The following is a 121,896-nucleotide window of genomic DNA, read 5'->3' on the forward strand; positions in this document are numbered from 1 at the left end:
GACATTCTTCTCTTTGATTTCTTTGATGGCATTCTCGAGGCAAAAAGCACGAAGAGGTGGAAAATAAGTCCTCATTGCCAATTTTAAATGATTCAAATAAGCCAAAATTCAAACATCTTAACAATTTCAATGCTATATCCATTATAATTAATATTAATTTATAGTAATCGGTGATCATTTGCCTGCCAATAAATAATTCTGAAGTCTTTAAACCATTGCCTCCATTCCAAGAAATACTTGTTAAAATTAGGTTCCGATTGATTCAAAAGTATTCATCTTCATCTACATCCACATATTTCCCCGCTATCCACCTAAATGCCGTGTGGCAGGGGATGTTAGGACACCAGCCGTATGCACATAAAAGGAAATGCGAAATAAGGATTAGCATTTGTTAAAGTCCTTCATGGTTCGAAGGAAAAACGAATTCCCATATCTACCCGTTCGGCAAAACATATATCTTATTTATCGCTTCTGTTGGACCTGGAAATATAGTGTGGCTTTAATATTATGTTCTCCGTGTCGCTCCCAAATATATATCCATTCTCAATTGTTCAAGCAATCTATGCCTAGTGCGAAGCCTACGAGTCTCCAGCGGCTCCCAGCCCAATTCGCTTAACATGTGAGTAACGCTGTCTGTACGCCCGAAGAAGTTTTTGTCGAAACGCGCAGCCTTACTTTGTATTTTATTCAGTTCGCGAATTAAGTCTTTCTGCACCGGTTCCCCTTCTCTCAATGCATATTCAAGTTCCAATCGGACGAGAGCGAAATAGCACCTTTCTTTTACGTTCTCATCCAAAAATCTTCCCACAATACGCTTGGCGAATACTAATTTCTTCAGGGCTATGCCGCAGATAATCTTTATATGAATTCCCCACCTGAGGTTCGAGGCTATCGTAACTCCCAGGTACTCCACTTCGTCTGTTGCCTTTATTGTAATACCATCCACAGCAAAAACATGGTTACAGTTGGACGAACTCTGCAAAACTTGTACCGCCGTGCATTTGCTCAGATTAAGTTTGAGTCCCCACTCTTGGCTCCACAAATGGACGTTGTTTAAATCCGATGATAGAATTTCATAGAGTGATCACTAATTTCGCGATATATGGCAGCGGCGTCAGAAAATAAACGTATTTTACTGCTAATGCGGGAGCAGAGATCATTAATGTATATAATGAACAGAAGGGGGCCGATTACGCTTTCTTGTGGAAAACCTGATGTTACTTTTACTACATTGCAGCTAATTCCGTCAACAACTTATTTTTGTTCACGATTATTCAAAAAGTCGCGTATCCAATTCACCACTGTTTCGTTCAATCCGCATGACAGTAATTTGTATAAAATTTTATTGTGTGGTACCGTGTCGAAAGCTTTCCTAAAATCTATAAATAATGCGACAACTTGTTTTTTCGATTCACCAGGTTTGAAAACATCGCACAGTGGGCTAGAATCGAAAAAAGCAGGCCAAAACCTCAAAACCGATTTTTTTTAGCTAGGAAGTTGAATCTTCGTATGCATAATCTCTAATAAACTGTGCATAACTTTCGGGATCATTTCTTTCCTGTTGCCACACGTTAACAATATATTTGAGGTAAAAGTTTAACTTTAGCGAAAAACGACCACCCTCGATTTTTTTCTGAAAATTGCGAACTTTATCGTGAAGTGGTTTCATGAATAGTTTCACTGACAAAACTGTTATACCATCTCAATTAACACTTCTTTTCCTTTAATTTGAAAGGTTTTCAAAGATTTTGTTTCATGAATAACCATAGATATACAGGCTATAACCTGTATAACAAAATGGCGAAGCCTGTTTTCAGCCCTTTTTTTATATAAACGTACAGAAAAGTAGATACTTCCGACGACTTCCACCGAGTGACTTGTACCACGTTGTTCTATGAAGCTTCTGCATTGTGAATCTAAAGTAAAACCTTGCACCAACATGCAACCCCGAATTTTTAATATTTTTTTCTTCTTCTTCATATAAACATAAAGAATACATAGTCTGGATATTTCAATATACCCTCTTTTTCACTCTTGATTGATGTCCATCCAATTTTTAATCTGTCTAAGCCTAGAACGCAGCCACTGAATCACTATAGGAATGCAACAAAATTTGAGTTAAAGACGTGTATCGCTACATGTCCGCCATCAGTAATTTTAAACGGATCCAGCCCTTTTCTATGATGTTTCATTCCTCTGTATTCGCACGCTATGCTTCCCCAAGGGCGCGGACGACCGATTTCTTTCCACCCACAACCCTCATTTCTCAACATATTCATCACCTGCCGTTTACAGCTATTGCAACAAAACATGTATTTTTATTAATTTTTAGGTATCTAGCGGTTTTGAAACTGAGTTACAGCGACCCACCAAGTGAAAAATATGGGTAGTTGAAAACATCATTCATTTTCATGAATTTTTCAATTGTTCAATGCTTTACAGAAATTGATAAAGTTCGTTAAAATTGTGAGAACATGTGAAACATACTAAAAGCACCTGCAAATGGAAATTACTGGCATAAAATTGCAATCCGATTTGGCATATAATTTAAATGTAGTGATCGACTTAAGTAACTTACGACTCTTTTAAATGAATATACTTCAAAATTAACATGTTTTTCACTCTTATATATTTCAGGTTGAACGAAGGAAACTTAATCAGGAGTAAAAAGATAGCACCGTAATCTGAAGCATTAAGAATGCTGACGCATTGAAGGATAAACAATGAATGAGAAACAAGATGCATCTAGGACTTCGGAAGGCGTGTGTGCAGCAGATGCATCTCCGATCGAATAGGGGTTTGCAGTGATGGGCAGGATGCTGCTAATCACTGAGGGTTTTTTTTCTCTATATCATTCAGTGTTTTTTGCGATGCCGTGAACAAAATTTGTTTTTCTCCACAGATTTCACCCAAAGAAAGGCTAATTAGCATGGTATATACCAAGGTATGAAGGTCACAAAATGTCTCTCCTTGAAAACTGTGTTTCAAGGGAGACGAACTGGTCTTAAAAGGTATGAGTTGAAATCAGCTCTTGGTAAAATTGTGCACGGTGAGGTTATATGGTATGGACTCATGAAATTAATGGGTCATATTCTGAGACGTCTCGTGAACTAAAAGTTCACAAAAATCACACACGCACGAAAAGGTGAAAAGAGAAATTTCTCAACACTCCAAAAGGCGCCAAAAACACCAAAGGTAGAAACATGTGCACAAACTAAGACCTAAAATACAAAAACTTAAGCCGGCACAGGGAACTAGTATAAGCATGCATAATGGTACCATAATGAGGAAATTTGTGTATCATTGTGATTGAATTCCATTTGCGATGATTTTATGAGTAATATGTAACATTGTCAATTAGGTTCATGTGCACTGACCCCCTCTATTTCAGGATGACTTAGAAGAGTGAAGTCAGCGATGAAAACTATAAGGAAGAAGATAAAAGCGATATGCGTGTGAACCTTGCGTTTTTTCCGCCGCGTAGCGTTATTAAGCGAAAATTGCGTTTTTATCGTGCGAACGACGAAACGATGCGTGTGATTCGTGGGTCCTCCAAATTTAGGAGGAGAAGAAAGAAGACAACAGGACAAGAGGAGCAACGAAGAAGAAACCGAGTGACTTATCTTAGCTTTTGGGCCCTTAGGGCCATGATCATTGTGACGAGTAATGCTAGGCTTCCTAGACAGCGTTAATTTTAGTTTTTTTTTGTGTCGAACCGAGGTTTGGCATGCGCCGTATATCAATGCAGTATACGGGGATGAAACTGTGTCAGTTGGATGGAAAATTGGTTATTTCCTCCAGGTGCCACGGTGACTTCCCGTGTATTGTAATGGGGTGTGTGCGATTCCTCGGGAGTAGGGTCATTTATTTTCCTTGTATGTATTCTCTCCCCAGGCTCAAGACATCGGAACTTCACGTGAAGAGGACCCCAGCTTCACAACTAGGTTAGCTTTTGGGCCATTATGGCTATGAATCATAGCGTCGAGTAAGGCTAGGCTTCCTAGGTAGCGTTAATTTTAGTTTTTTTGTGTCGAACCGAGGTTTGGCATGCGCCGTGTACCATTGCAGTACACGGGGATTAAACTGTGAATCTAGGATGGAAAAGAGGTTATTTCCACCAGGTGCCACGGTGAATTCCCGTGTATTGTAATGGGGCGTGTGCGATTCCTCGGGGGAAGGGTCATTTATTTTCCTTGTATGTCCTCTCTCTCCAGGCTCAAGACATCGGAACTTCACGTGAAGAGGACCCCAGCTTCACAACTAGGTTAGCTTTTGGGCCGTTATGGCTATGAATCATAGCGTCGAGTAAGGCTAGGTCTTTTAGCTTGCGTTAATTTTAGTATTTCAGTGTCGAACCGAGGTGTGGCATGCGCCGTATACCATTGCAGTACACGGGGATTAAACTGTGACACTCGGATTGAAAAGTGGTTATTTCCTCCAGGTGCCACGGTGAATTCCCGTGTATTGCAATGGGGCGTGTGCGATTCCTTGGGGGAATGGTGATTTATTTTCCTTGCATGTACTAACCCGCTCTTTCCCTAGGATGAAGTTCATCCGGTGGCCCAAGAAACGAAGTCGTCCGAAGAGTGAAGCCATCAGGCTATGGAAGAAAGAATGTTTGGACCTAGGCATTTTTTTCAATGATAACAGTAAGAGCCAGATTTTAAAAAATATTACTATTTATTATTTAATGTTTAATCTACATTGTATTCAAAGGATAATGCGTTTTAAAGAGTTAATTTCTTTTATGGAATACCTTGGTTCTTGATTTCTCATGCGACCTTATTTTTGATATCTCTACATTTCCTCAACTCCATACCAGTTGAAATTGAATCACTCCGATTCCTATTGTTCTTGTCCTTATTGACAAATTCAATTCTTTCCCAAAAAAATCAAAATATCTTCAATAAAATATAAATTCTTTTGTTAATTCAATGCGCTCAATTTATTTTCTAGCAATTCAAATGCACTTAATTAATCCTCAAACTGGAAATAAAGAAAATTTTGTCTTTTAATGTAGTTCTTTGTTAATGTTCAATGACTTTTGTCTATAAATGTCAGCTTTAATTAAAATCCCTATTTGATAAGTAAAAAATTGTTTTAAGTTGTGTAATTCTTTGCGAATTGTTGAGGACTTCGGCATTTTATAAATTTATTAGGCAAAATTTTTTATTAGATGAGACTCCCTTTCCTCAACAGCTATCCACAGGAAGAAACTTTAAATTAAATTTTTACCGAATCAATTGATTTGATACAGGTCCTAATTCAAAGTATTCAAAGATACGAATTAGTAACCTTCAGATTTGAGAAAGTACATGTTCTCCATCTTAGTGAACAAAGTTCAAGAAATTCCCTTTTATTTTTCTCAAATATATACTTTGATTCTCATGCATGCATCTCTTCTCATGTCTTTCAAAATGAAACACATTTTTAACTTTCCGTTCAGATGTAAGACATACGCTTTATGTACAATAGGATGGTTTCCTACTATTTTTTTATGTTCTAAATCGAAAGATTATTACTCCTGGAGTACGTATTTCACGCTTTTAGATTTTTAAATGACGATATCTATTTTTCGCGATCAAATGAAAAGTGAAAAATTTCAAGCGCGCGAAAACGCGACGCGTAAGTAGGAATGAAGGGAAAAAGTCCGTGCGACGCATTTCTGGTTCCCCCTCCCGCCTGGTAGGTGACCTTGATCGAGGCTCTGAGCGCTGATAGGACGCAGGATGCTAACGGGTAGCTGAGTACCTTCCTGGCTGGTAGCGCATGGCTTAAAAAAGGTTTATTAATGCCTTATCAAGCGAAGAAAACTTTCCGACCTTAGCCAGTTTTAATAGGTGATTATTAAGACATGTTTCCCTGAGCTCTGTGCCTCATGCATGCATTGGTAGCCTCTGACGATGCATAACTCCTATCATCTGGTGTAGAAACTAGGTCCCTGTGACGTCACGTGGAGTGGAATCGCATGGGCGCCAATCTGGCCTTTTTCAAATGAGGTTAAAATTGGCCATTAACATTTGTCTAAACTGGGATTTCTAAAACCAAATAATTTGTGTATTATGAATACACTAATGGTGGGTAACGAATCGCCATCAATGCCTTTTGTTTTCTTTGATGAAGGAAACTACCCTATTGCAATTTCCGCATGGCTGTACATGAAGTGATAATTTGTGTCCTAGTAAATGTCAGTGCACTACGCTGGAGTGAATCCACGAGGGAAATTCAATTTCTGTTTCTCTCCTCAGTCGCGAGTCATCTCGGAGGATGTGGACAGAAAGCTGGAGGAAAAATGGCGCTAATGCAGATTGTGACGGTGCACTGACTACGCCAAACGGTAAGAAAATCATTTCGTTACGTCTTTTCTTTCGATAAGTGTGTCAAATTTTATTGAAAATTGCAAGTATTATATTTTTACTTTGGTGAAATCAGTGTTATTATTTTTCGTAGAGTTTTTGCTCTGATATTTTGCGATTAAGCTGCTACCGTTGGAACGAGAAGTAAACTGTTCCTGATATTAGTGGATTATTATTTGGAGAACAGAGACCTTATCATTATCTCCAATTGTTTCGTTTTTTTAGAGTTCATGGCAACGTGAGTTAATCAATGAAATCGTAATAATCGAAAAGAATATTTTAATAATTATTTCCATCTCTCCAAATCGTCTGGAGTGTCCTTTACGGTTACCATTATTTTTAAAATTTTTCATTCAGTCAGAGTAGATACCTAAAATTGAGTTTAACTTTAGATTGGTTTTAATTCTGTCGGTTGAATTATGCCCTGCTAATATAGAGAAATGGAAGATGAAATGTACGAATTTTCATAAAGCTGCAAAAATACTGCTTCATGTTTTCCATTTTTTGTTTCAAGCTGGATAGCTCTTACAGATTGCGTGTCGCGCTCGCTGAATGCTTTACTTTTTCCTGTCAATTGTCATTTCGATGTTTCGGGAACAATTTTGAATACTTTTCACAAAGCCAATGTCTGATTTTATACCCAATCTTTCCTCGTTATCGATGGAAAACTATAGTAAATCAAAGTACAGTCACGAGAGCACTTTTTCAGCTTTGCGAAAGTTAAAGGATTAGCACTGAATCAGCAAGGAAATCATTCTAATGTTGTATTATCTACTTTTAAGCCGTACTTCTCCGTCAATAATCAAACTCCTTTCTTAATAGGGTGGTTTCCTATTATTTTTTATTGCCTTAATCGTAATATTTTTACTCGTGGAGTACATATTTCACGCTTTCAGATTTTTAAATGACGATATCTATTTTTCGCGATTAAATGAAAAGTGAAAAATTTCAAGCGCACGATAACGCGACGGCTAAGTATGAATGCTGGGAAATACCCATCTGAGATCTGGCAGCTGCTGTGTGAGGCCACCTGGGTGCGAGGCTATGAACGAGGCTACTATGCATGCTGCTTGCTGCCGAGCATGGCGGTAGCGTAGAGCAGGGGTCTCCAATTTACTATACCACGAGGGCCACATTCCAAGTTCCGAATCGCCCCGCGGGCCGGATAGCAAATTTGCCTATTACTGAAGTATACAATATTCAATGCTTGAAACGAGTGCGCGGGCCAGATGAAAGCCCTAACGGGCCGGATCCGGCCCGTTAGGGCTCTGGCGTAGAGTACCCTGCTAGCAGGTAGCGCTTGGTTTAAATAAGTATAATTAATACCCTATCAAATGAAAAAACTTTCCCGCCTTAGGCAGTTTTAATAGGTGATTATTAAGACATGTTTCCCTGAGCTCTGTGCCTCATGCATGCATTGGTAATCTCAGACGATTTAAAACTCCTATCTACTCGTATAAAAACTAGGTCCCTGTGACGTCACGTGGAGTGGCATCGCATGGGCGCCAATCTGGCCTTTTGCAAATTTGGTTAAATTGACCATTGCCATTCGTCTAAACTGGGATTTCTAAAACCAAATCATTTGTATATTATGAAAACTTTAATGGTGGGTAACAAATCGCAATCAATGCCTTTCGTTTTCTTTGATGAAGGAAACTGCCATATTGTTTCATCACATTTATCATCGTACGCCATCACTCCGAAGACTGGTTTGGCACTGATATACCCTTCGCTCTCCCATCTGCTGTTTCATATCTAACTGGGACCCTCTTTTGCTTTCTTAATACCTTTTATTTTGTAAATTATTCGGGGTCGTCCCTCACCCTTCTTCCCCTCCACCTGTCCTTACAAGATCGTCCTCATCAGGCCATCATGCCTAATGATGTGGATTATTTAGTTGTCCGTCTTCTTCTCTATCTAAATGTTTTGAAAAAACTTCTGTCATCTCCAAGACTTCTCCTAGCACTTCCTCATTACTTATTCGGTCAATCCATCATAAAATATACGGTTGTGCCACACAGGGGCGCAGCTAAGAATTAAGGCTAGGGGAGGTTTTAGGCGCAACTAATACTTAGGAGTGTTGTGGTATTGCATACCCGACAGAGTAAGCGGGAGTTGCGGTGGCCCTCCACCAGAAAATTTTTAAGAATAATGGTTCATAATGGCGAGTTTTGAGGCTTTCTGAGAGATATTTGATTAATCCTAATACTATTAAATAAGTAATACTAATCCATTAAGTGCAATAGATTAAACTTAAAAATTCCTCTGAACTCTGGGAGGGGTTTTTCCTCCAAAACCCTGCCATGGGTGCCACATTTAGAGTGCTGTCACTCATAACCTTCCTTCTCCTGTCAACGTCCATGCCTCGCTCCCATAAATGATTACCTTGCTCTACGCTCCTGTTAAGATTCCTATTCTAACTCGCCTCACACATTGGAAGCGCTACACTTCTTCTCATAACGACTCCTCACGAATCTGGCCGTGCTGTGCTGTACTCGATTGATTTCAGCTATCAGTCCTAATTTATTAAGGGTCCAACACGCTATACTCTATTCATATTATATTTGCGATTGAGTTGGTGTGGCTAAAGCAGTGGAGGGGAGGGAAGATTTCTCCCTTTGCCAATCAGCAAACGGTAGGCGTGGCCTCAATTTCACTAATTTCGCGATAGATGACAGCGTCGTCAGCAAATAAACGCATTTTACTGCTGATTCGGGAGCAGAAGTAATTAATGTATATAATCAAGGTCGTACCCAGATGATGTCTCCATGTTCCTGGGTTTCACCGCGTGGATTTTCTTTGTGACGACAGTTTCGCCGGTATTCCAACCGGCGTCTTCAGGTCGATGTCGGGATTCAATTTTTTTTCTCTCTCTCCCGTCGTACCCAGGATCATTACTAGGATGGGGTAAGCCATGGTCTAGGGGGGGCTAGCCAAGTTGTGACATTAGTTTATGAGATTATTTCCTTAAAAAAATAGTTTTATTTTAGTTTCATATCTTATACTAATACATATCATTTTTCGTGGTTTAGTGAAAATTTGTTGAATACTTTCGTTTCAATTCAGTACTGATTTTCCTTAAAAACTTTTGCAATTTGTGCTTCTAGGGGGGCCGCTGCACCCCCTGCCCCTCGCTGGGTACACCCATGTTTATAATGAACCAAGGGGGCCAAAATTAATGTCAATCGTGGAGCCCACAACCCATAGCCCTGAGAGTTAGACACTCATACCCTACCGACTGAGCCTACCGGGTTAAAAAAAACTCTATGTTCATGCGGGTGAATCTAATGTCAGCACAAGGGCGTACCCAGGATCATAACTATAGGGGGTGGGGAAGCCACGGTCTAAGGGGGAGTGGCAAGCCAAGTGGTGACATTTTAGCGTGGAAAAGATGAATGAAGCCAACATTTTAAGAAAATTATAACAACGCTTTATTAGTTTATGAGATTATTTCCTTGACAAAATAGTTTTATTTTAGTTAATTATCTTACACCAATACATAACATTTTACGTGGGTTTAAAGAAAATTTGTTGATTAATTTCGTTTCAATTCACGTACTGTATTATGATTACGTTAGTACTAATATTTGCTTAAAGACTTTTGGGAATTTTGCTTCTAAGGGGGGGGGGCAGTTGATCCCCCCTGTCGCTCGCAGGGCACGCCCATGCGTCAGCATGTTCAAATTTATTAGTTTACCTATTTTTTAAATCTATTATTTTTATAATATTCACTTTTTTAATTTATCTCTTCAGTATATTATTATTGTCACATTTATACACCGTATTTCAGGGAACGTTAATTTTTTCCATCCGCATGCTTTCCAAAGCTGTTTTTTACGAAGATTAGTATTACAATTAGTGCAAATTTACTAATTTCGCAATCTCATAAAACGATATGAATTAAAACTTGCGTACGTCAAATTTCTTTTCCACTTTATTTATAGAATTACACATTTTTTTCATATATATTTATATAACTGTCATATCCGTATACTCAAAGCATATTTGCTGAAAATGTTGGTCAGAAAGCTTACTCATGGGACCATGATCATCGAACCCTAATTATAGCTATGTCTAAATCCTGAAAGAATATATTTTTAATTATTAAACCAATATTATACAACCCCATTACATATATATAATATTAGTTTTTTGAAATTGTTTTCGTTCACCAGTGCTGCCCTTGTCTTCGTTTTGCTTGCCTTATGAAATATGATAAATTGTTAATTTTTTAAATAAAAATTACTTTCAAGTTCCTAATATTCAGCAGCCAAAATGAATTAGGCAATTACTTTTCAATACTTTTATTTTATTTAAACATGGTTGTTTCAATAATAGCAACTTGTTATACCATACAAAGAGACCTATCCATCTTCTTGTCGAGTACATTAGATATTCTTTTCACAATAGGGGGAGTTCGGCAGCTTGGCGAGAACCTCGAATCAGCAGGATTAGGAACAAAACGAATAAAGAATACCTGATTCAGTGAAGCGAAGCAGGAGGACAGCAATATGAAGAATGAAGCGAGTTATACAGAGTGAGCGCTTAAGAGCTGAAGAATCAAGAGTTGAAGATGCAAGAGGAACATTCATTATTTGAAGACCCAAGAGATGCAATCTGAAGGCCTTGATTATATTTATTGTCAATTTCGATTGTATGCGCTTTTTTGTATTTTTCATGACTTTGATTACTTTTTGTCAATTGTGAATGTGATTATTTCGACTGAGAGAATGAGATGAAGCGTGAATGTGAATGATAGGGTTTATTTTGGTTTGAATGAGGGTACATTATATATTTTGAATGAGATCGTGCAATTTAGTGCGAACGAGTGTGTTATTTTGTGTGAATGAGGATGGTATTTAGTGTGAATGAGGATGGTATTTAGTATGAATGAATATGTTGATCCGTATGTGTGAGTATGGTATTGAGTTGAATGAGTTGTTATTTAGGGTGAATGAGTATATTATTCAGTATGAATGAATATGCTGATTCGTATGTATGAGTATGGTATTTAGTGTGAAAGAGTATGTTTATTAGTGAGAATGAGTATGTTATTTAGTGTGAATGAGTATGTTATTTAGTGTGAATGAGTATGTTATTTAGTATGAATGAATATGTTGATTTGTATGTATAAGTATGGTATTCAGTGTGGAAGAGTATGTTATTTAGTGTGAATGAGTATGTTGATTCGTGTGAATAAATATGTTATATTGCGATAATGAGTATGGTGTTTAGTGTGAATGAGTATGTTATTTAGTGAGAATGAGTATGTTGATTCCTATGTATGAGTATGGTATTTAGAGTGAATGAGTATGGTATTTAGTGTGAATGAGTATGGTATTTAGTGTGAATCAGTATGGTATTTAGTGTGAATGAGTATGTTGATTCCTATGTATGAGTATGGTATTTAGAGTGAATGAGTATGGTATTTAGTGAGAATGAGTATATTAATTATTGAGAATGAGTATATTAATTATTGAGAATGAGTATGTTGATTCGTGTGAATGAGTGTGTATAATTAATATCAATCATAAGTATGTACTTTTTATTGTGAACGAGTACATTAGTTTGTGTGAATGACTATGTTATTTCGTGTAACTGAGGATGTGAAGTATAGTGTGGATGAGTGTGTATAACAAATAGCGATTATTAGTACGTAATTTTTTGTGTGAATGAGTATTTAATTTAGTGTGATTGAGGGTATGATACTCGGTGTGTACGAGAGTATATAATGTAGTCTGAATGAGGGTATGGTATTTATTGTGAATGAGTGAGTGATTAATGGCGATAATTAGTACGTAATTGTTAGTACGAATGAGTATGCTATTTTAGTGTGAATGATGATATGGTATCTAGTGTGAATGAGTGTACGTAATTAAGTATGAATGAGCGCCATATTATATTAGTGAGAATGAGAGAGATTAAGGGCGATAATTAGAACGTAATGTAAAATGTGGGTGATTATATTATTTAGTACGAATGTGGGTTTTATATTTAGTGTGAATGAGTGTTTATAATTAAGAGCGATTTTTAGTGCGAATGAGAAAATGATTTTAGCGTGAATAAGTGTATTCTATTTAGTCTGAATGAGATTATGTTATTTCGTGAATGCGTTTGTTATTTAGTGTGACTGAGGGTATGGTATTTAGTTAGGATTGAGTTTTTGAAGTTATGAATGACCATTAGTGAGTAATTTTTAGTGTGAACGAGAGAATGCTAATACTGTGATAAGTCTACGTAATTCAGTTTGAGTGAGCGCTAAATCATTTAGTGTGAATGAGTGTGTGATTAAGGACGATTATCAATACGTAATTTTTAGCGTGAATTAGTATGTTATATAGTATGAATGAGTGCTTAATATTTAGTTGTGATTGAGTGTGTGAAATTAGGAGCGATTTCTGGTACGCTAATTTTTATGTAAAATCTAAATGATTTTAACTTGAATAACTCCCATTTGGTTCGTCTGAGGGTATTTATTCTGTGTGAATGAAATTGCCATTTTTTTCATTGTGTTTTTATGGGATTGTAGAATTAGTGCTTGATTCTATCGTAGAATTCTGGTAGTGTAGTAGAGGGCATGTCCCCCTCAAATCCAACTGCGTCCTCAACGTGGAGAGGGGGTGTAACAGCTGACAGTCATGTTTCACAGAGGTTGCGAAAGACATACCAAACTTCCACATTTTGTTTGGCGGTTTTTCTGCCTATATTTTTCATAGCATTTTCCGATTACTTCATGCAATCTGGGTTGATGGCTTTAAAATGTAAAAATTGGAGAACTAGTTTCCACACATGACTTTCCGCTGGCCAATGCAGTTGGTGACATAAGTGTATTTATGGGAGTGTGAACGAATTCATTTCCATTTTTCAAAATTGTAATAGTTGTATTTTTTTAAATTCCAGGTATTTCTTGTTGGTTTATCATAGCCTTGTTAATTTTTGTTGTAAAATTTGCATATAATAAATTATTTTTCAATTTTATCTGCAGTAAAATCTGTTTTAATTAAACTGTGAACATTGATGTTTTCAATAAAATTTCTCTCGTTTATAATGTTTATTCTAAGTATTTTCCTATTCTATGACCTTATGTGAACAATTTTTAATTGAAATTTATCTATTTATAACATGTACACCTTAAATATGTATTGCATATGAATTTTTATGTTTTACTATTCACCTTCTTATTTTCAATGAAATTTAATGATACTTTCATAATAACTGAAATAAATTTTCTACTCAATTCATCTTCTTATGGAAAAATTAAGTGATTTTACATTTCCAATTTATATGATCTACACTTTCCAAGCCAATTTACTTTTTATTCATTAATATAAGGATAATAAATTTTCCTAACTAGTATCAATGAAATTCAACGTTACGCCCATATTTTATTTTATATATCGTCTTACTGCATGTTTAATGTGGAGGATGACAATTTTAAGTAACTGATTTTCAATATCTGCCTTGTGTCAACATTTATGTAATAATTTCTATACATATATGCATATACATATATGCATGTATAGAATTTTTTTAAACTGATTATTGTTAATTCATTTGCTTTATGAGATATAAAATTGTATATTACTCTAATTGCCTCCCTGGAAAGTATCTTTTCCATTTTTTAAATTTTAAATACTTTCACTTTCGTTGCATTTTGTATTTAATGCCTGCTAATTTTACGATTTTCTGACAGAAATAAAAACGTGATAGAGCTTAATTTTATTCCCTACGCCAACTTCAACCAAAGTAAGACTTTTCTTAATGGTACGTAATGTCGATGTGTAATTTAGTGTGAATGAGTCCATGTAAATTTGTAAGGTGAGGGTATATATTTATGTGAATGACAGCATCTAATATAGTAAAGTGATAGTGTTGTTTAGCTTGAATAAGAGTATATAATTAAATGCGAATGAATGCATGTAGGTTAGTGAGAATTTATTAATTTGAATGAGGATATGTGGTTCCGTGTGAATAATGTTGTGAAATTTAGTGTGATGTGAGCATGCTGCTTGTTGTGAATGACAGTAAAAATTTCAGCGTGACAAGGGTATTTTGTTTTGTATGAATGTGAGTATTTAATTATGGTGTGACTGTGCAAAAATGTTAGTGGTATAAGAGTTCAGTGTTGGTGTGAGTAAGTGAATGTAATTTAGTGCGATATGAGTGTCGTTTAATATGAATGATAGTATATAATTAAGTGTGAATGAGTGCATGTATGAGAGACGATAGTGTATTTTAGTGTTGTTGTGGATATGTAATTTGGTGCAATATGAGTGTAGTTTCCTGTGAATTTTAGTATTTAATTAAGTCTGAATGAGCAAAAATGTTAGTGGTATAAGAGTTCAGTGTTGGTCTGAATGAGTGAATGTAATTAAGTACGATATGAGAGTTGTTTAGTATGAATGAGAGTACACAATTAAGTGTGAATGAGTGAATATGGTGGTGTATTTAAGTGTTATTGAGGGTATTTAATTTAGTATGACGTGAGTGCCGTATAGTATGAATGAGAGTATATAATTAAGTGTGAATGGTTACATGTGAGGGAAACGAGGGTGAATGTTTCGAGTGAAAGAGCGCGTATGTAATTGCGCGTGATGAGAGTGATGTTTTGAGTGAATGATAGCGTACAATTTATTGCTATGAAAGGGCGTTGTCTTGAGTAAATGAGCGAAGGCAGTTGGGATATTTATCATCTCCAAATGCGTGGAGAAGATAATTAATGCCAATCCATGCAACCTGGATACCAACAAACCAAATTTGTGAATACGTACCTGGCAGCAGTGGCGCAGCGAGGGGGGGTTTTGGGGGTTAAACCCCCCCCCCCCAAGAGCCCAGGGAAATTTTTAAATTTAATCCATTTTACTTAATGGATTAGTATTACTTATATAAAAGTCTTAGGATTAATCAAATATCCCTCAGAAAGCCGTAAAACTCGCCATTTGGAACCATTAATCTTAAAAAATTTCTGGAGGAGGGCCCCCGCACCCCAAACTTACCCTGGCGAGTATGCAATACCCTAACACCCCAAAGTATTAGTTGCTCCGATTACCCCCCCTAGCCTTAATTTTTGGCTGTGCCCATGCCTGGAAGTAATTAAGGAATTAAAATACAACTCGGTTGTCAGATGTGATGCCGTGACAGATAGACGGCAGATAGACAGGTAGATCTTCTTTCGTTTTATGAGGAAAAAAACGAAGCTGACATTTGTTGTCCGAGGTACGTTTACCGATAATAGGCGATGCAGACAACTTCAGAGCAGAGAGGTTAAAAATACCATTCTTCCGCCGTGCTATTATACGGATAGCAACATTTTTATTCCATAAAATGACCGCTTTTTCCCACGTAGTATGTCATTTCGCACAATGTTTTTTTTTGTGGCTTAGAATGTTAACAATTGCGTTCATAATCACACACGAGAATGATGATGGGAGATGTCAATTTATTTTCTTTCAATCTCACAGGTTTCCCTGTTTTCCCCTATCATCAATTCTCCGTTTTAATTCCTAAGAAATTTCAGGATGCTTATTCTAGGACTGAACAGTAGCGGACACAGAGAAAACTCAAGGGGGGGTGCAAAGCGCATCTTTAGTTATCTTTACTATTATCGTAATAAAAAATAATCAAGTCGCGTGCCACAGAGCTTCAGAAAATTTAAATTAAGTGATTTTACACGTGTGAAAGACAATGTCATCTTATGATAAAAAAAATTGTGGTTATTCTATGTTTGGTAATACGGGTGGCCCCGAAAAGGGGGGGAGTGCGCCCCCCCACTGTATCCACCGCTGAGAATTCGCATTTCTTATTAGTATTTTTCAATAATACTCTTCAACATTAATGATTCTCATGATTTTACGCACTATTCCTCCAGCTATTGTCGTCTCAAATTTTTTGGTTTCCCAATCAATCTAATTCCACGCCTTTCTGTTCCGTTCCGCATAAATATTAGTGTGGGGTAAGCCTTCCCTCATTTATCCAAAAAAAAAACATCGATTGCGTGTTTCAAGAGTAAATAATACTTAGTAAGAATGCTATCTTAGTTTCAGACTAAATTACACTCATCCCCCACGAAGTTATACCTTATTTAAGGATTTTAGAATTTCCGTTGCTCCCAGTTCTGAGGTATGCCTTAGCTAGTAGGCGCACCATTTTGTAGCATTCTGAATTTCGAATCTAATTGTGAAAGGAAAATTATACTAACAATTGTAAATTGCCTAACGAATGAGCGTTCCATAATTATTATGTAAGGCTGGTCAATATCACTTGAGGATAAATATTGGTAAGCAGTCACGCCTACCAATGCAATAGCCGCATCCGCGCCAAAAAATCAAATTTCAAGCATTTCGATAAAAACTCGGTCATTTCATTCTCCAGGGATGTAAAAAAAAACAATTTTTTGGCTTTTTAGGGATTATTCTGTATTCCCTGTTAATTCCTCCAAGCTAAAACTCCAGATTAATACTTAAAATAAAATTCTGAACGTTTTAAGAAGCGCGTCCGATTAGAATTGCGGTGCCACGCCCAAATGTTGAATTGGATAAATGATTCTTAGCACTGTGTGTCAGGTACAAATCATTAAATAATTTTGAAAGTATTAATTCCTCAAACCTGAAACTCCCGATTAATATTTAAAATGAATTTCTGAACGTTTAAGAACGTATCCGATAAAAATCCGATTAGAATTACAGTTTCAACGCCGAAGTGATGAATTGGATAAATCATTCGTGGCACTATCTGTCAGGTACAAATCATAATAAAAATTGTTTCAAACTATTAATTTCTCCAAGCTGAAACTCCAGATTAGTATTTATAATGAATTTCTGGACGTTATAAAACGTGTCCGATCAAAATCCGATTATAATAGGGTGGTTTCCTATTATTTTTTTATTGCATAAATCGAAAGATTATTACTCCTGGAGTACGGATTTCACGCTTTTAGATTTTTAGATGACGATATCTACTTTTCGCGATTAAATGAAAAATGAATATTTTCAAGCGCGCGAAAACGAGACGCGTAAGTATGAATGCCGGGAAATCTCTCCGTGTGGCGTATTTCTGGTTCCCCCTGCCGCCCTGTGAGGTGACCTTGAGGCGAGTTGAGCGCTGATACGACGCAGGCTGCTAACGGGTAGCTGAGTACCCTGCTGGCTGGTAGCGCTTGGCTTAAATAAGGATTATTAATACCTTATCAAATGAAGAAAACTTTCCGACCTTAGCCAGTTTTAATAGGTGATTATTAAGAGATGTTTCCCTGAGCTCTGTGCCTTATGCACGCATTGGTAATCTCAGACGATGTAAAACTCCTATCTACTCGTATAGAAACTAGGTCCCTGTGACGTCACGTGTAGTGGCATCGCATGGGCGCCAATCTGGCCCTTTTCAAATGAGGATAAAAATGGACCATTGCCATTCGTCTAAACCGGTACTTCTAAAACGAAATAATTTGTATATTATGAATACACTAATGGTGGGTAACGAATCGCAATCAATGCCTTTCGTTTTAATTGATGAAGGAAAATGCCCTATTACGGTTTACACGCCCAAATGTTGAATTGGACAAATGTTTCTTGGCACTGTGCGACAGGTAAAAATCATAGGATATTATTGAAACTATTAATTTCACCAAACTGAAACTCCAGATTAATATTTATAATAAATTTCTGAACGTTATATAACACATCCGATAAAAATGCGATTACAATTACGGTTTCCACGCCGAAATGTTGAATTCGATTAATGATTCTTGGCACTTTGTGTCAGGTGCAAACCATAACATTTTTTTAAATTATTAATTCCTCCTAAATGAAACTCCAGATTAATATTTATGAAAAAATTTTGAGCGTTTTCAAAACGTTTCCGATCAAAATCCGATTAGAGTCACGGTTTCCACGCCCAAATGTTGAATTGGATAAATGATTCTTGGCACTGTGTGTCAGGTACAAATCATAAAATATTTTTGAAGCTATTAATTCCTCTAAAATGAGACTCCAGATTAAGATTTAGAATAAATTTCTGAACGTTCTAAAACGTGTCCGTTCAGATGTGATTACAATTACGGTTTCCACGCCTAAATGTTGAATTGGATAAATGATTCTTTGCACTGTGTGTCAGGAACAAATCATATGATATTTTTGAAAATATTAATTTTTCCAAGCTGAAAGTACAGGTTAATATATATAATAAATTTCTTAACGTTTTAAAACGCGCTTGATTAAAATCCGATTAGAATTACGGTTTCCACGCCCAAAATTTGAATTGGAAAATAAGATTCTTGGCACTGTGTGTCAGGTACATACCATAAAATACTTTTAAAACTATTAATTTTTTCAAGCTGAAATTCCAGATTAATATTTAAAATAAGTTTCTGAACGTATTAGACCGTATCCGATAAAAATCCGATTAGAATTGCAGTTTCAACGCCCAAATGATGAATTGGATAATTGATTCTTGGCAATGTGTGTCAGGTACAAATCAGATGATGATACGCTGTATCGAAACCGGTCGCAAATATATTTTATTTTGTGAAACAGCTAAGTCTTTTCTTAACCTTTGTGCATCATAAGAAAATTGTTTCAAACTTTTAACTTCTCGACGCTGAAACTCCAGATTAGTATTTATAATAAAGTTCTGAATGTTAATTAATGTGTACGATCAAAATCCGATTAGAATTACGGTTTCCACGCCCAAATGTTGAATTGGATAAATGATTCTTGGCACTTTGTATAATGTACAAATAATAGTATATTTTATAAACTATGAATTTTTCCAAGCTGAAATTCCAGATTAATGTGTATTATAAATTTCTGAACGTTTTAAAAATTGCCTACTAAGTGAAATTTCTTCTTCTGAAATTTTTTTAACCAATTACCCTCTGAAACCTCTTCTTTGGCTTAGGTACATTGACGACATTTTCATTCTCTGGCCTCATGACATCGACTCTCTTAACACCTTTGTTTCTTCACTCAACTCTTCTGCCTCAGTTTCTTTCACCTCTTCCATCTCCATAACTAACATCACCTTCTTTAGACGTAGACATACACCTTTTGGACAACAACAAATTCAAGACATCGGTTCACATCAAAGCCACAAACAAACAGCAATACCTACACTACAGCAGCTGCCATCCACCACACACCAAGCGTTCCATCCCTTATTCCCTCTCTGTCCGGGGACATTGAATTTGCAATAATCTTGAAGATCTTCAAAAATTCCTCTCCAAACTTCACACCTCTCTTCTGCACCGCGGCTACCCCGAAAAACTTTTGATGAATAAAATAAGAAAAAACCGAGTATTTTCAATAAACACCGAACGGACAAACATTGCTCTCCTTCTCTGCTCACCACCTACTTTCCTGGTGCTCACGTTTTACAGAACATTTTGAAGGACTTGTATCCCATCCTGTCTAAACACAAGTCCACCTCTCAGATTTTCCCCTCCACTCCTCGGATCACATTTAAGAGACCACCGAATCTAAACACCATATTTAAAGCCACCCGCCCTCTTCAAAAGTCGCAGTCAGTCACCATCTCCACACCCTCACCTTGCAATCGACCCAGGTGTAAAACCTGCAAGATTTTCTCTCCACCCCCTGCCTCATTTCTCCCCAAACTTAAATGCCTTCCGATTTTCCCCTCCACTACTTGTACGTCTACCAACATCATTTACCTCCTTCACTGTAATTTCTGCCCCGCTTTCTATGTAGGCCAATGCACCACCCCCCTCAATCTTAGAATTAATAATCACCGCGCCTCCTGCTGTCCATCATCCCCCCACGCATCTTTACCAGCTCCTACACATTGTTTATTGCACGACTTTAATCAATGTTTCAAAGTTTGAGTCATTGCCTCCCTCCCACTGACTCCGCCCTCAATCTCCACACCCTCGAATTGGCGTGCATTTGGCACTTACAAGCAAACACCTTTCCGGGTTTGAACGTTGCTTCCTAACGTCTTTTTCTAACCCCCTCTCCCCTCTTATCCCTTTTCCAACACTCCCCTTTCCTCCCCATTCTTAGCTAGGTTGAGAAAGACAGTTCTTCGAAAGCTTACGAGTTTATTTTCCAGTGTGAGTGTTTCTTTTTTTGTCTCTGTGTTTATTGATATTGACTTGAACTATTTATACTACGTGCTACGTGCATTTCATATTTTCCAAAAGGAGGTTCTGGGTTCGAGTCCCAGTCAGGCCGCATTTTTACCCTCTTGATTTTCTGGCTTTTTCCATCTACCACAGCCTCGTTGTCCTCGTCCTTTTTCTATTACATGTTCCTATCCCTTTCTTTCCTTACCTGTGAATTTGGTTTTTAATGCATATATATATGAATGAATGAAGTAGTATATATACATATATATATTCATCAATTAAAATGCTCATGCAGACGATAAATTGGTTTAACCTATTTGGCCTGTGTGTCAGCGCTTGGCGATGCTTTTTTTGTTAAAGACCCTGTGATTGGTTGGTTTCATCCAATTGGATGAAAATTTAGAACATGTCCTATCCATTTGCACAAATCGGTGTTTTGTACAAACGATAGGACCATAAGTCAATTGGATGAAATTTTGACCGTGGGACAGGGTGCGCGTCAGTTGCATCAAATTTTGATGTAAATATTTTGACGAATATTTGACCGTGGGACATCGGCTTTATGATTTGTATCTGACAAATCGTGCCAAAAATCATTTATCCAATTAAACATTTGGGCGTGGAAACCGGAATTCTAATCGAATTTTGATCGCACAATTTTTAAAACGTATATTTATATATAAAACCTGATATTTATTTCGAAGGTTGCTGCTAACCTCTGATACCTTGATATCTTCGATTTCATTTCATAATAGTAAACTGAAGGAAGATTCAGATCCAGAAGTGATACAACTGATTGACTACGGGAATGATGAATGTGAAGATGAGAGTGATGACGAGTCATCAGTGGATGAGTGAACGCTTTTATTTAGTGTATTAATTGATTAAAAATATTGATTCAAGTTTTTGACAGTGAAATTATTAGCTAATATTTCTTCGATATTAAAATTATAAATTATCATGGTCTCTGCCACTGGTTTATATTTATGTTGTATTGCACTCAACTACTTATTATTTGCGGTGCCTTTATGGTATGTACCCTTTTCTGGAGGTTTTACCCTTGGGTTTTCGCGCGGAGGCGGCGTGCGGACGGTAATAGAGTAGTTTCCTTCATCAAAGAAAACGAAAGGCATTGATTGCGATTCGTTACCCACCATTAGTGTATTCATAATACACAAATTATTTGGTTTTTGAAATACCGGTTTAGACGAATGGCAAGGGTCAAATTTTATCCTCATTTGAATAAGGCCAGATTGGCGCCCATGCGATTCCACTCCACGTGACGTCACAGGGACCTAGTTTCTACACGAGAGGATAGGAGTTATACATCGTCTGAGGTTACCAATGCGTGTATGAGGCACAGAGCTCAGGGAAACATGTCTTAATAATCACCTACTAAAACTGGCTAAGGTCGGAAAGTTTTCTTCGTTTGATAAGGTATTAATAAACCTTTTTTAAGCCAAGCGCTACCATTCAGCAAGGAACTCAGCTACCCGCTGGCAGCCTGCGACGTATCAGCGCTAAGCCTCGCCTCAAGGTCACCTCACCGGGCGGGAGGGGGATCCAGAAATACGACGTACGGAGATATTTCCCGGCATTCATACTTGACCGTCGCGTTTTCGCGCGCTTGAAAATTTTCACTTTTCATTTAATCGCGAAAAATAGATATTGTCATTTAAAAATCTAAAAGCGTGAAATACGTACTCCAGGAGTAATAATCTTTCAATTAAGGCAATAAAAAAATAATAGGAAACCACCCTATAAACGGTTCGTGCGCCCCCCTAGCCCGTTTCACTCGGCGGCTGCCCATTTGTATACCCAGATTTGTTCTTTTGCTTTAAATACGTGCAAATGTTTCCAATCTAGAAATTGAGTTTTTCCCAAAATAAGCCGTCTATAAGATTGGCTCGCTCATTTCTAGCCGAGTCAGTCTCCCTTCAATATTCCTTGTCGAATTGCCGAAGGACGTTCACAGAGTAGTTGCTCAGTTATGGATACAAAGAAAGTGACTTGTCAAGATTTACATTATAGTGTGGTCTTGGCAAATAGCGGGGGGACTAATCACTAATTTTTAATACATGGAGCGTGAGTTGTGGAACATAACATTCTTCCTATAAGACAGCTTTCCGAAGCGGCATTGGAACCCCGACACGGAAATTAGAAGATTAGAACATATCGGGAGAAGCATACAAAAAAATTTTGTTTTTCGACTCAAAATTTACATTATGCACAAGTATTTGATGGCTTTAACGTTGTTAACAGTAGAGAAAATTCAATTTTTCCCTTGATATTTCCGTAGCACAAGGAGGCGTGCCCCTGTAGAGTTTGCTTCCCGCATCACATTCGCCTATTTTAATTGTTATCACCCTTCTAAACAATATTGAGGCCTACATAACCCTAAATAAGTTCAATTGCATCTTCACAACACACAATTTGTAAAAAGTTACGTTAATTTACCAATACTTTAGACTCTAGCGACTTTTGGCCAGTTTTTTTTTCGATTTTAGCCCACTGTGCGACGCTGGCAGCGCATTCAAAACACGCTTGATGCACTTTCCCCGGTGCTGACGGCTTGCAAAGGCGCTCGCAGCAGTTCCAGATCCTGCCTTAACCTATGGAGACAAGCAGTTAATACTATAGTAAACATGTACACTATCATTTACATTATTTATCTTGTTAGATGACGGACGGCATACCGGAATTCCCGGAGTTGAAGGTTGGTCTCGTGGCGCCGCTCTCGACGTGCACTCTGTTGCTTTTGTTCTGTTGGCGTACAACACGAGACAAAAAAACGGGACGACGATCTCGTTGTTGCTCTCTGTTCTTCCTCTGTAATTCCTCGTATTCACCGCTTCGATTTTTTCTCTCAAGATACTCGCGCTGTCTCTCTGCTCCCGTCTTTGCCATCTTAATCAATCCTGACTTATCCCACGAGTAACGACAACAGTTCTAAACAATCATTCCGCTCTTATGTTCCGCTTTCACAACAAACGTACCAATGCGAAGCGACGACAATGAAGGTGACGGTGGTACGCGGCATGCCGAAGCCAACAATTGACAAAAAATACAATGCTCCGTTGAATAAACAATTAATTTACCAAGAAAAATAAAACTGATACACTATAATTACTTGAGGAACATATTATTTGAGGAATTTAGGGTACCATTCGGGGGCAGTGAAGCGCACGCACCGAAATTTAAAACTTGAGCGCTACGAAAAGTTAAAATGTCAATCAGTGACAGCACTCAGGAACAAATTCGGTGGATACTGGGGATTTTTTTTATTGTGATCTTTCATCCTTGGGATGGACTTGATTAGGGTACAAAACTATTTATCTCCCGCATCCCTCAATTTCTGTCGACGGAAAAAAAATTATGTCACTCGTCACTGACTGACACCAAAACGACGCAGTGTTACGTTACATTCCTCTGCGTGAACGCGTGACTTTCAAGTATTGATTAAATGGATTGGTAATTCACGGTCATGATTGGGGAGGATGATTAACTAGAAATTTTCATAGAAAAATCGTATCTTAGTTGCGAAAACTGCAGTAATATAATGACTCGGTAAACGGCATCATATGCGCACATGAAAGGAGAGCTCACTTTCACAGCGCTTACGTAAAAATCGTGGGAATTAAGGGAGAACAAAGTACGGAATATAAAAATTTGAAATATTTACTCCATTAAAGTACTCTGAACAGTCCATTTATCTCAAATTGAATTTTTGAACTTCAGTTTGACAGTTACGTAGAAACGCTCTTTAAGGCGCTGGTTTATTGTCAAACAATGCTTCATAATTTTCCAGCAATGAAGCCAGATTTTTCCAAATCTCTCAATTTTCTTTACCCCTCTTTGCATAATTTCCCAATCAACAGGAATTTCTTTAAACCAATCTAGGCAGGCACAGGAGAGGAACAAATGAAGTGTGGACTCCTGGTGCCGGAAGATAGACAACACTCACCCAGTTAGAACACCTAACGAGCCATTTAGAAGGGATACTGACAATGAGTGTCTTGGATTAATGTTGCATTTTGTCTATATCAAGTGTTGGGCAAGTGATTCATGTGTTATTTAAATGAAGGATTTATTAATTTGTTTGTGGGATAATTAAAGTGTAAAAACTAGAGCAGTCAGTGCAATAAAAAATAAGTAGTTATTAAAATATACATACGATCATTGTAATTGTATTTATTAGAGTTACTTAGATTATCTTGAACCAGAGCAGGTTGGAGGCAAAAAGTTAGTAACATATCTCATGGTTAAAGAAATTTGTATGCTTTAATACCAAGGTAATCAGAGGGTAGCTGTGCTGATCTGCTTTGAACGAGTATTACACAGCTTTTACTTGGATTAGGCTGGAATCTACAATGGAATTTGTGGCTAAGATTGCTAGAGCAATTACAATAAAATATCTCTTACAGTGACAGGGGGATCATGATCTTAGGCCAAACTATATTTCCAGGTTCCATAGAAATGATAACGTATGAGGGATACTTGGCCAATTGGAGATAAGTGCAAGGAATTCGTTCTTCCCTTAAAAATAAAGTAAAATGCTTTTAAGGCCATATTAAATCTCTCATGACGGTAAAATACAGTCATTACCATGATTAGACATATTCTAATTCAGTTACCACAACAAATAACAAATATCGCACAGTTTTATTTATTTATTTTCTAAATTTGAGCTTAAAAATCGACATTCTTGATTGTAAAATATGAACCTTATTCAAACCAGTCACAGAATATCTGAATTAGACACTTTTCCAATCATAAAAAAATTAAATCAAAATTTATTTCCCAATGGAATGTACAGATAAACTTGCATCAACAGCATCCTCATCGTGATTTCTTTCTTGTACCGCTAGCACTGTTCTTGATGATAATGCTGCCGCTAATACAATACAATAGGTTTCACAAAAAAAAACCTTATTGCTGAAGTATGAAAGTGAAAACAGCTGCAACATACATACACCCATTACCATCACTTTAACAACTGCAGAGACCATGGAGATCCCATGTTCATCCATGGCTTCCTTATTACAAGGACTTGAGTTTGATCATCATAGACACAGTCAACTAACACCTTCCCAAACTCTGTAAGAAAACAGGGAGAAATAATTAAAGACACATAACTCAAATCACCTTTACCTGGACCATTATGGTGGTAAATCTGCACGAATCTTTCATGAAAAATTTCAATGTACAGTGGCGGAAAAAATTTACGCAAAGCTCATTGGCGTCTGGAAGCGGCCAGTTCAGGAACTACTTGTCTTCCAAAATTTTGCCCTCGTAATGCTCTCATACAACCGGGAATTTTAAAAGCTATATGCCCCTTATACCTGGGAAATAATCACATACGTCGCATTATGACAACAGGCAAAAGATCTATCTACGAATTCTTCCCCATATTCTCCGAAGTGTGCTTTGCCCATGACTCGCCTAGAACGGAGTTTACTCTCGCTGAGACAACTGTGGACAGAGCCGACATATAATAGGGCATTGAGACTGCCTCAGGAGGCTATCGTTCCGGTGGTGTAGTGGGAAAGATATCATGCAACGAATCATAGGTTCCACCGATCAAGTCTCAGTAACGGATGATTTGATGCTGCACTCACACTGCAGAAATTTTTCTGATCTTAAAACTTTGCAAAACCTATCACAAGGTCCAGAGCATGTTGCATGACTATTGAATTCTTACGCGCTTATTTATTTGTTGAAATTCAACTATTATATACTCCTATATCTTTTGCCTGTTGTCATAATGCGACGGATGTGATTATTTCCCAGGTATAAGGCACATGTAGCTTTTAAAAATCCTGACTGTATGAGAGCATTAAGAGGGCAAAATTTTGGAAGACAAGTAGTTCCTGAAATGGCCGCTTCCAGACGCCAATGAGCTTTGCGTAAATTTTTTCCGCCACTGTACATGATGCCTGTTTTTGCTATTAAAACGAGACAACTTTTTCAAAGCCTTTGCCTCAATTACCATGCAAAAAATAAAAATGGCGGACACATCGCATTTTATCCCCACAGAATTTCACGTTTTACCATAATACCCCCTTGTATGCATACAATATGGATTGTTGCTGCTCATTAACAAAGGTCATAAATTGTTAAGTATGCCGTGGAGTCCCCACAGGCCGTGACTGGCGACTTCGAGCAGCTCCTTCCTCTCTTCCCCACGACGAGAGGAACAAGCTGCTTGATTTAGGATAATAACATTAATACATAATACAATATCCACTGATATGTCCAATGATGACAAAAATAAGGATTACCTGTAATAATTAGAAAAGTATTGTCACATTACGTTGCATTTTACACATATTATTATGCATCTTTTACTATCGCTTTCCTCCCATTTATGACAATTAAAAAATTGACAGATGGCAAATTTTTTTAAAATTCTTACTCGATCTACTAAAACTAAGGCCATTTTTGGATTCAGTACACAAAAATATATGGTAACAGAATTTTAAACATGGTTGAACCATAAAAATGCAGGCCAGTGTCATTAGTAATACATAAGTAATACAATACTATAAGAAGACAAGTCAAAAAAATAATAACGAAGGAATACTAGCAAAGTAAATAGACAAATGCATTTTGCATGCAACCAAGATTACAATATGCATGCATTATGTACGAAATTAAAGAATAAGAATGTCGAAAAACATGACCTGTGGGAGGGTGTTGCCAGTGGCGAGTTGGGGGAACTAGAACGACTCGTCCAGTCAGCAGCGAGGGGAAGAGATGGGCGGCGAGAGCGTGGAAAGGTGAGGAAAGGCCATGGAGGAGTTGGAGCGTGTTCTCTGCCTCCCAGCAGCGAGGCTTTGGAGGGTTTACGGGTGAGGGAGCAAGGGATTAGCTCGTGCGGTCTTCAAATTTTTTGGAGTTTTTCTCTCTAGGCAGAAACGGACGAGCTAAGTGATTTGTTCATTTTGGGTTTCCAGAGAACACGCTCCAACTCCTCCATGGCCTTTCCTCACCTTTCCACGCTCTCGCTGCCCATCTCTTCCCCTCGCTGCTGACTGGACGAGTCGTTCTAGTTCCCCCAACTCGCCACTGGCAACACCCTCCCACAGGTCATGTTTTTTGACATTCTTATTCTTTAATTTCGTACATAATGCATGCATATTGTAATCTTGGTTGCATGCAAAATGCATTTGTCTATTAACTTAGCTAGTATTCCTTCATTATTATTTTTTCGCCAAAAACAAAAATTCAATTAATGACAACATGTAAAACTTACAATTTCCAATTTGTCAATTTGGACAACTTAGATATAAAATAGGTAGTGACATTTATAAATTAGCGAAGGTTTCATGTCAATAGTTTCATACTCATCACTAAAATAAAATAAAAAGTTAACGGGGCAATCACCTTTCGCCTCAATTAGGTACATTCACAAAAATAAGTTCTAGTCAACAAAATAAGTGAAGATTTGCAGCTGGATCCCCAAAAGTGTCCCGTTTACAATAAGCCGAAAGATTTTGTTTCCATGTTCTGCTGAAGACAGTTAAACATGACTTCATTAATAAAATCAACGCCAACATACTTTAAAATTTGAAGAGCACAAAGGTCATACGACAGATGACACAAAAATGCTTTAGGTAAGGTAGGAGCGAGACCAGAGGCAGGGTTAATCATAATCAGCCATTGTTTATTTGTAAACCCAAAGAGCAAGCGACAAGATTTGGAGACTCACCTTGGCATTCCACTTCTGCCTTTGTGTAGTTGGCCGCAATCCCAACAATGACAACTTTTTCCAATCTTTCCTTGGTTGTGTACTGAGGATTAACATTCACAACCCTAGTGTCCAAAATAATGGAAATTGATTATCAAAGCATAAATGAGACTGACTGAGATGAAATCTATAGATGAGAGACAAACAGAAGTACTTACCTGGAGGTGAATTTATCATTGGCAAAGTTCAAAAATAGTTCTATATATTTTCCATCCCTATATTCATACGACTGCCCATCATCCAAGTATATCATGCCAGAGGCTTCATTCTGCAAAGATCATAAATACAATGTCTAAGTTGACAAACATCAAAGAAAGAAATGAAAAATCTCCAGAATTAGCTAACAGAAACACAAACCTTGGCATCAAGGGCGACAACCAATGTGAAGGGGTCGTTGTGAGTGAGAGAGGATGCCCTTCGGATGCGCTCCTTTTTCACAACAATGCTCCCTCCCCTCTGGTACACAGGAATCTGCAGCAAAAATGAAAAGCAATCACCACCAATGAGGCACCTCACAGCGTAAGCAAATCAAGTTTCACTCAGAATAGTGAAAACAACTCTCTTCACAGGCAACATTCACAAAGAGTTCTACATATTTGTGTTCCAATTTGGTAGGATGTGAGTGTACCATGATAAATGAGGATATGCATTACTTCCCGTGGCCTACAAGCTAAGTACGTATGTAATTAGCTACACACATGAGATGCACACATTTTTCCGAGAGGAGCCTCATGCAGCGATTGCAGGGGCAGTGGGAGGGAAGGCCACACCAAAGCCTCAGAGGACGACATCAACACAGTGCAAGCTCCTAGGCCATCTACACATGTATGTATTACACTTTCCTTTGAATACTTTATGGCGTATATTTTAAACATCCATGATAGGCCATTCATAGTAAAAAAAAAAAAAACAGAGCTTTGGATACATTTTCATGCTGAAATTTGTTGTGTGTTATTCAGATAATTATGTACATATTTTTCACTTTTTGAATAAAAATAAGAATTTTTTCAATACATACAGGAAAAACCAGTCACAAGTCTATAAATTACTAGAATTGAGACGATCCTCAATTATTCTTAAACTCCGAACACTCTATGGACTTGAAAATAGAGCCGACGCCAGTAACAGAATGAGGAACTTGCATGGGTCGTCGACTGCTATGACAACCATTTTGAACAGGTAAAACGGATTTATTAGCTCGCAAAAATAACTAAAGTTTCTCTGTTCATCGTCAAAATAAATGAAAAAATTGACTTGAAAGATTAAGCAAAATTTCTCTGAGCCGACCACTGCACAAAGACATCCAAGCTCTGCCAAGGCTAGGTGTGACATCAAATGAGCCTTAACTGTCATCAGCAAATAAGACTGAACACACGTTGAAAACATTGTTTTGAGGGAGGATTCAAGGCTGCCACAGTTAAGGCTGGCACAATCTGTGGTCAGTTGTCGCACCGGGGGCATGCACCCACCAGGGTGACCTCATGTTCCCCCAGGGTGGCGATGGCAGCCCAATGTGACCAGCTGAGTCTGCAGGTGCAGGGGAACGTGGCGCGGGTGAGCTGCCTGCAGCTGCCACTGTGGCCACGCAGGCGTGTGGGAGCCTTTAGTCGCCCACCATCACTTGTTTACGAGCTGTTCTTCTTGAGTAAGTTTTCCTATTGCTAATGGGCCACGATTATTAGTTGAAATATTAAAAATGGGACATTGGGATGATGAAATGAAAGCTTTTCCCCTCATACATTTTAGTTATCAGAAAAATGGATGATAACGCTGCCGCTCATTCAGACAGTGTACCTGAAATTCATGCCACACCCACTTGGAATTTGTTATGACTAGAGGCATGCAAAAGGTGGGGTTATTTTATAGCCATAAGTGGTGATATATTTTTACAAAAGCGATGTTATTTTGCCCTGAAATTGGTGTCATTTTAACGGAAAAATATCTGATGTTGATTGAGAGCTATGTTTCCAGTGGCCCACCCATTGCCCTAAATTTAGGATATTATTGACCGGGATAATAGGGAAGTACACTAGTGTTTTAAATGCACCAAACACATTTTTAAATTAGAGTTCAGAATAACATAATATCATAAAACCACAGTTTAAATCCTAATAGTGAATACTTGATCTGAGATGACCGTCCGAAATATGGAAAAATTCAAAGGCCGCTAAAACGGGTGTCCATGTTGAATATTGGCCGTGACGTCACAAGGCAGTAGCAGAAGGCAGCTTCTACGCCGTTTAGTTCTACCACTATTATTGCATAGAAAAATTACAGAATTTGAGGGTATCCGTTTTTTGCTGTCATAAAATATCTTCAGAATATATATGTGGCTGCTTCTCTTTTGAGTAAATGACTTCATCATTGCGTAATATATTAATATTCATTTACGTGTCAACTTCAAGTTTGGAAAGAGTAGTACGAATAGCACATTGAATCTTTAATAAATAGATGATGGTATTTATTTATCGCTGGGTATATTTTGGCACAATGCCGTTTATCATGCCAAAACTTTTTTTGTAAGAACCGAGTCAAACTAATAAACCTATTTCAGACGTTTGCTGCAAGACTTATTCGTTGCGTATGGCCGGCTGGAACGTTCGCCCTTCGCAACTAGAATCATGGGATGTTAGCCTTATTTCCGTGCTGGCTGGTTGTTGCAATGGTTCGCTGTCCAGGATGGGTTCAAGAAAAGATAATCTTGGTTGGGAGAAGGAAAATTCCAACGATTTATAAATGGTATACCAAAACTTTGATGTATTTATGGTCACTGAATTTTTGAAAAAGGAGAACAGGTTCAACGCTCCATAGAAATGCGAGACGTTAAGGCTAACAAGGGGAGACCACGTACCTTGCTCCATCTTTTTCAATTAGGGCCTTAGTTAGGCTGTAATAAATTAATTTTCATGCGTTACTTTTCACAAGTCATATATATAAATCCAAAATATCCTATATTACTCAATGGGTCGGTTGGGGTAGAGGTAGCATGTACGATCTCAAGGATATTCCCCCACCTTGAGGACCAGGGTTCAAGACTGCATTATGACATTATTTTTTGTTGTCTTCATTGTGATCATACGGCGTTAAGTTTATCAATAATTATAAATGCAGCAATCATTGACATGAGACAATTTTTTATCATCATAATGGCGTTTAGGTATTTTAGCAGTGTCATTACAAACGCAGAGATACGATGACTACAAGGGTTGGTGTGCGCTAAAATGTTAATTTTTTCTTTGCTTATACTGACCAACTTATATCTGCATAGGTATTTGCTTTACAGCAGCTGCTTTAGAGGTTGTCAAGTTTTGCAGATGTAATAAGTGGTTTTATCAAAGAAGGTACTCTCATGAATATTCTCAAGGCTCATTTTTAACTTCCTTAACCCTTTCAAAATGGTGGAGTTCTCTCCTTAGCATGAATGCAGGACTGTGCCCCAAGAAACTATTCAGTCTTCTTTGTATGGAGCATTTACGTTGGACATCTGTTAGGAAGGGCCTTGCGGATAATCACACACTCTCAACACCAACCTTTTTTGATCCTTCCTAGTGGGGACTGTGCATTATCTTGGACTCCGAGGGTAGTCGGTCTCCCTCCTTTCGTGGTTTATAACCCTACCAGCGGTATTGGTTCGCTGTCAACTCATGCTTTATTCATATGAATTAGCTATATGGATGATAGTTGCTTTCAATTAAATTGAAGACTTACAATTGAATTCATTGTTTTATTCTGAGAATTTTAAAATTTTGAATGAAGCTCTACTGCCAGTATTAACAGATTTAATGCATCAACAATTTCCACGTAGATTTTTGTACTGAAATCGATCTATATGTTAACCCATTCAATGCGGATGTCATTCATGAATGACATCCACGACTTGCCACCTGGGCGGATGTCTTTCATGAATGACACGGCCTTGGGTCCTTTCTCATGCATTATATCGGTACCTCGCTCTGCCCCTTCGGTTTGCCGCCACTACGCCGCTCTTCAGTTGGTTCCAAGCTTGTCTAGTGTGATTCGTTTCTGGCTTTGCCAATTTTCCTTTTTTCTACGGATTTTTGAATTTTGTTGTGTTTTTTTATGAGACTTTTGGTGAATAAGTTTTTATTTGAAAGTGCTTTAGTCTTTTCTTTTTAGAATTGACGTCTTCTTAAAGAAATTTTTCTTCTGTTCTGAAAAACCATAGTTTAAAAAATTTTTATTGTGGTTATATTGTGAAAGCCACTAAGTTTTTCAGTATACCGATATTTCGAGAATCTATGGCTCGTATGAAGGGATCGTTTTCTCGGGATTTTACGACTATTACATTTTGCAAGAAATCCAAATGAAAAGGAACCGGCGCGGCGGCTTGCAAAGGGAGAGATGCTTTACAGCGACATACAGCCGCGGCGCTTACTGATCGTCCTTACAAAATTAGACCTCTTTTAGTCAGTTTCAATGAGACGATGGAAACTGCTGTCTTGCCAGGACGGGAACTTAGTATAGATGAGTCGATGGTATTGTGGAGAGGCCGTCTAATTTTTTGGTATTACATCAGTGTCGGTAGCAGATGGGGGTGCACGGTGCGCACCCCCCCCCCCTATTATGTTTTGTATTATCTGTTTATTAAACTAAAAATACAAGATAGTGTCATATCTACTACACCTAAAGCCGGTCATGTCCAAGCATTTTAGTGATTTACGACCTTGAGTATGCTCCGCGCGCTCCCATTTTACGTTCTTCTTTTGTTACGCTCAGCTATCAATGAGAGGGGAATGGGAGAAAGATGATAGCGGGAGAGGGAGTTAGTTCCGCCATCTTCTTTGGCTGGCTTCATCTCTATAATATTACTATATGCTTTGTATTAAGCGCAGAAACTTACATTGAAGTGAAACCCCCTCCATCTTTTCCAGTGTCAGGTAATGAAGTTGAAAGCGTATTGTCGTAGTTAGATCGGCACCTTTACATTGACTTTTGACTTATGGAAAGCTACAGCAACGTTACCTGTCGCTGCATGCAATCCGGCGATGCATATTTCGATGTTTCATATTTGCATAGGAATGTAGTTCGATCAAGACATCGTCAGCTATTGCCACGTAGGAAAATCACTATTATTACCAAGATGGTAAAATAACAATCAACCGTAGGTTAGCGAGCGAGGACTCAGCACCGCCGAGTCATCAATTGTAAAGAAATTGTAAAAGCAGAATTACTCTGCTGATAGCAGAAATCCTCTTCTTAGCGACCAATCATAGTGAATCATCATTATCTCTTCTTCATACTCCCCAGAATTCATCATAATTCAAAGTTTCACATCATATCAACAGAACTGACGCATTTCCACGCATTCCCTGAAATTTGTTTAAACAAATGGCTTAGTTTAGATGTGGGTTACCCTCAGTGGCTATGTACTATGCGAGCACAATTAAAAAATGCTATTTACTACACCAGATCCTTCGAAACTCTTGGCGATGATTAAAAGCTCAGACTATGTACAGACTCCTATGTCAAAAAAATATTCTGCTCCTAATTTTACGATGCAGCTTATGCTTCTTCCCTAATCCGTTCCCATGCGGTGCTTTTATCGTAGGTATGTAAACTGCCCAGGGTAATTTTTTCAGAGGTAATTTTTCATTAAGTAACATATTTATATCACCGCAATCGCATTCCAAAAAACCCTTACACTGCAGTCCGTCCGGCGAGAGTTGTTCGATGCACAGATAGTGGTCCGATATTAGCCCAAAACGAGGAGCGGAGAGCCCTGCGCCAGCAAGGTTTGCAGCCAATCACTGTCCCCAAAATGCACCTCACACCCCCGCCTAGTCATTCAACGTTGTCACATACATGTGGAGCTAAGAAACAAGTCTGAAACACCAAAACAAGCCCTTTCTTAAATTCACCAAAACAAGGGATTGTTCTTTTGAGTCCGTCACGGTCGTCGTCCCTTCCGGCTCCTTTCTTCACGGAAGCATTTTGTTTAGATATAACGTGGGCGTTTCCCTTTCTTACAGGGCAACCTTACCCCCTACCCCGAACAATTATCTGCTGCCAGACTGTATAGAGGGGTGAACTCAATGCCCCCGATCCTTTGAGCACGATCCAAGGCAGAGGGCAGATGGGGCCTCACCATTCCGCACAAGAGAGCGATTTTCTACCACTTCCACCATCCTGTCGACTGCATGCCCCCAATCATACGGCAAGGGAGAGTTGGGATGTGCATGGAGGGGCGGAGTGTACTCAGTCTCAGGGGCGTAGTAGTGTTAGGTGGTTTGCGCGAGTGCATCATATCAGGGAAGCGTAAATATTTGGACATTAAAATTATTGACGAGTGCGAAAGTAGCTGGACTTTAAAGAGTGATATCCGGAGACGGTTTGGTATCTCGCCATTTACATAGTTTATAATATTAAAGAAAGATACAATTCGTGCAGTAGTGAACAAACTAGGAACACCTAGCAGCCAAAAATATTTGTGGCAAGGGGAACATCCACAAATGGAATCTGCACTATTCAAGCGGTTTTGTCAACAAAGGTCTGCAGGACTGCCCATAAACAGTGTGATGTTAAAGACGAAGGCTGACTACATTTCCAAAGGGGAAAAAATGTCTTTGCGAGAAATATCTTTGATCGCCGAATAACGCCATATTTCAGTGAATCTTTTGGCTGATTTTCTCAGCTGACTGATGTACTGGTTAAAGATTCGAAAACTCAAAAAAACTGATATTGTCGGCATGATGTATTCGCAAAATTATCCAAAAACTTCCACCGCATACCAAATATATTGATTCCGACTAGCTACGCTGTTTTTACAGCTCAATTGAAGTGTGTTTCATCCCTAACCCGTCTCACCAACTGACCTTTTTTGGCCTACCTGCTTCAATTCTCCGTTTCTAGATGACAAATGCTAGGTGAGTGACTTTATGGGCCTGAAGATGTCTCAATAGCTTCGACAATTAGATGCCATGCACAAGATTTCAAAAAAGAATGAGACCAAACGTGACGCATTCCTGATATTTCTGCTTTACCAAGTAGTACGGTATAAGCGCGTGTAAGAGGCGCACCTTTTTTCCCAGAAATTGCAGCTGAAAATGGGGGTGCGCCTCTTACACAAACTTTTTATCTTCCCCCCTCCCCTTCACCGGTCGCAAGTCCAAGGGGTACTGAGTGGCCTTGGTTTTCAGAATGAATCAGTCATTTGAAACCCTGGGTCAAAAACAAGCGGCAGGTAGGGGAGTTTCTCCCTTAGTGACGTACTTTTAAAATACTCCTGTTTGCTTTTCTTGTAAGCATCGCGCCGTCACGTCGGTACCCCAAAGGTGAACATGGAAAAGATCGCGCGGGGTTTTTTGCTCCGGAGGGCGCGCTAAATTTACTGCCACGAGTGGGCATCCCTCGGCATTTATACTGCATATAGTAATCGCTTATCAAACGTAGAGAAACGCGTAGTTTTGAAGGACATACCTGGTTAATGGTCAACATCTGCCTTGCCGAGCATTTTCCATTACGCTGAGGACCTGATTTTTCAAAAATCATCTTCAGACGCTAATATGATGATTTTTGCGACTGAAAATTATATTGGTATCAAAACCTGCTGTTTAAAAAATTCGAACGAGTGTGTTCATTGTTGGAATAAAAGGTGGACAGAAGAAATCGGAAATGCTTATAAGTGAAGAGTGCTGAACGAGTGGTCGAGGAAAAGGAGCGCTCTCCCTCCCCTCCGTATTTCAAGCTACGAGGCAATGAGCGAAGGAACAAGGGAAGAACACGTCCGATCTTGCATGTGACGCCGTTGCCTTCAAAGTGAAGGGGCGAAGGCGCAGCAAAGTGATATACGCAGTTTGCGTTGCCTGAAGTTTCTAGTCCGTCTTTTCTTGTTTGAATGCGCTTATGCTACGCTTGTTTGTTTCGAAATTGTGCTGTTTGGACTATGTTGAATATTAGTAGCCTTGTTTTAACGATAAATCTTTGTGTCAATCGATTAGAGCTTAAAAAACTTAAATTCTGTCAGATATATACGTCGCGTTGGGCCTCATTCCTTTTAGAATCTCGTTCGTGTCACACAATTGCTGAAAGATATCGAGATGTCTTCGGGCTCAGCATGTGACTCACCTCGCATTTGGCCTCCAGAAACGGGGAGAATTGAAGCTGGTAGTCCGAAAAAGGTCAGTTGGTGAGATGGGGTAGGGATGAAACACGTTTCCATTGTTCCCCTGTAACTTGATATTTTCCTGTGGGGTCTCGGAGAGGAAAAAATAACGGCAGAGGCATTGGCTGATGGAGGGCCGAGTGTAGTTCCGTTAAATCTACGACGTGGTTATTATCCTACGTCGCTGAAATTGCCCCGATGGTGGTCCCATCTCTCGGGAAGGTTCATGCTGTGTGCCTGTCGTGTTTTGCCTTAAAATTTTCCACGGCTGCATTTCTATTGCAATACTCCAGCGAAAGCTCTTAAGCAAAATTGCACGTGAGTAGGACAAGCATCGTAGAGCAAGGGCGTGTGCGAAGAGAGGATCGGAACTCTTTCTACTCCCTCTCATGCCGCTATTACCGCCGCAGTTATCAAAATTCCAGGCATACGTCTGCAACACCACACGATAGGATAAAAAAATGCCACAAAATTATTTTTCTTCATAGCTTCGATGCTCAAAATAGAGGTGTGCCTCTTACACACGCTTATACGGTATTCCAACTACTATTTTTAAATATCTCACTCGAATATCAAATACTTCATTACTGAATACTGAATATGCATTTTTTTCACCAAATTTCAGTACACATGAAAATTAAAATTAAAAAAATTGCTAAACACTTGGCAAGTCAATCGACTTCAATGCGACTCCTAATTCCTGACTACGCCACAGTCACCGAGGATAAAATAAACACTGTGAGCATGGAGCACTGCAATTCTTTTGTTTTTGCATTTTGAAGGTTATAGTATTAGTAATGATATATTGCGTAATTGCAAAACTTAAATTAAATAAAGAATTGGCAATTACTTTGAAATTAGAATATGTAAAACATGAATTTCATCATGTAACAGGGAGTCAGAAAAGGAACAGCCACATCTTGCACAGTAGGCACACGTTCTTCTTAGTGTTGTTCTCATGGGGTCATTGGCATTTTAGATGTTTTAGTGCTAACTTGACAAGTTTTCATAAAGATTAAACCAACCAAATGAACAAACTTTCACCTAAGACCCCACCACCATTTTCTATGGATTTGAAAAGAATTACGGATCTACTGTGCCGTACAGCCAAAATTCCAATAATTGATAACTTCGAATATCGAATATTTTAAAAAGCTCATTATTTGAGGTATTCAGTGATTCGACAATTCGAACGTCCCATCAATAGTATTTTTGGGAGCTAATGTACATATCTGTTTTACCAGTTCAAAATAGTTTTCCTAGCAACCGACAATCCATCCAAGTTGCCCATTGTTATGATAGCATAATTTGAATTTCATTATTGCAAACCCATGGCAATTCAAACCACTACATTACGGTAAAAATAGCTGGACATTGTAATTGCAAAACGGTGGAAAACAAGCACTCACTGCTCCTTCATTTCTCATCAGCAGATGAGGAAAAGATTTTGGCAACAAAATGCAATTTGGAAGGGGCCATTACCTTCTCAATAGTGACAGGGATTTGTGTAGCACCTTCAGGCATCCTCTCAAAGGTGAAGTAATCATACCAGATGTCTTTGCCCTCACCAGGGAAGTGAACGGTCACGTAGCGAGCTCCAGCCTCAGTTACTGGGTGCACAAGGAGACTGTCACCTGAAATGATAGATAACACAGCCAAGTGAGTGCATGGCCAATAGGTAGAGATGCGTGAAAATAGCATTTTCATTTTAACTTTATAGCACTTTCAATTACAGTTAACAGCATTTTGTAGCATCTATTTTTTTTTCATAATGTATCATTAGTAGTTGATGACAAAGTGTGATGAAACAAAGTTATTTGAAAAAATACGGAATAGTTAAAATAATTTTGAGTTAGACTGATAAATACTTAAGAAATAAGATCTAAAGTAAGTCATTAAAAATGATATTAGTAGCCTGAACATCATTAACACTAGTTGAACATCAACATTGAACAAGTTTCCACACTTTCTTCCTTCAACAGGCTGCATCTGTCAGTCACAACTAGACTGTACTGGCAGAAAAACCTCTCTGCAACCACGATGTTAACTGGTGTCCAGATTGTGTGGAGTGCAGCATTTATGAACTCCGTTTTCTCTAGGAAGGTGGCAAGAAAAATATGTTTAACATCGCAGAAGCTCCCAGGGTTCTCTCTCAACCTCTCCAGTAGCTGCCGGTGACAATGCACGTCATCACGGTCATCTTTGCAGAACTCCGTGATTAAGGAGAGAGAACACTTTTCAACTCCAATGAGAACATAAAATCTCAATCTTATATTTTTCGTGGAATAGGGTAGTTTCCTTCATCAAAGAAAACAAATTGCGATTCGTTTCCCACCATTAGTGTATTCATTTTAAACAAATTATTCGGTTTTAAAAATCCCAGTTTGGACGAATGTTAATGGTCAAATTTTACCTCATTTGAAAAAAGGCCAGTTTGGCACCCATGTGACGTCACAAGGACCTAGTTTCTACAAGAGTAGATAGGAGTTTTACATCGTCTGAGATTACCAATGCATGCATGAGGCACAGAGATTATGGAAACATGTCTTAATAATCACCTATTAAAACTGCCTAAAGTCGGAAAGTTTCCTGCGTTTGATAAGGTATTAATGATCCTTATTTAAGCCAAGCGCTACCTGCTAGCAGGATACTCTGCTACCTGCTAGCAGCCTACATTGCAGCGGCGCACATATCCTCGCCCCAAGGTCACCTCACTTTGCGGCAGCGAGAACCAGAATGGCATCACATGGGCTTTTCCCTGCATTCATACTTAGCCGTCACGCTTTTGCGCGCTTGAAAATTTTCACTTTTCATTTAACCGTGAAAAATAGATATCATCATTTAAAAAATCTAAAAGCGTGAAATGCTTACTCCAGGAGTAATAATCTTTCGATTTAAGCAATAAAAAAATAATAAGAAACCAGGAAAACCTATTAGAAAGTATTACTTTTCCTTTTTTAGCTGCAAAAAGCAATAAAATTGCCATCCAAGGCTGAGTGGGAGAGGCATTGCGAGGGCCAGCATAGTAAAGTGAATCTTCCAAGCTATTGCTACATATTTTAATTATTGTTGCTACGTAATGCAGCAAAATATTTTTATTATAACTGCTGTTTCTTGTCATTATGTATGTACTTTTATCATTCAAAAGAGGATGAGGTGAAATGGAAGGTGGAAAATTTAGAAAATACATGAAAATTTGCGAAAAGAAAGGCAAAATTGATCATTCTTAAATCCTTTTGAATACAATTTACGGCCTCCCAAATCTACCTCCTTATCATAAATACTTGTTTTGGAATTTTGCACTCCTCAAAACCCCAATAAAATTATCAATGCTAAAATAATCCTTTTAATTCCTCCAAATGATCGAAAAGTGATAAAAATTGGAGGGGGGCTCCCCCAAAAATAGTGGGTGATGGGGAAAAATGGAGTTGATATTTGGATTTAGGAGGTCATGTAACGTTAGAATCGGCAGGAATGGTTTCATGGCCAATTTTCATGCCGTCCAGTGTTATCGAACTTGAACTATTTCCTTCATTGTCAATCTTCAATGTCAAGAAATGTGCAAAAATTGTAACATTGTAATAACACCACCAAGATTTTCTATAACACCAAAAACACAGTTTTAAAACAAATTTTTGCAGAAAATAAAACCACTTTCACGGACCTCTAATCATAAGTTACTATTCAAAAAAAAGGTATGGAATGCTAAAATGTGAAAAATTCCTGCAGATTCATTGAAACACAAACTACCAGATACAATACCGTGGCAAACTTGGCGAAGAAAAATTAAACATTACAGTAAGGTAATTGCCCCTGTATGGGTTTCATTGAGGCTCCACTAGCATGACCTCCCACTGCGTTCAAGCAAAGACACGGCTGGGCTACCAGCCTCGCCAATTCCGTAACTGACCCCAATCTTTTAGCTAAGTTAGAAAGCACAAGTCATTGGGGAAAACTAAACGAAACACCAACCTTTTTAAATTGATTATTTTATGTTCATGGGATTAAAAAATTAGCAATCTGCTTAATATTTGAAAAGATACAGCCAAAACCTGACATCAGTCTGAAATAATGAGCTTATTTTTTTGTTTTGTTTACCCACCAAAGGCACAATCAACAGGCTTAAATGATGCCAGAAGTACATCGTGTTTAGGGCCGATTATTTTCTAAATATTGTGGGATTAAAAATTTTGCAATGCTGGTTTAGTTTTGTGAACTCTTGAAAATTATACATCATTACATTGCCCTTCTTTGGTTTTCGGGTTTCTTTCTACGCCGTATTTAAGATGATGCTACCTAACGCTAATATTGAAAAAGATTTTTTTAGTTCTAGTGATAGAAATAGGTGTGCCATAAACAGAAATAAATATTAGCACGGAAGGTAGAAAGAAAAAACTAAGTAATGATCAAATTAAATTCTTCCCAGGAGTCAGTCTGGGTGGGGCGTCATTCTCCCTCTCTGCCAACAATTCAACCGAAGACTTTTCCATCGTCATCAATCCCGTTGATACCTACCGGGTGTGAGGTGCTGCGATTATTTATTTATTTATTTATTTATGTCACACCAAAAACAGCACTAAGGCCTTTACATTGGGCTTATAAACAAAATAAATTATATAAATATAATAATGAACATGTAAAAAATTAATATCATAAGTAACAATCATTTTCAGCTTATACAACAGATACAAAAGGTCAGTGTCAGAAAGATAGACTTTTCACTTGGTTATTAAAATTAGAGCGGGAGGCGAAGATGTCAAGAGAGGAAGAAGTATTGGAGACTGAATTGAAAATAGAAGGTAGGCGGGAAAAGAGGGATCGTTGAGATATTGCCAGACGGAAGTTGGGCTGGTGTAGAAGTTCAGTATTGCGGGTTTTGCGAGCAGGAATGCGTAGTGAAAAGAAGGATAGGAGATCACTGGATCTGAAGGACCCATTTAAGATGCGGTAAAGAAATTTGATGTCTAATGTCAATCTGCGGTGGTTGGGGTGTAATAATCCAAGTGAAAGAAGTATTTCGGCACGTGAAGAGAATCTGAGGTGAGGTGTGTGATGTTGCACTGTTGCTATGAAGAAATTGAGTGGACGGTTGATTAATTTTAGTGTGGTGGGAGAAGCAGTTGACCAAATGGGGGAGCAATATTCGAGGATGGGTTGCACACATCCAATGAAGACTGATTTTAATGCACTCGGTTCGGATATCTCGCTCATGCGATATAGGGTCCCAACCACTGCCATAGCCTTGTTAACAACGGTTTTTATATGTTCGTAAAAGGTTAACTTTTGGTCAAAAGTGACGCCTAAATCGGAGTGGGATAAGACAGAGGGAATGGGTTGATTATTTAGTGTATAAGTGGAGGTGATAGTGCTCTTCTTCAGCGAGAAAGACATCGCAGTAGATTTTCCAGGATTCACACGCAACTGCCATTTATTGCACCATTTCTCTAGCGATTGAAGAGCAGTTTGTAAAACCAGGGAATCAGCCGCGGTGTTAACCCTTTTAAATATTTTACAATCGTCGGCATAGAGGAGAACACCACAACTAGAGGGAAGAATGTCATCAACAATGTCGTCAACGTAAAGAGAAAACAGAAGTGGGCCTAATACACTGCCTTGAGGCACACCAGAAGAAACGGGTAAGTAATTCGACGAAAAACCTTCTATTAGAACTCTTTGGCTGCGGGAACTCAGGAAATTAGAGATTAAACATAAGAGAGTGCCATGGATATTAAAACGCGACTGAAGTTTGTGGATGAGGAGGGTATGATTAACAGAATCAAAAGCTTTAGAAAAGTCAATGTAACAGACATCCAGCTGGGACCTGTTTTCGAAAGCAGAAATTATATGATGGTGCAGTATAGAGAGATTGGTCAGGCAGGACCCCCCAGGAAGAAAGCCATGCTGCGAAGGCGATATGTAAGGGAGAGTGAAATGAAGTATGCGGTTATGGATAATGCGTTCAAAGATAATAGATAAAATTGGTAATATTGAAATGGGTCGATAGTTCTCAACTATGTCCCTAGGGCCAGATTTCAAGATGGGGGTTACATTTGATTTTTTCCATTGAGTAGGAAAAATTCCAGATGAAAAGAACCTGTTGAAGATTTTTGAGATTGGAATGCAAAGACTGGTAGATGTACGTTTGAGAAATAATGAACTAATGTCATCGGAACCAGTTGATTTCGCCGTGGGCAACGAGGACAAATAAGATAACACTTCTGGAGGAGTGGTGGAGACAGATCCGAGGGAATGAGTGGAAATAGGCTGTACAGGAGGGAGATAGGTGTTCGGAAGAGAATGGGCGAAATTGGAATGAAAGTAATTGTTGAATGCTGAAGGCCTAGAGTCCCCTGTATACGATACACCACCAGCAGATAGTGTGCTAGGGATGCGAGCTGTTCTTCTTTTCGCGTTAACGAGGGACCAAAACCTTTTAGAATTAACATTAATATCGTCCAAAATCCCTTTCACGTAGTTAGCGTAGTCACGGCGAAAAAGGTAGCGGGTGTGGCGACGGAGGTTTGCAAAGGTCTCACGGGTCTGAGGATTGGGGTGACGCTTACATAGTTTCCAAGCGGCTTGTTTATTTTTTAGCGCTAAAGAGGTTTCTTGGGTTAACCAGATGGGCCGCTTCTTCGACACTCGTCGCAAGGGGACGTAATCCGCGATAACAGCATGAAGAAGGTCATAAAATAGTTGAAGGGCCTCGACAGGGGACCCGCACTCCAGGAGGTCCCAAGGAAGAAGAGAGAGTACACGGTTAATGGCTGGCCAGTCCGCTTTGTTCCAACACCGGAAAACCCTGGCAGGCGTTGAGGCCGAGGAATCTCGACGGCTGGGGGGTAGTGGAAGGGCCAAGGAGCACTCGAGAGAGTCATGGTCTGTGGTGAAAATATTTCTCCCAAGAGCAACAGAGTTCACTTTGGAGGAGGACAGAATATAATCCAGCGTTGCCGAATTTCTTGTCTTGAATTATAAAATTGTCTCTCTTCTTCTCTGCAGACTTTCAATAGAAATTAGTTATTTCATTTGTTCTTTCCATGCTACTATTAATTTTACCATAATGTTGCAACTAATTTTTAGTGCTAACAAAAAGAAAACCTTTTCTCTTTATTAATGATACTTAGCATAATTTTCAACTCAATGGAGAAAGTAACACAAAAACTATGCGACGTTAGGTACACGTTTTGGGGTATCCCTTTTGGGAATTCACGCAAGTGAACCAACGCATCACCTAAATATCTTGAGAAATGATCAAACATGTATTGTAAAAAATTGAATGTGAATAATAACGTTTCTATTTTTATACCCCCTATAATGGAAGATGCTTTTCCAGCTTTCCTCCGGTAGGAACCTTGCTTCTGTCCTTATTAAAGAAGAGAGACTTATAATATAAATAAGACACCTCACTACCAGCATCAATTGCCTTGATGACGAATAGAGAGTCTTCCATTTTAACGTCCGCAAAGATAATGGAGCACGGCAGCAGGACAGAGAGCCTGAAGAGAAAATACTTCAAATATTTGGAGGTAGAAAATCATATCATACATAATTTATGATTGAAACTGAATCATAATGAAAATAACTAATTAAAAAGATCGCACATTCACCTGCCATTGATACAGAAAGAACTACAAATATTTACCTACCAAGGTTATTTTGGAAACGGGCTACATACCTTGTTTTTATTTATTTTTTTTACTTATTACTGCGTGATAAAGGGTATCACAAATGTCAGAGACTATGAGGGTTCCAGGTGAACCCTCTTAAGGATACAACGCACAGGGGCTGGGACCCAAGCCCGTGGCTTATACGCCCGATCACCCGGGGAGGGGGAGGACAGGTGGGAAAAAGAAAAGAGGCACCGCCGCGATGGGAGCCCACCGACGCCTCTGGGAAGGGATAGGAGCGGAAGGGAGGGGACAAGGGAAAAACACCCCACCGCTATAGAAGCGAAGGAGGCCCTACTAATTAGCGAAACCAAGCGTGAGCTATCAATGTTCTACCAATCCTAGTGGATTTTCCTATGACGAAGAAAAATCCATCGATCGAATCGGTAGATCATCACAAATGGCAGTTAGACTGGCTGCTTTTAAAATTTCGTAGGCATTGGAAACAAATATCCATCTCATGCGTACACAATAGTTCCTTTACGCTACTGGCCACAAAATTCTCAGACTATTGTCTTACACAAAAATTTTTAAGATGTTATTCGATTATGTTTTCTAAAATGAATGGGAATTTCTTCAGCGCTAACATCATTGATATTTAACAACAAAGAATGAGAAGTTTAGGGTAATGTGTTTTTCACAATCTTACACAGAATAATATCAATTTTTTGAAAGAGCAATTTTTAAATCATATCTTAAATAGCCGCCGAAAATGTTAAACAAGGCCACTTAAGACAGAAAAAGGGCAGAGGGAACAAAAGCAAACATTTTTTTGCGACTTATTAAAAAGGTTTGAAATTACAAAACTCGATATCATGGAGTGCCTATTTTCCGGTCCCACTGACTTCGTACAATCGAGAGTTTATTGTAAATCATTATTAATGCTATGAAACAATGACCTAACCCACCTGTACGCAGCCATTGTGAGATCAATCCAAACCAACAACAACAACAACAAACAGCTAATTTCCTGAATGAGATTTTCAAAGAGAATTATATGCATCCTAGGTTTCAATAAAATTTTCCAATGTAAATAAAGGCATTACTTATATTTGCAAGTCAATATTCCGTAGAATACAGATAAATGTATAAAATCTCCTCTCCCTCATTGGTTGCAAAAACTGTCCAGAAAGTTTTTCATCTGGGAAGAGGCGGAGCTTCAAAGTAGCTCACGTAAGAAATAGCACGGTGCTATTCCAAAGAAAATTATTACACCCCTTCATTCAGAATAAGGGGTCAATGTAATAATGCCCCACGGAATAGCACCCGCCATTTATTACACCCCTTATTTAGAATAGCAGCCTATGGATGCCTTCAAATGAGTAGAATTGCCGGTCACCGTTCACAGCACAGTGCCGTGAATGGTGACCGGCAAAAAGTCATCTCATCTGAAAATAGCCTACAGATGTCTTCAAACGAGTTTAATTGCTCCGTTGACGGCACGGCACCCATTTCAATCCGGTCCGGTGGTGCACCAACTTCGGCGTGAGAAACACACAGAGCTACATAGATGATGTAATTGCCACAGTTGTATGGGTTTTATCAAGGCTCCACTGCACCAAAGAATGCGTACCACAGATGTGACATCACTCACCAAGCAAATATTCGCTGTCAATGTTGAAGGTGGCTCTTTCAGTGGGGTAGTGGTACCAGAGGGGTCGCATGTAGGGGGCGCCTGTCACCTCGTGCTGCCTTGCCAGACCATACCAGAAGGGCAGCAACGAGTAGCGTATACGCAGTGCCTCCCTCGACAGCCGTAACGCCTCGTCCCCCATGAGCCATGGCTCCCTCCGCTTCGTGTCAATATGAGAATGGGACCTGTAGAACGGCTGGAACGCCCCTGCCTGCAACACAACACACACAAGGGCATCATCCTTTGAAAACATTCACACCACCACAGCCATGAGACATTAAATGATTCCCAACACATGAACTGCCACAGAACCTCAAATAGACTCCAACTGCCTATGCAAACACAGTCGAGAATTACCTCAATGAACTTCCTCTTCTATGAAAATCTCCAGATTAACTAAATGAAATATTGGAGTTATCAAGTGATATTCACCTCTCAATAACCAATTTTTCTGGTTAAATTTGCATTTTCATATGAATAATTTAGTATCCATAGCATAGGAAGACCAATCACTGACTTCCACCTAACAATCGAATCAGAATCATCATTATTAAAAATTTTAAAGTTGATCCGCGACTGACAAATTAGCTGCGGCTCTTTTTTGCGAAACCTCTGGCACCTTTCAACCAAAATCTACTTCTTCTGGGAATTAATGAGTTTCTTTGACAGGTAGGTTTGCCACTTTTGAATGCATTTCAAAGTGTAAATGGTTGATGCTGGCTTTCATAAAAGAACTCCATAGCTTACCATTTACAGGCTCCAAGATCTGAAATCTAGAGTTATGCACTTTGATCTAATTTTCTTGATGGTTGTTTAATAATAGTGGCAAATAAAATGCATGCGCTCAGAGATGAAAACCAACATTTGCCATTCTTAATTCTCTTGACTATGATTCCAGCACTAACTCTGGGCCTATTCTCTCTGGGCTTGTACACATTAGATTTAGAAAGATATTTATTGCTCAAGGACTTATGTCCTCAAAGAACAAAAACAATTTACTAGGAAAAACTAGAGATGGGTCGAATAGCAGATTTCTCAAACCTGAATATCGAATTCAAATATTAAGTATATACCATTGCTAGAATATTCTAATACCTGGAATTTCGAATACCACAAATACTAGAACAGCACAAAGAATATTAAACGTATGTTTCTTCTTCTATTTCACTTGATGAATGTATAAATATAAAGGTATCCAGTGGAAACTCGATCCATCGTTTTTCAATGGGATGGAGTAAAAAAAACGATGAATGTGGGAATGTTCGACTAGGTTGCCTATGCAGCAGGAAACCCAAGATTTTGGCGAGTAATTGTGATTTCCTTCAAAGGATTCAAACAGGAATTTACCTGATTAATTGAATATTTTATTTTTATGGAAACAATTTGGGCATATAGTTGATTCAACTAACATCTCTTTCAAATATTCTAAGGGGCACACCACCTCGTGAAAAAATGATTGCATGCCGTCTCGGCATTTACACTGCTATGATGGATTTCTGTCAGATACATACATTCGTATCTACCAAACGCCATTTCAGTGGCATGCCCATCTGATACTCAGCTTCATCCAACTTCTTATTCTCAACAGGTAGCTCGCTTTACCCCCAACCATACTGTCAAGTGCTAGCGGACAATCCTAGGCGTTTTGCAAAATACACGTGCTTCTCAACCGGATTTTCTTCTTCTTCAATTATTTTCAGACCATATTTGGAAGTACTCACGAAATAAGCAGATTAATTCGAATTACTAGCAGGGAGAAACCAAATACCCTGAGAAAATATCCCTTCGTCTGTAACAATAGAGATTTATAGCATAACTCATAAATTCTAACTTGAATTTTGTTTTCGGAAAAAATACCGCATCAACTCCCAAGAAGCTCAGCTGCGTGAATATCGAGTTTCGCCAGAATGTTAAGTCTCCGTCGTATTTGGACATTTATTTCCCTGCATAAAACGCTTAAATAAAGTCAGAAATACATTGTATTTGGTCTTTTTTAAATTACGTGCACATTACTAATATTTCAATCCAATAAAGGTGTAATATCAATTGCCGAAACTCATTTTTAGACACCTTTTGGACTAATAGATGACTCATGCAGCAGTTGACCTCCAGAAATGGGGAACTTCGAAGCAGGTAGGCAGAAAAAGGTCATTGGGGGAGAAAGAGGGAAGGGTGAAACATGATTCCATTATTCTCCTGTAACTTGATATTTTCTTTTGAAGCTTTTCATTTATGGTCTTCCTAATACGAACCCTGCGCAAGCTGGGGCCTTTTGTTTGATTTCGGAGAGGAGGAAAACGTCCGAGGCCAAGGGCTGATGGATGGAGGGGGTAGCGGATTTTGGGAATTGCGCTACCTAGTTACTATCCCACGGCACTGAGGTTCTCCTGGTGGGGGAAACCGGGGATTTTCAGATTTTTTCACACGATCATTTTCGGTTCCCCACGTCGAACTCTTTTCACCACTCTAATCCGCGAATTTCATGTAGTTCATCAACTTGCCTAAAACGGTGCTGCATGCACTAAACGACTAGACTTCTCTACATTTTTCCGAGTCAACTACCAACAACGTGCGTGCGACAGTGTATGATGGGAAATTCAAAGTATTGGAGGTATTCGCAATCGTACATTTAGCATAATTATTCGAGATCTCGAATATCGAATACTTTCTAGATTTTGAGGTATTCCAGTATTCGCGGATACTATTCATACATCTCGAGGAAAAACATTATAGAGTAAATATAAACAGAATTAAATAAACATAAAATCTTGAAATCAACTCACTATCTCATTGTGCGCAATAAACTTACAGGACAATATAACAAAAGAGTTCAAACACACAAAGTTAAAAAAAAAAAAAAAAAAAAAAAGGAAGGTAAAACATACCATACACAATGTTACAAAGGTAATAATTGGTTAATTATTTCCAGCATAGTAACTACACCCATGTCTCGTATAGCACAAGAGATGCGTTCCTTGGGGTCTTTGCGCTATACAAATTTGCGTTATAGGAGAGCGTTTTAACATTGGGAAGATAGGGATGCGTTCCTGGTAGCATAGGTCTTGGGTATTGAATTTCCCCTAAAACATCTATATTCCCATAAAAAGCCTTAGAAAACATTATTTATATAAATGTTTATAGTTTAAAACATCTTTAAAGACAGTATGCACGCATTCTAAGACTTTTATTCACGTTAAAAAAAATTCTTACGTGCTTTTGAAATTCCCTCCTGTCGTGCGGGTGGGCTAATATCAGCTATCTCAGGGGATCGTAATGCGTTGCCGGCAGTTGACGAGTTTTCAAACTTGTCTAAAAGCAACTATTGTGTCACCCAGGCCCTTTTGTCGCTCATCGAAATGACAGGAAAATGCTACTTTGAATACCATTTCATAGCTAGCGGAGTTTATGAATGATAAATCATTTTAATTTGAAGTCCTCCGAGTCATTAGCAGCTACGTGAAACAGTCTTCAAATGCCTTGAAACCTGACCCAGGTTTTTCTTCCCGGAAAATGAATGAACGAGAATGCATTCTTTTCCAAGAGAATATCGTCTCGTCAAAACTAAAAACTAGTTAAGGGGGAAAGGAGCCACTTTCTATCACAGCTTGGAGTTCATCAGAAAATGTTGTGGTGGCTGCACTATCAACACTTGCAGATTCACCTGATATCGCCGCACTGAAAATACCTGCTTGCCGTTTAAATTCTGGAACCAACCGGAGCTTTCACTAAATGTCTCGGAGCGATTACCGCTCTCGTCTTTTTGTACTGATTCACTATGAACTTTCCGTATGTGTAGACCGCTTGGTTGAAGTTGGTGCGGCTGAGGTCACTGATGTTTTAACTTCGTCTTTATTCAGAATAAGGCATCGTGCGTTTAAACTTCCGCGCAATATTGCTTTGACGCTCTCCATTTTCAAAGCAATTGACCTCTTTCAATTCCTCTTCCAGGTTTATGGTTTTTCTTGATAAATTCTTGATTTTTCTACACGCATTCCTATTTTTTGCCATATTCTCTCGGTTTTTACTCTGTATGGCTCTATCTAAATCACCTACTACTGCTCAACTGTATTCCTGAGACGCAGAAGGCCTACGACTGCGGGGAGGGAACAAAGCCATTGTGTTCGAGACTCTATAGCGGACCCTTTTATGTGTTGATGCTATTCATGCGCAACTCGGCCGCCGCTCCATTTCTCCTCCATGAATACCGATGACCTTGAAGGCTTTAGCGTAGACCCTCTACCTGGAAGTCAATCGCCCGATAACCTATGACGGCAAAAATATGTCTCAAACCGTATTTCTGAAAAAAAACTCATTTCCACTAGCCCCACGCTTAATTAACAATCTAAATTATTTATTATCATTCTGTTAAGGAGACGAGATAAATTACTTTGGCGGGCCAGCTATCAGGACCCAATGACGAGTAATACTTTTGGCCATTGCACAGCAATGGATTTCGATTAATATATAAACAAAAAAGAAGATTTGAGGCAAGAAACAATATTAATATGCGTAAATTGATAAAATTTCGTGTGTACTTAGCGCAAGTTCACGTTTTATCACGAGAGCGTTTAAGATTTTTGATTAGGCTACACTGCGTTGCAATGTTTCTCCGAGGAACGAATTTGTGCAATATCGAAATTGCGCTAATCGAAATTGCGCTATACGAGACATGGGTGTATATGTAACAATACAGCACACCAATTACCCAGCAACATATCACAGAGAGCAGAATCAATGAGGAAGAAGTATTAGGGATAGCTTTAAGTTACATAATGAGAAGAACAAACAACCAAAGAAATATTAAAGATTTCCTTTTTACTTCATTAAACCAATGGGTTTTAATGAGGCAGTAAGTAATAACCTATAAACTTTTGCCTTAATCAATTTCAATTTATTTACATTGCTTTAATTTTACAGGAAGATCAAGAAGATACCGTATAAGATTAGTAAGAGGCACACCTTTTCTTCCCAGAAATTGCCGCCGAAAATGGGGGTGCGCCTCTTACACAAACTTCTTATCTTCCCCCTTCCCTTCACCGGTCACAAGTCCAAGGGGAACTGAGTGGTCTGGGTTTTCAGAGTGAGTCAGTCATCTTAAACCCTAGGTCAAAAACAAGCCGCAGGCAGGGGAGTTTCTCCCTTAGTGACGTACTTTTAAAATGCTCCTGTTTGCTTTTCTTACTTGTAAGCATTGCACCGTCATGTCAGCACCTCACAGGTGAACAAGAAAAAGATCGCACGGCATTTTTCGCTCTGGAGAGCGTGCTAAATTTACTGCCACGAGTGGGCATCCCGCAGCATTTATACTGCAAATAGTAATTGCATATCAAACGTACAGAAATGCGTAGTTTTGAAGGACAATACCTGGTTAATAGTCAACATCTGTCTTTGGAAAGGAACCAACACTCTTTGCTAGGAATGTACCTCATGGCATGTACATTTGATACAGACCGACTTCAGTGAAAGACGAGAGAGATTGCTGCTCACCTGATACCAGCGAATGAAGAGCTCAGCAGTGGGAAACTTGAAGAAGCCTGTGATGTCCGCTCCGCACATGGGAATGCCAGCAATCGAGAGGGACAGGCACATGGGGATCGAGATGCGCAAGTGGCCCCACTCCGCTGCATTGTCTCCCGTCCACACGGCAGCAAAGCGCTGCGTTCCCGCAAAGTGCCCTCGGCTCAGAATGAATGGCCTGAGGCGGCCGTCGGTCCTCTTCAGAAGCCCATCCATGGTGGCCTTCACCTGGGCACAACACATGTCACAATAACTAAACATCTTTTGCAATGCATCTGTTCGACATAATCACCATTACTTCATTGAAATTGTGCTCAAGCAAGGCATTAGGGTTGGTACACACTGAAGACTGATTAACACTAAAATGACCAGAGTAAGCTGCATACCTATTATGTATTACCGCTACAGATCAATTGACCGTTCACCCTTTTCTTGCGCTCTTCCATTCATTTTCCCTTCATAATATTTTTTGACGAGGGTAGAAGTGCTATGAAAATGTGTTCTGAATTACGGTTAGGAAAAAATTGAACTCTACAAAAAATATTAATTACACTGAAAAAAAATATTTTCAAATAAAAATGTGTCTCTTTAACATAAGTAAAAAATAAAAGTCTTGTGTTTTAAGACAGAAATATCATTTCAAAACACATAATTTGCCATTTTTTATCAATTAAAAACATATGAAAGAGCAAATTAAATCAGAAAAGACAGCATTAAAATGAAGCAATACAAATTTGGTCCCAATATTTGTATTTCTTTATCCTATTAAGCACATTTTGCTGATTCTCTGATTACATTAACAGCACCTACACATGTATTTGGGCGGCATAGTGTAAACACGTCAGTGTAAAATAAACTTATTTACCAGGAGCATCCAAAAACAGCCAATGCAGCAGTTGACCTCCTGAAACTGGGAACTTCGAAGCAGGTAAGCAGAAAAAGGTCAGTGGGTGAGAAAAGAGGGAGGGCGTGAAACACACTTTTATTGTTCTCGTGTAACTTGATATTTTTTTCGAAGCTAAGGTCTTCCTAATAAGATCCCTGCACGAGCTGGGACCTTTTGTTTGATTTTGGAGAAGAGGAAAGCGTCAGAGTGGGTGAGGTGAGTGCTGAATGAAGGGGGATAGCGGATCGTGTGAAATGCCCTGATGTTGCTATCCCACGGCACTGAGTTTCTCCCTATGGTAGTTTCGTCTCCTGGGGAAGAATTTTAAATAAGACTCATAAATTGTAACTTGATATATGTTTTCGGAAAAAAATACCGCATCAACTTCCGAGAAGCTCTGCTGCTCATATCGAGTCTCACCAGTATGCTAAGTCTCCATTGTATTTTGAGATTTATTTCCTTGCCCAAAATGCTCAAATAAAGTCAGAAATGCATCGCGTTTGGTCATATTCTTTTTTAAATTACGTGCACAATACTAATATTTCAATCCAATAAAGGTGTAATATCAATTGCCGAAATTCATTGTTAGACACCTTTTGGGCTAATAGGTGTATCATGCAGCAGTTGACCTCCAGAAACTGGGAACTTTGCACCAGGTAGGCAGAAAAAGGTCAGTGGGTGAGAAAAGGGGGGCACGAAACACATTTCTATTGTTCTCGTGTACATTGATATTTTTTTCGAAGCTAAGGTCTTCCTAATATGATCCGTGCACGACCGGGGACCTTTTTTTTATTTTGGAGCAGAGGAAAGCCTCAAAGGGGGGCTATTGCTGAATGGAGGGGGATAGCGGATCTTGGGAAATGCACTAATGTAACTATCCCACGGTACTCAAGCAGCAGTTGACCTCTAGAAATGGGGAACTTCGAAGCAGGTAGGCAGAAAAAGGTCAGTGAGGGAGAAATACGATTTTATTATTCTCTTAATATTTTCCGAGTCAACTACCGACGACAGTGTGCGACAGTGTACGGCACGAAATTCAAAGTATTCAAGAGCGTACCTTTAGCATAATTATTCGAGACCTCGAATATCGAATACTTTCTATTATTCGAGGTATTCGAGTATTCGCGGGTACTATTCGCACATCTCTATAAAAAAGTAATTGATAGGCACAAAAATAAGTTTCAAGTACTACGTGTGCTGTATTTACTCGAGTTCCTGTTTTTGAACCGAGACCCACAGAAAAAATGAGTCGAAATTGTAGGTTTTGCATTGGCATGCGGCAGACATTAAGGGTATCACAGTAATAAATATATAGTTTACCTTACCAAAAGCCTCATATTTCTCATATATGTATTCCTTATTTTTCCCCATGTTTTAATCGTAATCAGTATTTATTCTCCTGAATATCCACCTACCTATATAGTTGATCCTACAATGGACAGACTCATAGGTATTATTCTAGGGTTGTTTACAAAGTGAAATAAGTGATACATCCTAAATTTGGTGGCCATCTGAGAAAAACTGGCGATTCGATAAAACCCTACGGTAACCCTGATTCAAGAGTGTACTTACGTTGAGAAATAGCCCATTGAGAAGGAAGATAAAGTATTTATCTCCATTCTGTAGGTCATCAATCACTTCCTTCTCTAATTTTTGTCCATTAAGACACAAGCAAAAACCTTCTCCGGCGAGAAAATAGAGATACTTGAGCTACAGGGCACTGTAGATGATTTGCACAGTTTTCTCATGCTTTTCTATTGAGTATCCATGCTGCAATACACTTGTTCCATTAACAAATGATGTACGTGTGTAACGTAGACCACAATCTGCAATCAACTTATTTTCATTTAATCTTTCCAAATCTCCACAAACAATCCACTTTTGTTTGTTTCAACAACGCCTTGGCAACCCAAAATATTCACAATTCTGACGGTCCAATGACGTCGTGTTTTCAAGCAGCCGCTGAAGATTTTTGAAGGCTTATAACTCAGCTAAAAAACATTATTCATCCGCGAAAGTTTTGGCGAGTACATTGGAGGTAGGGACCTTTTTATTCTAGTACTTAAAAAAAATTGGGCATGTTCCCCATTCAAAATTATTTTCAAAAACGTTCAATCAGCATGTTGCAGTAAAATATCCACAGGATGTGCAGAACACAGGAATCTTGAAGGAAACCATCATAAGAAGTGACGATCGTGGAAAAGCAAGACTGAGAGCAAGCAAACAAATTGAAAAGGGTGGAGGGTTGGAAAGATCCTGGATCGTGTACATGACACTGGTAACGATCACCAGAAATTCCTCTGAATGACAGAGCGCATCAATTTAGGGGATGGAATAACAACACACACCTCAACCATTGAAAACTTCAAGAGCCATAATCTGAGAAAATGTATTTGCTTTGCCGCATTTTAAATTGATTTCATTACACCTATGAAATGAGCACTTATATCGTTTCATCAAACTTGTTCCAAAGGTATAATTTATATTGACGGATCTAGGAGAATATCATCTGTTTTGGTGAACCGGATGAACACAGTGCCGACCGAACTAAGGGAATGGATAACTGCAGCGTTTATGATGAAACAGTGACCGAAATGCAGGTTGTAATATAACGCAGAAAGGGAATTACCCGGGTGCTCAAGGGGAGGCCTGCAGGCAACGCAGTGCACAGTGGAAGGAGGGGTACAGGGGCATCTGGCTTGGTTGGCAGCAGCTATGCACAAACACAGCAGTGAATTCAGCTAAAGGAATGTTCATCACTGCCCATAAAATATAGCATCAGTACACAATAACATAATTATTAATCATAAGTGGTATTATGCATTCTTACTCCCAATCTTTGGTTTTAATTCATCACTAATTATTATTATTTCGCTACACTACAAGCGATCTAGAGATGCTCACGTACATGCATGAGCGCATAGACATTGTGCACATCCCTGTGTTCCCAGAGTCCCCCGCTGTGCAGGCAGTCCTTGGGCATGGTCACTTCAGGCCCGTTGAACACAGATGGCTCGTTCATGTCATTCCAAATGTGCAGATCCTCGGTCGATCCAACGTAGTTGCTGAACAAATAGCGGGCAGAGTAATAGTCCATCACCTTCTCATCAAAGAAATCCAGGTAACTGGACGAACCAGGCCAGCACCAACCTGAAAAAGAAGAAGAGAATGATCAAGAAAGGGGCTACTTTCAACAACAAGGGCCTCGGAGAGTATGCCCACTGACCAAAGGTATGCAAGATGATTAAAGAAAAAATTCAATTTGCACTGAATTCACAATGAATATGAAGGTTGAAAGTGGAAATAAAACTTAAAACCATGAACTTCCTTTCTTGCCTCAATGAATTCAAGAATCAACTTTTCAACCAAAAAAGCGCTTCTGAAACCTGTGGGCGATACTATGGGTGTCATACCATATAACGTCTACTAATAGAATTGCCTCTTTCAACAGGAATAATGTAGATGGTTATACTTGCATTCAGCAAGTGGTAAGAGCCAGGTAACAATGCACATTTTTTCAAACCAATTGATGGTTAAGAAGTAGGACTGTGCGAGGCTCTCGACCACCTCAGAATCTCGGCCGTCGAGACTAGAATTTCATTTCTCGGCACTGTCCGGATGAGAATCTCGGTGTGGCGAGAGTCTCGCCTGGGTCAAGAGTCTTGATAAGACTCGGAAAGTCTCGACCCATCAAGACTTCTCACCACCTGTCGTGACTTTCGGGAGAGGGGAGAATTTCAAATGAGGATCTCCATCAGTCGACAATAGAGTTTACAATGGAATCTTTTACGGATTTGTTAAAAAAATAAAAATATTTCATTCAATGAGTTTTCTTGTGCATCCATTACTTTAGTATATAGATAGTATAGAGATTGTTTTTTGCGCACGTTGTTATTACCGCACAGTAACCAAATTTCCCTTACCCAATCTTTCTGAGATCGCCGAAAATATTTATTAAATTTGTTTATAGAATGTAATAAATCAATAAATCAATTTCATATAATTACAGTGGAACCTCGATCTATTGTTTTTCAGGGGGATGGACGAAAAACACGATGAAAGCGGGAAAACGATCGATGCGGGAATGTTTGGATAGATTGCCTATGTCCCAGGAAACGCAGGATTTTTAGTGCGTAATTATGATATTTGTTAAAGGATTCAAAGAAGACTTCAGCCAATTACAGGAATACTTGTACTTTATCGAGACACTTAGGTCATATTGTTGATTCGAATAATATCTCTTTCAAATATCCTGCCATATAAATAGCCATAAAATTTTTTGTTCTAAAGAGAAGGCAACTTACACATTCTTTTCTAATTATCGTTGCGCCAGATGAGTAGATGAATCCGGATTGTTAGTAGGGAGAAACAAAATATCTTGACAAGATATCCCTTCCTCAGTAACTCTTACGACTGAGACTTATAGTATAACTCGTAAATTGATAACTGATAATAACCTGATAACCTGTTTTTGAAAAAATACCAATATGGGTAGGGTAATGAGTAGATATAAACTGAAAATAAGCACGAAGAAAACCAAGATCTTAGTATGCAGCAGAAGAGAAGAAGTCAAGACCAACATTAAAATAGGGAGGCAAAAACTGATAGAGGTGGATGAATTCTGTTATTTGGGAAGCAAGATAACTAGTGACGGGAGAAGCAAGAAAGAAATTATCAGCAGAATAGCCCAGGCGAAGAGAGCATTCCACCAAAAGAGAGACCTGCTTACAGCGGGAAACTTAAATATAGAAGTAAAGAAACAATTTATAAGAACCTACATCTGGAGTATGCTCCTATACGGAAGTGAGGCATGGACAATGACCGCAGCAGAGAAAGCAAGGATAGAGGCCTTTGAAATGTGGTGCTACAGAAGGATGATGAAAATCAAATGGATCGACCGAGTTAGTAACGAGGAAGTCCTAAGAAGGGTAGGAGAGAAGAGAAGCCTCATGAAAACCTTAATAAGAAGACGGAACAACCTTATAGGCCACATCTTGAGACATGATGGCCTGATGAAGACAATCGTCGAAGGACAAGTGGAAGGCAAGAATGGAAAAGGAAGACCCGGAACAAAATATATGGAACAAGTAAAGAGAGATGTCAAAGAGAAGAAATACGTAGGTGTGAAAAGATTAGCTGATAGGAGAACTGAGTGGAGAGCTGCGTCTAACCAATCCTAGGATTGTTGACCAGTGATGATGATGATGATGACCACATTAACTGCCGAGAAGCTCAGCTACGAGGATATCAAGTTTCGCCAGAAATCATCATTGTATTTTTCCAACTATTTTCTTGTTTTAAATGCTTAAATAACGTTAGAAGTACGTCGTGTTTGGTCTCGTTCTTTTTAGAATTACATGCACTTTACAAATATTTCAATCTAATAAAAGTATAATGCCAATTGTCGAAATTCATTGTTTGACACCTTTTGGGGTAATAGGTGATTCATGCAGCAGTTGACCTCCAGAAACTGGGAACTTTGAAGCAGTTACGCTGAAAAAGGTCAGTGGGTGAGAAAAGGGGGGGGGCACAAAACACGTTTCTATTGCACTCGTGTAACTTGATATTTTTTTGAAGCTAAGGTCTTCGTAATACGATCCCTGCGCGAGCTGAGACCTTTTTTTTTTATTTCGGAGAAGAGGAAAGCTTCAGAGGGGGGAGGCGAGTTCTGAGTGGAGGGGGATAGCGGAGCTTGGGAAATGCGCTAATGTTACTATCCCACGGCACACAGCTTCTCCCCATAGTAATTCAATCTCCTGGGGGTCTGTCATTATTAGCCATAAACAACACTTTGTAAACACTTCGTCTCATTTTCGTTAAACGATGGATGCGGGAAAATTATACGATGGGAACGCGATCTTCAAACGATCCAAACGAGGTGAGCGTAGTCTATTGAGAGCTATTGCCATAAATTGAAAACCTATTTGCCGGAGAAATGTATCCTTAAGTAAAATTCCAATGGCAAACTCATATTTCTAATCACATGGCATGTGCCCTGATTTCATGTGGGAACCGAACTTCGAGTTACAAATCAGATAATTTTCGTAAATGGTTCATTCTGGGTCCATTTGAAATGCAAGTTATTTCATTCCTCCTTTATCGAATACAAGTCCATCCCAAGCTATCACTGAAATTGAAACGCCTAGACAAAATAACAGACTTCCGCCATTAAAATGGAAAATATTGGTCAATGTGTCGTCATATAGTATGGACCAATTACTACACTTCGAATATTCGTGTGTAGAGAAATGCGTAGACTAAGAGTCTGCGCGTGCCTGACCATGAAACGTGATTTACATACCGAATTTGATCAGTAAATCGTAGTATTATTATCAAGATTGAGATATTTTTAAGGTTTCATGGCGAAATTCACGGCTTATTCATGGTTTTAAGGTTTTCACGGTTGAGTGGGAACCCTGGAAAATTATATTGGTGTGAAAACCTGCTATTTAAAAAATTCAAACGATTGTGTACATTGTTGGACTAAATGGTGGATAGAAGAAATCAGAAATGCTTATAAGTGAAGAGCGCTGAAGGAGAGGTTGAGGGGAAAGAGTGCACTCCCTCTGTCTTTAAAGCAACGAAGCTACGAGTGAAGGAACAAGAGAAGAACACATCCAATCTCGCATATTACATCACTGCCTTCAAAGCAAAGGGGCGAAGGTGCAGCAATGTGATGTACGCAGTTTGCGTTGCCTGAAGTTTCCAGTCTATCTTGTCTTGTTTGAATTCGCTCATGCTACACTTGTGTCTTCCAAAATGGACCAGTTTGGACTATGTTGTATATTAGTAGCCTTGTTGTGACCATAAATCTTTGGGTCAATAAATTAAGAGCTTAAAAAACTTAAATACTGTCATATATGCATCACGTTAGGCCTCATTCTCTTCTGCTCCTCGTGCGTGTCACACAATCATACCATTGCTGACGTGTCATACAATCATACAATTGCTGAAAGCTATCGAGATATCTTCGAGCTCAGTAGGTGACTCACCAAGCATTTGGCCTCCAGAAGCTGGGAGAATTAGACCTGGTGGACTGAAAAAGGTCACTTGGTGAGATGGGGTAGGGATGAAACACCTTTCCATTGTTCCCATGTAACTTGATATTTCCTTTGAAGCAAGTGATTTATGGTCTGTGGAGTCGTGGAAAGGAAAGAAAACAGCAGAGGCATTGGCTGATGGAGGGCCGAGTGAGGTTCTGTGAAATCTACAACGAGGTTATTATCCTACGGTGCTGAGATTCCCCCAATTGTTGTTCAATCTCTTCGGAAGGTTCATGCTATGTGCCTGTCGTGTTTGGCTTTAAAATTTTCCACGGCCGCAATTCTATTCAAATACTCCTACGAGAGCTTTCAAACAAAATTGTTCGTTAGTAGGACAAGCATCGTAGTGCAACGGCGTATGCGAAGAGAGGATCGGAACTCTTTCCACTCCCTCTTATGGGATGCAGCATTCACGAAAGCATTGATTTTAAATTTTGGATTCAGATTCAATTTCTTCATCGAATTTGGATCCGTAGTATAAGGTGAAGGAAAGTATCCGTGGATATTTGAATCTGAGGTATCCGATCGAACCATCCCTAGTAAGCATCATGAGGTTAAGACTATAAGTGAATCCCTACATTTCTCCGAGCGCCATACATATTGTGTAAATTTAGCTGAAAAGCGCTGCATGAATTATTAGTATTGAAAGTGGAAATTTTGAATACTATCAAAAGTCCAGGCATATGTCTGCAACACCGCACGATAGGATTGAAAAAATGCCGCTAACTTTTTTTTCTTTAGCTTCGATGTTCAAAATAGGGGTGCGTCTCTTACACGTGTGCGGCTCTTACACACGCTTATACCGTACTTAACAAGAACTTGCTTTTTTTTCTGCTAATCTTACGCATGCATAGAAATTTGAAGTGAATGTATAAGATTAGCAGAGGTCCTTCAAAACCATTTTTGCAGCTACAACTTTGTAGTTTAATTGATTTCATGGAGTATACATACTTGGGAGTTTCCATTCCCTTCCAGACACATTTTACCTTATCTATTACCAACCTTCATAAATTTTCCCATCCTTGTTTTTCACATAGTAATCGTTAGCCTCAGCATCGTTGTGAAGGAAGTAGCCACCGTCCCTTTTTATGTGCGGATCTACAATGGCCACCATCTTCCTCCCCTTTGCTGTCTCGTGGTCCAGCATTTCCTTTGGATTTGGGAATTTTACCTTGTCCCACGTGAAATACCTGAAACGTCAGCATCTCTCATCAACACCCACACCAACACCACACCACCATAGCAACAAATAGAAACACTTGACAAAACAAATTGTTCAACCTTGAGCCAACTGGCAAGTTTTTTGCCATGCGTAACTGGTAAAGTTACCAGCACACATAAATAATAGAGATAGGGCACCGATTTGAAGGCAAGAAGAGGGGAAACACCACTACTTCGCTGAACCACGGAGGCCAGACAGAAGGAACCCATAACCATAACCTGCAGTTCCATCGCACAGCTCCAACAAATATGCTGGCCTCGGTGGCGGCAGGGTTAAGTCCTCGCCTGCCAACTCAAACGTCATGGGTTCGAGTCCCCCCCTTCCTTTCCTTCTCTACAAATTTATTTGCATGTTTGCACTTGCAGTTGGTGATCTCAAACATGTAAATAGATACAGAATTACGGTAACGGCGACTGTGTTTAGGTTAAAATTATTTCACAACAAAACTTGCAGCCCAAGAAATCAATCATTATTTCTTATGAACTCAAGGTGAAAAACAGAAGAAAGTGTGTGTGTTGTGTGCCCACAGAGTAGACCCTCATGAATATTTTCCACTATCTCACCACCACAGAAATGCAGGTGCCTTAATGTTTTGACCCGCTTCAGCAATTCTTCATATAAATGTTATATTTCAATTCAAAGTTGAGGAATGAGCAAACTATGAGTAATGAAATGAGCAAAGAAAGGGTTTCAACCAAATAACAAACACGGCACCAACAGTTCAGGAAGCCACAAATTTAACTTTCTTGCATCAATAAAAACAACCACTCCCCCCCACGTGTTTCAAGAAGCACATCAAAATGACACCCCCACCGCTCATTTATAGACCATACAGTAAAAATGCCTGAGGAAATCATGATCATCGGCCGTGCCATTGACGACGGCCGGAGCAAAGCCGGCTCGTCTGAAAGAGGCAAAAAGCGGCGGTGCGCCGTCTATGCCGTGAAGTACACACGGAGATACATTGAGGCAGATTTCAGCCGAAATGACTTATCGCCAGCTGCCGTTTCTGGCACAGCACCTTAAAATTCAGGCCACTTTCCGACAAGACGACTCTGGATTTCACTGCACTGTGCCGTGAACGGCGGCCCGCAGTAAAATATTCATAAGAGTACTTTTTTTGATAAAACCACTCATTACATCTGCAAAACATGACAACCTTTAAGCAGCTGCTGTAGAGTCAATATCTATGCAGATGGCTGAAAAGGCATCAACCAAACTTTGTTCTCTTATGGTAGAAGACTAAGCAGAAAAATAGGCATTTGAAAAGATCTCAGTTTTTGACCCCCAAGAAGTTTCGACTACAGACATGAACCCTGACTTAAAGACAAAAAATTCATGGCATGGAATCGATGGAGACAGAGAAGTTGATGTTGGGGTTTGGGGTTGGGAGAATTACAGAAATTACAACAGCAAAAGCAATATTCCCTGGGTTTAGTGGATATAATTAAAACAATCCAGGAGCTCAAATGTCTAAGAAATTATTTGCTTCCAAGTGCCTTTAAGCAATTTGGACCCCTTCTGCAAACGTGGACTCGGAAAGATTTCTTTTCTGCTATCACTGAGTTGACAGATAAGAGAACAAATGTAAAAGATGACAAACTTGATCACAATAGCAATATTTCATTTGAAATTACAGACATTTAAAAGTAATTTCTCTCTTTGTAAGCTAGATATATGCATTAGCGAAGGATAAAATATGTAAAATAGGTGAATTCAGTCAATAATCCATGTATATTATTGCTTATATTATATTATTCCCGGTCTATAATATCCTAAATTTAGGGCAATGGGTGGGCCACTGAAAGCATGGCTCTCATTCAACATCAATTATTTTGCCGTTAAAATAACACCGATTTCAGGGCAAAATAACATCGCTTTTGTAGAAAAATAACACCACTTTTGGCTCTAAAACAACCCCACCTTTTGCATGTCCCTAGCCAGGTGTCTAATGATGACGGAGTGGCGTGCACTTAAGCTGTACGTGTACTTGCTTTTACAATTATGTACTTTGTAACAATCTTCCACAAGGTCACACCTGAAAACATTAAATTCAACACTTCTTTAATAAAGCAGTAAGCACAACTGTCTGATTTTTAAAAATATCAATTGATGGTAATATTGAGGCGATTTGTTCCACTGCCTTTTTTCAGTCCCTCGATCAAGGAAACATAAGAGCCTTTCCACCCAGGCTACCAAACGTGGGAACTATGTACTCCTTGCCATCAGAAACTCAGAACTGCAAGTAACGCAATTCCTTGAAACAGTTATCCTGAAAAATATGGCCCATAATATTGGATTGGTAAGGAATAAAATAACTTCCGCTGCCATGCAAAACTGCTGGACAGAGTGTATATCGCTCCTGAACGATAGTATTAGAAATAAAGTGAATAGAGAATGATCTCTTAGCCTGAGTGCGCTAAGATGGAAGAGTAAAATAATGTAATTCCAAGATGTTCAAACACTATGTAAAATGGTGGAGGAGTACACAGAGTCACCTCATTTAAGGATCCCCTATTCGTGTATGAATCTGTTAAAATAATTCAGACTACCCTTTCCCTATCATTTGAGGCTATTATTCATGTTAGATAGATAGAATACATATGATTATCATAGAGAGAAGACAGTAGTCAGTCACCTCTTGCCGCTCGTGTGCTCAATGTCGAGCCAGATGACGTCGCAGGGGATGTCGTGCTCGTCAAAGCTCTCGTCAACATTCTTCACGTCCTCTTGGTCGTTGTAATTCCAGCGAGACTGGTGGTAGCCAAAAGCAAAATACTGAAAGATAATGATGAAGAAATGAGCACTTTTAGGGCCAGTTAATGCAGGAGAGAGAGAGAGACAACCATTAACCTCCTGATTTAACCTGAATAGGACAAATTCCAAGGGAAACAAACACTAGCAATTACTTAACATTGAAATTTTTCAAAGTTAAAAATTTTACACTTAATTTTCTATGATTTTGTAGATTGTAAGGCTTCAATGAATCTGACACCGAACTATTCCCGTCAGTGGTAGGAGTCGTTCTGGCACTTTCTTCCGTCACCCGGGTGGCTGAGCATCCCCTGGTGGCCGCTGGAAGAACCTAGAGAACAACTAACTCTCATTTGGCAGCATGTCGTATACATTCGGCGCCACCACAGAGGGCATATGAGAAGAGCTGATGCTGCACTTTTAGTTTCATTAATTTAAAAAATTCTGCATTCCTTGTTCATGCTTCTCAGTCATTATTGAGAATGTTAAATCGATGAATTCATACTCGAAAGTTTTTTTTTTTTTTTTGGTCCATCAGATGTGTATGCCTTTCCATTCCTTTGTCGTAAATATTATCCACGTGAGTTATATTCGTCCCTGTTTCTTGCATCTTGCTTTTGTTTTACTTACATGAAATCAGCATAATATCTGTGTTATACTTTTTCATGAAATAGTACCACGTTAATACCTTTTCTTATATTACCAATTTTACTCACAATCATTTTTATTGCAGTGCTGTGATAAACTCAGGGTATTATTTCAAATACCTACGTCGCGAGCATAACACTGAAAAAGGAACTTTTTTTAACAACGGCAATTTTAATCACATCATTTTGCATGCTTAGCAAAATTTTTACCGTAGATAATGAAGATACAGTCGGATCCGGATTTAACGTCTTCGCATTTAACGTTTTTCCACATTTAGCATTTATTTTTTTGGGTCCCGATTCATTCCCTATTAGGACAATGTAAAAATTATTCGTATTTAGTGTTTCCGTATTTTGCGTTTTTCCGCATTTATGGTCGTAAAAATTTGTCCCGCTCAAGATTTTTTTGGTCGATTTAACGTTTTTTCATGACGGTTCATCCAAATCTTCGAATTTATGCTCATCAACAAGAACAGTCTCATGAAAGTTTACCAAGAGTCGATAGAATCTACCGGGGAACGCTTCTTCAACTGCTTTATTCCGCGAGCGCAGCGCTGCGACCTTCAACTCTCAAGCTGGGTGATTTGTCTTCTCGTAATGTTTCGCTCCCCTTCTGATCCAAACACTAGGCACTTTTTGTATCAGATCCGATCTAATGGAGCAAAGTCATCCCTTAATAACCTCGAACTACCTTATCCTTCACTTCTTGAACTTGACTTCGATGATACGTGACGACACGAGTTATCCTCTGAGGGCCGCTACAATAATGTTTTCTCGTAATGTTTTCAATTGATGGCTTATGCCCCTTTCAACTCTACTCCCTACGGGCAGTCCATTATTAGCCCAATATTTTTCCAGTCGGCTACTTTCTCTTTTCAGAAGAAGAGGATTTCATATCAATTGCGCAGTTCACTAGAAGATTCTTTCTGTAATCCATTCCAAGGTCAGTTTCCACGGAGGAACAGCGAAAGAACAGAGGAAGTCAGAGGAAGTGTTTCCCCTGTCATGACCGTGAGTGAGAGCATTCTTTCCCTGCGGAACAAAATTATTTTACATCGTAATTTAGATATCCCGGAGCCAATTTACCGACATGCGGCTGGTTGATATCGATTCAAAAATATATATCTGGTGCTAATTAATGTCAAAAGAAAATGACAATCGGAGTTTTGACGAACTATCACGGTCCATGACTCAAAATAAATCGCTCATACTGGAAAAAAATCACCGCATACTCACGGTAGAATAGATGAGCGCGGAAAAATACGAAAATCCGGCAGGTGTCCCTTGGTGGTTGACTTCGACATCATAACCCTGACGAAATTGCCAAACTCAAGAGGCACTGACAATTTTTCTGATGAAATCGAGTTTTGTTGAAGATTAAACCTTTTCACTTAACTTAAAGTTTAGCTAATCGTAATTCAAGGTCCAACCAAATTTCATTAAAAGCTGCCGAGAAACAAGGTGAGTCGGAGTCAAGGTGATCAGCGCGCCGCATAAACAACTTCTCCCGGTTCCATTCGACCTGCATGAGGCCGCGGATATATGACAACGAATCTGGTGCCATCATCGACTTGAATCACCATCGACTTGTACGCATACTAGAAATAAGATTCTCCTTTTTTGGATGACCTCGAAATCCAAAATGTGCGCACGGGAGGCTTTTTAAAGGCTCATACATCTCTCGTTTCGCCGAGGCAACAGAAAACGTTAAGTTGTTATAATGCCAGAAAACCTCCCTTTTACTAGATATTCGGTAGTTTAGATGTCGGGATTAGCGATCTTCTGCTGTCCCTTTATTTCACTCATCTTTATAGATGCAATGACGATTTTTCGAGTACCTACTTACACCTTTTCTTATTATATTAGAAATGCTATAGTCACCTACATGTCGCATTTACAGAAAAAAATTTAAAATTTCATCGAGAGCACTGAAATATAAGTAAAAATGGAATCACTAAATTTCCATAATAATATTCCGTGTGGGAATGCTTTTCAATTGATGCATATTAAAATGTTCTTAAAATATTTCTTTAAAACAATTGTCATCCTCTCATTACTTATTTTTACTATCCATTTTTTTAGCTGATTCCTGAAAAGTATTATCCAACCTTCATAGGGCTGAAAACACTTAATCAATGAATTTTTGCTGCATGCTGCACCTTTTAGTTACATAAAATAATATTTTTTATTCATAAATAGCCATTTCAGTCATTACAATCCCTAAAACCTGAAAAAAATGGCAGGTCCTCATTTAGTGTTTTTCCGCATTTAGTGTTTTAAAGTTTGTCCCCCCTGAAAAACCTTAAATCAGGATTCTACTGTATTACATTGTATGATAGAAAAAGTCTTCCGAGGCAGGGTTGTTATACAACCTTCCACCGTTTTTGTCTGCAGAAACAAATGCGATACGTTATTTTAATAGCTGCAACTGATACATTAACTGCCACGTAACGTACAGGAACAATAAACATACACCAATGGAAGCATTTGAGGCATTAAATAACCGCGATACAGTTTTATCAGTTATTTTTCAATTTTCAGTGAAAAATACCAAATTAATAGAATGATCACGTAAATACTCTCATTAAGTACATAGAAAAATGGCTTCGTCGATTGTGCATTGGCATAATGATTGTCAATGCAATGCTTTGCTTGATTTTCATTCAGTACGGCGCTAATAAATTGCTTGAACGGTTAGTTGTAGTTTAAGTAAGGAAATTTAGTGATGCAAAAAACGTACCACCCCTGTTCCTGTATAACTGTTCGCAACAGGTATATTGGCTATTATTTGCACCACCTCCGGTAAAACGACAATTCGCTATAGCGAGCGTTTATTTGAGCACCGTGGGGTCTCGTTTTATCGAGGTTGCACTGTATGTAATTTTACCAGGGCCTTAGTGAGCTTATGCTTCCTGGCCAGACTTGACTGTCACTGCATAAAAATCAAGGCATATGAAATCAAAATTTTATTACATGTGATAATGTGCGGTGATACCAATTTCTACAATCAAGAACCAAAAGTGTACACACAACTGCTCAGTGCAGCCTTTGGCTAGGTAAATTATTTCATTGCTGTTGCTTTGATTTCCTTCCAAAGGAATTCCAAACCCCTCAGACCATGGTCGCACTTGTTAACCTTTTCCCTCCGAAGGCTGTGTTTTCACGGCTTGAATTTTCCTACGTTAAAGGCCATGTTTTCACGGCTTTGCGGTCAAGCATGCCAAGTGGGTCCCAAGCGCCATTAGGGTCCCTAGGTGCGAGAGGTCCGACCCTTTCTTATTGTCCGTGTGAGGATTATGTCGGTCCATTCCGGCACTTATTGTCCCACTCAAAGAAGGTGCTCATGGTCACTTATTTGTTTATAAGTTAGAATATCTAAAAACAAACATGTTGCATTTATTGAAAATCAATGCCAAGAATTACATTCCGGATGTTCTGCTGATCGGTTCCAAATTTTAAACGGAACTCTAGCGTTCATTTTACGGACTTCATCATCACCTAGAACAAATTTTGGAGACGCTAAGGTTAGATATTTAATTGTTATTTTTAAACCTTACCAGCAAATTTATAGGAGCGATATTGTTATGATTTACATCTAAAGATATACTTTACTCTGTTAGCCACATTCTAAGTGTACATTTGCGGTGGAATTCGGTGAAATATCTGATTGAACTCCTATGAAAAAAAGCCCTCGTAATGTAATAAAATAAGAATCTCTTCTCTTTCTTATTTCGAGCGTAATATAAATTTATATTTATCTAAATGAAATTGCTTTATAAATATAATTTAGCCATTTCAAACAACAAATTTATAAGATTCAAGAACATAGTTTTATGAGAATTTTTCGGGAAAATATTCCAGAAAAAAATTCAAAATGTTTCATTCTCATGTTTTCAGGATGCTCATGGAGAGTAGACGCAAATGAGGAGAGCGTAGATTTGGGCATCGTGGATCTAAAATATGTTAATATCATAAATCGTAAATAACTAGAAGAATGCTAGGTACATCGAATGATTTCATTCACTTTAAATTATTCGTTGCTCTATGATATAATGCCCTTTCGCTGAAAACCGTAAAAATAACCGTAGAACTTTGTTTAAAAGTTCTAAAGGCACTGCAAAATGAAAGGTATACATTGATGAACTGACATTCGCTGCAATAGTGACAATTAAAAAAAATTAACATCGCACTAGTAACAATAAACTGACCGCAAAAGTATGCCGTGACGGGCTGCCTTCAGGAAAAGGGTCAAGGATTATATTTGCCCATTTGCCAAGGAAAGGGTCCGGCACCCCGCTAGGCAAGGTCATTAAGTGGAGGAAGCGACTACCTGGACAATTCCTTGCCCAGAAACAACTCAGTACAGGGCAAAAAAGAAATGCTCAAAACCTTCGTACAGCTAAAACCAACTTTCCGTGACGGAGCCCGGCGGGAAAGGGTTAATTTAAGCTTCCACTGCACCTGATGAAGGAAGACCTTTACTTACGGGTGGAAATGCAGCAGTGCCCGTGAGTTTTGCATACTGACGGGACACATCCAGAGGCTTGGGCCCCATCAAGAAGAACACGTCAATGAGGCCACTCTCCGACATGAAGCGTGCATCCACGTTGGACCTGGCCCTGCTCCCCTCCTGCCCCCCTCCACCCTCAGAGCCTCCAGACACAAGGTTCACAATCGATGAGACCACGCCAGCAGCTGCCCCACCCACCACGCTGCTGCCCTCCCCTCCTTTGCTCTTTATGTCCACCCATGTCTCGGCCGCATTGTGCCAAAACACTCCCACAGAACTCGCAGCTCTGCACATCAGAAAAACACACACACAAATAAATAAACAGCATTAATGTCCACTTCCAAAGTCCCTGATTTCCAGTCTGACTTTTAAAACAACTCACTGACTATGTATGTGAGGGTTGGAAGCCAAGTGGTACAAGTGATTTCTCTTTTCTATACAGAGTTGGGTACAGAAATTAGCTATAGAAAACAACCAAGATCAATTAGATGTTTAGTAGTGCATTCGCTGTTCCACTCGATGTCAGCACAGAACAGAGACTCACTTGTTTCCCATGGCAACCAGGTTTTTGAGTATTTATTCTAACAATTAACTTTACCTAAATCCGTTGAGGAAAAAATCACTTGTGCCCCTTGGCTTCCAACCCTCATAATCATAATAAACCCAAAGGCAACCATGGTGCAAAGTTGAATTTTTGCCAATGGTTTATCATCAATAATAATGAACTCTAACCACATATTTTGTTTTCGGATGAAGCAACATTTACAAGGGAAGGTGTGAATAATTCCCAGAATAGGGACTATTGGGCTGCATTCAACCCCAATAAAAAGGTAGAGACAAGCTTCCAGCGATGTTTGTCAGAGAAAATTTGGTGTGGAATTCTTGAAAACCCCATGTCATCAACAGCCAACCTGACCAGGAGAACATACTATCAATTCCTTCAAAATGAACTACCAGTGCTTTTGGAAGACATCCCATTAGGAGTGCGGACTCAGATGTATTTTAAGCATGACAAAGCCCTAGCTCATTATCATCGTGATGAGATCAATTATTGGAATAGGAGCTATCCCAACCGCTGGATTGGACGTGGAGGCCCTAAATGGGGAACATGCATGAAATTATTTCATCATGCTAGTGAGTCTCATTGAATAGACAATTTTCTCACGAGTCCAAATATGTAAGCCAAAAATCTCCACAAACGTCAGTAAATGCTAATTAAAAAGACTCGAATATTGCTTGAAATCACGTGACCTGAAACGCCTTCTGACGTCATCGCACATTACACCATTTACTTCGCTAAGAGAGTGGAGCGGTAGAGCCTTCAATGCAAGATATCAAGCAATGCAATATAAGAAGTAAAACTCATCTTTGAGCTTTGTAGTAGTTTCTCAAAGGACAAATTGAATTAAGAGGGATTTAAGAAGGCACAATACGACAGTTTACTTTCGGTCGACTACTTTATATGGCGGCTGATTTTCTGAAAAACAGTGATTGCTTCGTCACTAAAATCTGTTCATTTTATCTCTGCGGGTCAGCTTTCGTGAGATCCCGGACACTACCGGAGGGCCTCGCTGAAGGGGGAGGGGCCTCGCTGAAGGGGTAGTACCGAGAGAGAGCAGGAGCGACCTTAACATTGCCAAATGTACACAGACGCCCTAGTGTCCCACTGAAAAGGTGTGACTCATACGTGGCCACAGATATTTTGGGCCCGACGGCGAAACAATGCATACAATGTATAGCTACTTATTTAGAGGGGATTGAGGATAATCCCATCTCAGAAGCCAGGATATTGTCCATTAAATGCGAGACCGCTGGTGAAAGGCATACATAAGCGTGAACATTCTGATAAACGGGGATTGCAAGGGAATTCGTGAGGATGAGGATGCAAAAAGAATGGAGAAAAGAAGCACGACGGGTATTTTATTAAATAATTAATTTTGTAACTTATTGCTGGAGTGGTGTGGCTAATAAATCAACCTCCTTGTCTTCCCTCCCGTCAGTGTCTTAATTTTCGGAGTCACTTTCGGAGCCTTCAATAAACACGCTCGGATGTTACTCTTTTAAATCAGAGGTATACAAAACTATATAGGTAGTAATACCCAAAAGTAAATACGGAGTTGAGGAAAAGGGTTAGGGTTTGGTAATAAAGGGATTGGAAAAGTACTGAGAGGAAATAGGTGGAGGGAGGGAGTCGGTGCTGATGGGAATGCAAAAGGTGAATAAAAATTTTCTGGAAAGGCGATGGAAAAGGATTGAAGTGGAAGAATAAGGAACAGTAAGTTATAAGTTGGATTTAAATGGATGAATCGAAGAGCACCAAGAGAACGCGCGAGATTTGGCAACACAGCTTGCAGATTCACGAAGTTGACACGACGGAGGTCTGAGAGCGACTGAAATTCCGAAGTGCTAGGCCACGCCTACTGTCTGCTGATTAGGAGACGGAAAGTCACGTGTAGATAAACTTTCCCTCCTCTCACCCCAACTCGGTTAAGCCACACCAGCTCACCCGCAAAGATAAAGTGAACAGACCTTAGCGCGATGCGTAAATATTTATTTTTCTCCATTAAGATTAAATAAATCCATTGCTAGCTGAAAATCTACCTTATGTATTTACTTAGTAACCACGAGAAACTTTGATAGTTTTCCCAAATCGGCCGGAGTTGAGATCCAAATGATCGTTAAATGGTAATAAAAAAGTATTTGATGGACAAGAAATAAGTTTCAAGTACTATTTACATTGTATTTACTCAAGTTCCTGTTTTTGAACCATAATCCACTGTAGAAACAAGTCGAAATTTTAGGTTTAGGTTTATTCATCCACAAAATTTTCGGCGAGCACATTTGAGGGAGGGACCGTCTCATTAAAGCACTTGAACAAAAATTGTGCATGTTCCCCATTGTGGGGAACATGCACATTCTCCATCTCCAAATTTAAATCAACTCGATTACTTTCTCTAGGGCCACATGAGGGCTTTAGTGTATGAAGGGTAAGTTTAACGGTGTGACTTAACTTTTAATCAGAATAGACTATGTTACAAACACAATTCGAAATGACCAACAAATCCTACTAAATGGTAAAAATTTTCTGATGAGACGTCCAGAGAGGTGTGGCAAAGTCCGTGGCAATCATTTTGAATAACTTAATTATGTAATGTGTAAAAAATAATATTTTCATACTTCTGAGATTCTTAATTAAATTACACATATTACCCAACTAAATTAAATGTATTATTTTTTAATTAAAGAAATTATTGTCTGGAACTTAATCTCAAAATTAATCAAAAAATAATTAATCTCAAAATGGGTGAGGTTGTCCAATGGTACTTTTTCTATTCACTCAAAGCTCTCATTTCCATGCTGTGAATGACACCTAGGTATATGAAACCCTAACATTTCGCTGAATTCATTCATCTGTAGTTCCTCACCTCCGTGCCAAGCTTCCATTGTTATAGCTAATCGCCTCGGCAACTGGGGAAAATTACAACTCTCTCACCGCTTGAGGAATGCTGCATAGCAATTAAGACATCCCTTAAGTTTCCATATCATCAGTGCAAATGATGATAGATAAATTATCTTTTAAACTACCATAAATAGATAAATCCTCCTAAAAATTAGTTATCCGGAGTCCATTGTAAAAATAAGCTACCATTATCTTTGTGGATAGTATAAAATGAATGAAACATACCTCAAGTACAATCAGCACAAGTTTAAGATTCCTTCCATCATTGCACATTACGTTATTCAGTGTTTTCATGATAATTACAAAGTGCATCCAAATACCCTTTCTTTTGTTTTATCTCTCCTTTCTAAGTAGTACCATTTTGTCTCCCATCTCTGGTCCTCAGTTCCCCCCTCGTTGACCTCAACTCACCCTAGTACGTACGTCAGGGGGGGGGGGGGGCTCAACTGTAATTGACATGCCTTGAACTACTTGACTCAAAGTCAGTCACATGTCCAATTAAAACAAAATGAATATAAGACCCACTCACCCATGGGCGATGACAAAAGGAATAGAGCCATAGAGGGCCATAGGGTTATCCAACTCGTACTCAAAGACATCAAGGTTGTAGAGACGATAAGGATCAGTGTCACTGGAAAAAAAAGAGATATTCAATAATGTAAACACCACCTAATCAACAGCAATACAAATAATAGGAAAATTTACAAACATGCAACAACTTCATTCTAATACAGTGAGTCCTCGTTTAACGTCACTTACCGTTCCTGAAAAATGTGACGATAAACGAAATGACGTTAATCGAAGCATAATATCCCATAAGAAACAATGTAAAAAGTGAATATCGGCTCCTAGACCTCACAATTCCTACGCGAAAAAAATGTTAGCGTATCATATCTGGGGCATTTTTTAAGGTGGGAATGCCAAACTATCGCATAAATAAGAGTTCCTGTCTTCGTCGACGACAATAGCAGCAGTGACGTAAATCCTTCTCCATTTTTGTATCTTCCAGCATTTGCTTTTTGGCTTCGCTATGGTGGTCGCCCGGGCAAGCATCGCCTGGGCATCATCCAAGGCATCATTATCGCTGAAACATCGTCGCAGTTACAGGAACCAAAATTATTGTGAACTCGGCGAAAAAAGTGACGACAAAAACTCCGAGTTCTACACAGAAAAATGCCTTGAAATCACTTTTAAGGTTCCTGAAAACCATTATGTCAAGTAAAACCTTACGCATCTACGCAAGAATTCATTTTGCAGAAATTTTTGCCAAAACCGTAATCGCAATTAAGAATAAACACACCGTTTTACACTTTGCTTAGACTGACTGTACTACCGCCCACAAAACGAACAACCTGCAACGCCCGCCGCTTCGCCTTTTTTTTCGTGCGAAATTTAAAAGACTTGACGTTATCGCGAAGCGTAGGTGCGATAAACGAATGACGGTCTCAAAATTTTCGTGACGTTATCGCGAAATGACGTTAAACGGGGTGACGTAGAACGAGGACTCACTGTACTACATAATAAGAATGGTTAATAAAAATACACTGACAGCATGATTCCCAGCAAAAACAAATTACCTACAAACTAGGAGAAACACTAGTGCATTCAATTCAGTTCTTTTGTTAGCCACAGGAAGCGCTACGCACAGTGAGACAGCGACATGAGTCCAATGGCAATTTTGTGCTGCATAGTGTGCTCGCTTCCACGTGCATTTAAGCGTTCGTCAGTTTGTCGCTCTCGCCAGCATTGTAACATTTCCATAGCCGCAGCTAGTAGCAAACGAGCTCACTTTTCACCTACCACCGTCCACGGCACGGCGCCAATATCAATCCGGCCCGGCAATGCGCTGTCTATGGTAGACAGACGATGCTACATAGAGGCCGCTTTCAGACGAAATGACAATTTTTGCCGGCCGCCGTTCATGTGAAATCCAGGTGGCTTAGACGAGACGACTCTCTGCCACGCCGTGTGCTGTGCCGTGAACAGCGGCCAGCATAAAATCGTTTCGTCAGGAAGTGGTCTTAAGACTGAATCATGTACATATACAGTAATTCTACGACATACGATCAAGATGTGATGCACCTACAAAATAACCACGTCAATCCCGTAGTAATTGAAGAGATATTGGAACTTACTAACACATGCCTCAATTAAAACTACTTCCTATTTGATAATAATTATTATCAACAATTAGAAGGACTTGCCAAGGGATCACCCCTTTCACCCCTGCTCGCAGAAATGTTTCTGGATAATTTTGAGTCAAAATTATTTCATTCGAATCACGTTCTAATAAAACATGTTCACTATTAGTACAGATATGTGGACGACGTGCTATGCTGTTGGACCGGCACCACTAGGCAGTTAGAACGATTTTTCACATTTATTAATTCCCAGAACAGCAATATTAAATTTACTATGGAAGTAGGAAATAAATCAATTAATCATCTAGATTTAAACATTCAACTAAATGAAGGAATATATCTTTTTGATATTTACCGAAAACCCACCTCCACCGACGTCACCATTCCCGTGGACTCACGCCACCCCTTCCAACACAAGACAGCAACGTTCCATTCTTTAATCAATAGACTCATAAAAGTTCCTCTCAATGTACAGAATTACAATAAGGAATGGAAAATCATTCAGCACATTGCAAAGGTTAATGGCTATCAACCAGCAATAATTGATAACATCCTCAATAAAGTGCGGAAGAAACAGGCCTTATCAATGGTGTCCTCGCTCTCCCCCATCAACAATCCAAAAAATTGGTGCAGGATTCCCTTCCTAGGAAAAATTTCTCATTCTGTTACCTCCTCCTTCCCGAAAGAAAAATACAGAATTGCATATTACACCCCCTCAACTCTCAAAATGTTGTTACCCAACTGCAAAGATCGTTTCCCACCAGAAAAAAGAAGTGGAATTCACTGCCTAAAGTGCGACGACTGTGGTATGAAATACATCGGCAAAACGGAGAGAAGTGTTAATAACAGAGTGAGTGAGCATCACAACTGTTTCAAGAAGAAAAAAGAGCAATCCAACTTCGCCAATCATTTATTAGATAGCAAACACAAAAGTGATTTCAAGCCGGACATCCTCCACTCAGAAGGAAACAGGAAGAGACTCGACGCCCTGGAAACGTTGGAGATTAAACAACATTTAAAGAACAACACCCCCCTTGCCAACGAACAAGTGCTCCCCTCCCACTCCCCTCTCTTTTCCATCCCCATCAGTGAACTCCTACAGTGACAACCTTTAAATTTCGCCTATCTACCAGTGTGCCGTTAAAATTTCCAAGAACGAATACTACGCAGTGCTTTTACCAAAATTCCCCCAGTGACCCATGTCCTTCGGGGAAATCATTAACCTATACCAGCACCATCCACAGCCGGACTCAACGACCTACCATAGACTATTGTGATTTAGAAAACTCAATGTACCCTGCTAATCCTCTCTTTCTTACCCAACACCGCTATGTTCTTTAGCTCTCGTCTCCTCACCCACTTAAACCCCGCCCTCCCCTCACTGGTCAGATACCTATCCTCACAGGAAAAACCCTCGTCCCAAATCAAGGCTGCCCCTTCCCCCCCTTCCATTCCGTGCTTAACTCCCACCCCCGCCCTCTCAACCAGTCCTTTCCCTTCTGATAGATGTCCTCACCGTCATACATGCGTATAAATATAAGATGCATGCAAGATCAGTCACCTGACGATGTAACCAAGTTACGAAACCCGGGTCGTGCCCATAATTAAATAACAGTAAACCTTACAAATTATTTCTATATTTCTCATATCTATAAGCTGAGTTTTGTTAACTTATACCCACTGCTGGAATTTTATTCCTTCATCACCCTAAAATTGAAATTTAGTAATTGCAGAATCCTTGAAAGTAAATTTATTTTTTTCCTGAAAATACGATTCTAAATGGTACATAGGTGTAATAGGGTAGTTTCCTTCATCAAAGAAAACGAAAGCCATTGATTGCGATTCGTTACCCGCCATTAAAGTATTCATAATACACAAATTATTTGGTTTTTGAAATACCAGTTTAGACGAATGGCAACGGTCAAATTTTATCCTCATTTGAAAAAGGCCAGATTGGCGCCCATGCGATTCCACTCCACGTGACGTCACAGGGACCTAGTTTCTACACCAGATGATAGGAGTTATACATCGTCTGAGGTTACCAATGCATGCATGAGGCACAGAGCTCAGGGAAACATGTCTTAATAATCACCTATTAAAACTGGCTAAGGTCGGAAAGTTCTCTTCGTTTGATTAGGTATTAATAAACCTTTTTTAAGCCAAGCGCTACCAGCCAGCAAGGTACTCCGCTACCCGCTAGCATCCTGCGTCCTATCAGCGCTCAGAGCCTCGATCAAGGTCACCTCACAAGGCGGGAGGGGGAACCAGAAATGCGTCGCACGGACTTTTCCCCATCATTCCTACTTACGCATCGCGTTTTCGCACGCTTGAAAATTTTCACTTTTCATTTAATTGCGAAAAATAGGTATCGTCATTTAAAAATCTTAAAGCGCGAAATACGTACTCCAGGAGTAATAATCTTTCGATTTAGGCAATAAAAAAATAATAGGAAACCACCCTATTTACACTACACATTTAGAACAGGGAGATGCAAGGACTAGATTTATGCATCCAGTAGGTCCAACAGCATCTTTTCACTGGCCACTTAAAGTTGATATTTGTCGATTCCCATTTCAAAACACAGACTGTCCCAAGGGTCATGTGTCATTTTAGTAATTCTTTAATTTTTTTCTGGGCCCTAGATGACATGCACTACATCGTGCTACTCTACTAAGTTCAAAAGGATGTCTGTCTTCACCACTCCACTAATATTCTAGTTGCCCCCTTAAATTTATTGACTTGAGAAATATTTATGTGAGTCATGGCATTTAAAGAATTTTCAGTTACCCACACAGGGTAAGTAAATTATTTTTATTGAAGTATTTTGCACAATATGATGGTAACTTTTATCTCATTTTTGTTAATGTTTTTATTTTATATTTTCTCAAGTTTTTCTGTACTCTTATATATCTGCCATAAACACTGGAAAATGACCGCCTGATATACATACATCAGATGCCATGCAGTTCTCATTCCTAATCTAAATATGGCTGCTCTTATATTTTAACCACAAATTTTTATTTTAGTATGGCATATATAATAATAAAATAAAATTAATTTTATTTAATGGTGGAATACAAGCATATTGTAGGTAAATATCCATAAAAATATTATTGTCATAGGGTGTATCTAGGTGTTTTATATTTATTTATTTGCAGACAAAGTGGCATATATATGCTAGCTATAAAAATGTGAACCTAGCTTTCGAGAAGGAGGAACTTAAGGCATTCCTCGGTGATATAATTGCAGGCCATGCTAAATCTTTTTTCATAAAAAGAAGAGAATGCCTGTTTGTCTGTCTGCTATGCATTGCCACACCGCTGCATGGATTGTAGCCAAAGTTAGTAAATAGGTGCAAACCCAGCAAGTGCACTCAGCGCCACCCAACACCCATTCCCCACTCTCTGCTTACTCTCCCACCTTCCCATAATATCCCCATTCACTCTGCCATGTTTATATGTATATATTCCAGTTCCAATGCTGCCTTTTCTCTCAAGTTCACCAATCACAGGTTTTATCAAGGCTGCACTGTATTTACGAAGTAAATTAGAGGAAAATGGATGCAGCAGTAAGGCAGATAAAGCACATCAGGGAGAGAGAGAGAATTGCATTAGCAAATTCAGTAAAGGAGGTGTTCATGAACAGGATGGAACATATGAGAGGACTATAATGTAAGAGTTTAAATATTTAGGGTTATTGAAGAGTCTGATCTGGAGCACTTTACAGTGCAGAAACATGAAAACTTAGGAAGGAGGAAGAGAGAGGACTCGAAGCGTTCTAGATGTGGGTCTGAAAAATAATGGAGAAGGAGAGGCTGCTTCTAGATGAGTAATGGCAGAGACAGAAGTTATGAATGGAATGAATGCTGAGTGGGAAGGTACATTGAAAACAGTGATAAAGGGGTGGAATGATGGGTAAATGAATGAGAGGAAGGAATAGAATAGGATTTTTTGATAGATTTAAAGGGTAAAGGGGCCTTACTATGAATTGAAGTGGGAAGTCCATGAAGGGGTGGAGGACTGCCACTTAAATACTGCATGCCATTCGACCTTAATTGGCAGAATATTTCAATAATAATAACTAAACTTCTAGATTTCCCATGTGATGAATTATCTTGTCTCAGATAAAATCACATTATTGGGCCAAAGTGGCACCTTTTCATGGCACCTAAAGCTATTATGCTGGAGCTACCATCAGCCGTAGGACAAATTTTTTTTGCTCTGTGAACCATACTTATAAACAGGCAGTTTTAATAATAGATTCACTTACAAGGACAAAGTCCTTGTAAGTGAATCTATTATTAAAACATTTTATTTATCTTTATCTCGTCAAACATATTATTTTTAATCCAGTTCTTTTCCAAACTTTTCTACTAACATTTGTGGCCCACTCCTACACTTGTACAAATACAAGTGCAAAACATATTAAAGCAGTATTAACGAACCCTTTTGAATGCTACAACGTGCAATGGTATAAATAGGGAATAACTTAAGGAAAACTGTGAGACAAATGTGACAAAAAATAAAAACAATAGGAAAATGAGAGATAGCATCAAAGAGAATCTAAGTTGTAAACATAAGGGCAAGGTAAATGTGCTCCAATAAATATAAATATGTAATGACAGACTATAGCAACATTAATTAAGACGTGAACACAAATAAGAAATGACTTACACAGTGGACTTGAGAGAAAATGAATCGGCATGCTCTGGAATGCCATAAATACTTTCAGAAGCTGGAAATGAAAAGTCCATGGCAACTGCGGAAGGACCGTGTGGTTTGCTATCATGGTGACTCTTGAAACTCTCCTCCCAAGCTCCATCTTCGTCTCCCAGGTCACCGTCCACCACAACGGGGACGTGCTCCACTTCACCGCCCTCCTCAACATCAGACCTAGAGCGAAAGAATTAAAATTCAATCGAAACGCCACTTTCCCGACAATTCAAATCCTGTTACGACTAAGGTGCGAACTTACTGCGGAGTTTTGAGCCGATAATGCTCGAATTTCATTAGACCCCGGTCATTGGCGCTAATGACTAATGAATTTTGATCGTGTAAGTCCACTCGGAATGGTTTCGCAGTGATGGTTGCAGAATTCGGACCGCATTTGATAGACACCTTCTCAGCAGTCCGATCCAGCAGTTCAAGTCTAACATAAAAATATACAGTTCATTTTTAATACATCATAACAGACGTTTAATAATTAGAAATTTGTACCAAGATAGACCATGGTCGAATAAATATAAGTACGAACTTCTCTAAGAGTGGCTCTCCAACCAGTGCATCCTGTACTTCATACCGAGGCTTGATTGGATTAAGCTCACTTATTTTCATTCTAAATGTTCCGTCAATTAAAGCATAAAACTGAAACTTAAATCTAGCGAAATTTCTGGTGTTAACCATTTCTGCCTCGACGCTCGAGGTCTCCACCTTCAACGTATTCAGCAACAGTTCATACGCTGAATTTGAAGGCTCCATTGCACGACATCGCCTGTAAATAAATGAAGCTGATAAGATAGTCTGTAAATAAACTAAAAAGACAACACAAATTAAACCCTAAATGAGCCTACCGGCAAAAGCTGCTCTGTTGGCATGTCTTGAAATTTCCTCTATCGACTCCATGGACGGGAATAAGCGGTGACAAAAAAGCGGACGCGAAATATAAACTAATAAATCTGAAAAATACAAGAAAATGTAAAAAGCAAAAGAATCGTGGCAATTTCTTTAAATTTAAGTACTTCGCCAAATCAAGCAAGACGCTCGCTCAATATTCGAATTGTAGATAATGAGCCATAAAAAAATACTCAAACGTGTAAACAAGCACAAATTATAAAATAGCAGGGACAATTCAATAATTTTGAACTCACAACCGAGTCATGACTTCCGAAATAACTAATAACGATTGCCGACGGCGAGCCGACGGAAAACAACGGAGACAACTAGAGATAACGTGCCCTTACGCTTTATGTGCAGCAACTGACAAACGCAAGCGCGCAAGCGTAAACTGGCGTAGTTCATGACAAAGCGCTAATTTAAAATCTCTTTACCTTTATTCGATCATAATAAATACCCTTGTACGTGGAGACATACTCGAAATATAGTATGAGCAAATGATTGAAATTATAAACGAGTTTATTACATCGACTCAGTTCTGGCAAGATAAAGAGTTCACCTTTTTAATTTTGAAGTAGCATGTTTGTGTTCACCCGAAATAGGCCCGTCACTTCCAAATGCTACTATCGTACCTACCGTGTAAAATGTCAAAACGTGATGACAGGTCATTCAACAGCCAATGCTGAAAAAAATCAAAGAAAATGAAAACCTCTTCGTGTAGATTGAACGCGAGCATCGTTTTCTAGTACTTCTACGTGCCTATTAATACTTAAAACGTGTCCCTCAAGGGTGCCAACACCGTGGTGCCAACGATCGTCGTTGCTATGGTAACGTTCGGTGGGCCCTTACAATATGCCACGCTGAACGTGTAACAGAAAAATAACTCGTGATTTGTGAGGCGTTAGAAGTATAATGACATAAGGATAACCTTTTGCGTGAGCACCTACAGTGAAAGAAACCTTGCAGATGACATATACCTGGCCATGGCTGCATTAACATCGGAGGAAGCAGGTACCTTCCTTTCAATGTGCAATGACTTTTAACTTATCACACGGGTCGAAGTTCATTTTCCCTCCTCTCCCCAAATGGAAATATATAATTCCGTTAAATTGAAAAGTGACAAATTGCAATTGAAATTACGGAAATTCGATTGAATTTCCTCTTATTCAATTGAACTTTTATACATTCAATTGAAATTTTCCACTTTTCAATTGAATATTTCCAATAACCGTCGACTCCTTCCGTATGACAAAATTGTACAAACCTGTATAAAATTTGTATACATTCTTATACAATAGGGAACTTGCATATATTTCAGATATAATCAATAGCCCCAAAATTATATAAAAATATATGTTTGCATACCTCGATGAAAGTTTTTTTAATTATTTTATGACGTGGTTTGCGATATTTAATGCATCAAAGTTCACGAGAATTTTCAAATGCAAGTGAGAAGCGAAAACGCCCGATGATTGGCTGGTAGAAAAGTGACGTCATAGTTCAGTACGAGGAGGCACGGCCATAGTACTTGAATTGAATACATGCGACGGCGCACAGTTGTCCCAATTCGAAAAAAGCTGGCCAAAAGTCATTTTTTCGACTTTTTACGAGGAAGTTTTGAATTATGTATTCGGATTCTAGAGGATATGGCCTATAATATTTCGTACCTGATAGGTCTGTGTGATTATTATGTTGACCGTGTAACCCGTCAAACATGGGCATGTTCAGCCTAAAACGCCCGAGGCGTAGAAATAGTCGATTTTAGGGTAATTCAACTTAATAAATGACTATTTTAATTTCATGGGATTCATCTGTCAATTTTAATACGGTAAGTTTGCATATTTTTCACAATATTATAGTATTTTTTGTTCGTTTCAGAATTTATTATAACAATATTTAATTATTTATAATGTTAGTTATTTTAGGGCCTATTTTTAGTCAAATGTGTCGATATAGTTTTGTGCCCCTCCTTGCCCCTCAAAGATTCCTATTCTGAATCCTTAGGAAGAGTTTGTACAACAAGATGGAGAAAAAAAATCTTGCCTATCCGACATCTAGAGGGTTTTAAGTTGAGCGGTGCACCGCTCCGCTGAGGGCGGCTGGCCGGCGGCCGGCGGGAGACAGTGGCGTTATCGCTCAAATATTCCTGTATCGGTGGTCAAACTTGCATGGTGTATACTAAGCATAATTCTACATCCTGTACGATTACATAAATCAAGTGCTTCACGCCTATCGTATGCACACTTCTCGTTTGTGCACTCACCTTCAAATATTCATGAAACCAATGAGGGCCGGTATTCATGCTCTTAATGAGAAACATTATGAGTGATCAAAAGCGACTACTCAAGTTCTCATGCGAGAACCTTACAGTAACCACAAGATGCTTTTCTCTGCAAAACTTTCCTCATATTTTTATAGAGGAGAGATCCCTTACATGCTGTACAGCGTTGTCAGCATGTTAATTCGAAATAAGGTCTTGGCGCTAAGAGAAATAAATGCTCCGTAATGCCAAGAATTGCTCACAGGATCATTTCAACAGCCCATAGACGTAGATAGGATGGAATTCGGAGGGAAAAACTCGTCTAAACCCACCAAGGGAGCGTGCATCTTGCAAGTGCATTTTTTAATAATAATGGAATGAGGATGACGGCCTCCCTTACCAGAGCCATTGCATGGATGTGGTGAAAATTCCCCTCGCAGTTTTATTTAACGATTTTCTCAGTAAACAAGTGCTGTGCTCCGAACTGTGTTAATACGGGTAACTCGAGAAACTTCTGTCCACTGTCCAGATAATTAAAGCACTTGGTTTGCCATTATTTGGCATTCAAATTTCAGGATACGCCGGAAATTCAGAGGCAAGTCCATATAAGCTTGTATGTCTTTTATTCAATGTCAACTCATAATTTCCGGTTTATTATTGGTTAAAAATAGACAAAGTTTAGAAATCACATTCATCGTTTCAGCCGTAAATACACTTGTTAAATTTGAATTATGGGTGCCGCAAATTTTTTCGTACCTTGCAGTGTACAATAAAAATACCGAGAGAAAAGAATATTCATAAGCGAAGAAGAAGGAATATGTCGTGGAATATTTGAAAACAAGATTTCGACTCAATGAACTCAAGCATGCAAAAAATATTCTGACGCATTTTGTGCGAAGAATGTTTTCCAGAAATACCTGAGAAAGTGGAATCAAAGCTCGAGGACAGATGAGCATTCCAAAGATACGTTCAAAAGCTGGTTTCAGAAGGAAATGGAATTCCCTCCAGAAGTATATCAATATCTCCCTCTCGCATCTAGTGAGTGAAAATGATTACCTTGTATGCACAGTTGGTGAATATATGCAGTGTATAAAAATAATCATTCATTAATATCAATCACCATATTTTTTAAAGTGGAGTTTTAATTCAGGATTTCATTTCAGACTAGATGAAATTACGTGTAAGTACAACATTATAATCAATAAGTAAGAAATATTGGACCCGTTTCCATAATTTTTAAAAATCTACGAACAAATGCTTTATGTGTATGAAATGTAATTATTAATGTGATTTGCAATTTTTACGACAGGTATCGATGAAAGACTTATCCATAGACTTTCATTGATATTAAAATCTCTGTCCTGCGGCTATGAGATAAATAGGATCGACCGACACTCCTCTAGGAGGAAAGGAGAGGGTCTTGAGGTGGAAAGGATAAAAAAATGACTAGTCTCTCAGTTCTTCGACGGCTTACGGTAGCGAATAGCGATGAGGAGATGAAGAGGGAAAAAGAGTGCCGGGAAGAAACTGTAATGAAGCCTTCAGCCAGTATTGCATTGAAATAGCTGAGCTGTGCATCGGTTATGGTTAGTATTATATTCTGCTTATGGTACATAAAGTGCTGATACATGGAACAGCAATTTCCAAAGAATCCTTTCTTACAACTGAAGTCTTAACGGAGGAAGCATTGGAGGCCAGGAACATATAGACATGAGGAAATTCCGAGAGCATCGTACAAGAAAATACCCAGGAATGTTAAATTATGAAGATATCTTTCGAAGACTCTTTTAAATATCTGAATCATACATTTTAATTACATCAGAAGTTACAAAAAACGAGGTCAGACAGAAGGGTAGGTGAAAATTTGCTAATTTTAAGTGATACGCAGAGCGACAATGAGTCCGACGGGGTGACATCGGACGACGATTCTTTTAAAATTTGTTCTTTGTGATACATGAAAGCGATTTTATTGCAATTCGAACATTATTTTCCTCAATGTTCTTAATATTAGTCATTTTATTTCATCTAATGTGACTTATCAAAGACATGGAAGCCAAAAATGAGTGAGTGTGAGTATTTTTTTCCAATTTTGGTATCTCACCGTCTATGCTGATGGTCGCGGGTTCGTATCTCACCAATTTCATGTCATAAATTCTATAATGGGTTTTAACAACAATTTATACATCTTTTACCTTAAAATTATACTATTTTAACCTCTACATGAACACCATGTTATCGCCTATCGCAATGACATCTATATCGAGATTTTGTAAAAATTGTTTAAATAATAACAGCTCAAAAAATGCTAAAATGAAGAGACATCGTAAAAATAATGCCAAAATCAGATTCAGACGATCAAAATCAGTAAGAGACATCCACTTTTGTTGCTGTTTTAGCTAAAATTACGACGTTATTAATTTTGGCCAGCTTTTTTCGATTTGGGACCACTGTGCGGCGTGGTTATGATTAATTTATTGAAGTGCAGACGTATCGGAGTTGTTCATTGTGACTTCAGGGCTATTATTTGATCTATTTCTCCTCCATTGAAAGCGATAGATTGCGTAAAGATGAAGGAATATGGTTATTCCTAGGCTGATCCTAGCAAGCTTCCTGTTACTGATTCCATCATGATAACAGGGTATTTTAGTAGACTTCGTCGGCGCCGAAAGTCGATGCCGAGAAATGGAAAGATAGCTGATGTGCATCTGAAATGTTTTATAGTCCATAACAAAGTGAGACTTGCGTATAATATTGGCGAAAGCGTATACTCATGTGAGATGTGTATTCTTTTGGCAGTCCGGTAGAGTCTTATGGTGAACTTATTTCCACCTCGAAGCTGTCGATGATACTTTCAACTTAAAAATACCTTGCCTGGAGGGCGACAGGAAGCTCTGAGGAAGCCAGACTATCAATGTTACAATTTAGTGGCGATAATATAGACGAACTTCCAACACAATCTACCATCTTGTGACTCAAAAACCCTGAAGCCACTTCCTATTCTGAAGAAAGAATCGGTCAATCGCACTTCGATCAATATAATAAACAAAAAACGTCTTCAGGTGTTAATAAGTTACTTTTGTAATGAAATCCTTCCTAAATGAGCATTAAAATGTGAATGTTTTCCAAAAAGAGTCTTTAATACATTTTGGGAGCTTTTCTCACGATATATCTGAAACCTACTCTAAAGTCGAGCTCATCGTCATTGCGATCGGTTGTCACTTAAAAATTCCGTATCGGAAATCATAGAAGGATGACCTTCGACGATGACCATGATCACCTGCACTCTCACTATCACTGGAACCCGTGGTGAAAATATCATCCCAATCCAATTTCTATTTGGTTTTAACTGGGGAAAGAGCAACATAGAACTGCACATTCTTTGGGCAACTTTGGGTTTGACTTTCCCTCAAACATCCCATTTCCCCTGTGGTGCACATCAGTCCTATCTATATACGATGGCCTGACAACCTTTAAATGGATCCTTGGTTTATCCTGACAACCAACTAAATGGAAATTGCTGATCCACACGTCTTCCTCTATCTCCACAGTTTCTAAATCAAGGGCCGCGGAACATTCTTCTTGTGACTCAACTTTTTCTGAAAAGCAAGCAACGGCGTAGAATAAAATCAAAGAATGCTGCGATTCATTTTTTGTGACCACCTCTGGATTCCATTCTTTTTCCATCTACAACTTCCTTAATCTTTCGGGGTAAACTATGGGACAAGATGATGTTTAAATATTTTCATTAATTTGTAACAAAATGTAAGTTCTAAAAATACCCAAAAGCCATTTTATTAATCCGCACTGATGAGTGTAAATTAATGTGGAAGATGAATGCTGTAGACGTAGTAGTTTTCCCTAGGTTGAGTTGCAAAGTTCATGAAGTTGACAAAACGGCTAATTTTTCGGTGCGCGGAGTCATTTATTGCACTCGCCGTGTCTAGATTTTTCATTTTTTTGTTAATTTAATTAATCAGAATTTAGGATAAAATTTCCTTTAAAATGACGTATAGTTCATTATTATAGCATGCAGTGAAGCCAGGATATAAATTTGCAAAGTACAGCGGCACATCATTTTGACGCCGACAGTAGAAGAAAACGCTGTCTTCTTGGCTGGCACTCGAATGCATGAGGATCAACGTTGCTCTTTATTTTCATATTTCCTCCCTTGATTTTAAACATCATGGAATTTTTTATGTTCTTCCGTAACTGAAATTGAACAAGTGCCATAAATAGTAGTGGAAAAAAGTATATTGCGGTACTAAGTGTTTACTGTAGTATGTCAGCATACTGTTTATAAAAAGTATGCAATTTCCCTATTGTCATGACAATGTATAAGAATGTATATAGGTTTATACAATTTTTTCATGGGGGTTATGTCACGCTTGCATGTACCCGAAAGTTTACGAGGAAAAATTCGAGCAATTTGAGTTAAAAATCAGCACGCTACCATGTACCGATGATATACGTATATACTATATAGCAATCACAGCAGTCAGAGAAGGATTTGAAGAAGATTCTGGTAAATATGAGTGGTATTACAATTGCTGTTATCATCTGAAAATACGCACAAAGAAAACTATATATAGTTTTCTTTGTGCGTATAAGGTATTAGTAGAAAACTATAAACTATTAGTATGCTGTAGAAGAGAATTAATAGAAAATTTTCAAATAAATTAAGAAGTGCTTCTATCACTTTTATGTTTTCTTTCGGGGTAATCTGTAGGACTAGAAAGTATTTAATTATTTTCGTTATTTTGCAACAAAATATGCGTTATAAAAATACGCAAAAGCCATTTTATTAATGTAAATTAATGGCTGCAACTTTTTGTAGAAGATGAATTTTATAGACGAAGTAGTTTTCCCTAGGTTGTGTTACAAAGTCCATAAAGTTGACAAAACGGCTAATTTTATGGTGCGCGGAGTCATTTATTGCACTGGCGCGTCTACATTTTTGAAGTTTTCGTAATTTTAGATAATAAGATTGAGAATAAAATTTCCTGTAAAATGACGTATTTTATATAAGTATGGCATGCACTGAAGCCCAGATATAAATTTGCAAAGTACAGCGGCACATCATTTTGACGCCGACAGTAATACCGGGGTGTGTGGGGGTGTGGAATACCCACCAGGATAAGTGGCAGGTGCGAGATTAATAAATTGTGGAATTGTAAGATAAATGGTTCAAAATGGCAAGTTTTACGGCTCTCTGAGGGATATATTATTAATCCTTACACTATTCTATTAGTAATATCAATCCAATTAAGTAAAATGGATTAAACTTAAAAATTTCTCTGAGCTCTGGGGGGGGGGGGGGGTTTATCCCCCAAAATCCCCCCCTCACATAACACTCACAATGAATGGAGATAGAGCAAGGCTCCTTGTGTCCATAACCACAGTACATTTGTCAGTAATAGAGGATAATTTATGTGTCACAATCTTCCTTCAGATCAGGCATCAAGTGATTTGGAGAAGAGGATTGTTGAGGCCTTTGATGTCTTTGATCATGGAGGAAGTAAAACTGTTGACGTTCGTGAGGTGGGCACCATCTTACGTGCATTGGGTATGTATTCAGCATTTGCCATTCAAATTTTTTTATAAATATTTGAAATTTCATAATTAAATTAATTGCTTTCCAAGTCTAGGTAAAAATAGTTCTAGTAATAGTATAGTGATAGACAGGACTAGGCACAAATATTAAGCCAAACTATCAAATCTAATACATAAATACCCTAGAGTAGTGAAATAATGGGCATTCCAGGACAATCGTAATTATAGCAATAACTAATTCAATTATAAAAAATGTCCTCTCGTACCCCTCTTCCCCCTCCATCCTTTCATCGAATCACTTTAGCAATTGGTTCCTATGCTATACCAATTACACCTTTTTACGCATTAAACTGTGCTGAAGAAAAAGCGACAGTCATGGAGAAAGCGAGGCAGGGAGAGGATCGACATGTTTTCATAATGGCTGAGCATATGCTGAGTTTGCTATTTTCTTGCACAACTAGGTTTTATTTTATTCATCATCGCTCATTTCACGAGTCTCAACTCGTGAACTTTGTATTGAAAAAATAGTAAAGCGTTCAAACACAAACACATTCCGCAAAAAAAACGTGGTTAACCGGAAGTGTCTAAAATGTGGAAAAAATAACGCAAAACGCAACGAATGTCGCAAAAATAACTTGCCGAATAATTTGCTGGACCCATAACCTGTTGAAATATGGATGATTCGGGCAAAGTTGACGTCGTAGAAATAAGATAATCGTGGATACTTAGCGAACACGCCCTTATTGGCATCATCGAAGTCACAGAATCGTATATTACAGTTAGTGCGCACGAATACATACCAGTGTGCGTCACATGCACAAGTCAAAAGAAAAACAAAATACTATATTCACCAGCAGACAATACTACCCTGATAAAAATAAACTCCTCCATTGAGGAGAGGTCTACCCTCCATTGAGGGTAAGGGAAGGATAGGTGTACCCTTCCTATACCCTTCAGCAAGGGTACACGAAGGGTATTTAAGAACATTGGTGGGTACGCCCTCTCCTTCCTGGAGTGTAGGGGAAGGGTTTGGCCAGACTCAATGAAGGGTACAGGAAGGGTAGGACTAATATAAAAACTAAAAATCCATAAATTAACATTAAACATTTTAAAAATCGCTAATCAACTAAATTAAACGAATGGGGATGAGTTGCAACAGTGATTTCTAAAGTTATAGGGCAGAAAAAAAATAGCCTTCACGTGGTCTTGAACCCAGGACCTGCATATTGGAGGATCATGAACTAATGATTTAACAACCTCGACTAACGAGGTACTAAACAGGACATACTTATACTACAAAATCTTAAGATGAGATTCGCACCCGGGCCTATGTGGAAGAAAGCTGTGACTTTTTTCTACCACACCTATTTCGTTTCAGAAAATAAGATCGGCATTCAAATACCGAACATCACTCTCGCGATGTCTCATTGTCAGCCACACAAATAGGGTACATCCTAAAACGTTAATGAAAGAACTTTTAATGAGCTTTTTCCACACAATTACAGAAACTATTGTGTACAGTGGCGTAGTCAGGAATTTCGTTTGGGGGGGGTCCAAAACCAGGTGGGGAAAGTTTTGAAAAACAGGGTAGTAAGTATTGGGTTTCAACTTATTCAAACACTTTTCATAATCGAAAAAACTTCAATAGTCAAAGAAATATTTTTTTAATTCATTATTTTTCAATATTTTGATTTCTTTTATGAAGGAAAATGATTGTGTTTTTATATTTCGGGGGGGCCGAGGGCCCAAACCCCCCCGACCCCACCCCTGGCTACGCCACTGAATATGTATATTATTGTTTTCCTTAAGGTAATTTTGAAGATTAGTTGTTTAGCCCGTCTATCTTTGCTTTCAAAGACTGCTTACGTTCTTGTACGGAACTCAATACTCTTCAGCAGGTGAATGTAGCTGAGGAGACACTTTCAGGATGTGTTTTCCTCAGTTATAAATGCTAAGTCCCACGGAAGGGTAGACGAAGGATTTTTCTACCCTTCCTTTACCCTTAAAGGTGGGTAGAGGAAGGGTAGATGGATGGTAAGGGAAGGTGTTCCAAGGATTTTTCTCTCCTTCCCTTACCCTTAATGGTGGGTAGAGGAAGGGTACACGGATGGTAAGCGAAGGAGTTCCAAGGAAGGGTACACAAAGGATTTTTCTCTCCTTCCCTTACCCTTAATGGTAGGTAGAGGAAGGGTTGACGGATGGTAAGGGAAGGAGTTCCAAGGAAGGATACACGAAGGATTTTTCCCTCCTTCCCTTACCCTTAATGGTGGGTAGAGGAAGGGTTGACGGATGGTAAGGGAAGGAATTCCAAGGAAGGGTACACGAAGGATTTTTCTACCCTTCCCTTACCCTTAAAGGTGGGTAGAGGAAGGGTTGACGGATGGTAAGGGAAGGAGTTCCAAGGAAGGGTACACGAAGGATTTTTCTACCCTTCCCTTACCCTTAATGGTGGGTAGGGCGTGGGTTGTGCAAGGGTAACTACCCACCATGAAGGCTACTACCCTTCCTTTACCCACCATGGTGGAGTTTATTTTTATCAGGGTAGAACTATAGATTAACTATACAATTCAACAATTTTCTAGTTAATTTTTTCAAATTCTCTCTCACATTTCTTAATTCCCTTGTTTTGTCATTTGGATTAACACATGAATATCCCAGATGTGATAGTGGTAAAGAAACTAATTGCTTTTAAAATACCAGGCTGCTGCCCAACAGAAGCAGACATCCAAGAGATTATAATACAAGTGGAGGATCAAGAAACGTCAGGCAGCGTCCGCCTGGATAGATTCCTTCCCTTCGTTTCTCAGTTGATACAGGAAAACAAGTGAGTACAATATTCTGTATTGAAATAGACGCGCCTATAGTGTTTATTTCAACATGGAATATATACTATGCGTGTTTATTTCAATATGGAAAATAATAGGTAACAAAGACTATGTGTTTAGGTCAACATGAAAAAATTCCACTCCATCACGCTGGGATCTTCGTATTTTATGAGTGAGTAAAATGTTGATTTCAGAGTGAAAAAAGGATTTCAATCAAAGGAAGGAAGGATGGTATCCATGGAGTTATGGGATTTTCTGCCGTCCCTAATAGGTCTATGAACACCTATTTAGGTAAAGACGTCAAATAAAAACGTAATTCGCACCGCTGCCATCTTGAATGACGTCAGCTCATGCAATAGTGTTGTTCTTAACCAACTTCATCGTGCACATTATTGAAGTTTGCAGTGGAGATATTGTGGTACAACGTTATTACGCCGTATTTTTCGTGTCGTAGTTATTCCTCGATATGTCGAAACGTAGCTTATAGTACTGTATTGTGCCTAAGTGCAGAAATACGACTAGAAATGCTCCAAATAAATTTTTTCATACGGTACCCTAAGACGTAGAACGAAGATTGGTTTGGATGAGAAAGTGCCGACGAATGTGAATGAATAAAGAAAATTCATAAGTGATTATAAATATCTTTTTTACGCCAAGGGAATCGACAACGCTAATTGTACAGTGAAAAATAGTTGCCCGTTAAGAGTGAGAGAATGTGATACCCATAAGGCAAACATCATATTTAAACAAAAATATTTTATTTTAATGTCTAGAGAATCGCCAAATGATGATTGAGTGAAATATAGTTGCCAATTTTGAACGAGGGAAAGTCATAACATAGTGGCAAACCTCATGTTTATAAACCAATATCTAATATACAGACTGTCCCAAGGGTCGCGTGTTATTTTTGACCTCTAATTTTAGTAACTTCCCCTCTAGCAATATTCTAGAAAATTGGCATACTAATGGAGTTAGTTAGTTTAGCCTAAGTTTTGTTGAGTCTAAGCAAAATTTTACAATTTTGACCTTTTGACATCACAATGTGGGCCCAAACCAAAATTTTGAATTTGACTTATGGTATTTAAATGTTAAAATATTCGAGAAAAGTCTGAATTTCATTGACCAAGATGTCAAGTTTTTTTTTTTTTCAAGGTTTTCGGTCAAGAGGCAGTGGCGTAGCCAGGAATTTCGTTCGGGGGGGGGGGGGGGGGTCCAAAACCAGGGGGGGAAATATTGAAAAATAGGGTACTATGTTATGGGTTTTAAACTAATTTGAACACTTTTCACAATCGATAAAACTTTATTTGCTAAAAAAAATACTTTGTAAATTCATGATTTTTCAATATTTTTTTCCTTTTATTAAGGAAAATAATTGTGATTTTTATATTTTGGGGGGGGGGGGGTCCGGACCCCGCCCACCTGACTATGCCACTTTCAAGAGGAAACCGAAAATAACATTATTATTTACGAAAATTCAACCTTTGACCCAGTAGGGTCACAGTCAATGTCATAAGGGTGGCAAAAAGAATAGGATACCAACAAAGGTTCATGGGTTCATTCATGGGTTTTAAAGGGTGCCCAAGTCATTGGTGTTGTACAAGTACTCGTCTTATCCACTATTTGACCTCAAAGGCTAATAGTGAGGTCAAAGGTCATAGAGGTAAACTTCGGGCCATCGTGACTACCAACGTGTCGAACCAGGTTTTAAAGGGTGCCCAAGTCATTTTTTCAGTTCATTTATCAGTATTGTTGATTTTTTGACCTTCGGAGGTCACAATGGGGGTCAGAGGTCATAAAGGCATGATTTGATATATATGAGAAACTATAAATGTCTCCAACCAAAGGGTGACCAAGTGAGGTGCGCAGTACACATATCTAATATCCATTTTGTTAAGTTGTTAACCAAGTTGTTCAAGAATATTGCTCGAGGGGAAGTTCCTAAAATTAGAGGTCAAAAATGACACACGACCCTTGGGACAGTCTGCATATGTCAAGGTAATCAATAGTTGATGACACAGTTGAATATAGTGGCCTATTCAAAGGATCAGAAATATGTAACATTGCGGCAAACGTCCTATTTACTCGTTGATGAGGGAAAAACAAAATAAAACGTACAATGCGCACCGGGGAATTCATGCAACCCAGGGGCGGATACAGAAAACACTCAAGGGGGGGGCGCAAAAGATATATTGAGTTGCCTTTACTTTTTATCGCGATATCGCAATAAAAAATAATCAAGTCACAGGCAGAGTAAAATAAAATTTTAATTAATGTAATTATACACATATATAAGACAATGCCATCTTATGATATAAAAAAAGTCACAATCGTGGTTCTGCCATGTTTGCCAATACGGCCGGACCCGCAAGGGAGGGGCGCGCGACCCCCGCGCCCCCATCTGTATCCGCCACTGATGCAACCCACTAGTCGGTGGCAGTACCGACACCTTTTTGGTGTCGGTACGGTTACCCGTTTTCTCGTCGTTCTCGTTACCCGTCTCCCGTTTTCACGTCGGTTTCGCACCGATCGGGTGCATACAGAATCGCACGACGAGTCGGTGTGACGTCCCACCCGACGAATCGGTGCCGCAGCGATCGGTTTGGAGATACAGAATACGGCCCCAGGTTGGAACCCTGAGCAGTGACGTAGCGAGAGGGAAGGACGGGGGGTCCGAACTCCTCCGAAATATTGGAACATAATAGGGAAATTGCATACTTTTACAAAAACAGTATTCTGATATACTACCGCAAACACTTAGTACCGCAATATACTTTTTTCCACTACTATTTATGGCTGTGGCTTTTATTTATGGCACTTGTTCAATTTCAGTTACGGAAGAACATAGAAAATTCCATGATGTTTAAAATCAAGGGAGGAAATATGAAAATAAAGAGCAACGTTGATCCTCATGCATTCGAGTGCCAGCCAAGAAGACAGCGTTTTCTTCTACTGTCGGCGTCAAAATGATGTGCCGCTGTACTTTGCAAATTTATATCCTGGCTTCACTGCATGCTATAATAATGAACTATACGTCATTTAAAAGGAAATTTTATCCTAAATTCTGATTTATTTTATTACAAAAAATTTCAAAAATGTAGACACGGCCAGTGCAATAAATGACTTCGCGCACCATAAAATTAGCCGTTTTGTCAACTTCACGCACTTTGCAACTCAACCTAGGGAAAACTACTACGTCTACAGCATTCATCTTCCACATTAATTTACACACATCAGTGCGGATTAATAAAATGGCTTTTGGGTATTTTTAGAACTTACATTTTTTTATAAATTAATGAAAATACTGAAACATTATCTTGTCCCATAGTTTACCCCGAAAGATAAAATAAAACTGATAAAAACACTTTCAATTTATTTGTAATTTTTCTTTGATCCATAATCTATAAAAATATTGATATTTGTGAATGTTAATCAACTCTTTAATGCTATGTTGCCAAACGGGGCCGCGCCGGGTAAACAAGCAGCTGTTGTGAGAATGTATAGGAGACACATTATAACGGAAGTTGTAGATGGAAAAAGAATGGAATCCAGAGGTGGTCACAAAAAATGAATCGCAGCATTCTTTGATTTTATTCTACGCCGTTGCTTGCTTTTCAGAAAAAGTTGAGTCACAAGAAGAATGTTCCGCGGCCCTTGATTTAGAAACTGTGGAGATAGACGGAAGACGTGTGTGGATCAGCAATTTCCATTTAGTTGGTTGTCAGGATAAACCAAGGATCCATTTAAAGGTTGTCAGGCCATCGTATGAAGTAGGACTGATGAGCACCATAGGGGAAATGGGGTGTTTGAGGGAAAGTCAAACCCAAAGTTGCCCAAAGAATGTGCAGTTCTCTCATATGTTGCCCTTTCCCCAGTTAAAACCAAATAGAAATTGGATTGGGATGATAAATTCACCACGGGTTCCAGTGATAGTGAGAGTGCAGGTAATCACGGTCATCGTGGAAGGTCATCCCTCTAGGATTTCCGATACGAAATTTTTAAGTGACAACCGATCGCATTTACGATGAGCTCGTCTTTATAATAGGTTTAAGATGTATCGTGCTCCCAAAATGTATTAAAGACTCTGTTTGGAAAATATTCACATTTTAATGTTACTTTAGGAAGGCCTTAATTACAAAAGTAACTTATTAACACCTGAAGACGTTGTGTTTATTATATTGATCGAAGTGCGATTGACCGATTCTTTCTGCAGAATAGGAAGTGGCTTCGGGGTTTTTGCACAAGTCACAAGATGGTAGATTGTGTTGGAAATTCGTGCATATTATCGCTACTAAATTGAAACAATTAATAGTCTGGCTTCCTCAGATTCCAGTCTTAAGAGCTTCCTGTCGTCTTCCAGGCAAGGTATTTTTAAGTTGAAAGTATCATCGACAGCTTCGAGGTGGAAAATAAGTTCACCATAAGACTCTCTACCGGACTGCCAAAATAATATACACATTTCACATGAGTATACGCTTTCGCCAATATTATACGCAAGTCTCACTTTGTTATGAACTATAAAACCTTTCATATGCACATCAGCTACCTTTCCATTTCTCGGCATCGACTTTCGGCGCCGACGAAGTCTACAGTTTCACTAAAATACCCAGGTATCATGATGGAATCAGTAACAGGAAGCTTGCTAGGATCAGCCTAAGAATAACTATATTCCTTCATCTTTACGCAATCTATCCCTTTCAATGGAGGAGAAATAGATCAAATAATAGCCCTGAAGTCACAATGAACAACTCCGATACGTCTGCACTTCAATAAATGAATCATAACCACGCCGTCGCTTAAGCGCTTAACAATTGTATTCAAGTATGCAACCTTTACTATGGCCGTGCCGCCGTGCCTCGTCGTACTGAATAATGACGTCACTTTTCTACCAGCCAATCATCGGGCGTTCTCGATTCTCACTTGCATTTGAAAATTCTCGTGAACTTTGATGCATTAAATATCGCAAACCACGTCATAAAATAATTAAAAAAACTTCCACCGTGGTATGCAAACATATATTTTTATATAATTTTGGGGCTCTTGATTATATCTGAAATATATGCAAGTTCCCTATTACTTTCCTTCATAAAAGAAAAGAAAACATTGAAAACATGAATTTACAAAAGATTTCTTTGACAAATGAGGTTTTTTTCTATTGTGAAAAGCGTAAAAATTAGTTTAAAACCCTCTTCGTAGTACTCTGTTTTTCAAACCACCCCCCTGGTTTTGGACGCACCGTGAACGAAATTCCTGGCTACCCCAATGGCCCTGTGAAAGTTTCACCTCAATTGTTGTTATTTGCTGGCCGAGGTATGAATACTGTAATACTACCAGGAAAAATTTCCACCTGGAACTTAAATTAGACAGAAGCTAGATCCAGTAGCATTTAGCTGGAAGCATACATTCTAGGATGAAAATACCTTTACATTTAGCTGCATATTACAAGAACCGGGATTCAGAAGGTTCAAATATGTGCAGCAATCATGAGAATAGGTTAGTCTCCTACTTAGTAGGATCCAGTAGGATATAGGGGAGACCGCGGTAACACCGTATGGGGTACAGTGGGCTGAAATCGGAAAAAGCTGGACAAAACCTCCAGAATGATTTTTTCGAGTACGTACTTCGAAACTTTGCAAAGTTAATGTCAATAAATTGGTGAATTTTTTGACGAAAACCGTTTTTCATAGGTCACATTTTAAAACAAATTACTTAGCCTCAAAGTTAAACAAATTTCGCAAAAATTAACCGCATTGAAATTTTTCGACATTTATCATGTTAAAACTAATGTCATACTTTCTGTAGTAATTTAATTGCAACAAGAATTCACAATATTATTAAGCGGTTTATTATTTTTAATTCTTGACAACTTTCACGACTCAATTGTTGTATTTCGTCGAAATTTTGTGTTCATGTGGGAGTTTTTAAAAAAGGAGCTCCGAGATACCTCGAGACATTTACACCACATATGCAACAGAGCCTGTAGAGTGTGATACCCAAAGGAGAATTGCGACCACCTGCGACGCCGAAATTAAGATCAATTTTTCGAATGTGCGGCACAGTCCGTAGCTCGCTGTTGGCCACGGGAAATATCGTGCTCGACAGATGATGGAAATAGGGTAGTTTCCTTCATCAAAGAAAACGAAAGGCAATGATTGCGATTCGTTACCCACCATTACTGTATTCATAATATACAAATTATTTCGTTTTAGAAGTCCCAGTTTAGATGAATGGCAATGGTCAATTTAATCCTCACTTGAAAAAGGCCAGATTGGCGCCCATGCGATGCCACTCCATGTGACGTTACAGGGACCTAGTTTCCATACGAGTAGATAGGAGTTTTACATCATCTGAGATTACCAATGCATGCATGAGGCACAGAGGTCAGGGAAACGTGTCTTAATAAAAACCTATTAAAACTGGCTAAGATCGGACAGTTTTCTTTGTTTGATAAGGCATTAATAATCCTTATTTAAGCCAAGCGCTACCAGCTTGCAGGGTACGCTGCTACCTGCTAGCATCCTGCGTCATATCAGCGATCAAAGCCTCGCCCCAAGGTCACCTCACTTGCGGCAGCGGGAACATAAACGACGTCAAACGGAGTTTTCCCGGCATTCATACTTAGCCGTCGCGTTTTCGCGCGCTTGAAATTTTTCACTTTTCACTTCATTGCGAAAAATAGATGTCGTCATTTAGAAATCTAAAAGCGTGAAATGCGTACTCCAAGAGTAATAATCTTTCAATTTAGGCAATAAAAAATAATAGGAAGCCACCCTATTGGATTTTTAAAGTAGATTAAGTGTATAAAAGCTAGATTGTATTAGTGCCACATTTATATTCCTTTTCATATTGAAGATACGTCTCTTTCGGGTAACACACCGCGTGGGTCCATTGTTCTCGGACGACAGTTTCGCCGGCGTTACAGTCGGCTTCCTCAGGTCAGTGAAGTAATGATGCAGTGAATTGGCCGCCTTATATATCTGTCCGTAGAGGCTAGGTCATCTGTGATTGGCTGTCGCTGCTGTGTCTTTTTCCAACGAAAACTCGTTTCCAGGCATGCGGAAGGGGATAGCCGTCTTCCCTATTGAAATTATCTTGAGTCTTGCTTATTTCGATGGCTTCCCGTATCAGGCGTGGAAAATATCTCCTTTCTTCGGAAATAAGCTTCGCTTCGTCAAAATTGATATTATGGGTAGGGCCTGTCCATATGTGCTCTGCTATGGCAGAAAGTCGAAATTGTCTGTTTTTAGTTGCCCTTTGATGCTCCATTAGGCGGCACTTGAGGGATCTGGAGGTCTGGCCCATGTAGCTACTCCCACAGCTGCACTTGACTTCACACACTCCGCTCTTCGACTGCGTAGGAACTCGGTCTTTTACTCTGACGAGAAGGCTTCTGGTCTTGGAGGCGCAATTGAACCTTGTGATTACATTGCGTTTGCCGAGAACGCGTGAAATCCTCTCTGTGGTTCCTGCAACATAGGGGATCATTGCGAAAGCGGCAGGTTTCGATTTTTCTTCTGCAGGTTGGTCACCGGTCTTTAAAAGGGCCATATTCGCTTTCCTTTCTTCCTTCCGGATGATATCTCGGTGGTATCCATTTTTCTCCATTACTTTCCTCAGGTGTTTTTTCTCCTTATCTAGGGAATTGTCGTCACAAATAGTTAGGGCTCGGTGGAATAGGGTCCTGATTACAGAGCTCTTCTGCAGTGGATGGTGGTGTGAAGAATATTGTAGGTACCGCTCCGTGTGGGTCTTTTTCCTGTAGACCTCATGGCCTAGTCTCCCGTCGGTTTTCTTCTTCACGAGGACGTCTAAGAATGGTAGGCATTTGTCTTTTTCTATCTCCATCGTAAACTTGATGGAGTCGTCTTGCTGGTTTAAATGCTGTAGGAATAGATACAGCTCTTTCTCTCCGTGCTGCCAAATGACGAAAGTGTCGTCTACGTATCTTAGGAAGAGTTTAGGTACAACCCTATAGGTACTCAGCGTCTGCTCCTCGAACTTTTCCATATAGAGGTTGGCGATGACTGGCGAGAGAGGAGATCCCATGGCCGCACCTTTCTTTTGTTCATAAAATTTCCCATTCCAAAGGAAATATGAGTTCTTTAAACAAAACTCCACCATCTTCGGGATGTCGTGCGGTAATCCTTCCGATACGAGTGCTCGCACAGCCTGCACCGCCTTTTCCACTGGCATGCTTGTAAAAAGGGACTCCACGTCGAAACTCACTAGGAGATCAGTCTCTGTGGTCTCCGTGTCCTTGCAGATCTGCACGAAATGCGATGAGTTCCTTACGAAGGTCGACGTCGTACCGGTGAAGGGTTTCAGGAGACTCACGAGGTATCTTGCCAATTTGTGCGTGGGTGAGTCCACGGCACTAACAATGGGGCGAAGAGGGACGCCCGCCTTGTGGATCTTGGGGAGCCCGTACAGCCGAGGTGGTTTGGGAGCCGGTTCAATGAGTCTTTTCCTCTCTTCCACTGGGATTGATGATTGGTACATGATATCTTTCGTTTTTCGCTGTATACTTGACGTCGGGTCGGACTTCAATACTCCATAGACTTCCGTATTCAAGAGGGCGAGTATCTTGCTCTGGTATTCTCTCTTGTCCAATACGACGGTTGCGTTTCCTTTGTCTGCGGGCAGTATTATCAGGTCGTCGTTTTATCTCAGTTCCTTGATTGCGATTCTCTCATCCTTGGGAATATTCGACTTGGGTGGCCTTGACTGGAGTAAGATGCGTCCCACTTCATCTCGGATGTCGTCAGCTTCTTGTTTATTTAGTTTGCGGACGGCATCTTCTACTCCTGTAATGATGTCTTCCGTGGGTATTCTGCTAGGCGCAATGGCGAAATTGAGCCCTTTGGACAGCACGGAGATCGCCGCTTTCGATAACTCATGGCTGCTCAGATTGATGACGTCGCGGTCCTTTTCAGGGCCGTCTCCTTCTGGCCCTCGGTGTTGCTTGTTGTGAAGGTTATCAACTTTCTTTATCTGCCTCTCCCTTGTCCCGGAAAAGACGTTGAAGGCAGATTCCCAAGTGATTTGGTCCAATTTTGTCCAGTTATCCGATTTCAAGACGGCGCCCATCTCTAGGCGTAGGCGGTAAAGCTGAAGTGAGTCTCCTTATCTAGGGTATTGTCGTCACAAATAGTTAGGGCTCGGTGGAATAGGGTCCTGATTACAGAGCTCTTCTGCAGTGGATGGTGGTGTCTCGCCAGTCATCGCCAACCTCTATATGGAAAAGTTCGAGGAGCAGACGCTGAGTACCTATAGGGTTGTACCTAAACTCTTCCTAAGATACGTAGACGACACTTTCGTCATTTGGCAGCACGGAGAGAAAGAGCTGTATCTATTCCTACAGCATTTAAACCAGCAAGACGACTCCATCAAGTTTACGATGGAGATAGAAAAAGACAAATGCCTACCATTCTTAGACGTCCTCGTGAAGACGAAGACCGACGGGAGACTAGGCCATGAGGTCTACAGGAAAAAGACCCACACGGAGCGGTACCTACAATATTCTTCACACCACCATCCACTGCAGAAGAGCTCTGTAATCAGGACCCTATTCCACCGAGCCCTAACTATTTGTGACGACAATTCCCTAGATAAGGAGAAAAAACACCTGAGGAAAGTAATGGAGAAAAATGGATACCACCGAGATATCATCCGGAAGGAAGAAAGGAAAGCGAATATGGCCCTTTTAAAGACCGGTGACCAACCTGCAGAAGAAAAATCGAAACCTGCCGCTTTCGCAATGATCCCCTATGTTGCAGGAACCACAGAGAGGATTTCACGCGTTCTCGGCAAACGCAATGTAATCACAAGGTTCAATTGCGCCTCCAAGACCAGAAGCCTTCTCGTCAGAGTAAAAGACCGAGTTCCTACGCAGTCGAAGAGCGGAGTGTGTGAAGTCAAGTGCAGCTGTGGGAGTAGCTACATGGGCCAGACCTCCAGATCCCTCAAGTGCCGCCTAATGGAGCATCAAAGGGCAACTAAAAACAGACAATTTCGACTTTCTGCCATAGCAGAGCACATATGGACAGGCCCTACCCATAATATCAATTTTGACGAAGCGAAGCTTATTTCCGAAGAAAGGAGATATTTTCCACGCCTGATACGGGAAGCCATCGAAATAAGCAAGACTCAAGATAATTTCAATAGGGAAGACGGCTATCCCCTTCCGCATGCCTGGAAACGAGTTTTCGTTGGAAAAAGACACAGCAGCGACAGCCAATCACAGATGACCTAGCCTCTACGGACAGATATATAAGGCGGCCAATTCACTGCATCATTACTTCACTGACCTGAGGAAGCCGACTGTAACGCCGGCGAAACTGTCGTCCGAGAACAATGGACCCACGCGGTGTGTTACCCGAAAGAGACGTATCTTCATACTCATCGACCCGCGGAAGCCTGCATAAGGAATCCTTTTCATATTACCTACCCAGATAGCACAAAGTAAGAGAGTTATCCTTTTCTTATGGTTTTCTTACGGGAGAAATTTATGATCAGCTTATCGTAATTTGAAAGGCTTATATAAGACAAGTGCAAGATTTTAGGGAAGAATAGGTAAGGAATGCCGTCAAATATCCTCAGACATCGTTAGTCGTTGCTGTCGGAGCGCCAAAGGCGGCAGAACAGCGTACTACACATGCTACGCTGCTAATCCCGACACGAATTTAAAGCCTACCGGTGAAATTCAACGAGTCTTCATAAGAGCTTAACAACTGATAACAGATTTTCCCGTAAAGTAAAATCTGATGCTTTCCCGGCGAATATGTTCGAAAAAGGCTATTCGGGCTTCCAGCCGGGTGGTCTCCCTCCATTCCGCCGACGTTTCGGAACACGAGTCGGGTTCCATCCTCAGGGCTAATGGTGAGTGGATGAAGTTTGCCAGCTTGTTTACTTTTCAGTTGGTTGTGAGGTCTAACGTGATTGGCTCGGAGGCAGCCAATCTTATTTTCTTAAGTGCCGGTTTCCATGCATTACTCAGTGAATACCCTGTGTCACGATTGAGCATTAGATTTTCCCGTATTTCAGAACATTGGACGGTAGTCCCTATCTTTCCTGGAATGTAGGTTAAGCGTAGAGGATGCATTGGACCGGCCTCAAGGAAGGGTAAAGGAAGGGTAGGAGTAATATGAAAACTAAAAATCCATAAACAAAATTAAAAATAAAAAAATCGCCAAGTAACTAAATTAAACAAATGGGGATGAGTTGTAACAGTGATTTCTAAAATGATTAGAGAAAAAATTTCCCGACACCGGGATTCGAAACCGGGACTCACACTTACTCACACCCGGGACAAATAGCTTACTCAATGGACGTGATGGTGCGCAAAATCTTTACATGCGGATATCTTTTGAACCCAGGCCTATGTAGAAGAAAGCCGTAGCATTTTTTTCTACTTTACCTATATAGTTTCAGAAAATAACAACGGCATTCAAATCCTGAACTTCACTCTCGCGATGTCCCCTTGTCTGCTACACCGATGCGTAAATTAACGCAATTATAGCAACTATTGTGTATTGTGACGGTTTGATCCGCACATGTAACATTTTGTTTTTGTTCTATCTTTCGCTTGGCTCGTTCCCTGTCTCGAGCATTTGCTCATTTCAAATGCGCGGGCACAGCATTAGACAAGCGGCCTTGACATGCTCTCAACTACACTAGGGTGTTGCGTGTCATTTGTGCATTGTGTCACGTGAACGACGCCATAAAACGGGCCCGGCGTCGTGGTGATATGTTGGTGGAAAGTGCAAGGGGCCAGTCTCACACATGTACTCCGTAACCCCGGCAACGATAGGCCAGCGCACAGTGGTTCAAAATCGAAAAAAGGTGGTCGAAATTATTACCGCTTTTATTCGTAGTCACTGTTGTATTATGAAGAAGCCATTTATAAGAATTTTGTCCGCTGAATACGAATTTGAAGTTATTTCTGTTGTATCTTTGATATTATTGTTTTTAAATGGCCTATTATTTAAACAATTAAATGTTAAAAATAGATATTGTATTCAATTATTCATTCAAGGTGTAGATTGATACGCATTAAAAAAATCGAGGTACTTTTTCAGATCTGTGACTGTTATTTGTTAAATTTAATATTATTTATAAATTATATAAACAATTAAAGTTACCGTTTGTAAAGCAACGGTAAATTGTATTCGTGTATAATTTTTATCTGTTCAGCCTAAGTTAAATTTTTTATGCATAACCTACGATGCTTTCATTTTTTTAATGAATTTGCTTAACAATTCAAAATATAATACAATATGGTCAATGCCCTCAAGGTGTGGATGAAATTCGCATCAGTGACCTTCAAGTTGTTTGGTGAGGTAAGTACAAGGATTGAAAGCAAACATTTAGGCATTCTAACTTTTTCTCTCAATATTTTTTTCCAGTTCAATTATATTACTGAATATTGTGACTAAGGCTATGGGATATCACATAAATAAGGATATTTATGTTCGTCCCTTTTATCCCTTCCATCGATCACGTAGTTCGACTAATTTCCGACTGAACTCAATATTACTCAAAGCGAAAAATTCACGAAGGATATCTCAAAATAACTCGCACACACTCAAATTTTGTCCTCACTCTTGAATCTGTGACTGTAGCAAATGCGTTGTTAACGGCTTAGGCGTGACTTTAAATGCCCGTGGTCCTTCTCTCAGCGAATGCGATGCACCGTCGGAGTCCTCTGAGTCCATGCCTCGAGCGTGCGCGGGCGAGACATATCTGCCTGCTTTCTTTCTGTGCTTCTTAATTGCCTTTGTTTGTATGCTCGTATTTTACGAATATTTTTCCAGCTGCGCTGATGCCAGGATGTCTGAGCAGCGTCTGACGGACGCTCATGGAAGATATTCTTCCACTCACGCCCCGATTTATGTACTTTCTTAGCGATTGTGCGTTCTGTGTGGGGGGCGCTGAATACTTTTCTCTGTGTATCATTATCATCTGCTTTTCTGGCTCATCGTTTCCTTTCTCTTTCATCGTGGCAATGATAGAGAAGGCATGGACCGTCCAGGCATTGCCACTCATTGGTTTTCGGAACCTCGAAGACCTGCCAGGATCTGATATCTTATTTACGACGTTTGACTCTTAGGGTTAGGGTTTTTTTCACGCCAACGTTCCTTTGGTGGTTTTATTTTTTTCGGCCTTGGGTCCCTTCCGTATCTGAATTCCTCCTTAGTTGACCATTCATATTGGTAGATGGTATGCGGCGACATTGAGGGTAGTCAGAGAGAAAAATATTCCTAGCACACTTTAAACACTTTAGCTTCCACTTTAGCAAACGTAAAGGACAAAGATGAGATCAGGTAAACCTCGTTGAAGAGCAATAAAACTACGGCCGGGCGCTACCTTTTTTTTGCCATAATAATCATTTTCGGCGGCTTCCAGTGAATTAGCGTACTATGAAATACATTTGAAGAGTCCGCTTTCCCAACGGGTGACGACGAAAGGGTATTCTGAATATTGTGAAAGTTAAAAATCCATAAATTCTTGAAACATATGTTGCACAGGCCATAAGTTCGATTATATTCGTCACTATTGCTGTTCTAAAGATTATTTCTGATGAATGTCGAGCCTCACTAAATATCATACGCTGGGGCTACTGGAAAGCCCTAAACGCACTAAAGGAATGAAAAATCTATTATAAATAGATCCCGTATTGCAAACCAAGTAGCACTATAACATGAAAGAAACCTGGCACCTATCCTCGGAAAACTTTTCGTGCTAGCAAAACCGCCACCGGGCGGCGCGCCGCCCGGTCGGCCTGGCGGCTGTCGCCGCAGCGCTTTGCACCGTTCAACATAAAACCATCTTGAGGCCAAAGTAGCAAATAGTAGCAAGATTTTTCTTTTGATATAGAATCTATAGACTATATACTTTTAATTCGCGTCAAAATTTCCGGGGGGCTCAGAGGTGCCCAAAACGATTTTGCTATTTATATTTAAAAATTGAAGTAAAAATAGCATAAAGTTTAAACATTTTTATTTCCAACTATAAAACTATGGAAATAAAAGAAATCACCAGTGGTTGTACATGAAGGTACCAATTTATGCTCTGTATTTTTTTTAAAGTTCATAAATTGTCTGAAACCTTCTTTATATGAAGTTGAACTTCTCTATAAATGAGTGATTTTACGCGTCAGGCGTTTTTATCCCGGATGACTCATGTTTGACCATTTATACAAACTACAATGAGCCACAAAATAGTCGTAGTACTAGCCAGTATCATAGATTATATAGTGTAGAATACGAATAGTACCTTCAAAAATTCCTCCAAAAAAGTTGAAAAAATGACTTTCGACCAGCTTTTTCCGATTTTGAACCACTGTGCAGCGGCGCATCGGGGAGTGAGGTGGAGGAGCTGTTTCGTGGAGATTTCAAGTCGTGTAACGCCAATACTCCGATCATCCCGTAAACCTCGGGCAAATAAAATCCTGTGGGTCGATGACGCGGTGATTTCGACGTGGAGCCACATCTCGACACATAAGTACTCTACGAATCCCCTTCTCCCTGGATAGCGAATTACTTACACTCTCCCTACTTCAACCAGAATTTCTTCCGCTAAGAAGACACCTCGTGTGGAGGTGAACGCTTGTAATAGTGACTTAGGAGCAATTTCACATAACGTAAAAAAGCTTGTCACGAAGCAAAAATCTGCATAGTTATTCTCCCGTCTCCCGGTTTGTGTTTAAAATTCCAATACTGCTGGACACTTTAGATATATGAACGAGCGGACGTGGAGCGTGTAAAATTCAAGGTGGGCAATCAAACCGACGTTCATAATTGTAGTAGAGATTCCTACAGAGGGCTTTTTGATTTTTATTATGCATAAGCATTAGTTTTTTCGTTTTTGTGAGGTATTGCATTTTGTGTTCTCGTTCCATCAGTGTGTCATTCAAACAGATAAGCATTACATCCCTCATTAGATTTAAGAAGGAAGTTGCTTACGTTCGTTTATTTTTTTGCCAATAAATGTCTAAAACCCAGGGCGGGCCTTATGGCGGGGCGACCGCCCCGGAACCCGCGTTCATGAAAAAAATTAAAATTACGATAGTTTTGAAAACGCAATTTCAACTATTACCTACTGTATTGTTAAGTCCGTGCTAGACAAAAAATAATATTATGAAAAAGGAATAATACCCAGACGGCACAGAACCCTCCGTATCTAATTCGTATGTACATAGTACCCATTGACTACGGGGATACTGTGCCGCTCCGTCGCTTTTCGTCAATGGATAATTTCCATTCGCGGCCTGTCGACGAAGCGCGTACGCAGCATGTGAATGTCCGCTACTAAGCACGTACGATAGGATACGAAGCGCGCAGGAACACGGCACTCAGGCTAATCTCAATCGATTAGGTCGAAATTAGATATATCGTAACTCGCACGATCGAAAAATGTATCGAACGCAACACAATCGATAGCTACCGACCGTAGCGAGAACCTTAATACGAATCATTATGAATTGTAAGTACTCAACAGGTAAATAATACTATATCATGGTATTTAGAATTCATGATATAGTATTATTTACCTATTGAGAACTTACAAAACTTATTCGGCCACTTAAATAACTGCGAAAAATGAGATTCTCAAGGTTAATTCACGCATCCCCAGCATCCAGCATTCTTAAGTGGCTCGTACTTACTTGGAAACCTTGAGATGTTAATAAGAGTAAATTCTTATTAATTTTGACACTAAATAAGACATCACATAGCCCACGAGCATTAAAAAGCTTACCCTAAAGCCTGACGAAATAAAATTTTTAAATAAAAATTGCCGATGAAACAGGATTGCTGACACATCTGCTATTAGTATGATCGAATTCATCAAAATGCAAGCAAAAATTAACGTATAGTTCAGTCTCAGCTACTAAAACTTACCCATATCAGGCGCTAAAGTATTTGAAAAATTATTTGGGATGAGTAAAAGTCTCTAGGTCACTGCAGTAAATGTATCAACCTATTAAAAATATGAAAGTCCTGCCAAATCACCAGCATAAACACTTGTAAAATAAAACATGGTATCTCTTAGATCACACCTCCGATTTTATACTTACTTTGCATGAAGTCACCACCACAAGAAATTTTAAAGAGGCAGGAAAGAAAAAACCCACAGAAATACAATACATATATTATGTATTTTCTATTGTCAACCACAATAATATTTCCAAATTTCTCTTCTATGCCACATCTAATTTAGCGAAACAATTAATCTTATTCTCTTTCGAATAGAAAATTATTTAAAAGAGGACTGGTCGATACATAAAAACTATCTTCAATACTTTCTCCGATGAACGTCCACTATCACAGCATCAACTTGCACAAATCAAATCCACATCCACAAATATGTCACTTCTGCCACAATGTCTGTCTTCTTGGCGACAGGTAACAGTGAAGCAATGGTACCTTCCTCCAATCTGGGCACCTGCAATTCAGCAAGAATTTTCTCCTCGTCTTCTCGTCCAAGGCCACAGATTATTTTCTGATATCACAAGGTGCGATGTGAAGCTCACACACCTAAAATTAATAAATAATAAAATACCATGTAACTTATTAGGTCAAATCATTTCCAATTTTTGGTATTTCTGCATGAGAAATCAAATTACTAGGCTCGTAAATATAGTAAATATTTGTATGCCTGATATTTTTATTGTTTTAAACTATAGCATAAGATAATTTGAAATGATGAAAGCCGACGTGTAATACACCATAGGGCAAGCTGAGAAGCAATATTCGATCCTATAAACTTGGCAGCTTATTCCTAGTTTCTCCTTTAACCACACGTTTACCGAATGAATTAATACAAAAAAGACAACTAAAATGCAAGAATTTTCAAAAGAATTGCTGCTACAATATTTTGAATCACCATTTTTAGTACTGAATAGTACTATAGTACTTCAGTACTGAATAGTTCGGGATGTTGATGCATCAACATCCCGAAGCCACTTCTAACTTAAAATTACATCCAAATAATTACAGCGAGAAAGAGTACATACCTCACAGCTTTTCGTAGGGGTGAAATGTTTTCTTCTTATCGCACAAATTCACTTCTTCTTCAACTCAGGATCTTTTGGAAAGCTAAAAACTTGAACCATGTACCGGAATTTCCATTACATCCCGACAATACACACACGAAAGGCATTTTTAACAAAAGTATCTCACTAACACGTTTCTGAAGCCCAGTGAATGAAATTAAAGAATAAGGGAAACTTCACCATTACCAGACACTCTATTTTTCACAAACTTAACCACAAAAATCCCTGAAATGTGGTGAGACGTGACGTAAACGATGCGATCTCCAACGGCTTGTGCCAGCTTGTGAAGGCATGTGATCTTTCTAGGAGGATATGGCACGATGGCCCCACCCGCGAAAGAAAATAGTCCCATACCGAATACAGTTTTATCGAGGAGATACAATTTTATCGATGAATGAATTTGCTAGTCCTCTTGCATCTTTTTTCGTCATTAAAGGAAATAAAGAAACAAAACCTTTTTAGTAACTTCCTAAGCGCGATTTTTGTATCTTGATGGTCCACCCTCGTATTCAGGTACGAAAACTTGTGCCGTCTGGGTAATGTAGTAAGCTCGCGGCTGAGCTTAAAGCCACCGAGTGCGTCCACCGGGTTGCGGGTGGTGGGTCGACCTTTAGATATAGAGGTTAGCTGCGAGATAAGCGAGTTCTCTCGTCGAATGAGCAGTCGTGGACAAAAAGCGGCGGTATTCTGAGGGGGTATTGGGCTACCCTTGGGTAAGGTAGACCATTTAAAAGATACCAAAACCTGTGAAGATACCGTGACTTGGCGACTGGGGGCCGCCAACAATTATGCCTCTCATCACCCGGGGGAGAGGGCAGCAGCTCTTCTTCACATGTGCGAAGGTGGAGACCATACTGGTCGGTACAGCGACACACATTCCACTACGGGCGTGGTAACATTTACTTTAACGGCTGTAGTACTGCGATGTGGAAGGCAAGGGGAAACCACCACATTATCATCCCGAGGAGTCACAGCTACTCTACTCCACTCAATCAATGTAGTAAGTAATTTTTTTGTGCAATTGCGTTTGTCAGCACAGTACTGTGTCGTGTGAGTGATAACAACGAGTGAGAGGGTCCCGCACTGAAGGTTCGCCCCTAGCCCCGCACCTGCTAGGGCCAGCCCTGCTAAAACCATTCACAATCTGAACAAGGTCGTTTTGTACCTGTTGTGCTTCGCATCAGTGGCGGCTGGTGGTAATTTATCTATGGTGTGCATTAGAGCAGATATAGGATGGTTTAATTATATTATGTTAATCCTAATCCATGAGCATCATATTTCGTCGTAATAGAATACATGGCAAGCTAAACATATCACTGGTACATTCTACCCTTAAAATTGCATGAACAGAAATAATATTAGCATGCATGAAAATAATTTTTCTAAACACACATTTACAAGTGACGGTTGGTGAAATTCATTCTCCTTTCCTTAAACCCTTGGAGGGAGTAGTGTAGAGAACTGCCATCCAGAGGACTCGGCGGACTAGGATCCTGGACGCAGGTAGTGTAGGTGGCGGCAACACCACTACACCACCTGCTAGTCAGTCACCAAAAACATGCGCGTGCGCATTCGCATGGTTTTGAGTCTGCTCCCATCGCCCCTTTGAACAGCACATACCCCCCCGCTTACCTCGTCCCGCCAGAGCTCCCTCAAGCGATCGCACAGACCGAAAATGCGCCCGGCATGATGCCACGGGATCGCACACTTGTAGAGCGGTGAATTCGAAAACGAGATAGCTGTAGCGTTCGGAGGCTCATGTTTCTTGCATATGCAGACAGGATTTTTATCCTTCTCGTTGCAAAGGAATAGTTTTCTTTTATAATTTATTCACCTTTGGGTGTGCACTTGCTAACATGCGTATACGCATGCGCCGCCACTGCTTCGCATTGAGGTTCAAAATTCCCGTATTTTCCTTTTCTTTTGCGATCGCGCACCGCAGAACCCACGTGGTTTTCCTTTTAGGTAATATCCGTCCACCGTCAGTGGATTAAGTGAAGGTATGCACTGTCGCCGCTGGTTTCTAATCAGTGGAGCCGGGGATCGAAATCGTCCAACATTGGAGTTGGCGAATTCATCTGATGGTACGTATCCTCACAGTATATTGTATTCCTTTCCTTCGGGGACTTTAAAAGAATAGTTGTGCAGTACATCTATTTTCGCTATCAAAGACCCATTATGTTCTTTTACTGAACTCAAATACTCTTGAGCAAGTGAAAGTAGCTGAGGAGATACTTTTGAGATATGTTTTCCTCTTCAACAAATACTAAGGGGCCAATTAGCCCCTTTAAAGAAATGAAGCTTAATTTTAACCTTCAGGAAAGTGTAGTGCTACATTTCCCTTGCACTGATTGGAACAGATGGTACCTCAGGGAAACATTTCTGAAGTGTAAGTCATTTGGAACTGTCATCCATCTGCTTTGTACCACTGATTTGTATGTGCTTTCGAACTGCTGTGGAATTGAAACACGGTACACAGCAGTTTATGACGTCATAGCGTCCTACCATGTCATCAACTCATTTGTAAGACATTTTGAACTGCTTTGGATTTCCATTGGAAACTGCTATGGATCTAATTTTCAACCTTTGGAACTCATTTGGATTTAAATTTGGAACTCGTTTGTAACACTCGTTCATCCGTTTTGAAACTGATTTGTACCATCATTTCGCATTAGCTCCATTGCTTTCCAAAGCATAAGTCATAAGCGAAGGACCTTCAAGCTCGACATGCTTAACACAAGTTTCATATTTTCACATTGCGATGTTAAATATCTGAAAATTCAATGGAAAATGCGAAAAAAGGCCTTTCCGGGTTATCGAACTTGTCTACCTCGACATTGAAATATATTTTCGAAGGAGGGATCCATGGCGAAAATATTCAGTCCTATAAAATACGGATTCAAATATGGACATTAACCATTTCCTAGGGATCGCGAAGACAATACATCGGTATGTGTTATGTATATTAATCGATGCAAAATACTACTTTTCCGGTAATATTAAAGTTCGAAAGCAATGAAAAAAGGTTGCAAAAATGCCGTAAAATTCAAAATTTATATTTGCGAAGTATACTTTGAAAGCGAAGTAGACATTGATGTTTTTACGATAATAATATACTTGGAAAACCAAAAAAACGCGAGCGCTATGAAGTTGTTATTAAATACCTTTATTATACGCAACCAAGATTCTCGGTACACAGTGAAGATAATCTTGTCGCATTTCAAATCGGACCCAAAAATACGATTTAAGCAACAAGGAAAATAGATTAATTTTTAAACTCATTCGATTGAATATTTGGGAGTTCCGTTTCTATTAACTGACTTTGCGATTATTTCTTAAACCACTTATGCATTTTTATTGCAGAAGATTTATTAAAGAATTTTCATTTTCTCGACCAAACGTATCAGACTGAATCTGGCCATGGTATGTTGGCGCGTAGAAGACATTTCCAAAACATTTGATGACGTATATAAATAGCATGGATTTGTTCACAAAGAATTGGAAACGTATGGAAAGCAGTAACACATGAATCGTCTCCGTACACAGCAGTTACAATACGAATGATGACGTCTGGAAATCCTGCCGAATCGTTCAAAAGGAGTTCCAAATGTGTAGAAAGCAGTTCCACACGAACACACTCTGTACAAAGGAGTTCGAAAGGGGATCACAAATGAGTTACAAACGTCTTCATATTTATAATTTTTGGTACAAATGAGTGGAAATGAGTTTCACAGCAGTTCCAATGCAGATTTTGGTGTTCCAAAGCAGTTTCAAAAGGGTTCCAAAGCTATTGCAAAGCAAAACTTTTTCCCAAGGGAGGTAGACGAAGGATAGTACTACACTTGCCGTACCTTTCATGGAGTGTAGACTAAGGTTAGACAGATAGTAAGGGGAGGACTTCTTAGGAAGGGTAGACGAGGGTTGGTCTTATCTTACACTTAATGAAGTGTAGAGGAAAGTTACACGGATGGTAAACGAAGGAGTTCCAAGGAAGAGAAGATGAAGGATAATGCTACCCTTCCCTTGCCCTTAGTGCAGTGAAGAGGAAGGATAGATAGATGGTAAGGGAAGGAGATCTAAGGAAGGGTAGACGAAAGACAGCACAACACGAGTAGCCCTATACTAGTATATTTATTCCAATTACCAAACAACTATTACTTTATAAATATGCCTCTTACTTCTCCTCTCTGCTCTTACTCAATAGATGGTGGACGAGGGGTAGACGGATGGAAAGCAAAGGAGCTCCCAGGAAGGGTAGATCAAGAGTAGGCCTACTTTTCCCTTGCCCTTAAGGTAGGGCAGACAAATTGTAGACCAATGATAAGCGAAGGAGTTCCCTAGAAGGGTAGATCAAGTGTAGGCCTACCTTACCCTTACTGCAGGGTAGACAAAGTGTAGACCAATGATTGGCGAAGGAGTTCCCGGGAAGGGTAGATCAAGTGTTAACCTACCTTACCCTTAATGCAGGGCAGACAAAGTGTAGACAAATGATAAGCGAAGGAGTTCCCTGGAAGGGTAGATCAAGTGTAGGCCCACCCTTCCTTTACCCTCAATAAATAGTAGACGAGGGATAGACGGATGGAAGGTGAAGGAGTTCCCAGAAAAGGGTAGATCAAGTGTAGGCACAGCCTTCCTTTACCCTCAATACCCTACGGACGTCCGTCCACTTGGCGGACAGTCACCGGACGTCCTAAAGGTGTCCGTGTGCTGTGTGGGATCAAATGAGTCACAACTGCTGAGACACAAGTCAGTCTGTGCTGTTTCCCCACTTGATTGGTAGTAATCAACTTAGGAGTGTAAATTACCTTCTCTCCTTCCCTCTTTATAAGTAGTTTTGCGTTCACAGGTACCCACCAGCATCGCCAGAAAAACTGCTCAAGGCATTCCAGACTCTGGACAGTGAAGGACAAGGGTTCCTGACAAAGGAATGCCTTTCAAGGATGTTGACAGACGATGTTGGAGGTGTAGAGCCTTTCACTAAAGAGGAACTGGATGAAATGCTAGCAGTGGCGGTGAACAATGAATCAGGAACAATTGTCTATGAAGATTTCATCAATCTACTAATGGTGAGACTCATAAATACGACTGCAAAATTTACTATCTAACCCTTGGACCCTAAGGCGTTTCTTGGCGACTAAGAGTTATAGGTAGCTGAGACTTCGTAATTTTTTAACCTTTCTTGCAATGTTGTGTAACAAAATATAGTTAGCAAGTCTCAGGTTTGGGCTCAAAGCTCCGAAAAACATCTTGAAAAGGCAAAGCCAACACTACTACCCCTTCCTTCATACTCCCCCATTCTATAGAGCGTTCCACATTTAGTTGACAGTATGGGCTCTTATGGAGAATCGTTTCCCATGTTAATCTCCATAAGGCCGGGAGCGCGGTGTTGTCAATAACAGCACGAAAATTGATGTTGCGTTATGCACTGATTAAAAATTGCATTCTAATGTAGAATGAGACGCTGCATTCATTAGTGCTAATAGTTTTTCGATGAAAATTATAACAAAAGCTATAAAAAACATTTCCTTAAATTTCCGTCAGAAACGTGTATTTTTTTACTTTATCTTCTTCTCGCAATTTCTGCCTGACCGTTGTCTGTATTGAATTGAATCTTCTGCAAAAAATTCTTCACACTATTTTCTCCTTGACGGTTTTCACCAATTGTACAAATATTGAGTTAAAATGTTGTTATGCCGACGTAACACCCTCTCGGACAAGAAATTTTTGTTTGCAAGGTAAAAAGTAGTCGCTTACTAACTTACGTTTCTTAAATCGTAGGTCCCTATATGCTGCGTATCAAATGTGAAGAAAACTACAAGGTTGTTTTTGGTGAAAAAATCATTAACTTACATCAATTCTGAAGCAAGTTACAAGGTTTTGATCTTAAGAAAAAATATTATGGTGCCGCTGGGAGGGCTTCTTGCTTTTTCTTGCGCGCAGAGGGAAAATTCTCGGGCGGAAAAGGAGTTTTTTGTCAATGCAAACTATGAAATGTATTTATCTTTTCGTTTGATATCCTAAACAGAGAATACTCATACGCCGTAACAGCAGTGCTTTTATCTGAATACATTGATACACGAAAGTAAGCAAGCGGCTTGGAAATAAGACGCTTTCGCCTTGGGTGTTTAGGTCCCATCGCGGAAACCAAGAAAAAGAATATCTCATAATCTGTGCGAAACACTACCCCATCCAGTGCACGGCTTTTTACAAAAGGGGGCTTGAGTTCCTTTCGTAGGGTAACATAAAACCTGCACCAAAAGCGATCCTAGCCGAAGGGGCCGAGGGAAGAATTTACGAAGGCGTTTAGTTTGTTATTGCATTTTTTTGGAGTGAACAAGCGTTGTGTGGTCTGCTGATTTTGAGAATTGTGAAGTGTGTTTTACACTTATCTTTGCTGTAACACGCCCAATCAATATGTCTGATACAAAGAAGAGGAGAAAAGGGAAGAAGCTCATAAGCCGCGAAAGACAGTTGGTACTCAAAGTCTTCTCGTACTTAAGGAAATCTCTCAGCATTAGTTAGGCCTGCCGAGAAGCTTCGAAGGCTTACTGGGTTAGGCTGTCCCAAAAAAACACTTTTTTGGAAATTCCAAAATCGTCACTCGGATTTCGATGACCCTCGGGTATACAAGGATAGGCAAAAAAAGATTTTCGAAAAAGTTTAAATAATTAGGTAGCGAGGGGCGCCTAAATACCAACACCCTTAATTTATCATACGATTTCCCAAAAAATGTCAAATTATGGGTAATCAGGGTAAGTTGTGGTCAAATGGGCTAAAATTTCGTCGGTTTTTGCGTATCTTTCACCGTTTAGGCTGTGCGGCCCGCGCAGCCTGGCGCCAAGAGTGGCGCTAAGCGATGCGGCTCGCGCGACGCGGCGCAACTGACGGCTGAGGCGGTCCCCCTCCCCTCCCACACCCCTCCTCCTCACCTGCCGTCGCCCGCCATGTTCGCATGCTTCAACTCATAAACAATCAAAACAATACACCATGGAGAATACATTATATAGGAGATTAAAGAGACTGCCACTAGGTGTTGCCATGAGCATCCCGAGCTAACGAAGTGTTGCCAAATGTCGCAGTGTTGCCTATTCTGCAAAGACGGGTCGCTGCATGGGGAAACGTATAGTTTTAAAGGGCAATAGGACGGACAGAAAACCGAATTAACTTTTCGACTTGACCACTACCCGTTAATAAATACATTTCAACGAATCACTGAATAACAAATCGTCCTTTTGTCAATTTCCCGCTAACTCCATGACCAGCAGACGACGTATTCCGTAATAAATACGACGCCTCTCACAGTGCACAATTACCTGCTTAACATGTCAGAACATCGCAACTTCTGGATTCCCCTACTCTAAGTATTGCGATGTATATCGGTAATGTTATCGGAGTATGACATTGACTTTAGTTGTCATAAGGCACAGCGAAAAAAACCACAGAATAATTAAGCGTAAATAAAGTATGACTTTTAGAAAGTATTTGCACGAGAGGGATCAGTGAAAGTTTAGAAATCGATCTTAAAAAAATACAAACACATTTCTCTTATCAACGGAAAGAGCGATTGGTACAGATAAAGCTCAAAACCCACTAAGCCCCGAACTCTTTTGATTTCAAAAGCAACGAGAAAAAAAGGCACCGAACACAACCATACAAACAACATTTCGGACGTGATGCATCATAAAGCGTTGAAGATATGGCAATTAATCTAACAATGCTCGTTGCATTTGCAACGGATGTCACAGTGCAAGATTAAGAATGAAGAATGCTATTGACTAAAAAGCGCTACCCTATCTAACAGTTGTCCTTCACAGAATTGAAATTTGGCATTTTATTATGACTATAACACAAAACTCACCTGTGCATGGATTTGCAAATACTTGCCTCTGATGGGGTGGCACTCACATTAACTGTAACACACATTAGAAATCATGCAATTTGCAGCTGTTACGGGAAACGTGGACCGGATGTCATGTAGACTTAAATAATTATATCCCAATTATTGTTCACAATCACATCAAACAGAAATTTATTGCCAAAATTGTAACTTACATAGAAATTAAAACAGAAATCTCTTTAGTCCAATATCAAACTATAGCTATTCACTGTGTGAGTCACACACCACGTAAAATAACTTTCCTTTTATAAACAGTTTAAACTTAAGATGATTAAGCACAGCAAATAAATAATGAAACAACACTGAGAACAGTTGATACAAAAATTCAAGCCTTGTATCGTTGAAATCACTTGCACTACACTAACCTAATTGCACTATGATAACACTGACTGCTCCAGAATAGTATTAATTGCACTTCACTTTCACTAATTTAACTTCGCTCCCACCAATTGCACTACTCCAGCGGCCGTTTCTGGCCCAGCATCCTTGCAATCGAAACAGCAAAACCACGGCAATACTCCACCTAAAAGGTAGAAAACAGATGATGTAAGAAAACTGATTTAAAGGATGAAACACAAGGATCGACAATACAACACTCAATAAGAAATAGTTTAACACTCATTACAAATGGAACATTTTCTAGTTACCAATCAGTGAAAGTTTAGAACTCTATCATAAAAAAAATACAAACATATCTCTTATCAACGGAAAGAGCGATTTTATGTTTCAAACGGAAAGAGAACTCACTTTATAAAACGAAAAGATATCAAATTAATTCGACGATGCCCTATTTTCACAACGCATTCACTGGCGCGGACATAAATTCGTAGGTATTGCGAAGAGGTTCCTATTCCGCCATTGCGTCAGCGCATCAATCCGCGAGATATATGCATCATCTAAATAGAAGCACATGGCAGATTAAATTGATCTCTTCACATTATCAACAATTCTGCCTTGAAGTCATAACACTACATCGATTTTCCCTGATTTAAACCCCACTTATTTAGAAGACAAATAGAAAGCTTTCAGTCCAGAGAAGAACATTCATGTATAAATGCCAATAAGGACGCCAAAATGGAGTCGCCCGCGATATCCCCACGATGTGTAAAAAAGGCGATTAATTGCTTACCGGCCGACTTTAAAATATTTTATTCGGATATAAACAGCAAACATGCGTATTCAAAAAACTTTGGATCTAATTTTTCATAGGTCTTTAGCCAACTTGCATATAGCTGGCACTTCCCGCCATTGCTGGCGGGAAGTAACAGCAGCACATTTTCCTCCCCAGTGCTCACTTTCCTCCCACGGCGAATGATAACCAATTGTTATCTCATCACAAGATATGTATATTAACGTCTAATAACAGAAATTTAAAAAAAATCGGCCAAAGTTGATCAATCCCTCTTACCAACTAAAATGGTACTCACCGTAGCCACACCATGCCATAGCCTTGGACCTGCTTTCTTCCAGATATCAACCGAAGTGTTCACTTTTTGCGTCTTCTTGTAAGCGGTCGTGCATCCCCACACATAACAAGTTCGAGAATTGCAAATATTTTCCAAAGAAAATCTCACAAATTGATGAATTCCGGAGCTCTGCACACAAGCGTCCGTTGCCTTGCGTTGGAATGTAATGTGATGTAATGACTGGTAATGACTAAGCAACCCAGAGAATATTTTTGTCGCGACAAGTGGCAAAAGTGGGGAACTAATAGACGCGGGAGTCGGACCACAGCGCTTTCGGATTACAACGGGTAGCAAGACAACTAACCTGTGTAATGTATTAATCATAAATACCCTACACAGGATTCTCCACTCCCTTGGTTCCCGTGATTCCCACCGATCGCATCAAATAGCGGCGCTGATGTAGCGAGCCCCGGTTGTCACGCCCACAAGAGGCACGCTACGCGGCGAATTTGAATCCACGTTTCGCAACGCAGAGCTGTGAAGGGCAAAATTTGCTGGCGGAGCGGGAGCTCTCGTGGCGTCGACGCAACGCGGAGCTGTGAAGGCACCCTAATATGGCCGCGAGAGGCACGCTTTGCGGCGAATTTGAATCCATGTCTCAATCGTTCATTGCTAAGAAATAAAGTTCGTGTCAACTGTCCACGAATATATAACTATCACCGTGAGTTTATGTAGTTTCCTGGTGGTGAAAATGTACGTAATCACAAAATCGGTACGCTAATTCACGTTGAGAGAAGGGAAGAATAAGTGGGTAAGGAAACGCTGTTAACTTTCCCTAGCCTGAATTAAGTTTGAGGGCCCATAGATATCAACCATGTCTTTAAACTTCCGACACCTATGTTTTAGAGAATTAAGAATGATTCCTGCGCAGCTCATAAAGAAGAGCACTCGTTGACATCATTACCAGACCACCTAGGCACACTTGGGGAAGGGTCAGATCCGGTATTAGGACCATAGCAAGAATTTTTATCATACAGACTGTCCCAAGGGTCGTGTGTCATTTTTGACCTGTAATTTTAGTAACTTTGCATGGAGCAATATTCATGAAAATTGTCACACTTATGGGGAAAGGTCCTAAGTTTTGTTAAGTGTAAGCAAAATTTTACAATTTTGACCTTTTGACCTCACAAAGTGGGTCCAAACCAAAAATTTGAATTTGCCTTATGGGGTTTCAATGTTAAAAAAATCGAGATAGACAAAAGTGTGAATTTCATTGACCAATATGTCAATTCTTAGGTTTTCGGACACGAGAAACCCGAAAATACCACTTTTATTTACGAATATTCAACCGTTGACCCAGTAAGGTCACCGTCAAGGTCATAAGGGTGGCAAAAGGAATAGCATACCAACAAAGGTGTCGATCCATGGGTTTTGTAGGGTGCCCAAGTCATTGGTATTGTCCAAATACCCGTATTAATCACTAATTGACCTCCGAGGGTCACCACGGGGGTCAAAGGTCATAGAGTTAAAAGTCGGGCAATCATAAAAACCAAGGGGTCAAATCATAGGTTTTGAAGGGTGCCAAAGTCGGTTAGGCTGTTCGTAGATCCGTATTGTTGATTTTTTGACCTCCGAAGGTCACAATTGGGGTCAAAGGTCATAGAGTCAAACGTCGAGCCATCATGACAACCAAGGTGTCAAACCATAGGTTTTCAAGGGTGCCAAAGTCGGTTAGGCTGTTCGTACATCCGTATTGTTGATATTTTGACCTCCGAAGGTCATAATGGGGGTCAAGGGTAATAGAGTTAAATCGGCCCACCATGACAGCAAAAGAGTGTAACAATGTGTTTTAAAGGGTGCCCAAGTCAGTTTTGCTGTTTTTAAATCCATATTGTCGACTTTTTATTACCAGCGAGGGTCACCATGGGGTCAGAGGTCATAGAGGTATGTTTTGAAATAATAGGAAAACTAATGTCCCCAACCAAAGGTTGTTTTGTTGTTTGTTTCCTATTATTTCAAAACATGCCTCTATGACCTCTGACCCCATTGTGACCCTCGCTGGTAATAAAAAGTCGACAATATGGATTTAAAAACAGCAAAACTGACTTGGGCACCCTTTAAAACACATTGTTACACTCTTTTGCTGTCATGGTGGGCCGATTTAACTCTATTACCCTTGACCCCCATTATGACCTTCGGAGGTCAAAATATCAACAATACGGATGTACGAACAGCCTAACCGACTTTGGCACCCTTGAAAACCTATGGTTTGACACCTTGGTTGTCATGATGGCTCGACGTTTGACTCTATGACCTTTGACCCCAATTGTGACCTTCGGAGGTCAAAAAATCAACAATACGGATCTACGAACAGCCTAACCGACTTTGGCACCCTTCAAAACCTATGGTTTGACACCTTGGTTGTCATGATGGCTCGACGTTTGACTCTATGACCTTTGACCCCAATTGTGACCTTCGGAGGTCAAAATATCAACAATACGGATCTACGAACAGCCTAACCGACTTTGGCACCCTTCAAAACCTATGGTTTGACCCCTTGGTTTTTATGATTGCCCCACTTTTAACTCTATGACCTTTGACCCCCGTGGTGACCCTCGGAGGTCAATTAGTGAATAATACGGGTATTTGGACAATACCAATGACTTGGGCACCTTACAAAACCCATGGATCGACACCTTTGTTGGTATGCTATTCCTTTTGCCACCCTTATGACCTTGACGGTGGCCTTACTGGGTCAACGGTTGAATATTCGTAAATAAAAGTGTTATTTTCGGTTCTCTCGTGTCCGAAAACCTAAGAATTGACATATTGGTCAATGAAATTCACACTTTTGTCTATCTCGATTTTTTTTAACATTGAAACCCCATAAGGCAAATTCAAATTTTTGGTTTGGACCCACTTTGTGAGGTCAAAAGGTCAAAATTGTAAAATTTTGCTTACACTTAACAAAACTTAGGACCTTTCCCCATAAGTGTGACAATTTTCATGAATATTGCTCCATGCAAAGTTACTAAAATTACAGGTCAAAAATGACACACGACCCTTGGGACAGTCTGTATGATAAAAATTCTTGCTATCCCACACAGCACATCGTTGCCAGAGGACGTCCGCTGCGCGTCCGTCGCGTCCTCTCAGTGTCCGCGGATTTTCAGGACAGCCAGAGGACATCCGCCGGCTGTCCTGGCCATCCGTCCGCACACTGTCCTATCTCGGATGTCCAGCGGACGTCCAGCTAGTGTCCCATTACGCAGGGTTTGGGAGTTTTGGTTTCCTCTTAAAACACTCACCTCCTCAAGGAGGAACTCCGAGAGAAAGTCTCGTGATCCTCCTCCGAGTAGGGAGTATAGGAGAAGGGAGAAAGAAAAAAAACTCTCTCTCGTTTCTGAAGCCAGAATACTTCCTCCCGATCGAGGAAGAGGAAATTTTTCGTGGAGGAAGAGATATTTTGAGGATTATTTTAGGTAACCAAATGTAATCCTCTTGTTGGAGTGTGGACTCATAGGAAATTATAAACTATTTAACGAAAAAAAAATTGACATTTTTACCGCTTCTATAGTTTAAGAACAACAAATGTACGCTATTTTTAAGTTTTATATTGTTTATAACAATTAATCAAGTTTAAACAAAGTTAGCAACAATTTAAGTAACATTTACGAGCGTTAAAAATTTCTACATGCCTCACGGGTTAAACAACAACAATTGAACGAACTTATGACTCTCTACATTATTTATAACAATTTTTAAAGTTTAAATAAATTTAGCAACAATTTTAGAAACTTTCAAAAAATTAAAAATTTCCGCATGTTGTACGGTTGAGAAGCGTTGGATGAACAATAAACCCGTACTTTTCATGATTATAAAAATTACTTAAATTTAAACAAATTTAGCAACTTTTACAAAAATTAACAACAGGAATAATGGAATTTATCGATTTTTACTGAAATTTTATATTATGTACCAATGTCCTGCGGACGTTCGCGTCTCGGGGACATTCCATTCCTACAGGTTAAATGAACTCTTTCAACTTATTGATTAATTAATATTTACTCTCTAGGGATTAAAAAATCTCAGAGGCGATTGATTGGAAAGTATTTTAATGAAACATAACGCTTTAAATTCATTTTAATTTTAATGGTAAGAATTCTCCTAAAATTATCACGGCATCGATGGCCTCATTCCCAGATTAGAAATTGTAATTGTCCAATTTAAGGATAGGCAAGTAGAAGAAGTAGTAGAAGATAGAAGGTAAGTACTGCCGTACCTTTACTTTATATCGAAATTCTAGTTTTTTTGGTGGCGAACGAATTTTGAATCTACCGCTACTCCGCGATTCAGGTGTTCTACCATGGTTCTCCACATTCCTCCGTTCCTCCTTTCCAACAGAGGAACCGGAACGGAACACCGGAGACAGCATGGTGGTTTGGCGGTTACAAAGATGCTGCTGCAAGTAAGTTTGATGTGACTTCTAAATAATTTTTTCTTGGCGTTCACTGGCGGCAGTATAGTGTTTCCGCATGCTCCTTATATTTCTTATAACTCAGCCTGTAACATCTCGAGGAAAAATATGGCTCTGCTTGGAACAACATTACCGTCTTGGTAAAACCGTTACTTGGCAACTAAAGGTAGCGTCTTTTTCCGTTGTTCATGGTGAAATTTTCGCTTTTGTTCCTTGTTTACATGATATAATTTAAAGTGGAAGTTCTTGTACTATAGTCTCTGTACGCGAGAACGTATAGGAAATAATGTAAGTGCTAGCGCATAAAATAGAACCTGTTGTTTTGATAGCGTAGGTTACGGCTGAATTTGTTGGAAGTCCCAACGGTCCGTTTGGTTCCGTTCCTAAATCAAATCAAGTAGGGTTCTTGGCAATAAATATAACTAGGAATTGTACTTACGTGTAACCGGGGGATTTTGCAACACGCATGTATGATTAATAGGTTTCACGTAAATTATTAATTCTTTGAAATCGGACTACACCGTGTGATTTCTTTCGATATGTATAGTTACGCACGCATCGAAAAAGAACAATAATGTTATGATAGGATAACCACCAATGTTTAGCCTTTTTACAAAAAGTTTTTATACTCTTTATCTGTTTGATGGAACTAGGTTAATAATTAAAAATTTTAGGTCCTAAATAAATAAATGATCTATTATGTCAGTAAAGATAAGGCTTAGGGATTGAAAAATTACAATGCCGACGTAACTTTTATAGCGTTTATTATATTTTTTCTGCCAAACTTTGCTAACCTAATAAAATATAAACTAATTTAACTACAAACTAAGTAACTGTGCTATTAGTCATCCATGCATTTAATTTAGTGGAAACTATAGGACGACTGTAAGAAACTCGGGATGAATCTAAACAAGGTCTAATTGTAAGTGATATATTGTGTAAACAAACCTTAAGGCTATGTTTCATGGTTCATTTATTTGCTCAAACTGCTGCATGAAATCTTATACCCAGAAAATAGAACTTGTGCATCT

At 39.4% G+C, this 121,896-nt stretch overlaps 2 protein-coding genes and 1 long non-coding RNA gene across 3 annotated transcripts; 1 reads left to right on the forward strand and 2 right to left on the reverse strand.

Annotated features, from left to right (window-relative positions):
- Positions 1 to 25,088: 25,088 nt before the first annotated feature.
- Positions 25,089 to 79,764, reverse strand: LOC124166594 (neutral alpha-glucosidase AB). The gene is made up of 17 exons (XM_046544177.1): positions 79,655 to 79,764; positions 79,358 to 79,462; positions 79,042 to 79,278; positions 78,763 to 78,936; positions 78,462 to 78,680; positions 72,177 to 72,278; positions 68,164 to 68,473; positions 62,915 to 63,054; positions 60,057 to 60,244; positions 54,920 to 55,161; positions 51,096 to 51,353; positions 45,570 to 45,819; positions 37,788 to 37,939; positions 28,541 to 28,654; positions 28,342 to 28,451; positions 28,145 to 28,248; positions 25,089 to 25,530 (listed from the first exon to the last, which is right to left on the reverse strand). Exons 1-17 carry the CDS (start codon positions 79,663 to 79,665, stop codon positions 25,418 to 25,420), a joined length of 2,829 nt encoding a protein of 942 aa, XP_046400133.1. The 5' UTR covers positions 79,666 to 79,764; the 3' UTR covers positions 25,089 to 25,417.
- Positions 79,765 to 80,279: 515 nt separating this feature from the next.
- LOC124166906 (dynein regulatory complex protein 8-like) lies at positions 80,280 to 112,202 on the forward strand. Its single transcript, XM_046544615.1, has 4 exons — positions 80,280 to 80,411; positions 87,110 to 87,223; positions 89,911 to 90,034; positions 111,932 to 112,202. The coding sequence occupies exons 1-4, from the start codon at positions 80,384 to 80,386 to the stop codon at positions 112,188 to 112,190; spliced, it is 525 nt and encodes a 174-aa protein (XP_046400571.1). The 5' UTR covers positions 80,280 to 80,383; the 3' UTR covers positions 112,191 to 112,202.
- Positions 112,203 to 115,084: 2,882 nt separating this feature from the next.
- On the reverse strand, positions 115,085 to 116,610 carry LOC124166683. The gene is made up of 2 exons (XR_006866476.1): positions 116,410 to 116,610; positions 115,085 to 115,505 (listed from the first exon to the last, which is right to left on the reverse strand). It is a non-coding gene; the product is annotated as an uncharacterized LOC124166683 (long non-coding RNA).
- Between the last annotated feature and the right edge of the window lie 5,286 nt (positions 116,611 to 121,896).

This window comes from Ischnura elegans, chromosome 10 (assembly GCF_921293095.1).
Source record: "Ischnura elegans chromosome 10, ioIscEleg1.1, whole genome shotgun sequence".
Taxonomy (NCBI): domain Eukaryota; kingdom Metazoa; phylum Arthropoda; class Insecta; order Odonata; family Coenagrionidae; genus Ischnura; species Ischnura elegans.

Coding starts and splice junctions, on each gene's coding strand:
- LOC124166594 (XM_046544177.1), bottom strand. Junction 78,937..79,041: donor GGAGAGCCACTCTTAGAGAA/GTTCGTACTTAT, acceptor TTTTTATGTTAG/ACTTGAACTGCTGGATCGGA. Junction 37,940..45,569: donor TGACAGCGAATATTTGCTTG/GTGAGTGATGTC, acceptor CTATCATTTCAG/GTGACAGTCTCCTTGTGCAC.
- LOC124166906 (XM_046544615.1), top strand. CDS start 80,384: ATGGCTGCATTAACATCGGAGGAAGCAG. Junction 80,412..87,109: donor ATTAACATCGGAGGAAGCAG/GTACCTTCCTTT, acceptor ATCTTCCTTCAG/ATCAGGCATCAAGTGATTTG. Junction 90,035..111,931: donor CAGTTGATACAGGAAAACAA/GTGAGTACAATA, acceptor TTGCGTTCACAG/GTACCCACCAGCATCGCCAG.